We start from the raw sequence: 141,016 nt of genomic DNA, 5'->3' as shown, positions 1-141,016 counted from the left end.
ATAGTAAAAAGAATTTAGAATCCCATCAACGCCAGAAGTGACACTACTCCGTTGGGGCCCTTGAACAAGACCCTTAACCTGCAATTGTTTTGTCCTGGGTGTGACGTTAACCTGTATTCAGCCCTGCACTCAGGTCCTCCAACTTACAGGGAAAACTTGGGGGTAGGTAGCAGTATTAGCATTCCAGCCACCGTAAAAAACCTTGCACTGTTCCAGTGAGGTGTCACCCGCTGCACTTGGTTCTCAATGCAGGTGGGTCAGCATGTGGTGGGTGCGGCTACATGCTATCAGTACATACTCCCAACCAACCATCAGCAATTCATAACTGGATTGAACTATTCTGTGAAACAGTATTTTTAATTAAAAGTTGTCCTTGGCAACATTACAGACAAGTTCAGGAATAAACGTGTTACCAATAAACCTAAACTTAAAAAAATTCAAATTCCAGTCCATAATAAATATTACAGAATGTATTTGATTTTGCTGTAAGAATGCTGAACAAGCAGTTATAAGCAGGAGGAGGAGTATAGGAACCTCATCAAGGACTTTGTTAATTGGTGCAACTCAAACCACCTACACTTGAACACCAGCAAAACCAAGGAGCTGGTGCTGGATTTTAGGAGGCCTAGACCCCTCCTGGACCCCGTGATCATCAGAGGTGTCTTTGTGCAAAGGGTACAGACCTATAAATACCTGGGAGTGCAGCTAGATGATAAATTGGACTGGACTGCCAATACTGATTCTCTGTGCAAGAGAGGACAGAGCCGGCTATACTTCCTTAGAAGACTGGCGTCCTTCAACATCTGCAATAAGATGCTGCAGATGTTCTATCAGACAGTTATGGCGAGTGCCTTCTTCTACGCCGTGGTGTGCTGGGGAGGCAGCATTAAGAAGGAGGACATCTTGCGTCTGGACAAACTGGTGAGGAAAGCAGGCTATATTGTAAGCACGGAGCTGGACAGTTTGATATCTGTGGCAGAGCGACGGGCGCTCAAAAGGCTCCTATCAATTACGGAGAATCCAATGCATCCACTAAACAGTGTCATCTCCAGATAGAGCAGCTTCAGCGACAGACTGCTGTCACTGTCCTGCTCCACTGACAGACCAAGGAGATCGTTCCTCCCCCAAACTATGCGACTCTTCAATTCCACCCTTGGGGTAAACGTTAACATTATTCAAAGTTATTGTCTGTTATACCTGCATTTTTATTACTCTTTAATATTGTTTTTGTATCGGTATGCTGCTGCTGGAGTATGTGAATTTCCCCTTGGGATTAATAAAGTATCTATCTATTAAATGCTGCATCTATCCATTATCCAAGCAAACTTGATATACACAATATTGTCCACCAGGTGGCAGCAGCATTTAAACTATTTGTCAGAACTAGTCACTTAGAGATGTGACGTGGGCAAAACCATCCACATACCATTTAAGCATCTCTGCCCTATTGGTAATTCTAAACTGTGGGGGGTGATCAAGATTTAGTTTTAGCTTTTCGCGCAGCGTTTATTGTGGACTGTAAGGAATAAATAACCTAAATTCAATATTTCTTGCTTATAAATAAAATGGCACAGTCCTTTGGATATGACAAACTTAATAGCAGCAGTTTGTGGTCAGTGTGGATGGCTGTCAACTGCTGATGTCCCACTGACCAATGTATATTTTTCATAACATTTCTGGTGTAAACGTGGCTCATGCCATCAATTTATATTATTTTTGTGAACCCCAAAGTTGCAGGATATCATGGCCAGCATGTACACTGGTACTGTGAGTGCTGTGGAGTGGAGGCAGACCCTCTGCATTCTTCCCAGTTGATTCTGGGGTTCGTCAGGGTGTGTTCTTGCTCCTACTCTGTTCAGTGCTTGTATGGACTGGGTGTTGGCCAGGGTAATGGGGTCCAGTGGCTGTAGGGCATCTGTTGGTGAAAAAAGATTCACTGACCTTTACTTTTCTGATGATGCTGTGATCTTCACGGAGTCAATGGAGGCTCTGATTGGGGCTCTCAAGACTAAGCGAGGAGTCTGAATGTCTGGGCTTGTGAGTATCCTGATAAAAATCAAGATCCAGGCCTTTAATGACCTCTTAGGCACAGCCATCAGCAGTGTTTCTGTCTGTGGAGAGAGTGTCAACCTTGTCGAGAGGTTTACTTACCTCGGCAGCAACATTCATGTTTCTGGTGATTCTTCCTATGAAGTCAGTAGACAGACTGGGACAGCATGGGGGGGTCATGAGGTCGCTGGAAAGGGGTGTGTGGCGCTCCTGATATCTATGCAAAGGGACAAAGGCCCAAGTCTTTAGAGTCCTGGTGCTTCCTGTTTTGCTATATGGTTGCAAGACATGGATGCTATCCAGTGACCTGAGATGAAGACTGGACTCCTTTGGTTCTGTGTCTCTTTGGAGAATCCTTGGGTACCACTGGTTTGACTTTGTGTCAAATGAGCAGTTGCTTATGGAGTCCTGAAAGAGGCACATTACCTGCATTGTGAAGGAACGTCAGTTACGGCACTACAGCCATGCGGTGCGATTCCCAGAGGGTGATCCGGCTCGAAGAATCGTCATTGTTGAGGACCCGGGTGGCTGGACTACGCCAAGGGCACGCTCATGTAACACCTGGCTACAGCAGATAGATGGTAATTTCCGGAGGGTGGTTCTGGACTGTGTGTCTGCCTGGGGGGCTTCCAGCTGGGATCCTGAGCCCTTGTGTGAACCCTTTACAGGTGGTCTTCCAAATCTCAGCTCTAAGCATCCTTGCTTTATTATTTTCTTCAGGTAGGAACATAGGCACCATCTATTGGGATTCTGTACCATATGCTGCCCTAGAAATCATCCATTTTTCGTTGAATCGTGCATCACAACAATCACAGATGCAAGACAGGAACAACACCTGGCCAGAGCGCCAGTCCTCACAGGGTGAACAGACCAGCAGATACGTACTGGGGAAAATTTAGCAACGATATAATTCATCTAACCTGGCAGGCATTAATGGCTTTCCCTAAGGCAGCGAAAGTGCCAACGTACCTTTCCACTTACTGGGTCTACCGACAGGGGCGTTCTGAGGATTTGCGGATCTTGGGTCTTTTAGTCTTTTGATACATACTGGGGAGAAGGGGATCGAACAGTTTCCCACTGGAAATTTCGCGAAACTTATTTTAATATATTAAATCCGAACGCTTCTCCGTTAAGTTTCTATCTAAATTATCAAATCAAGGAGTAGGGGAGTTGGAGTTTCGAACGACTCTGCCGTGTATAATAAATAATTCGCGCAGCATAAATCAGGGGCAACATTTTATAAAATGGGCACGAAGAACTGGGGCTTGCCGCTATCGATCGAGAATACTTGGGATTGAAACATCAGGGGCTAAAGCCACTGGAGCTCACTCCTTCCGACAACCTTGTCTCCCGATAACAATGGGAACAAAGCACGCTTCAGTCCTAGATAGGTCAGTTATAATTCCGAGTTCTCACTTCACTGTAAGCCTTTGAAGGGCAACCCACGTCTAAAACGTGCAAACTTTACAGAGGGTGGCACCGTCTACAAAGCATACTGAATATTCAGTGGCTTGCATCCTTGCCTGGGTGTGCCGCTTTGTGTGGCTGTCTCCTCCCTGCGCATATTTCTTTTCTTTTTACTTTCTCGTGTAAGTATAGGGAAAGTATTGGAACTCTCCAAAAATTCCATTTCGAGATTTTGATGAATGTTGACGTTTTAGACCACCCTGAGTTCGAAAATACAATTTTTGGAATTATGTCTGTGTGTGCGTGTATGGAAACACGATAACTTGAGTACGCTTTCACTTAGGTTAAACCGATTTTGCATACGTATATATTAAGTACAAAACGTTGCTTTTTATCAACTTTTGGGCTATTTCTGTTAACCGGAAGTGGTACTTTACCTTTTATTCATGTAGCTGCAGAGTCTGATTTATTCAGCTTTCCTTTCATAAAAGTTGTTCAATATATTATTATGACACAGCAAGATGCAGAAGACAGGAAGATATGGAAAAAGATGGTCCGGTGTGACAACCCCTAACGGGAGCAGCCGAAAGAAGAAGTTCAAAATATTATTACTTTGATTTGATTTGGTGTTGATAGTTCTTTCATGTACATACTATAAAAAATATCATTGTCTTGTAGTTTACTCATCAACATTCCATCCCCATATCTGAGTATCTCAAATTGTAGAGGAGACCACTCCCGATTATTTAGGTGGGGTTTCCTACCACTATGTTTCCTACGATCTCATCAGGAAGTTGAAGCGCCGAAAAGTTGGGCGGCGCATGCTAGGTAGGGTTGGGTCGGACTGCGCATGTGCAACCTACTAGGCTACGCGCACGGTGCCCAGATGTAGAAGCTGAGGGGAGCTTCACGATAGTCGTGCACACTTTCTACTTTGTTTGGTATTTCTGGATATACAGGTGACCCTGCAGACGGCGGAACGAATTATCCGTGGCGTGGAGTGCAGGAGCCGCCGGGTAAGTAATTTAAAAAAAAGAAAGCAAAACAAAATCCAGAATGGGTGCGTGCAGAGGGGAGGAAAGAAAGTGGCGAGGCTAGACGATTAGGTTGAGCGGCCTCTGTTAGGAAAAGAGAGCCACATGGAGGTGTGCAGCTGTCACACAGGAGAGGGAGAGTTCACAAGCGAGACAAGTCAGAGAGGGGTTGTGCAGGAAGAAAAGCTCACCCTGACATAGAAGCCGGGAATGATGACAAGTACATGATGTGCACCCCTGAGACGCGGGGCCTCCCGTGAAACAAACACACGAGATATGAAGCAAGCTTACTAGAGTATCCTTCTGAGGCATATGAGATACAGGCGCCATAAAAGTAATAAAACACACAGCAAGTTGTGCAGCTGTGACCGAGGGGGCCACATCGACATTTTTTGTCAATAATCTGGTAAACTCAAACATGCCTTTAGTCCTAAAAACACGGTTGAATAAAGGGAGTAAGAAAACATTTGATAACTGGTGATAGGAATGTGTGCACCTCCTCTGGCAGTTACTGTATCAAAATGAAAAATATCAGGGGACTTAAGTGAGGGCCACACAAAGGACTTGGTGCTGGTGCTGATTGGTTGGAGAGATGATACGTTTCTGTTTTTTTTTTTTTTTAAATTAGACTTGTCGTGAGTTCATGCCCTGATTGATTCGAGATGGGTTAATATTTTACTGTGTGGGCAATGCTGTATTCAACAATGTCTCCTCTGTGCCTTCTGCATTTATATTTTTCTGCAGGAGGCTGACCCGATCATTGAGGTTGTTTAAAGAGATCTCCTGCAGCCACACCTGAGAGGAATAAACAAGCCCAGTGGCCGTATTCCTCAAGCATCTCAGAGTACGACAAACAGTCCTAACTGGGTAAAAAATCTCAGTGACACAAGTTTGGGTCTACGCTTAGGACTTGAAGTTAAAGCATTTTATCCATTTTCCTAATTTAAGAAACTACTTAAAATCACACCAGGATTTAGCAGGGCTCGTAAGTTGTCCTATCTCACTAGGAGCCCCCTCATGCACACACATCTTAGGAACGCTGGACAACAGTGAAGTTGTAAAAAGATATCGACTGGACAGAGATGGAATAATATTTGTGACAAATCCTGTACATCACGTCAGTGCTCCAGCTACGTGCTTTGTCATGTTATGTTTTTTTGTCCAGAGGGAAGAATGCAGTGTTGCAATAGTGATGATTTGAGTATGTCACAACATAACCTTTCTCGAATTTTGTATGAAACGTTCAATTCTCTTACAGCGTGTTGGGTGATCTGCAGATTCATACATTTCCCCACCAATGTACATGAGGTAATGTTAAAACGATGGTTTTCCTGCCATTGTTTGTGTGATTGATGGCACATACATAAAGATCATTGCCCAAAGTGTGGATGTGCACACCTGTGTATTGACATATAAGCAGTCATGGATGCAAAGTGTGCTGTACCAGGCAGCATGTCACCTGAAGACAGGCAGAGCCGGGTGGGTGATTGACAGAGAAGTGCCACAGCGGTACGCTGAGCTCTGCATTCCACTGCCCCCTGGAACATTTGTGTTGCACTTCACAAGCCTGGGCAGGTTCAGGAAGGCAGACGGATAAATAAATAGAGCCTCGCAGAAGACAGGTGGGCATGTGATTCTGGGAGACTGAAACGCGACTTATATCTGTGGCTGGTTTCAGTAACTGGTACTTTACAAGGCATTTCCCAAGGCTATAACAGCGCAAAAGGCGATTCTTTTGAAAGTACAGCTGTGGATCTTTCATTGCTGAATAAACATGACCGTTATCAGGCTTTACTCTTATTCTCTGCGCGCGCCTCTGTCTCTCCATCTCCATCTGTAACTGCTTGTTACAGTGTTGTTCTTGATGTTTTTACATGGCATCCTAAAAATAATTTCTGCTGCGTTCTGTTCTTGCAGCCAGGATTTTGGATTATTTGCAGAGTACAGCACATCAGCATGTAGTCTAAACACAGCCTGTCTGTTTTCATTCTTTATAGACACTTATTTTATTTTGTGTGTTTTTTCTTGATGTCTTTGTATTTTGAATGGAATTCTTTTGATTGGAAATATTTAGATTTAGAAAAAATAAAAAACCTTTCTCTAGTTAACTTTAATACCTGTGACTGTCTGTTTCAGATACGTGATACCAGCGTGAAAGACGTAATGAGCCAACCATGACAGCGCCAGACAGGAAGGAAGGTGCAAGCCTGAGCGCAGCTGACGAGGAGGCTATAGAGTTCATGGATTCCTTTCTGAAGGAGTTCCCCACCCCTCTGGGTCCTGATGACCCTCTTCCTGTGAAGCCTGTAAACAACACTGTGAGTCAGGAGGAGGTTCACGGTGAAAGTCTGGAGCTCGCTTTGCGGCTGCTGCAGGACAGGTATGGCAGGGATAAGTGTGGAGCTCCATCAAGTGATGTGTCATGGCGGAGGGGTGCAGCACTGCATCTCCTGCTTAAACTTGTGTGGGTTTTGCTGCTGTTGGGGTGGAGCCTCCTTTTTTCTGAAAGTGCTAGTGCCTTTTAGCTTGACTGTGTCCATAATTTTTTTTAGCTTCAATATTATTAATCTGAAATTAACCCATAGCTCTGATTGAGTCAAATTTAGTGTGTGTAATGTATTTTTTTTAACATGAGGTTGGGCTGAACAATTTGGAGAAGACATCTGATAGAAATATTTCTGGCAGATACTGCGATTGCGTTTTGATTTGCTGTTCAATTTTCACTGTGTAACAGATTTAAACATGAATTGAGTAGTACCATGTGAGATACCATCAAAATATGAATTGCTTTATATTCTAATGCAAGGGTGATGTATTTATTACATGTTTAATTGGCATGGAACACTCAAACACAGAACAATTACCACAAATGCTGTTACTTGTTGCTCAGGAGCAGCATCTAAATGCTACACAATCTGTAAACAATAGAATGCTATTAACTGGTACTCAGCATTTAGTTTAGAAATTGGCAAACCACAGAATAATTATTAAAAAAAAGTGATGACTAACTATAATAACAGAAATAGAATATAAATGTGTCACAAAATATCTAAATAGTGCACATTCAAATAAAACATTTATTTGCAGATAACCAGCATTTACCCTTTGAAATTGTTTCACAAAGGCTGCAACTATAGGCTATAGTGCCCCACAAATAAATCTTAAAATTACTCCAAACAACAGAAGCCTTACGTAATACATGCTTCCCTGACATCTCTGCTTCTCAACACTCGTTGTGGTCTTTACAGATTTTTTGTCAAGACTATTAGCATGCCAGCCTTTGCTGGTTTCAGACATGAACACTGACATGTGACTACATTGCCCCCTTAGAACTAAACAGTCTCCCTGACGGCAAACTTGTGGCTGGTATACACTGGAATTTGTGATCCAGCTTGCTCGGCATCAAAGTTAACATTGTGTGCTAGGGCTGTCAAATTAGCCAAAACATAAGGTATAAACATTCAAATTAAAAATGAGCAAATATTTGAATATATTTGAACTTGGCCAAATGATGCTGGGCCTTGCATGTACATTTGTGCTAGCTTTTTTAAACCTTACTATTTTGGTAATGGCCACCAGATCAAGAACAAACACCATTTTCAAATAAAAGAAATCCTATCAGTACTCTGGCAACTGTTATTTAAAAATACGAGCCATCAAAATCCCAAGCAGTTGCACCATCACTGCCATTTTAATTTGAGTCTTCCAGTTACAGTAGATGCTTATATTTAAACCACTTGGCCTGTTTGGCATGGAAGCACAGTCTTATCCCTCACCCAGTGGCTCAGCTCTTCCTACATATGTGTCCTGTACTTTATAAAAATTACTCCACCACAGCCCTGCTTCCCATTACTCATAGCTGTACATGTGACAGCAAGACAATACACCGGCTGGGCATTACAAATGGCACCCAAGTAACATTGTCATAAGTGCTTCATGCTTTGCTGTCTCACCAGCGAGTAAAAAATAAACTGCTCAAAAAAATTAAAGGAACACTTTGAAAACTCATCAGATCTCAATGTGGAAAAAATCCTGCTGGATATCTCTACTGATATGGACTGGGTTATGTGTTAGGAACGAAAGGATGCCACATTGTTTGATTGAAGTGAAAAATTATCAATTTGGAGAGGGCAGAATTAAAAGACCCCCTGAAAATCAAAGTGAAAAAATAATGCAGCAGGCTAGTCCATTTTACTGAAATTTCCTGATGGCAGTCAAGGTGCTGTTGTCTAGCCTGTAGAGGTCTGTGAATCTCTCCATGGATATGGCTCCCTAGACCATCACTGACCCACCACCAAACCGGTCATGCTGAACGATGTTACAGGCAGCATAACATTCTGCATGGCTTCTCCAGACCCTGTCACGTCTGTCACATGTGCTCAGGGTGAACCTGATCTCATCTGTGAAAAGCACAGGGTGCTAGTGGTGGACCTGCCAATTCTGGTATTCTATGGCAAATACCAATCAAGTTCCACAGTGCTACCTGCACAACTTCTGTAGGGTCCAGGTATCGCCTCAGGCTACCAGCAGTGATATTGACCGTAGCCAAATACAAAATGAGTGACAAAACAGATGAGGAAGGACAAATGTCAGTGGCCTCCCTCCACCTGTTAAACTATTCATTCAACCCTCTAGTGCACCAAAGCAGATGAAACTGATTAACAACCCCCTGTGCTACTTAACTGTCCAGATCAATAGCCCAGACGTTTCATTGACTTAATGCTATACTCGGATTAAAATGTGTTCCTTCGGACTAATCCAGTCTATAAGGCACCCTCCTCCAGCATGTTGGTGTTTCTGTTATGCCATCTTTGATTGATGCTCTATTTAATCTTTCTTAGAATTAGCATGTCATTGATGTTGTCGTGTGTTGAGCAAGGACTGTACAGTATATGCAAGAGGACTATGACCCACTGTGTACAGTCTTCCCTTCCAGCTTTGATCTAAATGTCCAAACAAGTTGCTTTAATGTATGCAGTGTCTCTGTTCAGGGTACAGATATCAGTGCCTGCCTTCCTCATCTCCAGAGTACAACCCTGATATTGGCTGGAAGCTTAAGCATCACTTGACTTTCCATAAAGTGTGGTTTTCCACTACTGTTAAAACAAAAAAAAAAGCCTGGTGACAGCTGGCCACTTCATTACACGATGTGAGGGTTAATTTGGCATGTGACAAAAATACCTGATGTGGAGTTAGCTGGCCAGTTAAACATTAACTCACTTGACTGAAGTACTGTTTGATACAGTCTCAAGGTGGCTATGTTGAATTTTACAAAACGTCTGCCAGGTTGGCATCAATCTGGTTCTAATGTTGCCTTAGTTTGGAGTACTTTAGACAGCAGTGGTCACTCCTTCAGGATGTAGTAATAGACGTGTGAGGACCCGACATCTCAGATTAGTGAGACTCTCTGCTGTTGTGTGGGCACCAGTATGTGCAGCATTTATGATAATATGAATACAGAATGTTACGGATAAAGTAAGTGGTGCATGGCATACTATTGTCTAGAGTTTTGGGATAGTCAATTAAAGAGTACCCAATGTACAAGATATTTTTTACTTAATTTATCATTTGCATTGGCTGATGCCATGTGTGAGCGCTCGTATGTTTGTGTTCTACTGTAATCAGTTTTTTCAGTCATTTGTTTTTTGCACAAATTTCATTCTTCATATCAGTTGCCTTATTTTCTACAACATATACTATAAACCAAAGTGATTCCAAGTTTTCAACTTAAACACAGACTGAGCTTTTCATATTGTGATTTCTTTGGATGAGTGGCATGATGGTGCAGTGGTAGTGCTGCTGTCTTGCAGCAAGGAGACCAGGGTTAGTGTGTTCTCCCCATGTCTGAATGGGTTTCCTCCCACAGTCGAAAAGACTTTTAGGCTAGGTGGACAAGCAGCGCTAAATTGGCCAAAGTGGGTATGTAGTGTATGAGTGTGTTCCCCTGTGATAGACTGGGGCCCCCGTCCAGGGGGTTGTTCCTGGCTGGGCTTGCTGGGATAGACTCCCGACCCACGCATCAGCAGGGAATTTCTGTGGCCACGCTAATGTTGTATGTTGAAGTCTCTCTTCTTACGCTATTAAAGAAAGAGATTTCAGGGTATTTCTGTATTAATATGTTGTTCTATCTCAGTGACTTTAGAAAGGGAAAGCAAAGGTGGTACAATCATTATTATAAAATACTAATTAAAAACATACCCTTTGTTATTATATTAATAAAATATATTCTAATTTATAACTGAGTCCCCCACCCTGCTTCTCATTTCTTCCTGTCTGATGGATAAATGTATTTCCTCCACTGGTGATTTGAAATTTATTAGTGTACTGTAGATTGGTGAATTCAGTTCAGTCTCTTCATGACAGTATCGAAAAGAATATGCAGCGTACTTCATCGTTATACTGGCTGCCCTCAGTTACAAAAGGGTTTGAGCCATGTGTGTCAGCACTGCTGCTGGTGCCTTCTCATATGCCATGGTGGTTCATATCACACTGATAACTGTCATGTTCTAGTAAGGCTGTTGGCCAATTGCATTTGTGGCAGGCAGCTCAATAAAATAAAGAAGTGAAATTCACACAAATTCAGTGCTTTCAGTGAAGACGAATATCATTTTCAATTAGCTTGACAGAAATAGGGCCTCAGCTCTTTACTGTGAAATATTTCTAGCAAACACTAAAAATGGATGATGATGGTCAAAATGAAAGTTGAAGGCATACATATTTCTTCTTACTTGTTGGTAAACATGCTGTGCCATTTAAATGAGATAATTTTCTGTTGCTTTTAACGTTTTGCAAGATTTTCCTCATTGGTGAAGAAAACTCAAGAATTATAGTACTGCAAACAGAAGTTGCTGAAAACAAAGAATGCTGTTTAATGATAATGTGAAACTATTGTGTTTGGCTTCTTTATAGTTTTGGTGGTTGGTTGTCATTTTGGAGTACTTAAAGTGCCATGTTTATTTTTTGTGAATTTGATAGAAAATATAACTAAAAGTAAATACAGGAAACACAATCCCATTAAACAGAGGCTCAGCGCTGTAGAAGTTTGCGGGTAATGGTGTCCGATTTCAAGATGAGCCTGAAACCAGCAAAGCCACATAAATTAGTGGAAAGGGAACTTGCCAACTACAGTAAAACCAAATAATCAATTTTAAATAGGTGTTGGTGGTAAGAGAGCTCACCTAAAATGTTGATAATGGAAGTATTTTAGCCATCACCTAAATAAAGTTGAATTTACTTTTGTTAAACTTGAATTATTTGTTTGTTTCAGCATTTATTATTTTATTATTAATTTACGTGGTTCTGATCCACTTGCTGATTTCATGGTTTGCCTTTTCAGAGTACGGATGATTTCCAACAGAACTTTGTAGTGTTTGAAAAATACTTTGGCATAGTATAATTCATTATTTATACAGTGACGCATTATTTATTTATACAGTGATACATTATTAAGGGATATCCATGTATTTATTTAAATGATGTAATTCTCAGCCATTTTGCAATTGAACAATACCACTCGTTCAACACTCATTAAATATGTTGGGATTTAGGTTCAGACATCAAAGGATTGTGAGTAAGTGATGCTACACCTTAAGATATGAGACAACATATTTGTATAACTTGTTGTGACTTTTTACATCTGCACTGTGCCAGTTAGCTGTCAGCAGCAGTGCCCGACTTGTTCTAAACTCTCGAAGTCCTGATGGGTGACTGCAGGAAATGCTCAGCATGTATCTGAATGAGGTAAATGCTCAGCTATTCATTATTTCCTCTCCCTAATTTGTTTCTAGTTATTTATATGTAAAAAATCAAAAATTGTATTAGCCTGTATTACTTAAGCTATACTGGAAAAATTACTTATTTATGCAGTGCAGTGGTTTTTGCGTGAAGCTTAACCTGACAGAAATAAAATTATATATATATTGTAGAACATGTAAAGTGTTACCAGAAATAACTGCAAAGTTATGTTAAAATAGATGTAATGGTTTTCGCTTAATACTGTAGCAGATGTATAGAAATTCAATTTTATATATACATTTTGAAAGTCTTCAACTGTATTTATTTGTAAATAAAAATAATATTAACATATCCAGATCAAATATTTGTTTTGGGTTTTGCCAAGTTTATGACTGCCTTGACATTTTCAGTGTTTTCACACACTGTGGCAAGCACCTTGCTTTTGATATGACTGCTGAACTGTCCATTTGGCAGAATTGAAAACAAATGCAAGTTTTGTTCTTTAATGAAATAAAACATTTCCTGTCGGATTGTGTAATGTCTTCAGTCTTTATTATTTTAATTTTGGATTGTCTTAATGTGGACTTTTTCCAAGCAAAAGGCCATGCTTGATTCAGAACAACAACTTGTTTTGTGATTCATATTGTCTGACCAAAGAAGAAACTGCTGCAATGCAGAGATTAATATCCGGCTCATGCCATTTCAGTTGCTAATTTCCACAGCAGTCATGTTTCTGAAGCCTCCTTTTTCCGTTTGTTACATAGTTTTCAAATGTAGGGTCTCCATTTTCTTGTTTTTCCAGTTATGCAGCAGGAAGGAAATGCCCTTTTACCTTTCCTGTCCATTGATTTAATTCACTTCCTACCCAAATACATAGTGTCTTGTTACTTTACGATTAAAAAAAATTAATATATGATAAAAGTTACATACGACAACATTTTCAAACTGGCTTAGTTTAGAATCCGTAGCAATGCAATCTATCCTAGTAGTGTTATGGACAGTGCAGTCCAGCACAGGCAGACTCATGCACACGTCAATGCTCACACAGGGTCAAATGGGATTTCCTGTGTTACCTAACACACATTTCTTAGAGAATGTCAGAGGAAAGCCATGTATATATTGGTATAATGTAAAAACTGAACATGGACAAATACTAACCAAGCATGAGATTCAAACCTTGAATGCTGGATATGGAGGCATGGTTACCCCTGTGCCACCTTGCATTATCATTTTTGTGGGGAAATAAAACCTTGCAGCACTACATACTTTAATCACAACTGACAGAAAGCAGCAAAACAAACCAGCTGATTTTAGTGTTCAGTTAACTGGTATTTGGTGGAAATGAAAAAAAAGTTTACAATGAAATAAATCAACCTTGAAGACTGTACTTCAAGGCTTAGATAGGATGTTGTGGAGTGAAGCATTTGTTATGGGCTCCAAATTATATTTTCTTAAGTGTAAATGACTTTTAAGGTGGCATTTTGGCTTGTGCTGGTGTGCCTATGAAAACCCCCTTCTGGTCTTTTGGTATCCCTTTGCAGGGCATACACACATTCTCATTCAAAGTTCTAAAATAGCTGAGTATTGATGATGACATCAGTACCAGGTTATTACTTTTTTTTTTACTTTTCTAGGGCCTTATTGACAACATCAAGCATATGCAATATAAAATTATAGAAAAATTGCTGTTCCATGCAACTTGCTTTGGAAGTCTTCTTACAGTGTTCAAACTGCACTGATAGCATCCTACCCTCTTAGCACTAAAATATTTTTTTACTCTTATCAGTGCTCATTTCCTCTAATTCAGAAACAATTGTTTTTTAAGACTACAAGTAAAATACCCTAAACAGCTTTGTCAATGAAAACCCACATACAAATCACCTTGTAACCTGTGCAGAGAGTACATTCAGAAATATGGCAAATGTACTGGATATGGTTATGGGGTGGATGAACTTCCTTACTAATTCCTTAAAACACCTACATTACCCACATTGCAATAATATTATATATGGAATTTGTTGCAGATCTGGATATATGTTTTTGGTTTGCAGCCTAGTGCTAGCCTGATGTAACTTGATTTGAAATTGGGAGTCCGATGGAGTGTGCTGCTTCTTTCAGATTCTGTGCTGTCTTGTTATTTTTTGTTGTTGCCTAAGATATATTGACAGACATTTGTAAAATATGTTCAGTTAGGAAAACCTAATGTCCTACTGTTAATCTCTTTATTGCTTATATGTTGCTGTCTTTTGTAGAAATTTTCCCCATCGCCTCTCTACTGCCCTGTGTCATGAAGCTGCAGCTGCTCTCCTGCAGTCAGATCTTAGAAGTTTTCAAAAGCAACAGGAATCTCAGGAAGAGGAGACCTGTAAGTATCCCATGATTTTCTTGTCCTTCTGTACTGTAATTGAGTGAAACGACCACTCAATCCTTAAAAATTCATGTTTGTTACAATTTCAAAATAACTATGAATAACACACATGCAAGGATTAAAAATTCAATTAACCCTCTTTTTTTAAGCCAAAATGCAGACTAATCAGTAAGTTGCTTGTTTTACTATAGGATGTTACTTATTAGAAAAGTTTGCCTTTAAATTTTATATGCTCATTTCAAGAACTGCTTAAACCAATTATAGAGTTATTGGGAAAAGAGATTTTATAGCCTCTTAACTACATCGGACACAAGGCAGGAACCAAATTTGGACTAAACCTCACTCCAGTGCAGTGTCATCCTCATTCATACTGGACCAGCTTAGAGTCACACTGAAGAAAAACCCATACCGACATATGCAGAAAATACAAACTTCAGACAGACAGTGACTGGGGCAGCATTTCAACTTCTGCCGTTGAATCCTTAACATGTCGGATTATTTACATAAAGGCAGAGTTGTTTAACCAGATACAGTTAAACTATGGATTGGTCACACTTTTTGTTAAAACACTGCATAAAATGCACACAACCACCACCTTTCCAGCATTGCATTTGAAACTACTTAAAAGCTCAGTATAATGAAAACATTTCCCTATTACTGCAGTAGGAGGTAGATGCCAAGTAAAGTGTCTTGATTTGGGATTGAATAGGCAACCTTGGGTTTACAGTTCCACATCACAAGATCTGATGCAGTTGACATTTAAAGTTATGACATAATAACCTGTATTTATTAGGTACTTAAGGTGAATTCCAAAAGTTCTGGAAATAAATTTCTATCTATTTATTTTTGCTTTGAGCTTTGAACGTTGAAAGCCTAACACAGCAGGTAGAGGGCTTAGTTGATACTTTCCATCTTGTGTGGAAACTGTAGGCTGTGCTTGTTTTACTCCCTTATTAGTATGTTTACTGGCATCAGGGGTGCTGACTGATTATTTTCTAACATGCACACAAAACAGCATTGTTTCAGCATTGTTAACTTGGATTTATCAAAGCTCTACTACTTATGGGAGACTAAGGAAACTATGTCAGCTTCCAGGACAGAATAAATAATGTTCAGCCACAAACAGTGCTTTTATAAAATGAAAAAGATAGTGGGATTATTACAAAACAATTCTTTCTGAGTCAAATTGCATACTGATGACTAACCATAATAAATAATTTTGATTTAGGTATTTGTTTTGGGGAAATCACTCAAACATTTATCCATGGAGGAGTGTCCCTCTGTTTCAGAACAAGTATGAGCATCTGGGTATTTTTGCAAATACAAGAAGTGTTTATCCATTTTTATGAAAATTGGACCATTGGTACTTGTATTTAAAAAACGTTTTTAATCTAGATAAAAAGGAAAAAAAGCTGAAGATGTCAGTGTTTAAGTGAAATGCCAAGCATACTTCACAATTGTTCTTAAGTAATCTTAAAGGGAAACTTTTCTTCTGTAGTAGTTTCTAGTTCATTACCATAATTGAGTTGTTTTTACTCCAGAAACACACTAAATTTTAGGAAGAAAATGAAAACATCAACTTTGTAGAGTATAAATTCATGCCTTCCTACGGAAAGTAAACTTATTTTAAAACCGCTTTGCTCTTATCAGAATAACATGTAGCAGAGACCCAAACACCAACTATTTAGGTAGTAGAGAATGAGTAAAAGAAGTATAGGGAATGTGGCAGACACCTGGAAGGACCGGGAGAGGGACAATACCTTCCTTGGGCCACGAGAGGGTAGCTGCCCTGGTCTGCATGGGGGTCATGGGATCGTAGCTTAGAAGCTCAACCCTGTTGGGGCCTTTGGCCACCGCCAGGGGGCACCCGGAGGATTATGGAGTCCTGGACTGCAGCATTTCTGTCATAACCAGAAGTGCTGCCAGAAGAGATTCCAGGCGCACCTGGAGTGCTTCCAGGTGCTCATGCGGCACTTCCCCCACACCAGGAAGTGCTATCAGAAGATCATCATGAAGCACCTGGAGCACATCCGGGGTATTATAAATGGGGCCGCCTCACTCCACTAGATGAGCCGGAGTTGGGAGGAAGTGGACGGAGCTTGTGTTTGGAGGAGTGAGAACACCAGAAAGAGAAGAAGACAGAGAAAGAAGGGACTGAGTTGGCTAACTGAACATTGTGTGGTGCTGTGTTTCGGACAGATGTTCTCTTTCCCACTTTACTGGGTGGGGGTGTGGAATTTCAGCTTCAACTTAATATAATGTAGGAATGACCAAGGTATTGCTGTTTTCATTTAAATCTGCATACGATTATTCTATAATAAACCCCATCTTCTCATGTCCCACTACCTTTTTTCCTCATCTCTGTATTCAATCTAATTTCTGCCTTTAATGTGGATATCTGAAAGCTTTCCAGTCTTACAGGCCATTCATCTCTTTCTTGGTTCTAAATTTTCCCTAGCCTGCCAAATTATTCTTGCTCCTTTCACTTTTGCAGGGTATTCCAGAAATTTCTTGTGAATTGCAGGGTTGAGACCATGTGTTGCAATATGTTGAATTAAAGTATCTCAAGAAGATTGACCCATCAGTTTCCAGATAAAAACCTAATGCAGTTCCTGAAAAACTGAGCTATGCTTATATGTGAATAAAGCTGCAAAATAGGTAAAGCTTAGGGAAATTGGACCAGGTTTAGCTATTATATACTGAATCAAAATCACTTCTAAGACATTACCAACTCAAGACAACATAATTTCAACCCACCATTAACCTGACACTGCTATTAACAAAAAACCTTCAGAACGCAATATTTTTTTGCGCGTGTCAGTACAGGTAGGTACACAAAAATATCGACTAATATTACAAACTGCTACTTTATTTGAATTTCACATGCTGTATAAGACTGTTAAATTTAAATGGCAATGTCTTTCTGTACCTTTCGCTGCTATTCGTTGTAAGAATCCACAATGACGGCTTCGTTGTTGTCCAGTTCACTATCGTCTTCCTCTTCTTCCAGGTTTGTCATGACGCTTTGAATTCTTGCCGCCGACAATTTCTCTCTTCCTTCAAAACACGGCTGATTTTCTTTGAGGCAATGAATTATTGAATCCTAACTGCCATCAGTATAATTGGCAATGCCACGATTTTTGAAAGATTCCCGAATCATTTCATTTGAGATTTCATCCCATGCAGACATGATCCATGTCACCATCAGACGTCGTGAAGGTGCGCACAAATTTCCGCCTTGTGTGAGTTCTTTGTCATTGTCACCTGCCATCCAATTTTCATAGAATGCTCTGATCTTGTCCCGGAAACATTTGTTCCATGAAACATCTGCTGGCTGCATATATTTTGTGCAGCCTCCTGGAACAACTGCTGTGTCCATGTTGTACTTTTTGAGCTCCCATTTAATGTTTGCACTGATATGGCAACGATAAGAGTCCCAAACCAGAAGTCTCTTGTGGAAGGAAAATTTCCCACAAACTTTTTGCAGCCATTGGATTGTGAGATCTTCGTTCATCCATCCATTTTGGGAACACGCTATGACGGCTCCTTGAAGTTGAACATCTTGCCGCAACCTAGTCACTTCTCGTATTCCGCGTCTAAATACGATGAACGGCTTCATCTTGGTTCCATCACCCTTGATCGCAAAAATTAACATAAAATGATCTTTCTCATGGCCAGTAGTTTTGATAGAGACTGTTTTTGTTCCTCTGGGATGAACAGTTGTCTCACCCGGCATGTCAAACCAAACTGATGTCTCATCCATTCCAATAATGTTGCATTCTCGGATACCTTTGGTCATCTGCAACTGAGAAATCCACATCACAAAAGAAACAATTTTGTCAATCAGTTTATATGGATCTTTTTGAGCCACAGTTGTTTTTCGTCTGAGAGATAACGAATTACGCTCATAAATTTTTGCAACCAGCCGGAACTCGCAATAAAAGTTTCCTTTCTCTTGAATTCTTCATCTTTCACGGTATTGAAAATCAGTTTCGCTCGTTCACGAATCATCTTTTTGGAAACACGGACGGATTTTCGCCGCTACTCGAGAATCCAGGACAGTGCATGGTCTTCAAGTTCTTCACTAACTTTTTTGGTTCCTCCTCCTTCTAACCGCTTTCTGCTTGCACCTTTGTTCCCTTTAGCAGACACAAGACTCTCATATTGTTTCTTCCACTCTCTGATTCTTTTTGGATCAACACCATAATGACGAGTGGCCGCTTCACCGGAAGTTTCTTTCGCATATTCCACCGCACGACTCTTAAAGGCAATGTCAAATGACCGTTTCGGTGGCATTTTGGAAGACAATGTACCATAGATCCACACGACTTTATAAGTGAAGAAACTGCTATGGTAAACTCTGCTGACTCACTACTGGCACCATTCTCACGCACTGCTTCTTCCAAAATGAGACAGGAATGTTGTACGGCTTCTCAAAATACCAAAGTGGAAGGGTGCTCCAGAGTGGTCTCATTGTTTCGCACTTCAGAAATATAACAAGGCCACCTAATATTGCTGGTGAAGAAATCACGTGAAAAGGATTAAAATGACAAGAAAATTCCATTTTAGCGGAGATGAAGACGGCAGGTTTTTCTTTGTTACTCCCCTCTCTGCCCAAAGGGTAGATTTTGTAATCCAGGGCCTCGCAGGTCCAAAATAAGTAAATGCGTCCTGGGTCCGACGATCTAGGCTAATCTCGTTGACAGCGAAGACTCTTCATAGCAAAACACATTTGTACCACTCTCTGTTTATCACTACCGTACGGTATTACCGTATAACGACTGTATTTTGGTCAACCCGGCACAAAAATGAAGCAGTTTTAGAAACCGGTATATCCGTATTTCTTATATATGCAACATGCTGACATGCACATGTATTACACATGTCTTTAAAGATACAGACGCTTACAATGTACGCTAGTAGACAAATATCAAAGACCCGGTTACTGTTAGAGACTGGCTACTATTTGGCCGCGTCCCCTCTGAAGCCCGACACTTATTAGAGACCGGCGACAATAAGAGACTCGGCATTTATTGGAGCTTATACGGTATTAGTGAAAGCAATTCCCAGGAATTTAAATGACTGAACCACAGACACAGTCTGGCCATTAAGATCTGGTGCATGTAAACAGTTACTAATGTGACAATTTTGATGACAAGTGTGGAAATCTGTCTGTTTTATCCTTCGAATTTCCTTATAGTAACTACAAAAAGGAAATAATTCAAAATTGCAGCCTTTTAAACATGAATGGAACATTGCTTGGCGTGATAGGTCCAAGTAAAAGTATTTCTTAGATGTGATTTGTGAGTGAGAACACACGCCTGCCAACAACTCGCTAAGAATTTTATGGTGAATAGTGGTGATATTTTGCCACTGAAAAGGTTCTGTGAGTTTCCTCCTAAAACCTACCAGCCCATACCCCCCACCAATTTCCTCAGATCTTTGTACTTTAAACATTTGGGTTACATTGTCATATTTCTACTCAACTATTAGGCAAATATGTAAAATAGCTATGGAAAGACCAAGCAATAAGAAAGAAATGGAACAAAAGACTTGCCACTAATAGAAAATAAAAAGCTCAGATTGCTGTTATGTATTCTAGAGTTCAGTACCTGAACTTGATTAATTTATATATCTTGTTTTCATTTTGACTACTGCATCACTACATAACATACCAGCAAATAGTGTTTAGAGAAGCAATATAGTCTGTGTGTGTGTTAAATGCTTACATGTGCAGTGAGAGGTTAGGTGCTGTGCAGCCTCGTCAGTAGTTCTGCCGGAGTGGTGTCAGTATTGCTAAGCACATTTTACTGTTTCAGGTGTACAGAGGACTGAAAATTTCATCTTTATGGCTCCTCTTTAATTACTCACTTAACGCCAGTTCTTTTCAACTCCTTTGAAATGGGTGGGATAACACACTATTTAGTCCATCCATCCTTCTGTTAACCTGTTTATTTATGGCGGGGTCATGGGGTAGTTGAGCCTATTCTAGCCATTCTTGGGTGCAAAGCAGAAACAACACCCACACAGGGTGCCAGTCACACTGTTTAGTTTTAATCCATATTTTACAGTTCATGTTTTGGCGAATGTACCTGCTATTTCTTTTAGCCTTATGTTGACTATGGTAGTATCGTTATAACTAAGAATGACAGACACCACATACTGCCAGGAGCAGGGCATCATTCATTTGTACCACTAGCCCAGAAATGTTTTTGAATGCCAAAATATAACCTGGTTTTACAGAGGTTTTTTCTTTGCAACAGGTTATATTTATTTTTAACACGTTTGGTGTTCTCTGCAAACATAATAAACATTTATATGTTTAACAGAAATCATTTAGGAGATTTTTTAGCCAAAAACATGACCACAGACTTGCTGTCTGTCAGACCAGATTAACAAGTGTTGGGGAGCAGTGCTCTTTTAATCCCCGTCTTTATGTGCTATATTGATGTGATAATAAATCAATGAGATTTTATAAAGAAAATGTGATGGGTGTTATGAAAGTAAAAATATAAGATCACATTTTTCTGTTGTGTCATTTGTCTTATTCAGAAAAAATGTTTTCATATAAACAGTGATGGCAAGACTGGGGCTCAGTTGCAGCATGCTGCTACCTCACATATCCAGCATTCTGGGTTTAAATCTCATAATCATTTACTGTCTACATGGCATTTGCACATTCTCCCCATGTTGTGTTGTGTTTACCTTTGCCAATGACACATACAGTAAGCACTGTATGATTAAGTATCTAAATTGTCTGTGTAAATCAGGTACTCAAGAAAAAGATATTTTATGTACAGTAGTAAGAAAGCAAAAAGAATACTTAAGCAGTGCTGCACAGCAGCCAGTTGTCATTAAAAAAGGCTGATCTTATACCCAGTTTACCCGTAACTGTTGTGTAAAATATCAAGCTTGGAAATGACCGGGTTATTCCGAATTTGAATAGGCAAATTCTTCCTATTTCGGGGGGTTATTAAAGGGTTTTTCATTATTTGAATTTTTAGTTTCCAGGTGTTGACACCATGATTTTTAATGGAATTGTAATGCTGGTGCTCCTACAGTAGTAAACATCTCGGCAAGTTCCTGCTAGCTCTTATTCTCAAGAAAAATGTCACCGTTATAAATCAGCTGTCAATAATGCGGTGTATTTTTTTATATATATATATATATATGATTTTATTGTAATCATTCCATTCAAATAGATCGATTTTTACAAAAAATAGGATAGAAAACAAATTAACTCCAACCCCTGAGAAAGAGAATGGCCAACGGAGTACAACTTAAAGCTTGTAAAAATACATAAATTGATGAGTTTAATAGATGGATAAAGATAAATGGAGAAGAAAAAGAAATGGGAAGAGAGTTACTTCCTCAAGTGCTTTAAGAGCTTATTCTAAAATATTATTGATTAGAGCCTGCCAGGTTTTGAAAAAGTTCTGCACAGATCCTCTGACTGAGAATTTGATTTTTTCCAATTTCAAATACTGTAGTATAAAACATCAGTTACCCACTGACTTAAAAGAGGAGAGTTAGGATTCTTCCAGTTTAGCAAAGTAAGTCTGCGTGCCAATAGTGCAGTGAAGGCAATCACAATTTGTTTTTCTTTGCCCACTTTAAGCCCATCTGGAAGGACACCAAACACAGCTGTTAGTGGATTAGGAGGGATTGTGACACCAAGGCTGTCTGATAGGCATTTAAAGATTTTGGTCCAAAATGATGTTAATTTGATGCAGGCCCAAAACATTTGGCCCAGTGAGGCTGGAACTTGATTGCAGCGTTGCAGGTTGGATCTTGCACTGGAAACATTTTGGACAGTTTTAAGCGAGACAGTTACGCTTGATATAGAACTTTGAGTTGAATAATTGTATGCTTTGCGCATACGGAGTGCGTGTGAATTCTCTACATTGCTACCTTCCACTCCTTTTCTGATATGTTGAGTGAGAGATCTTTTTCCCACTGTCCTCTTGGATCTTTGAAAGGGAGGGACTGTAAAATAATTTTATATATTGCAGAAATGCTGTCTGAGTCCTCGAAACTGAGCAATATTTTTTCCAGCATAGAGGAGGGTGCAAGATGAGGAAAATCGGGCAAGGTCTGTTTAACAAAGTTTCTAATTTGAAGATAGTGAAAGAAATGTGTTGCTGGAAAGTTAAATTTGGAATGTAATTGTTCATAGGATGCAAAGATGTTGTCTATATAAAGATCTCTAAGCAATTTAATCCCAAATGTTTTCCAGACTGCGGTGGGTTGGCACCCTGCCCAGGATTGGTTCCTGCCTTGTGCCCTGTGTTGGCTGGGATTGGCTCCGTCAGACCCCCGTGACCCTGTGTTCGGATTCAGCGGGTTGGAAACTGGATGGATGGATGTTTTCCAGATATTAAAAACTGCATATGTTTGCGAGGGTTGAAAAAGGTGGTTCTCATGCAGAGGTGCCACAGATAAAAGATTGTCCATCTTAAAGTGCTTTCTACATTGGTTCCTTATTCTGAATGAGTGAAGCACAATTGGATTGTTAATATATTGGCGATAACTTGCATTAATTGGGGCACAAAGCAGGGAATATAAAGAAGTACTGCAGGATTTTATTTCTATTGTGGACCAAGCCTGTGTATGTTCATCTATTTGTGTCCAGGTTTTTATAGCTTGTATCTTTGATGCCCAGTAGTAAAACTGAAAGGTAGGTAGAGCCGTGCCACCTTCTGCCTTCGGTCTTTGTAGGGTCGCTCTTTGGATATGTGGATGTTTTGAGTTCCAAATAAATGAGGTTATGGTTGAATCTAATTGCTTAAAAAATGATTTATTGATGTATATTGGAATATTTTGAAATAAAAATAAAATGCAGTGTATTTTGAAAAGAACTGTGATAATGCTGCCATCTGTTGTTTCAGATGGTCACTGCAGAAGATGAATGATCAATTCAGGAAATTTTTACTGCTAGGATAGGCAATTACTGTCTGCAGTTTTAAACTGAAGAAGTAATGTAGAAAGCGGATGGATGGTTGTAAATTGATTATGTATTCTATCTGCAAAGACAAGAAAAATCCTTCTAACCATCTAAACCTTACTGAAAGTAATCAACTGTCATTTGATTTCTAGTGCTGGACTCTGTACCTCTTCTGTGCTCCCTAATAAACACGCTGAGGGATGTTTGCTGTGTGTGGCAGAAGCATCCTCCATACTTTGAAACTGAAATTCGGGTCCTACAGACCTCAGTGCATGCAATCAAGAACACTCGCAGGAAAATGGAGGATAGGCATGTCATTGTGACAGAGTTCAACCAGTTATTTGGAATTCAGGTAAAATTCTTAATTGGGGAAAGTGCTTGGAAATTCGTTTAGATTAACCTTCACATTGATAATTGTGTTATTAAGACAGTAGCTTGGCTGCAGTCAGAAACTGATTTAAGATTTTTTTCAAGTTGGCTCCCAGTGTATCAGTCACCAGACAACATAACAGAAAATAAAATGAACAAGAAAGCCACAGTGTCTGTTTGCTGGAGAGACCCTTTTTATTTATTTTTTTTCCTCTAAAGTGACAGTTTTATTGTGATATTAGTCAAGTGCTATAGGCTTCTATGTATCGTGCTTAGTAAATAATCACACTTTCTCTCTGATTGTATGTATCAGATACCATTCACTTGCATTCATTAATTGTGATCCTACTGACCCTTTTCCCCCCAACTTCACCTTATGCATTCCATATGATTTGACTTTGTCCATCTGTCTGTTGTCCAGCATGGTCTATCAGCATCTGGTTTTCTTTTGTACCCCCTCAGGACCAGATTAATCGCAGTTACTTTGCTGTCTTTGATGGACATGGAGGAATTGATGCTGCAACATATGCTGCAACCCATATTCATGTGAAAGTTGCAGAGAGTGAGCTACTACAGAGTAAAGCTGGTGAGGCACTACAAATTGCTTTCAAGAAGACTGATGAAATGTTCCTATTAAAAGCAAAAAGACAGGTACACTTTTTTTTTTTTTTTTCTAAAGACACATTTTACTACTTTTTGGTAATTTTAAGGACACATATTGTTTCAACTTTTTGGATTTGCCATTCAATATTATAAAGGTTTAAGGGTTCAAAAATGGATTCTTCAAAAATTTTGCCCAAGAACTATAAATTGCTTTTTACACTTTGAGAGATGAAACATCTTTGTTGTTAATGTTCAGCCTTCAGTGTAGTTGCTCCTTGCAAACAGGACTTGAATGTGAGACATCATAACTTGAATAAGTCCATCTCTAACTAGACACTAGATTTCCTAAAAAGGCAGACGGCATATGGTAAAAATAGGTAACAAAAAGCTTGACTGAACTTTTGGTTTTAACTTATGTTTGTACTTTTAGGTTAAAAAAAAAAAAAAAAAAAACAATGACAGCAGAGTGTTTTGGCTAATCAGTAGAAACAAGGCAACTTTAAATTTGCAGACCTCACAAAGTAGTGTTACAAAAACACTCTGTCATAAATGTGGCCAAGGCAAAAAAGCATGCAATAGGCTTTAGGAGACGCAAAGAGTCGCACCCTGTTTAGAATTTTAAGAACAACCATGGAAGATATTGGCTGTTTTAGATTCCTTGGGATTAAGATATCTAGTTAACCTGATCTGGACTAATAATAACCTCAAGGTCGCACTGTAAAACATTAGAACAGTTTTGACTAGAACAGGCAATTTGCCTCATCTCTCCAAAATAATATCGGGTAAAACTGAAAAAGGTGAACTTCATTTTAAATATTTCCTTTGTGTATTCAAATTTCAACATTTTACTTCCCACCTGTTACACCTTGCATTTATGTACATTAAATTTCATCTGTCACTATTCAGTCCAAGCCTGTATGTTGTAAAGTTTGGCTTGTTCTACATGTTACATATTTATTTAGATTAGCAGTGTACAACTCCAATTCTGGAGGGCTGCAGGGTTTCATTCTAATCATTTTCTTAATTAGTGCAGTTTTTTTCTCCTAATTAACTTTTCCATTAATTTTAACTTGCTATTGAAGATTCAGACCCCTTAATTGTTGCTTTTTTCCTTAATTAGCAGCCATACAATGAGATACAAAATGAGCCAACACATGATCAGCTAAGCTATGTCATTAATGCAATATTAGAAAACAAAGAAAGGTGAGCGTCTCTGTAATTATAATCTGCTCAAGTTATTAGAACATTTTGATGATGCTCTTATAAAAGAAAATCATAAATTTTGGAAATGTCTTGTGTAACAGAACAAGAGCACCAACAAGCCATGGAATTAAATAACTGATTTAGTTAATAAAGAGAATCGACTTCCAATTAAGAAACTGGTTGTTGTGAAAATGGTTGGAGTTTAGGGGCCCAACTTAGCTGGCCATCTCATTTTTGTTTGGCTTCTATTAAGGAAAGAAGAAACAATTCAAAAGATTGAGTGTTAATAAAACAAGCCAATTAAAACGAAGAGAAAAGAAGTCAATTAACTGCAGATATCAGTCACTGGTTAAGAAAGTAAAGTGTCAGGAAGGAAAACCTGCATCCACTGTAGGCCCTCTAGGATCAAAGTCGGACATCCCTGATATAGATGATTATAGTAAATTAAAAAGAGCAGTGGCTCTAGCACTGATCCCTGTGGGTTCCCACTTTCAAAATCAATTATTCTAATAAGTTCACCGCACTGTACCTTTTTGCTTCATGTCTTTAAATCAATTTTGCATCAATCCCACTGCACTCTGAACACATATTCTTTTAATCTGATCTCAAGCTTCTTATGTTAGACCTTATCTAAAGCCTTCTGAAATACAACATAAATAATAGCAGATTCACCTTTACAATCATATGCTCATATGCAATCATGTGCTTTCTAGCATTTTAGCAAAACATTGTCTCCCCCCACCTAAACCTGTTCTTTTTGCTCATTAATAAACTTGTACTTCCCAAGTGATATTCATTCCTAACTGTAATAATTGCTTCTGTTATACTTATTGATCTATAATTTCCTGAATGGACACAATCACCTTTTTATATAGTGGAACAACATTATATATGTGCAGTTATTTTGAGAAGTATGTGACACTAGTATATTCAATTTTGAGGGTGTCTGGGGACATATAGGACAAGCAATAGAGCCTTGTGGATTTTGTATTGCTCCATGACAATGTGTTCTCTTGTATGGTAACATAGCCACACAAGACAGAAACTCAGTTCATAAGATTGTGACATATACATACAAAATCTAGGATCCGAGTTTACTGCAGAGATCTACAGAACTTTCTACTGTAATAAAATCTGTACCATATTATAGGATGCTAAATGTGCCACATCTATCTTTATATTTTTCTGCCCTCTGCTAGCTGGCACACTGTCTCACTGCTGGCTCCCTTTATGTTTACTCCTTTGTGATTGTTTCCATTGATATGCTTTCTTACCAAGACATTTGAATAAACATTTTGGTGTCCTAGTTATATATGCCAAATTAAACTTGAATTTCAGGAAATTAATTTTTGTTGCAGAGACTGCGCAGCGGAGCTACAGGTGTCGCAGCACTGATCTGTGATGACATGTTGCATGTTGCTTGGCTGGGAGACTCTCAGGTGGTTCTAGTGAGAAAGGGCCAGGTTGTTACACTAATGGACCCCCATAAACCTGAGCGAGAGGTACAGACTACTCTTAAAATGTTTAATCAATTGCAAATTCATTGTTTAGAGGGGTTACTCAAAACATTGAAAAAGATGCACTAATTGGCCTAGCTTATTGAGTGTTATACACAATTGTCTAATGTGATTAATAAGCATAATCATTAAGTCATTATTAAATATGGTAGGTTGAGGTGAAGAGTTGTGTTGACCTAGTCATCATAAAGAACTCTTATATTAAATACAGAACCACAAATTTAAATCTTGTTTTCCTAGAAAATACATCTTGGGAACTTATTTTGTGTTGTACCACATAACAGAAATGCAGATTATGGTTTATACGGTTTTGGTGGTTAGAGCTACTGCATCTCCCTTGATTCACTGTTTTGCTTTTTTATAGGATGAGAGAGAGAGGATTGAAGCTCTGGGTGGGTGTGTTGCATTTATGGGATGCTGGAGAGTGAATGGCACGATTGCAGTCTCCAGGGCTATTGGTAAGATGGTAACAGATGGGGATTTTATTATGCCAGGCAGGCAGATGCTCAAACCTGTGCCTGTTTAACTTACCCTATAACATGACACTTTTTTCAGTTTTGTTCTAGTTTATTTATGTAAGTGCAAGAGATTCAACAGTGTATGGCTTAGATGTACAAGGGGTACCTTAACTTAAAAATGTATCTGATTTGTGCTAGTGTTATTTATTTATTTTTATCCCCACTTCCTGGCCATTCCATTTAATTCAAAATGCCATAAACATTCTGTAAAGCCAAGTTAGGAAGGGTATCTGCATTTATGAGCATGTATTGTAGAACAACACTGCTGACTGGGCAGAATACCCTAGCTGAGAAATGGGGAATTCTAGCCAGTAGGAGTTTGATTCCCGGTCCCTTTTGCTTAATTGGTGGAAACGTGTGAGAACTTAAAAGAGAAGCATATGTCATCTTATTTCTATGAAATCCTAACTTGAATCAGTATAAAACATTATTATTGAACTTACTTGGATCAGCGTAAAGCATTATTACTGAACTAAGTATAGCACATTGAAATTTGAACACTTTATCTTATTTGACAAACAGATGTACATCTTTGAATTATCTCATTTTTCACAATCGATCTTTTTCAGGTGACATTGACCAGAAGCCATACATATCAGGGGATGCTGACAGAGCTTCCTTCCAACTCACTGGCACGGAGGACTACCTTCTTCTGGCCTGTGATGGCTTCTTTGACACCGTAAAACCATATGAGATTGTTTCAGTGGTTCTGGATTATCTTCGGGAGAATCATGGTGATGGAAGCAAAGTAGCAGAGAAACTTGTTACAGAAGCCAAAGTGAATGGTTCCAGTGATAACATCACTGTCCTGGTGGTTTTTCTCAAGGATCCTAAAGTAATATTGCAGCAGGCTGGGGAGCTTGAGGAATCAAGCTCTGCACCTTTCATTTTTTTCCGTGATGTTGCAGAGAACCAAAATAATACTTTGTCAGCCTGAAATGTACTGAACAATATTCCAGCAAATAAGATGGTGCAGCCTAAAATTGACTTGTGATTTCATTGAGTCACATGCAACCAAAACCAAAATGACATACTGGACTGAAGATCTTTCTGTCTTTATTCCCATTGGATGATGGTTACACTCATTGCTACCTTTAAATGTTCTTCTGTGGAATTCCATGTTTCAAAGTATTATGTTACTGTTGACCTCTGATGTTTGTGTTTTACTGTCAGTGGGATCAATCCCATTTGTCAATTTTAAAATTTGTTGTCTGTTACATAATGTAACTTTTAAGATGTTTTCCAAAAACAACCCATTAAGGGGATATGAGATGATAGCCTGTTTAAAATATCAACTGCCATATTGTTAAATACTGTAAAATATGCATTACCTTTGTACATGCCAGTATTCAAAACTGCACATAGCAACACTCCTGTCACTTTGGATCTTGGGGACTTCTAGAGGCTAAGTGGTGGTGAGGAAAACAAAAAATAAGTAACAGTATTATAGAATTTGCCAGTCAGAAGATCTCCTAAGGCAGTATTGACAGCCAAGTGCCTTTTGCACATTACATTGTCATTTTTCAACCATTGATCCTCCATCTGATAGGTTTATTACAGAGTTAATCCTATGGTTATCACAATTAAAAGAAATCTGTGCATAGGACTTATAGGTAGCAAGTGCAGACTAAGCTGCCGTTATTTATTTTATAACTTATTCTAGGATATCAATAGTACATGGATCTCTCTCTGTCTAGTCTCTTTTAAGAAGGATTAGCACCCTTTTCATTTACAAGTGTTAAACTTTACAATGGCTTGCCTTCCTTCTGACAGTAGTTGTCCTGTCTCATTGCAGATCTTGCCCTCCCTCATGATATCATTTATATTTCTAGGATTAAACCATCCACAGTATTTTAATAGGGAAAAAAGCAAGGGGTGGTGTCTGAGGTTCAAAGCACATGGCTTCTTACTGTCATTCATTAACTACTGCTGTGCTGCACTTTTCCACAGATAATTGCCAAGATTCATTGTAACTGTCGTCAGCCCAGAACACAGTTGTGCCTCTGAGTTCATGAAAGTTAATTTTCAAATATTCTGTCATTGAAACGGTTAAGGGTCTTTACAGTTTATCCTACACCAATATTTTTATAACTATTTAAAGTCAAATTAAAAATTCAAATATATTTTATTATACTGTAAAGAAATATACAACAGTGTTGCTTAGTCCTTCATTTGTCTGTCGTTAGTCTTCGTTTCAGACTATTCCATTTACCTACCTCTTTCTACTGAGTGCAAATAGCCTTATTGGACTCCGCTATTTTATCTTTCATATATTAGCTTTATTCCTTCTGAGTAAGATTACCTACCAGTATTTTCTTATGGTATTAAAAGGAAACTTACCATATTATGCTATGTAAAACATGACAAAAATAAACTATCTCACCCTTTGAGTGATAGTTAAGCATATTTAAAATTAATAGCAAATACTAACTCTGCTTTTGGTTGTTTAATAATGTTAATAGAAGGGTCATATAGCAGGACTGCAATAAGTTGTAAATGTTTGCAGCAGAAATAGACAATAATGGAGTTTTTCACTTTTAATTTTTCTAAGGAAAGTGAAATGCAAATGTTACTTAACAAAACCAGTATGAAGCTAACTGTTTAGCCACTAGTGAGTAACACTTAACAAAGAAGCCTCACTTCAGTGTCTCTTTAGTTGGAACAGACAGGTTGTCTGAAAAGATGTATAATACTGCTAATGCTTCTTACTTCACTTAGAGTTTATGGTAGACAAGTGAGGTTCCACTTCTGGGCCTTACTCATTAGGGAAGGATGTCACAGTGCTACACCCTAGTGATATCAAGTACTGACTATAGGACTGCAGTTCAGTTTTTCTGTGCTCTCCATTTAAAGTCTGATGCAAGAATTTCTTTGTATTTACATTCAATATGCAAACATGGATGTATCTAAAACCCTGTTCAGCAAAGGCAGCTAAATGCAGATGTATGAAAGGTAATTCAATGTAAACTTGATCTGGGCATTGATAAAAGATCATCTGTTATTTAACATTTGCAAAGCCTTTGTTTTATATGAAATATACAAATGTTAAACCTGATATTTTAGTTTCTCAATGATTACAGTTTAATTTTCAGAATATATTTATAAAATATCCTGTTCATTTTTCTATTTTACCAAGGTGGATATTTTAATTTTGTCTTAATTTTTTGTGTGTTTTTACAATATCAAGTGTGCACGTCATAGTATCTTAAGCCAGGTCATTAACAAGTGCCTTATTGTTGTGCAAAATAGTTTTAGGAGGAAAAGTGAGACTTTGCATCAAGATTTTTAGGAAATGTACAATTCTCTCTTGATTTATTTTGTTCAGGTCACCTTGTCTGAACAGTTTCAAGTATCAGCTGAGCTGGGAAAAAGTTCAGTATTCATATTAGAGCACTGGAATGCTACAGGGACTTACTGGCAATTTTTTTAAAATAACCTGTGGACATCATTTGTTTGTTTTGCAAAATTGTTGTGTATTTTCTGTAACAAGGATTATGCAAAATAAATTGTTAAAAATTACAAAATGGTTGCATTTTTAACCATACATTTAGAAAACTGGCTTTCTGTTTTTTTGTATTTCATTGAATATAGCTACTCCCTGGCAGTAATGAGAAGGTGGTCAACTTTTGCTTGCCGAAAGCCCACATTTTGTTTATTAAATAATGGAAAATTATAAGAGAGACCGATCTGGCTGTAAACGTTCCCCCTTTACATATTATTAGATACTATATCTCAAGTGAAAAATCTGAAAACCTTTCACCAATCTTTATATTACATTGGTTGCCTGCATCCTTTAGGAATGACTTTAAAATACTCCTGATTGTTCAGCATATAGTCCCTGAACAATTTAGCACCCTCTTATATTTTGGACTGTCTACCCCCCATATTCCTAATCATAATCTTAGTTCATCTAACACTGGCTTGCTTAAAATACTGCAAAAATGAAGCATAAGTAGTAAAGTCATTTTTTGTTTATATGCACACAAAAAAAATAAAGTAAAAACATAATACTTTACTGAAGATGCACCAGATTAATGTGGTGGAGGCTGGGAGTGTTTGTGGTGATTGGCTGTTATCATTAATGCATTTGTTTCATAGAGTAGTCATTAATAAGTTCTTCCTGTATATTTTCTTTTTTCAGATTTCAGTGCTCTGCACCACTGCCACTTAATCAAATTACGTTACAATGATGGAACAAATGAAGGAATCTACACAGCGGTATTTACATATTGCTTTAATTAATAAGTGTTATCTTTGTTGGAATGCATGGAAGGGCCTGCATGGTCTTTGGCTTTAGAATCCCTACAGGTTTATCTTCTGTCTTGAGTTTTATCTTTCCTTTCCTCCCTGGCTATCTGACCATAGTATTTAATTTTTGTTAAGCTGAACATTTACCATCTCCTTTTTACAGTTTTGAATAATCTTTTATACATAATTGCCCTTTTGTGAATGCTCTTGAGGCATCTATTATTGTAAAAGATTTCAAACTACTTTTGTGTGTGAAAATCTGCGATGTAAATTATATGCTTCCATAACATTCTGTAGTATTTTTTTAAGTAAAAATTCCTGATATTGGAAAAAATGTTTTTCTTAATTTAGAAGCTCCATTTTGGCAACTTGTTGATGCATAGATTAACAGTTTTGCCTCATGGTTCAGCTACCATGTCTGGTCTATGCGGTATGTTCTCCCTGTGTTTGAACAGAATTTCCCACAAACTGTGTGTACCTTTTAAGGAGCAAAACATAATTTTCCCTTTGTGACTGTGAATGAATGGGCCCTGAGAGTGACTGGCCGTCAATCCAGGATTTATTCTTGCCTCGCATCCAGTGCTGCAGGGATATGCTTGAGCTCACCCAAGAGCTCTAATCAGAATTGAAAATGTTACATCTGATTTAATGTATAACATTGAGGGATATACTAAGTGTATAACTAAAGTAATTATATTCATTAATTGTAGGATAGGAGGGCTGTGCATTTCTTAGCACTGCTGCCTCACATCTTACTGTACACTTGCCTGATATGAGTGTACGAGTTTTTTTATGTTGTAATAGACTAGCAATCCATCCAGTGTTCATTCCTGCCTTGGAACAAATCCTACCATCATATACCCCACGGAGGCCTTCAGTGTAAGTAATGGATTCTAAAGATGAATGAAAGAAGGGAATGCATGAAAGATAATTAATGTAAGTAATTACATATGCAATTTTATAAATGTATAAAATTGCTCAAGCAAAAATTATTCACACATTGGTTATTTTAAAAATGTAATTCACACATCCATCAAAGCATGGGTTAACTTTCTAGACTTTAGACGCGGCTGTGTACCCAACATTCTACAATATTTTTCTTCCAAAATGCTTTTACAATATCTTTTCTCAGAATTTATTTTAAATTTCATCACATCCTTAGCAGTTTACCAGTATAGGTATTTGAAAACCATATAGTACTTACCGTAAGTTAAAAAATAACAAGCCATTAACTCTAACCAATTAGTTGTAAACCATATGAATAGGAAGGTGCTATAGCCTGTCAATTACGAACTTCAATTCATTCTCCTGAATATTCAGTTAACACACTTTTTTCAATGAAAAATGAATATTTTGTGTCCTGAGATACTGAAGTTGCCATAGGAACTGTGGGTAATTTAATAGCACACTGGATTGGAGGCACATTATTCCCTCAAGATGTTCAGATTCCGTTTTATCTGTTAGGAATGTTGGTCTGTATATTCAAGAAAGTGTTGCAGCCTCTTGAGGCATTATTCGCGTAAAAAAAAAAAAAACAAAACACACTGATAAAATGAATACTGCTGGTCTGTAATGTCCCTGCTGTTGATAGTGTTGCATGTAAGACGCTTTGTCAGTCATTCAGTTGGAGAATGTTTTTATGCCAAATTACAATATGAAAGTTGTTTGTATATTTTATAAACACTTTAAATGAATTTGATTTTTTTCATTATAATAGAGGTCTATCAGGTGAAAGAACTTGAAGAGCCTGTGTTAAGAAAATCTGCTTAGCAAAGGCAACCAAGATTCATTCTCAAAAATAACATTAGACAGTGAAGTCTATGGAGAATATCAACCCATTCAACTGCAATACTGACAAAAGTCTGTAAGGGGCACCAAAACAAACACTTTCATAAATGGAACATTCTGAAACCCTTGTTGTCAAAAGACACTTGAAAACTTCGCTACTTCTGGATGTTTGCTTTTCAGTTTAGTCATTTATGTAGGTGTTTATTATTTTACTGTTACGATTTTTGTGTGTGTTTTGCTTTTTCAAACACATTACGTACTTTGTGGATAGAGTGATAGATATAAAATATTTTTGGGGCAGAGTTTGGAAATTATACTGTATAGACCTGAATTCAATATTCTGACAAGGTCGTGAGTTGGACCAGAAATCTGATCCTCCTTTATTGACAGTCTTTAGCCTGACTTTCGGTTATGTTTCACCATGTTTAAAAAGGCAATATCTTAAACAAAAATGTGTCAAAAGTAGAAAAATAAAGCTAAGTGTTTTAACTGGCTGAATTCTAAATCATTTATATATGTTGTCGAGAAGACAGAAATCGTCTGTAAAAAGTTGATGGCATTGATTGCTAAAACCACAATCTGATTACAAGCTGTCACTTAAGTGGGCATGTGACCACTGACATTTCCTTGGTGATAGTAACTGAAGACTTGGTTGCCTGGGTCAGTGAAGTGTTTGCTTGTATTTCCAGCTCATTTCCTGACCCATGATGTATACAGGGTCTCAACAGAGTCCTGTTGCAGTCCTACAATCTTCTCTGCAGTCTGAATAACCTGCTGCAGTTTATTTCAAGTGAGCTGATGCAGTGCCATACCAAACTGCTATGGAGAAAGCGAGGACACTTTCATAACCACGGCTCTATAAAACTGAACCAGCACTGACTGGGACAAGTTAAACTTTAAGTTGATGGTGAAAAAAAAACCATCCACTGCTGAGCTGTTTTGGTAAGAGCAGTTTTGCTTTCATCTGTTCAGACTGTGTGTGATAGTTGTGGCAAAAATGTAAAATGCTTCCATCTTGTTGACAAGTGAAATCATTTATTACTCGGTGGGGAGAGTCTCCTGCAATCCACAACTGTTACTATTTTCAAGGAATTTAAGTTAAGATCATTGACAATGCACTTCACTCGGATATAACACCTCATCCCTGTCTGTGGTCAGGCCAGTTAGGGTGCTATCATCAGCAAACTTCAGCATGTTAAGTGATAGGTCACTGGAGGCAGCGTCATTGGATCAAAGAGAGAAAAAATAGAGCAGACAGAACACAGCCCTGAGTGGACTCTGCTCAGAGTCAGGGGCCCTGACTGTCTGAGGGCTGTTCCTTAGAAAGTCAGAGATCTATGCAATATAGATGGCAATTTACAGTACAAGAAAATGTACAAAGCTCAGCACTAAACAAGTTTTTTAACATTCAGAAAGAGAGAAATGTTTTAATATGAAGGGGCCAGTGGATCCCATGTATGTGTTGAAAGTTTTCGAGCTGATATCTAAAGGTCCCCAGTGTGCTCTGTTAATTTGTGCTACTTGGTAACTTTTTCCATTCATCTAATTCTCATCTAAGTGGATTTTCCTTTAATGGCTAATGATTGACTTTACAGGACTAAACACCGGTCAGAATCCAAAAGCAGGCCTAATAAACCAGCAGTCTCTCAGCCCCATGAGGATTAATTTTTATTCCATTTCACTAGAAGCAAAAATTAACAGGAACTCTGTTTTACTTATGGTTTATGGCTGAATAAAGCTGACATTGTTTGATACTATTGGTTACAGCTTTTAATTCCATTTACAAATATGATCTCAGCCTTTTGAATTTTTAGATGACTCCATCTATTTTGTTCATGCCTTTCTTAGCAGGCATTGCAGCCTAGCGGACATGGACTTGAAATTACAAGGTTGCCATTCAGATCCTAGCTGACTTAAAGTATGTGACCCTGAGCAAGTCCTGTGACCTGCCTGCTGTCCAGCTGGAAAAAAATATCCTGGAAAACAGTTGGACTTTTAAAGTGCCTAGTGATGGTATTCACTATAGAAAGATTTAAAAATAAACATCCATCCATTATCCAACCCACTATATCCTAACTACAGGGTCATGGGGGTCTGCTGGAGCCAATCCCAGCCAACACAGGGTGCAAGGCAGGAAACAAACCCCGGGCAGGGCGTAAAAATAAACATTGTGAATTTTATTTTGGGCAGGACCATACATAGTCCTGCATTCTCATACATACACCCACTACATTCTCAGTTGGAATTGTTGCCATCGGGCCACAGGTTCAGGGAGCCAAGGATAAAAAGCTATCAATTCAAATACTGTACTCTATAACCAACAACAACATAGCATATTTTAAAATGTTCAAAGTTCCTTTACAAGATGAACTAAAATGCAACTTAATATAAAACAAAGACTAAGCAGTAATATTGTACAATAGGTAACAGAAAAAGGTAATGTCAGATGGCCAGCAGGACTGAAAAAAAACTGCAGTTAGGCTGGAAAAAAAAACAAAATCTGGAGGGGCAATAGATGGAAGAGGCACTTTATAGCAGCTAGTTGGGCAAATATACACAAATGGCGCTATATAATAGATAGAGGAGGCACTAACCAGTAGCTAGCAAGCCAGATATACAGTATACGAATTGCAGTGTATAATAATGTAGAGAAAAGCCAAGCAAAATGACACCTTTTATTGGCTAACTAGAAAGATTACAATATGCAAGCTTTCGAGGCAACTCAGGCCCCTTCTTCAGGCAAGATGTAATGCCTGAAGAAGGGGCCTGAGTTGCCTCGAAAGCTTGCATATTGTAATCTTTCTAGTTAGCCAATAAAAGGTGTCATTTTGCTTGGCTTTTCTCTACATTCATAATGGCTAACATGGTACAACACCCTAGTACTACAGTGTATAATAAGATAGATAAGGCGCTATAGAATAGATTGCTAGCCAGGCATAAACAAATTTCACTGTGTATGGTAAGGCACTTTACAATCGATAGAGCCAATAGGATGCAGATGACAAAGTATAATACAAAGGGGGGTCAAACTGTCAAGTGTTTAAAAGCTGAATGGACCCCCAGGCGCGTCCACTGACTGTAACATCGCGCTCGTTCGCAGTGTCTCTCTGAGGTGTCGCTCACTCTTGGGCTCGATAGGTGCGTTGGGTGTGCCGGCGCGCACTCCTCCTCGCTCTCGCCACCGCTCGCTCATGTGACCCTGTTTCGTTAATTCCTGCAGTACCGCTATCTCTCTCTCTCTCACACACACTCGCTCGCTCGCTCGCTGACTGCAGTGTGTTTTAAAGCCGTCCTTTCGCCGACTCCCGCACACTTGGCGCGCTCACTGCACTCTTTTTGAACTGTTCATTACACACACACGCGCACACACACACACACACACACAGGCGCACTTGCTGGTTTTTGCAGACACCGAGCGCCTGTGTGACTCACCCCTTCCTTGTCTCGCCAGTGTGTGTTCCCGTACTGCATTGTTCCTTTCCTTTGATTTTTTTTTTCTTATTTCGCTGAACATGGCGACCGCTGCGGTGTCGGCGGCGGCGGCTGTTGCTGCTACGGGCGGCGCCTCTCATCCCGCCTTTGGGTCCGAGACGGTACGCGGACAGATCTTTGACGTGGGACCCCGCTACGGCAACCTGTCGTACATAGGAGAAGGGGCATACGGCATGGTCTGGTGAGTGAGTTCTTTGTGCCTGTCGAAGGGGGGCGGTGGGGTGCAGTCGTCGGCGCGCGGACCTGTTGAACGCTCGAACTTGTTGACTGCAGCGGCTCGCTTCGCTCGACGGCGAGAGGGATGTGAGGAGGCCAGCGGGACGCTGGGTTCTGTTTGAATGGCTGTGTTTTACTGAAGCATGTTTCAGTTCAGAAATGACGACTTAAGTACAGCGCTGTGTCGGGTTAGGCTGATTTTTAGCGTTCATCAGTCAGTCCCGGCAGCAATGGACCCAACACTTGACGGGACGCCAGTCCACTCTGGTCCCTCACATAAACGGCGTGGATTTCGGGGTGAAAGACGAGGCACTCGAGCACGAAGAGAACGTTCAAAGCCAGCACAGTAAGCATCAGATTGGAGATGTGAGACCCACACTACACAGCTTGGCGTTTAGGTATTTAGATACACTGAATTGTGACAAGATTAACTATAAGTTTGTTATTACCTGTTACTTTTTTTAATGCAGATAAGACATGATCAACTCTATTCCTCATACACCTTGTTTATTGATCACCAGATCGTCCAGATACTCATTAAACCCTGATAACCTTTAAGAAGAATCTGGATGAGATTTTGGGACAGCTTAGCTACTTGCTCAAACGAGCTGGAATGACAGAATGGCCTTCTGTCGTTTGTCAGATTTCTTATGTGCTGTCACAGCTTAGGCTACCTCAACATCTTCTACAGAGCAGTGGAATTCATTCGCACTTGCCAAGAGAAGAATCTAGATGAGCATATTTTTAATTGCCTCCTTAATAATGCCTTCATCAGTCTGCAGAGTATATTACATAAATAGGTATAGTGAAATGAACAATGATCGGTGCAGGTGTCCTTTCCTCCTTCATCCCAAAGATGTGCAGGCTTGATTCATTCCTGACTGGTCAGATTGATGGACTGACATCCCATCCCGACCACACAGCAGAATTACCAGTGTTAAATGAACACTTCATGGGTGTATATTCATCAGTTCTTTTCATATAAATATATATAAAGGTTTTTTCAATGCAGTCAGTAAAGTAGTAGCAAACCTTCTGTACAATGCTGTGGCGGCAACAAGCTTCAGCTCCTCTTGACTGTGCACTTGAATGAGAAATCACAAAAACAGATGGATGATTGCTGTTGTTGCCTCCTTGGTAAGTTAGGTGTTGTGCTGCTGATATTCCAACCATACAGGCTCTTGTTTTCTTTCACATTATACTATTACTGTATATTAGAGCAGACCTGCGATGAACTGGCGGTGTGTCCGTGGTTGTTTCCTGCTTTGTTTTAATGCTGTAGGGATTGGCTCTTGTCACCCAAGACCCTCATTTTGAAAAAGCAAGTTTGTGAATATTATATTTTGGAGCACTTTTCATATTATGCATGTTAAGAAAGCACTATTTATTTAATACACAAACATTAAAAACAATGATACATTCAGTGTCACCTTCCAAAGCAGAGCAGGTTTTGGGCCACAGTCTATATAGGCAGCAGCGATGTGAAGTTGGAGCCCGTCTCCTGCTCCGGACACATGCCCATCATAAGCAGCTGTGCTACGTTTGTACACTAGTGCAATGAGGGGTCCATTTTGCTGCACCACCATGCTTCCCACAAGTGATTCTGTTACCAGTTTTCTGTTCAAGACATTTCATCACCTGGACCCACGGTTGATTTCTGGCTAGGGTACCATCAGTGTAGACTTTGCGTGGTATCCAAGTGCTGGCTTGGCCTTCTGTCCAGGGCTGATGCCAGCTCTGCAGGAATAAGTGGGTTCGTAAGACAGGTGGGTGTATATTTCACAGCATGATGATGCTGCAGTATTCCTGTCACATCTGAAAAGCAATGAATTTGTGGCTACAAATTGACCCAGAGAGAGTATAGGTGTAGTGGGACTGGCATGCTCCCTGTCCAGGGTTGGTTTCTGCCTTGCACTTGATGCTTCCAGGGTAGGTGTTAGCATCCCATGAATATGAAATGGAATATCTGGCTGGGTAGCGAGGGCTAATAATAAGATATGAAAAGGTGCAGAGAGATGAGAAGCATGCAGTGATGATATACAAAGGTTTACTGTGCATGTTGAGGTATTGATACAGATATGTAAAGTACTAAGCTTGTTCCTAAAAAGTGTAGGTGTATTTAATAACATGCACAGGTTGGAAAGACATCACAACAGTAGTTGAAAAGCAAAAATATTACAAAAAAAAAAACAAAGGTTCGGTATAAAAATGTCAGGTTCAAAAGCAGTAGAGAGCAAGAGGGTCTTCAGAACGCTTGCGCTGGAGGCCCCCCACAGCCAGTCACCATGGGTGTCGACCCGCTGCAGAGCCACTTCCCTGTCAGGTTTTGTAGTGCTTGAAAGGTCGGCTTTGGAGGACTGCAGATCTCTCATTGGCCCATACGTATTCTACAGGGCTTGACTTCGGAGCTTTGAAGGCGAGTAGCTGAGGCCCATGTGTGGCACTGAAATGGCTGTGGGTGTCAGGAATGTGAAGAGGGAAGCCCAGTTTAAGACTAGTTTGTATTTCGATTAAACATTTCAAAGAAAATTTCAGGCTTTTAGAAACTACACAGTATTTCGTTTGTAAAATAAAAGACAAGCGCTCATTAATGCCGCTTGGTGGAAAGTGAATCAGCTGAGTGCGCTTCCACAAGAGGCATTGATTGCTTCATTACTTAATCAATCAGTGTGCAGTTCAGATTGCAGGGGATTGATTGAATTCATTTGCCTGCCTCACCAGCTTTCTCGGGGATGTAATATAAATCGTCCAGTGGTGCAGTACCATTTATCCATGCATGAGAATCCTTCAGAGCGTTTTACATGTCGTCTCCTAGGGCCCAGCTAGCTAAATGGAGAACACTGATGGGTTCATTGGTTCTGAACACGCAATTACTTCAGCAACGCTTCCCATCTTTGTTGGTCTTGTGACTGTCTGCCCCATAGACTCTTTCAATTTTGAAATTCAAGTGCCGTCTGAAGACCTTCTTTGAGAGCAGACATTCACATTCTTAACCTTTAGTGATGGACGTTTTGGGTTTTGGTTTGACCACTCACCACTGCACAGTTTAAATCTAGTTACTTAAGCAGTGCTTTTTGTGTTAGGCCTCTTCAAAAGACCCTGAATGCAGTGACCAAGTCCATAAATGTTTGATTCCTTCAGGTCATAACATTTTAATTGTATGCTGCTCTTTTACTACAGCATGAAACCCAATTCAGGATAAGCCTGTTTCCTGTTTTAGCCCCTCTGCCTTCCCGATGCTTCCTGGTGTCACCCTTGGATCTTCTACAGTTTCATTGGTTCTGCCTCGGTGTGAAGAACTCTTTTTATGACTGGGAGTCCCATCAGGAAAGTCATACTGACTGTGATGTCACTGATTGGTTTAGCCAGAGACACCCTGCAGGTGCCACATCTCGAACTGAAATACTGATGCGTCTCTCTTTAGATTTCTGTGCTGCACAAATTCAATATATTTTTAGCCTTTTCAATTGTAAGCCATGAAAATGTTTGGTTTCTTTCTTCATCTTTTTTTTTTTTTTTTTTACTTCACTCTTTTGTTCTTTTAATATTCACATGGGTGACCGCAGTGGGTAGTAAATACCAGCTTCATAGGCTGGAATTCTGTGCTGTCTGTGTGGAGTTTACATGCTCTCCTCATACCTCCATGAGCTTTACTATTGCACGCCAGCTTTTCTCCCACTGTCACACAGACGTCCGTGTTAGGTGAACATGCAGCTCTTCAATGGCCACTGTGAGTGAGTCAGTCTATGGTTTCCTGCTTGTGCACAGTGCTGCCGAGACAGGCTCAGGTTCACAGTGAGGATTACATGTTAGGTGAATTTTTCCACACACTTTCAGCTCCTTATGTCTGATAAACCGTATTTGAAATGAACAAGTGAGCCTCTACTAGTGCTCTTACATGAAGGGAAAAATATCTGGAACCAGGCCATTGCTTTGCTTCATATTTTTGTTAGAGGGCTGGAAAAGCAACATAAGAGATTAGAGTGATGCTATGTAAGGTCTTTGTCCGTGTTACTAATATCTGTTACATTTTTACTTTTTCATTGTGGGATTTCTTGTCTACTCAGTGTACTGTAGGTTATTTCTCTCACAGATACTTGGGACCATGTAAACTAAACGGTCTTCATCTTGCTTAAAATATTTTCATTTTGGGCGAAAAGCTACCATTACTGGAGGAAATGGCATCTCATGTTTCAGCTCTGTCATCCCATATTCCTCTTCTTCCAGATGTTCCTTTACTCAGTAACATTATACTGTATACGTTAAACAACTTACTATAGTGTAAACACCTTCTGTAAACAGAAAATATTCCCAAAAATAAAAAAAAAAATCACAGGGTGGCAGACCTTTCCTTTAGCCAACAGAGATCACCATCTTTTAACTGCTTATTAAAATTACTTCTTATGTTCAGGAAGTGGACAGCAGAGCTCAGGGGACTTAATTCCACTCCTGGCCTACCTGCCTGGAGTTGGCACAGTCATTACCAACCACATCCCAATGACGTGATTGTTGGCTCTAATTTAGCCCTGTTTTGAGCTGGCATTCCACACAAGGTTTGTCCCTAGCTTGCACTCTGCCCACGCCAGTCATTTACCTGACCTGGGTTAAGAGGATTGATGTTCAATTTCAGGATTCTAAAACATCCTAAAATGTTAAAATTGTAACTTAGTCAAAGGTTCATTGAAGTATGCAATAATGAAGGTGTGATACATTGTAACATGAAAGAGTGACTTTACAATGACACTAACCGAATTTTGAGAAAGAAAAAAAAATCAGCATCCTCCCACTCTTTAATTTTTTGTTTTTTCTGCATGCACATAATAAGTACACCTCTTAGCCAGGCTAGCAGCATGTATTACATGTGAGCGCAGACCATACTGTATTTAGAGTTATGTTAAATTAGTCAAGACTCTGGTATGTCGTATTTACTGGCTAGCTGTGGGATATCTGCATTGGATATACTTGAAATGAGCACGTACAGCACCCAGCATGCATTTCTAGTTTTTGGCTGCCTTGTAGCTTTGATCATTTATTTTGGTTACTAGCACTGGATAGTTCTGTTTTGCTGCCACTTTATACTTCCTTTTTCTTTTTTCTTCCCTTTTCAATCTCTTCCCTCTGCTTACTACAAGGCCTAGAAAGAAGTGTGACTCCTTTTTTTTCCCTTGTAGTGCTTTTTTTAGTTTTATTCATGCTGTGTTCACTGGTGTTGCCTGAGCTTTATGTTAAAATACTGCTATACACTTTAGTTAGCACTCATTTGAGCAAGTGTCACATAGTTATCCATGAGAGAAGCAGTTTCATTAGAAATGTCTGGCTTTGAAGCATAGATTAACAGGGAACAGCGGCCATTTGAAATGGAAAGGATAATTTGATGGGATGAGAGGAATCTGCGGTGTTAAATATGGAATGTCACATACTGGGGCCACTCCTTCTTAACTTGAGCTGCCTGAGTTGGAGTGTCGCAAAAGAGAGCATGTAAACATAATTGGGTGCCATTATGAACAGTGCTGCATATCCGCTCTCTGATACACTAACAAGGACTTTTGGGCCAACACATTATTCAGCAGAAGTGTGTTAAGAAACACAATGGGGGCTCATTTATACCAACAGTAATATGCCTGTGTAATGTCTCACCGGAACTGTGACAGCCAAATTATATGTTCAAACCATAGCATGTGTGTGTGTGTGTGTGTGTGTTCATTTATTTAGTAAGCTAAATAAGCTAGTTAAAAATCTATCTATCTATCTATCTATCTATCTATCTATCTATCTATCTATCTATCTATCTATCTATCTATCTATCTATCTATCTATCTATCTATCTATCTATCTATCTATCTATCTATCTATCTATGCGCTTAACAACAAGTGGTGACAATATCAGATTCACAGAGCCCTTCCCGTTACAAGACACATTCAGCCAGTATTCTAAGTTGGACTGTCTCCGAGTAAACTGACAATTTTAATGAAGACATGCACTGTACAGCCATTTTCCAATGATGCATGAGCGAACAGACATACATAAAAACAGATGCCAAGTTAGTTTTATTTATGTAGATACAGTATATCTGTTTTTTTCTGGGCTTGCCCAGGTATTATTTTTAAAATTCTGCTTTAAGTTTAAAGTGAGGTAAGATTGTGTTTAGGCTAAATGCAGCTGGTGATCCCAATTTGTTAGGAGATTTGACTTGGCTGGGGTGTTATAACTATTGGTTATCAGAGTACAGCTTCAGATATGACAAATAATCCGAGCCTGACAGGTTGTGTGACACAGAGCAAATACATTTCAGACTCCAAGTTGCACTAAATAACCTGAATAGACATCATGGCCTCACCCCAGCCGGCTTTCCTCAACTGCAAAAAATAACGAGGAAATACTTAAAGGGATAGTCAACCCAAAAAATATTTTTGTTTATATGTTACTGACCCCATGTAGTTTGCACTGATAGCTGAGATCATTTTTTTTAAAACTCATGTTTTCATGAAGAATGAAAAGGAAAATGTTTATAATATAATAGATTTCAATGGTGACAAAGTGAAAAAAGTCCATGGGGAAAAGAGAAGAAACATTCTGCATTACTCCCCACCTAACCATCCTCTCTAACACTTGACAATAGTCGTTTACATTGTTTCAGCATTGGTCACCATTGGGTTCTATTATATCAAAAATTATTTGTCTTTACTGTACGTATATGAAAATATAAGTTTAATAATTTTTCTTGGCCTTCACTGCAAACTACATGAGTTAAGCCACATATAACAAATATCAATTTGCAGGTGGAGTATTCCTTTAATTAAGGAAAATGTTTGTGGTGCTGAATTGCCAACCATTACACCACCATCAAAACGGACAGCACTGTTTCTCTGTTGATAGATCACACAGTAGGATTTCTTGGCACTCACTGCAACCTCAGGCTTCTCTCACCACCCTTCCATGAGGAGACAGGGGTTCAAGGTCAACAAGTTTCAGTAATGGTGCAAAATATCAGTGGGCTAAATTCCAAATCTATGACTTGAAAAACAAACAAATTAAAAGTGTCCTTTATAGATTGTTTGTTTTTTTATTGATCTTGTTCTACTGTCTAAACATTTACAGGTAAAAGTCATCAGAAATATCATAAGCTCTGAAAGATTACTTTGTTTGTAACATGGACAGTGCTATTTTCATTCCTTTTGCAGGTTTCATGTTGTATGACCTTGCAATTCTAGTGAATCTCAGTAGGTGCTGCTGCCCTGTAAATACCTAAAGTACTGAATTAATGGCGACGCAGACCTGTTAATAACCAGCACACTGAGAGTGAAATGTGTCATGTGAACTTGACGTAAAGCAGAATGACCCAGCACACTCTTTAAACTGATCTCTCAGTGTAGCTTAAGGAGATTTTCTGCTAAGTAGTGTTTGCTTATTTTATTACGCAAATTAAGTATTTATATAATGGACAATGACACATGCTTACTGACCCTATCACTCACTTGTCTGCCAGTGCCTTGGGATTCTCAGTTGATTAAGCAGTTTAGAGTCCTCCGGACCCACAGCCTTTCCAGTCAACCACATGCTGGAGGCAGGAACACATACTTGGTGGAATGTTCCATCATTAGGGTGAAAATATATGTGTGAGTGTGTATAACCTTATTGATTAATGTAGTAAAGTTACAGACATGTTTTCTGAATTAACTAAAATTTATTTTAGATTTTTTTCCATATATCTTGGTCATACTACAATTTAAAAAAAAAAAAAATATGAATGTATTCTATTAGCAGATTTTGTGCTATGGCTAAAGTGTTCTGTAAAATAACATTGACCTGGGAGTTAGCTGAGTAAGGTGGCACGAGACAGGGTACAGTATCTACTGTGCTATCTGAGACACATTTAAATGCTACTACATAAGACTATGAGTTTCCATATAATAGGGGCATTTGATCCGGACTATGAATGGGTACACTAATCCTTTTCTGGTTTGGATCAAAGGCAACATTTGATTTGAATTTCTAGTATGTAATTATAGATTCTGGTGAATCTCCTAATTGTAGCCAAAACCACAGATGATGTTGGCTCAGAATTCCGTAAGTGCAGTTTTCAAAAGAAAAAATCAAATCTGAAACTGGCAAATAAAAGGAAAAGGTTAAAATTGGGGTTTGATTTGTCTTTAATTTGTTTGGTTATAAATTGATCTATTTGTATGGAACGATTACAATAAAAATTAATAAAAAAAAAAAAATTGGAAAAAGAACACAGGCGTCGGATGGAAGATGACTGGAAGAGTGTTAGGCTCAGCATCCCGGAGTGGTCTTTTCTCTGTTTTCTGCAGATGTGATTCAACCATTCAGGATGATGTGTTGATGCTTTCAGTAATTTACATCCTTATTTGTGATTTGGAGAAGTTCCACAGCAATCACTTGATAAAGATGTGTTTGCTGCCATTTGAAATACATGTTAATCTCTCTGACCTGTATGTTTACAGTTAAAGATCATTGTATGAATGACTAGTTGCTTTAACTTGTTTTCGATTATGAGTTTTCAGCATGTCTTTTAAGAAGTTCTGATTGTTTTAATGGCAAAGTTTTCTTTGGGTCCTGCCTGCAGATCACACTGTGGTGTTGGGAAAGCTGTCTAAGCTGCCACAAATAGTAACAAGATTTTGAAATGTTTTGCTTCCTTGAAAAAGCTTGATGATTTTTTTTTTTTTTTAAATACAGGCCTTGAGTTCAATAAAGTAATAACACAGGTTTTTAGCTTCTGTTTTTGGTATAGTTCTCACACAAGGAAATGAATAGAAAATGGTGTGCTTGACAGTGCCAGGCATGCTTTTTTCCTCAGAAGGGGTGTGCAAGGCATTCATTGTGTGCAATTCAGAATATTTTCACAGCAAATTAACCAGCTGTTGCAACAACATTTGATCCTTTGTGTTTCTTTTTGTCTAAAAGAAGAACTATTCAATTAAATATTTTGTATGGCTGTGGAAATGATTCAGTTATTCCTTGTCTATAAATACCTTCCTGTTTGTTAAGCAGTCTCTTTGTAGGAGCAGAACTTTAAATTCACATTAATGTATGTTGTTGGAGTATAGCTCATTGTTTGTCCCGGATTACACTTTGCCTTTCTGTGTATGTTTGGGCTTCTCTAATGAATATAAAAATGTATTTAGTGTACTGACTGTTTGGTCTGTTTTTTAAATTGTGTCCCTCTCTTTGATTGACCCTGAGATGGGTCACCCAGGGGTGAATGAGTTGAACACATTACTTCTGTTCATCTCAGTCTCTTGCCACACTTTTTGTTGCCAGGACACATTTACAGCTTGTTTAGGTCCTCCATTCATTTTAAAGACAGCATTCAGTCTTGAATGGCATCAGGTCTTTGCTTCTTTCATGAGCAATTAAGGGCATAACTTACAATGTGTTGTTTCTGTGTGCATTTAGGAGATCAGTGGTATCCTTTAATAGATGCAGAGCAACAAATATGCCCGAGTGAGGCTTGCCAGTGCATTAGCGCATTTGAATTTTGAGTTGCCAGGCTTATTCTTGGGGCAGGTCGAAGAGCCTCCTTCAGTCATCTCCAGCTTTTCTTGCTACTTTTCTTAACTACTGTTGAAAATGGAGTACTGGGCAAGCTTAAACCCTTTACATTTAGTTGAGTGACTTCTTCTTTATTGCATGTAGACATCTAAGGACCTCTTCTCCCATCATAGTTTTTTTTTTCTTTCTGCGCCTTGCATTATTTCATTTTTTAAATTCTTTAACTGTGTTAAATGATTAATGTTTTGTAGATGGACTAAGGTGGAGTGTTGGGACAAGGGCAACTTTGTATCAGTACAGTTAAAAAAAAAAAAAAAAAAAAATCACGGGTCATCTTTTGATGCAGTGGGCTAAAGTAGCAGTGTTTGAGTTCTGAAAGAAGATCCTGTAGGCTCATTTCCTTTGAGGCTTAGTGAAAGAAAAGAAAAGCAGTTACCCCGTCATCTGCAATGTATTAAAAATGTGTGTAGCTTGGTTGGTTGTTTTTATGTAAAATGGGGCTTTCTTGGTATTTAGATCAATTTCTGGCAGGTTCCTTTGACATCTGGCAGATGCAAAATTATATTAGGATCAACATATACTGGAGTGTGGTTTAAAGAGATGCCTGTAAAATGTTTTACAAAAAGTGTCACTCCTTCTTTATTGAAGAGTGTTTCATGCAGATGTTGATTGTAAAATAAACATATTTTTGAACAATGTTAAATTTGTAGGCTAACTGTATTTTAAATTTCTTTACACAAAGTATGGGAGACATTTTGTATAGAAGTCAAAATTTTGATTTCAAATTTCAAATAAAATTGCACCTTTTGAATATGCCTAAACATTACTGCTGAGTGTTGCCTGTTTGTGTGGTGTGCGTAACTCATCAATGGATCCAGCAGCTTGTCACTTTTCACTACAGTGCCAGAGCCAAGCTGATGTTAGTAAACAAAAGACTTTTCTTTGAACCAATTTTGCTTGAGTACTTTTTTTTTTCTTTTTAAATCTGAAGTTATTGAGAAATAAAAGATATACAAATTTTGCTAGATGCATTTTCCAACACTTCTAACCATTTTTGCTCATCTGTCATTTTGCCTTTTCTGCACAAAGAATCTTTGCACTCAAAGGCGCTGGAGCTCTTGTTTTTCTAAAAATAAAATAAAGGATAAAGGGTCCGAGATGGGAGAACCAGGCACATCTACTCAGTAATAGCCATTCAGGTTTTAGTCTGTGCTCCGAACTGATTTTTTTTATACTATACTGTATGTACTTCAGTCAGGCTAGCACTGATATTGGTTTTATACTTTTTAAATCTCGACCGCGGTTCTGCCAAATGAAAATACTGAAGTATGGAGAAAATGTTGAGACTCGCTGGGACACATCTTTGCATTTAAAAAGGTGATGAGATGCATTATCATATTATTACACTTATTTTCATTCAGGATCAAATGAGTTTGAGCGTTTTCCAGCTGTATTCTGGTTTACTGCCTTATACACAACTGTGCAGGAGTGCCAGTTTAATGTATATCACACTCAAGCATGTATCCTATCCACACTTTCTCAGATCTGGCCAATATGCAGTCATCAGATAAGAACATGTTTGAGACGTGGGAGAAAACCTTGGAATACCCAAAGTAATACTGAATGATACATGTGCACAACATGCAAACTCCTTATAGTACCGATGGGCCTCTGTTTCAACAGTCTTCTTAACTAACCAATGTTTTATTAACCTCCTATTATTTCCTTTAATTCTGTTGTAATTTATTAGTTAGCAGTCTCTTTTGGTTTCTTTTTACCTCCTGCCATTTGCTTTCTGCTTTAGTTCTTCCTTGGACATGTGCCAGGTGTCATTTTGTGTGTCCATCTTTTATTGTGAGCCCCAAGGCAGAGTTCATTGGGTTTGGATACTTGATGATAGAATTATATTGACAACATGACAACATTTTACCCGTCGTTCTGTCTGTTATTCTGTCACTTGCATTTTAGTGATCAATAAAGACTGGTCGTCAGTTGTCAAGATGGAGCCTCTCTGTGAATGTGAAGGAACTCCTAGGTGAAGTCTACTACTATGTTTTAGACTTTTCAGAATGATTGGCCAGGAATCTGCAAAATGTAGTTACGTTGCTTACAAAGGAAACATGCATATTGATTTTAAATATTTCATCATCACATACAGTACTGTGCAAAAGTTTTAGGCAGGTGTGAAAAAATGCTGTAAACAAAGAATGCTTTCAAAAATGGAAGTGTTAATCATTTATTTTCATCAATCAACAAAATTACTGTGAATGAACAAAAGAGAAATCTAAATCAAATCAATATTTGGTGTGACCACCCTTTGCCTTCAAAACAGCATCAGTTCTTCTAGGTACACTTGCACACAGTTTTTGAAGGAACTCAGCTGGCAGGTTGTTTCAAACATCTTGGAGAACTAACCACAGATCTTCTGTGGATGTAGGCTTCCTCACATCCTTCTGTCTCTTCATGTAATCCCAGACACACTCGATGATGTTGAGATCAGGGCTCTGTGGGGGCCATACCATCACTTCCAGGACTTCTTGTTCTTCTTTACACTGAAGATAGTTCTTAATGACTTTGGCTGTATGTTTGGGGTCATTGTCCTGCTGCAGAATAAATTTGGGGCCAATCATATGCCTCCCTGATGGTATTGCATGATGGATAAGTATCTGCCTGTATTTCTCAGCATTGAGAACACCATTAATTCTGACCAAATCTCCAACTCCATTTGCAGAAATGCAGCCCCAAACGTTCAAGGAACCTCCACCGTGCTTCACTGTTGCCTGCAGACACTCATTGTACCGTTCTCCAGCCCTTCGATGAACCAACTGCCTTCTGCTACAGCCAAATATTTCAAATTTTGACTCATCAGTCCAGAGCACCTGCTGCCATTTTTCTGCACCCCAGTTCCTATGTTTTCGTGTATACTTGAGTCGCTTGGCCTTGTTTCCATGTCGGAGGTATGGCTTTTTGGCTGCAACTCTTCCACGAAGACCACTTCTGGCCAGACTTTTCCGGACAGTAGATGGGTATACCTGGGTCCCACTGGTTTCTGCCAGTTCTGAGCTGATGGCACTGCTGGACATCTTCCGATTTCGAAGGGTAATAAGCTTGATGTGTCTTTCATCTGCTGCACTAAGTTTCCTTGGCCGACCACTGCGTCTACGATCCTCAACATTGCCCATTTCTTTTTGCTTCTTTAAAAGAGCTTGAACGGCACATCTTGAAACCCCAGTCTGCTTTGAAATCTTTGTCTGGGAGAGACCTTGCTGATGCAGTATGACTACCTTGTGTCTTGTTGCTGTGCTCAATCTTGCCATGACATGGAACTGTCTTCCACAACCTCACCTTGGTAGCAGAGTTTGGCAGTTCCTCACCCAGTTTTAAGCCTCCTACACAGCCGTTTCTGTTTCAGTTAATGACTGTGTTTCATCCTGTGTGTGACATTGATGATCATTAGCACCTGTTTGGTAGAATTGGTTGATCAGACACCTGACTAGAATCCTACAAAATCCCTGACTTTGTGCAAGTGGACCTATAAGAATTGATGCTGGTTTGAAGGCAAAAGGTAGTAACACCAAATATTGATTTGATTTAGATTTGTCTTTTGCTCGCTCACTTTGCATTTTGTAAATTGATAACAATAAACATTCATTATTTATATTTTTGAAAGCATTCTTTGTTTACAGCATTTTTTTCACACCTGCCTAACACTTTTGCACAGTACTATACATGTAAGAGTTCAGTTTGAATTGACCCACAATGAATTAATGGCATAGTTAATCGTCTGAATATAATGTCATATGTAAGGAGTGCATACTTGCCAACTACCATAGAACTGTTTTCCTGTAGAAAGGTAAACGCCATTGTCCACTCTTGTTTATTATTTATCTAATTAGGCACCACTTGCCTTTTGTAACCTTGTAAAACTTGCCACATTACTCGCCACTAGGCCTGTAGTCTCAGGCAGCTGTTACAAAATGATGACCAGGGATTTCCCACACCTATACTTCGAATCATTTATACATAAATTTTGTGGATAAAGATAACATTTGATATATTGGTTTACTACCTTGTGGACAGAAACAATGAATTTGCACTTAATCACGTTGGTAGCTTTTCAGAAAGTATATGCTTTCAGTAACTTGGGGCCATGAACATAAGCAGTGTGACAAAACAAGGCAGATCATTCAGAGAGCTTATGGCTACGTTGTCCCAGTATCGCATTTAGTTAACACAAATCGCTGGGCATTTTTTTGTTTTTGTTTTTTAAATTTCAGATTGCCTGAAAATAATTCCAGCCAAGAAGAAAATGCATTTTCTTAAAGATTTTTGCTCCTTTTGGCAGTTCTTTTTGCTGTTTTTCCCTGCAAAGCTAAAAGGAGGCTGATGACCATGGAGTTGATGTCATCAGGTAGCAGAGGAAGAAGAGAAACGACCAGTTTCTTGATCTATTTTCTAACAATTATATTACACACTGCTTCTTTTAGATTAGCACAAAAGTGACTTCATGTTGTAGGTTTCTTGGCTACAGCATGTTCAGTTGATATGTTCTAGAAACTAACCCTTTGTTGTACAGTATATGGGGTGTATATGGGATATGTGGCAGGGACTGATAAAATAATTTCTAATCCCCACAGTAGACCATATAATCAAAACAGGATTGACTGGCATTCTGCTCTCATCAAACATGGTATTGTTTTCATCGTGCTTTCTTGAAAAAAACATTTTCTGATTGCCATATCCACTCTTTTTCATAATCTGTGACTTTTTTTGTGCAGGATGTAGGATGTTGTGCAAGTATATTCAATCTTTTTTTTTTTTTTTAACCAGGCAACATTAATCAGAAAATTATGGTCTGTAGATTAGTTATGATTGGTGACTGGTTTACTGCACAGATGTTTTTAATTATCTTTCCATACAGTACATTTCGTTTAACCCTGCTTTTTCCATTACAGAGCATCAGCTGCTTTCTGGCATGTATGCTGTTAAATTAAAAAAAATAAATCTTCGTAATGTGAGGCAGATTACACAGTTCCTGGTACTGTTATTCTACAGAAGCCAGTATTTTTCATACTTTAAAGCCATATGCATGCCACTTGGATTAACAAACTGAGACAGACGGATCAGAAACTCAAATGCTGTTGCTTTACAGCAACCTGGCACCGTCCTCCCAACCCACACTACGTTCTTGGCCCATCGCCTCTTCGTTAGGCACGGATTTGGTGCAGATCAGCTGTCTGTGGGTGAACTACTACCTCTTGCATTACATTTAAACACATTGCAAGATAGGTGTTGAAGTAAAACAAGCTTGGAGTCCAACAATTTTCTTTTCTGTTTATTATATGCCTAATAAGTTGTAAAACACAATTTAAACATACTAAGAAAATGTACACTTTCATCTGAAGTAAAAATTTGAGCTTTATTTCTACCCATCTGTGGTTGATTATTTGTTTCTTGGGAATCAAAACACCAACAACATTAAAACAAGGCACATGTTTTAAGCTATTGTGCCACACAGTGCATTCTAAGTTAATTCATAATTATAAGTATGAGTAAGATGACTGTAGTGGACTGGGTGAGTGTCCTGGGTTGTTTCCTGCTGTGTGTTCAGTCCTGCTAGAATAGGCTCAGGATTAATATTGGAATCAGTAAGGTACAAACATGGATAGATGTTAACCAGCTTGCTGGGTATGTGGATAGCACTGGTGGAGATGCTGCCAATTGGAAAATAATGCAGTTTTCTCTTTTTGTTTTCACTACCTGTTATATGGCCCCTTTTTAGAATGTGATGTAAAGCTTTACCCAGCAGTACAGAATAATTTCATGCAATTTGAACAAAATGCTACTTTTTTATGATAAATGGGTTCAAAATGGCAGTAGTTTTGCATTTTAGGTCCTATTGTATTATACTAAGCCTGTGTACTTTGACTTGTCAGATTAATAATATACTTGTATTTAGATACCATTGATTTTGTACGCATTACTTTATTATTAGGAGAAAAAAAAGGGCTGTATGTCAATACACCCATTTCCTGAAATGTCTTAATTTTAGGTTTGTCAGGGCCAGAGCTTGTTGTGACAGCATCGGGAACAAGGCAGAGCCAACCCTAGACAACGTGCCAGTACATCGCCGGGCACACTTATTCACAAAAGGTTAATTTACAGTTACTAATCTGCTGCACTTTAATGTCATTGGAATGAGTGCAGTAGAAAAAATGTTTTTGCTTTCATACATTGATACACACCTTCCCAGTCTGGTTTGATACCTGCCACCAGACTTCATCTTGTTATGCATTTGCTGCTCCCTCACAGCATTTTTCTTCAGTAATAACACTGACCTATTCAAGATGGGTTCTGTCATCTGTAGCTTAGATCTTTCTTGAGTATTACTGGTTGACCTGTTTAGGCTGCAATAATCTTGTTGTGTAAATGTGTCATGAAAAGTAGCAGCCTCACCCCAGGTGATACCTGATACTACGATGAGTGGAGGAAACAGATTTTGAGTTTCAGAAAGCTAACCTGGTTAAATGGGAATAGAGCCATTACACTGGTGGTGGTGATGATGGTAATCAATGTATACAGTATTTGTACATGAATACAGTCTATTTAAGTTCAGGTTAAGAACCAAGGCTCAAATGGTTGCCAGTTCTTGGCCCAGTTTAATGCCAATAATTGCCAAACAGCATGTGTTTGGAGTACTAAAGAACACTGGAATTCCCAGAGGAAACTGACATAGTTTGGGAGAAATGCCCTATCTACTGTGCTGCCCCACTACACATATAGTTCATAATGTGTTAAACAGTCTATATGTAGTAAGAAGCCAGGAGGCCTTGACCTTTGTGTTAACTAAATTACTGAACCGTTTAGGGCTAAAATTATATGTCTCTACTTTGAGCTGATGTTATTTTCTGCTTCTTCTTTAGAACATTTTAAGCTGAATCTGTTCAAGGTTGATTTTCACTGCAAATAATGGAGAGCAATAGTGAGTCAAGAAGGGCAGCAATACAAAAGAAGCCAAAGCTGTGGCTGGCTAAAAATAGCCCAGCATTAAATTACATAAGTGGTCCTTAATCGGCATGTAGCACACTAGAAGGAGAACAAGAGGAGCACCAGGGTGGGCTTGTATTAAAAGGAATAATGTGATGCCCAGTGTGGTGAATGAAAGGTATAATATAGAGTGGCCTCAGAACAGATACTGGTGGAGAATGCCTCACTTTATACATTTTGTTCACACAATGTTTCTTGCATTATTTTTAATGTGGTAGAAATTATTTTTTCTTTTATTGATCTGCAATGCTATGGCATAGTGTAACCAGTTTTGTCTCTGTAGATGTCCCTGAAGAGCGGTATCAAATCTAGAAGTTATAGCTGACCCCCTATGTTGTCACATATGTTGCCCTTAGCTATGCGTTCATTGTCTGTTCTGCACCATCTGAGGCAGCTGGAACAGCAATGTATTCGGTTTTTATCATGTGTTACAACCATATGGTTTTTATGCTTTTACACTTACAATCTTGTACATGCTTGATAAAAACTGAGTACTTCAAAAAATAAAACATGCTGCACAACAAAAATCAGCATTTGTCATTAAGGAAATGGTCATTGGATGTTACCCATCTTGGGTGTATCATGAGTAAGGTGCACACCAATATATGGAAGGGGATGGTGATTAGCTCTTGGCCAGACTCCTAAGTCTTTGTCCAAAACATTCAGCCGTTTGCTAATGAACACATTGCGGTGTAAGTGCTGTGAAGAAGCAGGCACTTTTTACCCACATGTTAAAATTATTGATAAAGATTTACATCAAACTCAATGTTTATCATCTGTTTGCAATACACCATCGGTGTAATCAACAGTGAAGTTATTGTTCTTGTGTGTGATTTGGACAGTGGGATCTATCATCCTGTTTAAGAGAGCGATTTTATTCATGATATACCATTGCCTATTGGGGAACAGTTCTAACTATCAGTGTTATATAAGTATTTACATGGTAACAGGTGCCGTTTATGGTATATAGTTTTACTTATTTTTGACTATGCTACATGTTTGTCTTCAATATACCTCTTATATGTATTGGGATGCTAAGGTCAATTTTGCCTATTTTTTTTTTTTGTACTTTAAACATTTTAGAATGTTAAGCTAAACAGTCAATATAAGGAAAAAGTGTGCACATGTATTTTTCTCGTGTGTAATTTTGCATTCACTATATGTGCTCAAACGTTATAGAACAATATCACATTATGTGTTCCATCCAACTAGAAGTGTTTAGGTCTTCAACTGTTGAACTTTTTTAACTGTTCAACCTTATCATTCCTGGATAATCTCAGCTCAGGTTCATAGGGGTGGGAGTGTGTACTGGCAGCCTTGAGCACAAGTTATTTGCCAGCCTTGCATAAGGTGTGTACATGAAATTAAAAAAAGTACAAATCTAGTGTTCTATTTATCAACTATCTTTCCCTTTATTATCCATAGACCTAATCCAAAATGAAGATTAGATAAGTGTCCCTGAAACAAGGACAAGAAAATAAGAATGGGCACTGAGTGATTGCATGGAAACCAAGCATAGCAGAAGCAACAATCTGGAATATCTTGCAAAAGAAAGAAGTCCCTGCTGTACTTGGCAGTCAGCAAAGACCAGCTTGGCCAAGAAAAATAATTGCAGTAGGTGGCAAAAAAATGATCATAGATGTGAACAAAAACCTTAAAATGTGTTGATAACAATTTGGTGCTGAATGTGGATGAAAGATCCATGTTAATTAACGGTTAGAAAAAATATCCTGTGATTCTCTGTATTCCTCATTTTCTTTGAGGGATTTTTTTTTTTTTTTTACTTTTGCTCTCCTTAAGCAGTGAAGTTGATGCCAAAGTGGTGATACCTTAGAGGTGAATGCAGGCTGCCCAAGATGATGCCAAACGCTGCTCCCATAAGTTATCTAAGCTAATATAATATTACTTGAAGGACATGTCTGAACCCAAATTAAATCCATTAAATTGTTCTGTTTAAAAGGCACATAAAAGATCTGCGTTCTGTTAATGAAAGTGGAAATTATCTAATTAAAAACGGGCTGTTCTTGCAAGTGATATGTGTACTGTATAGTCAGGATAAAAGTAGTACTTGCGGTTTACTAATACAAATCAAACAATAAACAGATAAAAAGTACATACTACATGTGCCCAAGTATAAACATATTTTTTTTAAATATGTACAGTAAGGAAGTGGCAAATCCTGAGCCTCAGGATAAATATTAGAACCAAAATGACCTCACAGAGTGGACTATAACATATCAGGTCATTTTCAAATCCATTCCTGTAGTTTTTGCTTCCTCTGTTAAAGTTCTGAATTTTATTCATTGCTATGTCTGAAGTATCATGCTGTCCAGTTTAACACTGATCAGATATACAGTCCAAGCTGAGTATCCCTAATCTGAAACTGAAACTGTTGTCGTTCAGTTATAATGATAGTGTAGGAGTCGATGTAAGGTTGAAAGAATTGACAGCAGTGTTAGTGAAAATATAAATTGTTAAATATTCTTTCGAAGTAAATGATGTGTCACACTTCCTTTAAAGGGGATGAAAAAGACTACCATTTAGGGAGATGAAAAAGAAGAGCCACAGCAGAAGAAGATTTCAGTACTCAAAACACCCAAATCACCAAATGTGCCTGACAACACCAGTAAGAGCATGAGCAAGGCTGCACAGCATCCACCTTCTGACTGCATGTCTAAATGAATATCTAAAGGAAGTTAACATTGCTGTCTAATTGGAAATGCAGACATGCCATGCCAGAATATGTCTGCAGTGTTTTAACACGTAGTATACACATAGAACATAATGCATATCTAAACTCTGTGTGCTGCTGTTATGTCATATAGCAGTGGTTCTCAAATTGAGTACGCACTGTGTTTGCAGGTTTTTGTTCCAGCCAAATTCTGCATTTAATTGGGCTCCTAGCCTAATTAAGTGGTCTGTTATTTCATAATTTCTGTGTCTTGGGGTCAATGGAGAAAATACAAAACTAAGCTTGGTATTTTTTTTTATTAAATATACTAATCGGTGGGCGGCACAGTGGCGCAGTGGGTAGCGCTGCTGCCTCGCAGTTGGGAGATCTGGGGACCTGGGTCCTCCCTGTGTGGAGTTTGCATGTTCTCCCCGTGTCTGCGTGGGTTTCCTCCGGGCGCTCCGGTTTCCTCCCACAGTCCAAAGACATGCAGGTTAGGTCGATTGGCGATTCTAAATTGACCCTAGTGTGTGCTTGGTGTGTTTGTCTGTGTCCTGCGGGGGGTTGGCACCCTGCCCGGGATTGGTTCATGCCTTGTGCCCTGTGTTGGCTAGGATTGGCTCCAGCAGACCCCCGTGACCCTGTGTTCGGATTCAGCGGGTTGGAAAATGGATGGATGGATACTAATCGGTTATATGGGGATAAATGTAGGTTTTTTGTTTTTTTTTTATCATCCTGATTTTCATTCTGCATTTCCAGGTGTTCCGATTATTTTAATTCATTATTTACCATTGAGTACATTAGTGGGTCTGACACTGAAGTAGTTGCAGCCTTTTTTGCATTCAGTGCTGTTTGTCTGAGTGTCTACTTTGTTGTTAAATGTTAGTAGGATACAATGAAGGGAACAAACTAAACAGAAACAATGCAAAATAATAGGAAAACAACAAAAATAGGTAAGCCTTTAAAGCCCTAACAAACGTTTAAATATTTCTAAATGTCCTATAAATGTAAACCTAATACTGCTGTGCTGTTCTGAATACAGAATAAAAGAAGAGAAAAAAAGAAAATATCAGTTATTATCGCTGAATGTGAATATGGTTGGAATAAAAACCTTCTGCCACATGAGGTCCCCAATATTGAGTTTGCGTACCACTGTTATATAGTGATGCAAGAACCAAAATGATAGAAAGATATTGTAGCAGACAAACACTTCTCGAACATGTGGAGCCAAGTGGTCTATGCATGTGTCTGTCTCTTGTGTCGCCATGCTCAATCCTGAATGGATAACAGCTATTTTAGCTTTTAATCTTCTCACAGTATCAAGTGTTTTGCTCTGTTTCTTTTGCTCACTCCATGAAACCACTGTGGTTTAAAGTACATGCACTGAAGAAACTGAAGGCAGGCATTTTAGGAAAATGCAAATGTGCCAAAAATGCAGATATTCTAAGGTCCGAAATACTTCTGGTCCCAGGCATTTTGGATTAGGGATATTCAGCTTGTACTTGCATCTTATTAAGTTTAATGCCTTTCATTGTGTTAAAGAAAGATCTTAAAAAAGGATAATGAGTTGAACATCCTTGGGTAATGCAAATGTCATCCTCATCATCATCATCAATACTCTGCTTATACTGATAAGGCTTGCAATAGCTACACAATGAGTTGGTCTGACCAGGCCATGTAATTTTCAACATTTTCTTCCTCCCTGAGAAATTCCCAGATGCTTCCAGCCCCCATGAATGGAACAATCCCTCTTGCGATCCCTTGGAGTTCTTCCACGAAGGTTGATACGGTGACATTCTAACTACATGCAGAAACCACCTCAACTGGCTTCTCTTGATCTGGAGAAGCAGTGGCTCCACACTAAAGTCCTGCTGATCTCAGAGACTGGTCCCAGCAACCCTGTGCAGGAATCTAAATTAGGCAATTTGTACTCGCATCATAATAATTGTCAGTCACCATCCAGGACTCCTAACCATAGATTAGGATGAGGATGTAGACTAACTGGTAAATGAAATTTTTTGTCTGAGGAATTAACAGCTCACTATCACAGTCTGATACAGTGGCAGCAGTTTTTTTGACTGTTGTAACAGTTCATTGTTCTGTATCATGATTACCTCTTCTCTCACTCATGAATAAAATCCCAAGGCACTTAACTGCTTCACTTGTGGAAACTGCTTACCTGAAAAGAACAGTCAACACTTTTCCAGAGGAGGAATATACACCTCAGATTTGGAGGTGCTGGTTGTCATCCCAACTGTTTCACACTCTGCTATGAACAGTTTAAGTGCACATCAGAGATCACAGTGTAATGCTGAAAAGAAAATATCTGCAAACCGCTAAATCCTTAGATTCCCCAAACTGGATACTCGGGTTTACCTTGATATCCTTTGCATAATATGCACCAACAGAAGAGGAGATGCCACGAATCCTTGCTGGAGTCTAATGCCTGCATTGAATGGACTTGACTGAATGCAAATGCAGCTGTTACTCCACAAATGCAGAGACCGAGTAGCACACAGCAGTGGCCCTAAAAACCCATTCTCTTGAATTACCTCTCAGACACTATAAAGTGATGCAGTCATACAAAGCACGTACAGCCATGATTGGCAAAGTCCCATGACAAATATTTCTGCGAAGTTCCACGGCCAGGATGAAATCCTCATTCTTTCTTCTGGATCTGAAGTTCACCTATTGAACAGAGTCTCTGTTCTCCCAAAATAGCAAAGGAATGTTATCTTTGTATAACTGGAACACACCTTCTTGTTCCACTTCTTAAAAATGGAGCCACCACTCCAGTCTGCCAGTCCCGAGGTACTATCCTTACCTTACATGTATTGTTGAAGACGCATGTTACCCAAACCACTCCATAATATCTAATGCTTTCAGCATTTCTAGTTGGATCTCATCCACTCTTTCAGCCTTTCCACTAAAGAGCTTTTTAATTGCTACAACTACCTCACCCATATCACAAGTGTAAGCTGTGCAAATAAAACCACACTCAAGCAGAGCAGACATGATAAGGTGCTGTAGAAGGAAGCAAAACAGATCCAGATAGTTGAGGAAAGATGACTGGTTGCATCACAAACTGCAAGATGCTGATAAATGCTGTGACTTAAAAGTGGATTAGCTGGTTTAACAGTATGAGACCCATTTAAAGCATAAGGACATCCTGTATTTAGCATTCTTCAAAGTATGGATCAAGCCTGTATGGGACATTTTGAATTAGTTTTTAATTGCTTCAGTTTCTGGTGTGGTGCTAGGCTGTAAACTGAGATGGTATAAACAACATCTTTATCTCCTTTTTAGCACCACAAATCTTTGGTTGTTGCTTTTATGCTTGCTGCTTTTACAGTGATCCTCCCCCTCCATGCGTCTACCGTTGATTTGGCACACAGGGAAGGTCTTACATAATGTTCCTTTGTATTGCAACAGAATACAAGTCGGATTCTGCAGAAACAAAGCCATTCTTGTTGTAGCGGCTGCTACTTGTTTGGGATGATGTTCTGTTTCGACTCTTTTACTAAATTCATGTTTTATGGGTTTTGAGAAGTTTTTAGTCTCCATTGATTCAGTGGTTTCTTTTAAAATATCATTTGGTCATAGTATGTGGATAGTAATTTTGAATTATAGAGTATGTATTGTGTGTAAGGTGTGTATTTCAGTAGTTATCCATACTTGCAGTACAACAGTCCATTAATTTATATAGAATTTACATCTCTTGCATATAGGCCAGATATTATATCTTTTTTTTTTTTTTTTTATAAATATACAGTCAGGTCCCAAGATATTGGCACCATTCATGCCTTCAAAAACCCTTTGTGTTTTAAACCACTAAGACAGCTGAGAGGTACAGTATGGACAGGAGAGTGGCTAAGGCCTCAAATGATGAATGGCTTCAATTTTGAACACTCATATAATTAGTCATCTGGCAAGGGAGTAGCCTGCTGCACTTTAGGCAGCCAGTTGAGACAAAGGATGTTGAGTAAAGCCAGTGAATAAACCCCACCACATAAATGTATGGGGGTGTGGAAATGCCATAGACGCCAGCATTTAATGTCCTACCCTACCTTTTCTAGTTGGTTCATTAAGGTGCAGGTTTTCTAATATCTGAGGAATGTATCTTTAGTTTGCTGGGAATCTGGAAAATTAATATAGGCTGTTGTCAAATATGAAGCTTGATGGTGGTTGTTCACTTAAAGTGACAAGACTTTCTAGGAAAAGAAGAAAATGCCTTAGACAGATTGTAAGTGAAAAATGAGCAAGAGCAAATGGGTATCCTGCAGCACTAGAAGAATGAGGATTATGAAATACTGAGAACATCTACACTGATGAAAAGGCTGAATTGTAGAGGTGCTAATGAGGGTGCCACATAGGGGCGTCATGATTAATTGACTCTGCAATGTGTCCCCTGGCATAGGGGTGCTGGACCTTTATAAAGAACATACAAGAACTGAAATCTATGATACTTGTATAAGTGGAAATGCTGTGTAAGAGTAGTTTCTTTGTTGGAAATTTTGAATATTACAAGAGAAATAAAGCTAATTTGTTATGGCTTATTACTTAAGTTATTTCTAGTGACACTACAGAGGTTGGAGGTGGAAGTTGGTATAGTGAATTTTTCATAAAAATGTTGGCAAATTCCTCACTCCCTATTCTGCTAGTGGATCTACAGATACAAAATTTTATTACTCATGCTGAACATGGTACCTCAAAGACCTGGAAAACTGTACTCTGCTGTCTTTTTTTTTTTTTTTTTAAGTGTTTTATGCCTACATTTGATATTAATCTCTGCTCTTTAATGAGAGTGAAAAAACCACAAGTTTCTTTTAATGATACGCACACAAACATTGTGTTTTGTTCTTGGAAATTGCTGTGTGGGTGTATAACCCATAATTCTAGTCACATGCAGATGATTTTATTCTGTTTATTTATTTTTCTAATTTATTTAGCAGATACTTTTATCCAGGGTGACATGCACAACCAAGCAAGCTGTAATAAATATCATTTTATTGGCTGAACTACTGAAGCAGGTTCTTCTCAGATTTTTCCTTTTCCTTGCGTGCTTTGATTGGTGAAATGTTTGTGGAGACTGGTGGAACTGTTAGTCACTTGCACTTGCTTGCACTCATTGAATGTATTCTAAATCAGTCCGTACCATACTCATGTTTACTTTGACTGCAAGTGAGCTGATGAATCTCGATTTGGTGTCTTGACTTTATAATTATCATTCCAGGTCTACTGTACTGTCAAAAACAGTAGACTGCTTTAACTGTTTTTGATTGCCAATACTATTGTCTACCCTAGTTTGTCACCTGTATTTGAACTAATATGGATCACGTCCAGTAATTCGGCTTCCTATTGATAAGCATTTTGTTTTTTTTTTTTACTAAGAAGATTCTTTTGATTCACAAATATTTAATACTTCATACTTTTTTTGTGTGTTTGTGTATATCTATCTTAGATATATAACATATACTGTATGTATGTATACATATATAGTTATGTTGTATATGATGATAATTCTTATGACATTGTCCTCTATCATGACACAAAGAATAAAGAAGAAGATACGTAATTAATAAGAATAAGAAAATAAGAAAAAATATTATTTTTTTAAATACAGAACACTTCTTAGTTACAGTACACCCAAGGGCTTTACAAAGTAAATAACCAACCTGAAACAAGGAGGGTGGTAAAGTGTGCAGTGTTGTCATTAAATGCCTTAGAATTTTTTCTGTGAAAGATGCTGTTGTTTGTAGTTCCTTACTTCAGTTGTGTAGTCAGCCAAAGGTGAAATCTGAACCTGCCATGTCCTTGCAGGCTCAATACTTCTAGCTGATAAGTGCTGATAGGAAATGGAAAGTTCACATTCCCTTTCTTGAGTGGCCAATCCATTTCTTAAAGGATAAACAGAAAGAGAAAAGTAAACTTCTGTCAGTAAAATGAGGGCCTGTGGGATACTTTAGTGCAGAATATCATGATAAACCCAGAGTTTAAGAAAGAGGCCTCTACTGCATTTTAAACAAGACTGTTTCAAAACTGCTGGAGTGTATAAGAGCATTTTTCAGCTCTGTGTAATTTATCTACTGTACATCTTGATCTTCTGTTTCTTAACTAATACCCTTGCTCTGTTGGTATCAATTATAGTAAAGGCCAGAATGTCATCACAAGACCCAGCATAATTTAAACTAGCAGCCAGACTGTAGTGAGGGAATATGTGATGTCATGGCCTTCAAAGTCTCAGCATGGTAATCAATTTCCATGAATTCATTATAACCATTAACCTTATGACTTGATGTTTAAACTTTAAGTTCACTGCTGAATCAGTCACTTTAGGAATATATCTGAAATATGTGGAGTTTCAGATCTAAGCCTTTTGGGTTAAGAAATCAGTGTATTTGAACCTTACCTACAACACAAGTACTAGCAACCCACTGGTTCAAGCTTAGTTTAAGTGCTGTTGCTCAAGCTGCACCCCTACCTAGTGTTTTTGCAGATACTGTAACTCTTGCTTATCTGCAAAGTATTCAGCTGACATGGTCAAGTACCATCTGTAGCTGCTTGATTTATACATTTAATTTTGCAATTTAATTAGTCTGTTTGTAATTTGTTACTGTAATGACTGCACTGACTTTCTGGGCTACCCTCCTTTCCTGTAAACAGTGTCTTTTTATTGCTTAGCAAAACTCGTAGTGACAACCTTATATTGGACGCCTTTCAGTTCATTAAGTCAATATTTAAGTAAGCTCTGTTTACCCATCAAAATATTCCTTTAAGCTTAGGTTTCTAGCATGGCTTTCATTGTCTTCTACTCATGCTTTACTTATATTTATGCTTAATTTATGAATTCATCTCAACTTTTATTAAGAAGATACTACCAACAGATGTATCTATTTTTCCTTCTTTCTTAATATGGCCACGCTTTCTTCAGGTTTTGTGTGTGCTATACTTGCACACATCTTAATAGGGAATGAACAGAGAGGGAGGTTTTAGTGGCCAGTTTCAGTCAGTTTACTAATTTCAGGATATGCGCAAATGACAGCCATCATTTTGGTCACATTTAGGTTTTAGGTCTTTCAAATGCATTTTGGGAATGCTCAATTAACATATAAAGTAATGATATTGTGTCAGAGATCCTTTCTCTCCTTTTATGGCACTTTGTGGAAAGCCTGCCTTGTGTCATTTTTTAGCAGAACAATGATAGATTATACACAGCTACCATTTCTCAGCAGTGTTCATGTAATATTAGCACCCCTCCTGGTTGGGGGTATTCTGGACAGCCTTCTACACACTTTCTAGGCATCCACAGCCACCCTGAAAGAATAGTTGGTGAAGCTGACTTGTTTAGATGTGGTATGTGACTCCATTTTTGAACACAAGGTATTTTGCCCTATGCTAGGTAACACATAGATTCTACACCAATACAACACCCTCCCACTCTAAGTTCAGGAATAATTTCATACTTGCTGCATTTAGGTGCAAATACAGTATATATTTATTTGACAATTGTTTTCCACTGGATTTATGCAGTGCATTTTCCTCACATTCTAAAAACAGAGAAAATGAAATTGACTGAAATTGGCAAATTATTATCATATACTAGCCAACCCATGGCGTAGCATACGCCACATAATTATGTATTGATGGGTGAACACTTCCTGAAAGACACAGTTGTCCAAATGGGGTGGGTTTGAGGATACGACTGTGAGTGAATGAAAAGATGGAACTCTGGAGAGAGCAACATACAACTGTCCGTGACTGAAAACTGGGTTTGGCAGATACAGGCATATCGTTTTGAAAGTTTGTCCCTGTGCCTTATTAATTGTCATTGCAAAGGCCAATCTAACAGGAAATTGTCTGCGTGTAAACGTAAAAGGCAAATTTGAATCTGATGGGGTCGGGGAAATCCGGGGAATATGGACAGTTTGTGAGGTAGGAGCTGCGATTGTTTTTACACTCCAGTACATAGCGGTGAATGCTGGTAACAGTCCGTCTAGTGCCTTTACAGAGACTTCTTGCTGGCATGAGGTTTCTGAGAAGCATGACGACTGAACCAATTTTAAGTTTGACTTTATGCGGAGGTGTGCCAGTGGGGAGTAATGGCTGCCCTGCGGGTCATGGGAATAACGCCGCCGGATCACCAATCGGCATCGTTTATGGTCGGAACTACGACGGCATGTGATCTTCTTCGAACCTCCGACTTTCGTTCTTGATTAATGAAAACATTCTTGGCAAATGCTTTCGCTCTCGCGCGAATTGTTGGCTCTGTAGCGCGTGTGCCATGGTCGGCTGCTTAGTGAATTGTTGGTGGGCGGGGCTTAGTCTTGCGTGCGTCTTGCTTGCCATGGACTTAGTGAATTATATATATATAGATGGTGTCTGTCAATTAGCAGACATCCCAGACATGGATAGTTCTTTGTTTTTTCCCACTGCAGTGGGTGGTTAAGCTCAAAAATCACTTGAGACTAAATCAGCCTGTGCCAGCCTGTGCAGTGTTGAAATGTGTAGCTCAGGTAGTTGTGGGAGACTATAAAAGTTGCTTCAACATATTATATTGAGGTGCCTTCTTGCTTAATCCTTTTTCATGGATCAATTTTCTGTTTAGGAAGTTTCAACTGATTGATTTGCTGGTCAGTCTGCCTTAGTGCTTAGTGTTTTTCTGGGGAAGCCATTGGCCATTTATTCTTGATTCATTCTACTGTGCTGTTCCCTCTCTCTGGCTGCAGTTGTGCAAAAGATATATTAATCACTTATGATGACTGAATTTCTGGCTGTTTTCTGCTGTTATTGATTATCCAAATGTGCGTCCAGGTGAGGCTGGGGTGGTAATTGGAACCTTGGGTTTGATTGTGGTTCAGAAAGAATTAAATTCATGCCAGCATTATTCAGAGTGTTGAGTGCCAGAGTGTTGATGCTCTTCTACTGTTCAACAGGAAAGAGTAGAAATAAGCTGATTTCTCTGTGCGCATTCATGTTGGTTTTTTTTTTTTTTTTTAAATTAGAATCGACACCTACAGAGATGCAGCAATGCGGCGTGGGCGAATTCAATCACATTCTTTTTATTTTATGCCTTTCATACTGTCTTATTTAGCATAGACACTAGGTTGTATAGCTTGCGATTTGATTAAAGGGAAAAGAGGTTTTTTTTTTTTTTTTAACACAGTTTGGGGTGGTGCGGCATTTGCCTGAGTGCACAGCAGTGCATCTAATGAAAAATTAAACATAATCTGTACCATGAATGGAGCGCGTTTGAATGTTGACCAGAGAGAGACTGTCACTGTGACGGCAAGTTGTCAATCAATCAATAATACATTATGTACCTGAGGGGGGAGGGGTTGGGGTAAAATAACAGAATTGCCTAACAATATATTAATAAAAAGAGCAGAGCTACAATTCACCTTCAGAAGAGCTTTGGTCCTTTTTGGAAAGCTGTCATACAAGTCCTGAACTGTACATAGTTGGCCTTTGCACCATTCACCAAGAAGAAAAGCCTTTGGTTCTTTAAGGGGTGAAGGAGATGGACATCTGCTTTGCATTCTGCTCTACATAACCCCTGCACTAAGGTTCTTTGTTTAAATATGGTGATTGGAGAAACAGTGGAAGGTGTTGTGTTCATGAAAAATGTTTGGATGGTTGTATCAGGAAACACCATGCGGGAACAGTGATTGAAGCACAAGCACAACGTGACCTTCCCATTATACAACTATGAATCGCAGTCGTGAGACCGAATGCCTCCCACAAGATGGTTGTTGCCCTTGCTATTATGCACCCTTTGCCATGTTTCACAGGTGCCAACAGACATTATAGGCCAAAGATATCCTTTACCTTTCTACAAGTGTAAGCCCAGAAATAGATTACTTATTTTGTCCACTCCCTGTAGCATCTTGATTCCGTTGTATTATCCAAAAATAGTCCATGTCTGATTGGACTGAAATAAGGGTACTGCTACCTGCAATAATGGCTGAACCACAGTTGTCATGTATGTCTTACAGTGACCTCAACTACTAGAGTACGCCATGTGACACTTAATAGGTAACGGGATAGATGACTTTTCAACTACCAAATCCTTTGATCTATCAGTCACTCATTTCTACTTTAAGCCATGGTGGTAATGCAATGAGCTGAATTTTCCATAGATATATACACATAGATGCCTCATTGACCACCATTCCTATTAGTGTTGATATGTGTATGTGCCCACCATATTGTAGTGGTCCAGATCTGCTTTTAAATTCATTAGCATTTATGCAGGTATGTGGAGTTCTTAATGTTAAAATCAGTTGTAATCTTATTATTTCTCAATTGATTTAATAAAATTTGTCTTGTTATGATTGCTGGGCATGTTAGCATATATTAATTTTCCAAATTATGTGTTATATTTGTAAAACTTTTGTTAGTCATATCTGCAAAAAGCAGTGATGGCATAAGCATTTATAAATAATTAATAAATATCTAATGTTCAGTTTTCTCGAAAAAATGTACAGATAATAATGGGATAACTCTTGATCATACAGAACAGACAAATGTAATACACAGTACACTTAATAATAATAATACTAGCAGTAATGTGTGTGTATATCTATGGAATTTACACTAACAGTCTCCAAGTACTTCTGGGTGATTTCCAGACACCCCAGCTTAATCAAGGTATATCCTTAGTTGTATTCTGGTGGGCAATGCCTGCAACCATGGTACACTCACAGAGATACCTTTTTCTTGTCCTTGGAGATTTATGTTATTTTTCATTAGGAAATGTACATTTTGCTGTATAAATGGTTATAATAGCATTCAAGCTAAGAGTTCATCAATGGTAAGCAACACATATGGAGAAAATTTAATGCAACCCATTTTGTTTTATCTTAAAGGTGATTCTAAGTCAGTTTGAAATGTATGTTCTGTGTCTTAGCAAAGGTTTATAGCAAAGCAGACAGCCATGTTTTGGTCAGTTTAAGGACTGGAATCATTATTCAGTTCTTGGTCATGAGCAGCAGCAGGGGTAAGGCAGGAATCAACCATGGATGGGAACCAGTCCATCCCAGGAGAACTCTTGCGCACACCAGACTCCTTCATGTTGGGCCTTATTTCAATTGCTAATCCACCTAACCTGTGTATGTTTGGGAGGTAGAAGGAAAACTCACAGACATGGGGAGAACATGCACACTCAACACAGGAAGTGCTCAGACCACAATTCGAAGGTGGGGCTCTGGAGTTATGAGGCAGCAGCGCAAACTGCTCTGTCACCATGTTTTCCCTGGGTAACAGTAAACCTTATTGATGCAGAAATGCAAAAGATAATCAAACGGGAAATGTTTATGTGGTGTCTTTTAACAAAGATAAAATTTTGGTTGCTTTAGCTTTAGGCAGTTAGACTGATTTTTTGGGTAGATATGAAGAAAATTAAGTCATATGATAGTGGTATTTTTTAGTTTTTAATTCTTTTGCACAGGTTTCTATATTTATATATACATCATGGGTTACATTTTTACTCCCTATTATTTCAAATTTTCAATTGTAGCTTGATCATGTCTAATATTGACTAATTCTCACCAGGCTAGCAGAAGGAATTGTGACACGTATTATGCTATTTGTTTAAACTTACATGCAATGTAGTCTGCTGGAAAATATTTTTGTTGTAAGAATGTTATGTGAGCATATAATTTGATACTGCTATATTTGTAGCAATGTAAAAAGTTTAAATGGATTTAAAAAAAAAAAAGATTTTTACTCATGCATTATGCATTGAACATTTGTAGCTTAATTTTCAGTAATTGCATGTGTGTTTTTTATTGCTTGATCATTTCACGATTTGCTAGAATAGCAGTCATTTCCTTGTTAGCCAGAAGATTTTGCACATTCACCAGTTTCCACAGTGTGTCTTTCATAGGCATTTTTGTGGTAGTTTCATGTCCAGTTGAAGTTTTTTTTTTTTTTCCCTCTTATTCATAGTCAATGGTTGATGTGCATCTGAGAGTGATGTGTATTAATTCTTAACACTTCATAGTTAATTTAGGATTGATTTTTGTAAAACATCTGTAATTAAATTCCATCTCTAAAAGAACACAATTAAGGATTGTTTCACAACTACAAACTTGTCAGCATAGCATCTTCATTAACTACCTCATCCACCATATATTGCCAACACATGTCCCAGAGTGCCAAGGCATGTTTGTTAAGGCAGAGAAAAAGAATACATTTATTTTTGAATATTTCCCACTGAAGAATTTAAAATATATGATCAAGTAAAATGAAAACAGCAATATGGCAATCAATAAAAAACAAACTACTTTCCCTATATACTTTGTGCTTGTTGTTATTCTTTATTTAGCCAGCACCTTCAGACAAGGTAATTCATGAAACTAAAAAAAGAACTCAATCAGAACATTTCTGAAATAAATATGTTCAGATGTTACATGCTAACTGCATATTAATAATGAACACTGGGAGGAAATACAGAAAAGGAAAGCTGTTCTATAGAAAATATTTCTTTTTTAAACGATAAAAAAATAACATGAAAAAAATGCTGTTTTTATCGATATATGTTTCCCTCTCCATCTGCTTGTTGGTTTAAGGGTCACGGTCCTTTGTATGTATTCTTTCATTCATTTTCACTGTGCTTATTCTTATGAGGGTCAACAGGTCAAGATGGAAACGCTTGGGGTAATTTTTCCAGATGCTCCCAGGCCATTTGAGAGAGAGAATAGCGTAGCAGGGGAGGCATGTGTGTCTCTGTGATCCTCAGAGCCATATTGCCTGGAGATCTGGGCTTCTTATAGTGTTACACAGGGAAGACTGGACTGAGGGAAGAGTCAGACAAAGGACAATCCATAAATGACCCTCAGAAAAGTTCTGATTAAATCAAAGATAACCTCATCGGAAAGAAGAATGCTGGGACCAACTCCTGGAAATAGGCCTGAGAATAGTGTTTTTTGGTGAATGACAGGATCGCCTTGGTGGTTAGTCTTACTTATTAGATGAACTGTGAGGGCCAGGTGCAATAACAGTTGGGTGATGAGCAAGAATGGGACTTTAATTTGTAATCAGTAGGCTTCTAATATGAAAATAAACTCAGATATAATGACCAAACATCTTATTAAACATAGGCATATATTATATCATTTAGTTTTGCTAAATCAATTCTTCATAGTTCATAAGACTGCATACACCCTATCAAAGTTGTGTGTGAGTTTCTAGTTTTCTGATGCTTGTGCAGAATTGACCACAATGTGACCTTAGATGATTAAATACCAGTGTTTACATTTTTTTTGCCTTATCTGACGTTTTAGCTATCGTCACTGCTCAGATTTGGTGTCATTAGGCAGCCTAACATTCATAGTGTCATACCACGCTGTTTAAAAATTTCTGTATGTACAGTAATTTGAAACTGCTGCATTAAAAGTATACCGTTCATCACTAATCCATCCATCTAATTCAGCTGAGGATCAATGGGGGTGCAGCCTGTCCTGGCAGTATGAATTTCTAAGACAGGGAAAGAAAAAAGAAAATAGCAGCACCCTTTTGCCTTGTGTATGAGGTAAACAACTTTGAGTCTGTTAACCAGCTTGCTGTGAGACAACTACAGTGTTTATTTAAATTAACTGTACAAGTATGACTACCAGTATTTGCATAGTAGTGGTTTTAATTGCATCATGTTACGGATTCCAGGTCTAAAGTTTTTGACATCAGTATTGTGTGAATAAATGAAATGAATCAGTCAGACAAATGAAAACAATGAAGTTATAAAATAAGATATTTTTATCTCTGTATCAAAATTCATATTTGTATTACTGGCTCATCTACAGAATAATCCAAACCCTCCTCTCTGTTTAAAATTTAGATACTTCTTCTGCATCATAATGCAAACATATTGGTCTAACAATATACGGTATTAAAATCCAAAAAGTCATCAGGTCAGAGTCCACCTAGAATAAAATGATTGGAGCAAAATATGTAGCTGTGTTTACCCAAAATTACCAAAGTTCTGCAGCTTTAGTTTGCTTCGTGGGATTCTAGCAATAGCTTGACATGCTGAAATGATTCCACAGACACAATATCTTTGTTTTTAAAAGCTTTAGTAAAAATTCAAGGTAAAGCAGTTCACACAAAAACAGAAAAAATTGGTATTGCAAAGTAAAGTTATGGTTTTAAGAAAAGTTCTGTTTAAGGCTTATATATCTTGTATGTTTATTTGAGTTTTATAATACAGTTGAACCATTTCTTAAACGGTCAAAGAACTGTATGTCTATCACCACTTACAAACCACAAGTGGGTCTTTCAGTCCATGCTAGCAATGAGACTAATTCTAAAAAACCGACTTACTTAACTCACTGTATCACAGATATAGCTGAGAAGGTTCTATCTCATGTTAACTTACAATGGGTAAAATATTAGTTTAACTTTAAGCAGTAACTTTCTAATTTTTCCTCTTACAAAATATAATAAATAACATTGGGCAAAGTAGTTTAATGTACAGTTTTCAAGTGTCTCTTACGTTATGTTTTACTTAAACATATTTCAGTACACAGCTTTCTCACATAAGATATTCACAGATTATAGTTGGGTAAACTGATGGATAAGCCAGCAAATGTGATACAACATGCCTAAACAGGAGTTGTGTTATTTTAACACATTTAATATCTTGAAATAATGTAAAGTTATGCTTTCATTTTATGTGAGGTATTGGTATATTCTGGTATGTAGGGCTGTGTTTTTTTAGAAAATAGAGACCTTAGCTGGGGGTTTGAGGAAACTCTTTTCTTCAATGAAGGTAATCATAATATAATGGTGTTTATCAGACACCAACATTTTTGGCTTCCCTGTAAATACATTTGAAAGAAGTGTGTTTGAATGAGGAAATAAATTATATCCCTATGTTTTAGTGAGGATATAACAGATTGTTTCACTTTTGCCTCTTTGGAATACCTATAATGCACAGGTTCTTCCCTTAGAGCATACCCAAACATCTCGGCTCTAACTCTAACCTGTTATTTTGTCTGGCTTTGCTTGTTCGGTGCCATCAACACAATGTGGTAGGGTTTCAGAGTTTGTCAACTTTTACGTCCATGCGGAAATTGCAACACCCTACAAGGTAATTCCTTTCTTTTTTTAATTTATAAATTGCTTTTCTGAAGAAAATGAACCCTTCACGTATCTCTACATTAACTTGTGCTGACAAATTGTTGTTTCCTCTTTTGTGGCTTGTAGCCAATTGTTTGTCATCCTCTGCTTAGTTTTTTCTGGAGTCTGATCCTGTCTGGGCACTCTGGACTTTTGGTTTTTAATACACAATTTTGCATTTCATGATAAACGCAAATAAAAAGTAAATACTCAAGTTAATATCATGGAGACAAGCTTCTTCATGTCTATTCCTTACTGCCATTGAACTGGAAATAGACCTTTTTGATCCAAGCTATCCCTCCCACTATTGCTTAACCCAGTTACAGAGTACTATTGCTTTTACCATTAGCATTAGGAGCAAGGCAGGAACCAGCTCTGGACAATTAGATACATTACCTTATTTTATATTATTTAAAAAAATATGCTTTTTGCTTTCATCTTGTAACAGATTCACCGGTCAAGACTGTCATGTTGTTATTCCTTGTTGCTAGACAAAATCTTGAACAGAGCAGAGATAGCATGTCATAGATGTATTTTAAAATCTGCTTAACAAAAAGTCAAATGTCTGCCTGCTTGTCTGTCCAATTTGGGTTTTACTACAAAGTGCTCTGAATCTCATTGTACCAGAGATGTGGATAGTTCTTGGTGTCGATTTTCAAAAAATCTTCAGTTGGGAAACCCTTGCACCTCCATTGCTTTCCCAGTGGGTTTGTCCATATACCCCTGTATGTTGATTTCATTTAGGTAAAGGCTGTGTTAATTCCTGGATCAGTAGTCTACTAAAAATTTCTGTCACAACCACAAATTAATGCATCTATTGATCCATAGGAACATTATATATCTAATTACTTTTAAATGATTATTGCAGAGGATATGCTGTTCAGTGTCATGATGGAGATTCTGTCCCTTTAGAGCTTCCTCATTCAAGCCGACAGAGTGTTAACTCCAGTGGTGCTGCCTTGCCCTGACTATTTGACAGTTGGTTTAAACATCTGAGTAACATGCCTTCTTACACTAGCTATGCGATCAGAAAAATTGTTCTATTGGTGCAAGTCACATTTCATGGACAGGATTGCCCATGACAAAATACACCAAAGGAAGTAAAAATCACAATAAAATAATAAGTTATGGTAAATGTCATATGTTGATTTCACATGCTTAATCTTATTACATTCTTGTTGCACTGAATGTTAAGAAAGCAATTACCATATAACAGCAAAGATCCAAAGATCTTGACCATACATTGTTCTTCTCTCTCGTGTTAAATTAACCCTAGCCTGAATGAATCTATTAATTTTTTACATTTAAAATTTCTCATTTAAAGATTTACCAATGTTATTTCTTGTCCTAGAGTGTATATATAAACACAAGGAACTTCAGTCTCTGTATTACATCTTGCCTGAAGAAGGGGCCTGAGTTGCCTCGAAAGCTTGCATATTGTAATCTTTTTAGTTAGCCAATAAAAGGTGTCATTTTGCTTGGCTTTTCTCTACATTCATAATGGCTAACACGGTACAACACCCTAGTACTACACATATAACAGCAAAAGAGTGTTTCTGCCCACTTCCTGTAAAAAATAGTGTTTGAAGTGAAAATTGAGCTAATACATCTTAATCTGTGTGATATTTTTACGTGCAGTTTTGAAATAGCCATTTTTTACGTTTAATGGAAAGTTGAATTAAATGTTTTGTTGACTCTTGTAAATGTAAAGAATTACTCTCTTACATCTTGTTGCAAATTGACCTGATCACCAGCTTGGAAGCCACACAGCTGCCCACAGCTTCTAGTTTACCATTAAAGTTGCAACATTGCCTTACTCAGGTTCTTAACATTCCTCTTCATGACGTGTTACTATTCTGTGTTTAGTCTCAGTCAAGAAATAGAAGAGAGAGCTTACAGTATGAACTTATGGTCCACAAAAGGAAAATCAGCAGCTCCACAAACTTAAAGTTGCTTCACAAATGTATGCAACATGCTCTTCTACTTTCAGTACATGATGGTGGCCTCATTCTTTCTAGTGTGGTAGTAGATTGATTTAATTTAATGCATATATGAAGTTTCATCCATCCAGCCATCCATTTTCTGTATGTGCATCATGACCCAAAATTTTGTATAGTAGATTGTCTTGCTAGTTGCGCACACCTTTTTCTGCCTCATGCTGTGCCATTTAAGATTTTGTTTACAAGCTAAAATGTCTTTGTGAGGAAACCCACGCAGTCACAGGGCAAGTGTGCAAACTGTGCCTAGAAGGCACCCCAGCTGGGAGTTGTACCTACATGATCACACTGAGTGAGCTGTTCTTGTTTGGGAAATCCATTGTCTAATACCTTAAAATGTTCATGCAGACTTGTTAAAATATACAGGGTTGGGTCAGTTTAAATGAAACCTGGCCAAGTCCATAAATAAGTAGGTTTTCATGTCTGTTATACCTTACAACTGTGGTCAGAGAGCCAGTCCACCTCCTCCTCCTATTTGTTCATCATGTGTCGGTGAGCCTTTTGTTTCCCTTCATTCAACCTAGTGAACTGTCCAGAGGCATGTTTTGGCCACCAGCAAACATCTGGGGTTATTGGAAAAACAAATGAAGGCTTGCCTTAGCACCTATGCCTGTTTTTTTCTGCAATTTGCAGATGTGATAACAACCAGAATAGTGGACTGATAACTGTATTCATAGCCCATCTAACGAATTACCATCACTGACTCTGTCAGGTTTGAATTAAAGGAACATTTTGCAGTTATATGAAGGAACTTCTTCTGAGTCATATGGTTATGGAGATATCTGTTAACCCTTGTAATCGGTATATGTGAGTCTATACAAGAGTTGGAAATTGTTTTCCCTCAAATGTAAAGGTAGGAAGTCATCAACAAACTATTTGGTCAGTCACTAGAAGCACCGTGCTTGTCTTTGTGTTTGCATTCTGAAGTTCCTCCCACACAAGGCACTCCATCCATCCATCCATCCATCCATCCATCCATTGTCTCCCGCTTATCCGAGGTCGGGTCGCGGGGGCAGCAGCTTGAGCAGAGATGCCCAGACTTCCCTCTCCCCGGCCACTTCTTCTAGCTCTTCCGGGAGAATCCCAAGGCGTTCCCAGGCCAGTCGAGAGACATAGTCCCTCCAGCGTGTCCTGGGTCTTCCCCAGGGCCTCCTCCCGGTTGGACGTGCCCGGAACACCTCACCAGGGAGGCGTCCAGGAGGCATCCTGATCAGATGCCCGAGCCACCTCATCTGACTCCTCTCGATGCGGAGGAGCAGCGGCTCTACTCTGAGCCCCTCCCGGATGACTGAGCTTCTCACCCTATCTTTAAGGGAAAGCCCAGACACCCTGCGGAGGAAACTCATTTCAGCCGCTTGTATTCGCGATCTCGTTCTTTCGGTCACTACCCATAGCTCATGACCATAGGTGAGGGTAGGAACATAGATCGACTGGTAAATTGAGAGCTTCGCCTTGCGGCTCAGCTCCTTTTTCACCACGACAGACCGATGCAATGCCCGCATTACTGCGGATGCCGCACCGATCCGCCTGTCGATCTCACGCTCCATTCTTCCCTCACTCGTGAACAAGACCCCGAGATACTTGAACTCCTCCACTTGGGGCAGGATCTCGCTACCAACCCTGAGAGGGCACTCCACCCTTTTCCGGCTGAGGACCATGGTCTCGGATTTGGAGGTGCTGATTCTCATCCCAGCCGCTTCACACTCGGCTGCGAACCAATCCAGAGAGAGCTGAAGATCACGGCCTGATGAAGCAAACAGGACAACATCATCTGCAAAAAGCAGTGACCCAATCCTGAGCCCACCAAACTGGACCCCCTCAACACCCTGGCTGCGCCTAGAAATTCTGTCCATAAAAGTTATGAACAGAATCGGTGACATAGGGCAGCCCTGGCGGAGTCCAACTCTCACTGGAAACGGGTTTGACTTACTGCCGGCAATGCGGACCAAGCTCTGGCACCGATCATACAGGGACTGAACAGCCCTTATCAGGGGGGCCGGTACTCCATACTCTCGGAGTACCCCCCACAGGATTCCCCGAGGGACACGGTCGAATGCCTTTTCTAAGTCCACAAAACACATGTAGACTGGTTGGGCAAACTCCCATGCACCCTCCAGGACCCTGCTAAGGGTATAGAGCTGGTCCACTGTTCCGCGACCAGGACGAAAACCACACTGTTCCTCCTGAATCCGAGGCTCGACTATCCGACGGACCCTCCTCTCCAGGACCCCTGAATAGACTTTTCCAGGGAGGCTGAGGAGTGTGATCCCTCTGTAGTTGGAACACACCCTCCGATCCCCCTTCTTAAAGAGGGGGACCACCACCCCGGTCTGCCAATCCAGAGGCACTGTCCCTGATGTCCATGCGATGTTGCAGAGGCGTGTCAGCCAAGACAGTCCTACAACATCCAGAGCCTTGAGGAACTCCGGGCGTATCTCATCCACCCCCGGGGCCCTACCACCAAGGAGTTTTTTGACCACCTCGGTGACCTCAGTCCCAGAGATGGGGGAGCCCACCTCTGAGTCCCCAGGCTCTGCTTCCTCATTGGAAGGCATGTTAATGGGATTGAGGAGGTCTTCGAAGTATTCCCCCCACCGACCCACAACATCCCGAGTCGAGGTCAGCAGCGCACCATCCCCACCATATACAGTGTTGACACTGCACTGCTTCCCCTTCCTGAGACGCCGGATGGTGGACCAGAATCTCCTCGAAGCCGTCTGAAAGTCATTCTCCATGGCCTCCCCAAACTCCTCCCACGCCCGAGTTTTTGCCTCAGCAACCACCAAAGCCGCATTCCGCTTGGCCTGCCGGTACCTATCAGCTGTCTCCGGGGTCCCACAGGACAAAAGGGTCCTTTAGGACTCCTTCTTCAGCTTGACGGCATCCTTCACCGCCGGTGTCCACCAGCGGGTTCGGGGATTGCCGCCACGACAGGCACCGACCACCTTCCACGTCCCAAGAGCCACTATTTTTAAAATTCTGTGAAAGACGCACATCCAGTGTACTTTCCTGCAAGCCTTGTATTGTTTTTTTTTCAGGAGTGGTGCCTCTGAAGAGCATTTTAGATACCAGGGTTTCACAGTTACTTTGCTTACATGTTCTTCAATAACCTAATTATTCAGAAAAACCGGATTCCTAAAATACCATAAACCTTTATTCTGATTAGAGAAATAAGGTGGTTGGACTCTGAAAAACAGAGTTACATTTCTTTGTGAATAATCAGATTATATGGCCATGTAAACCTATAACTGGGTTTTTGTTAAAGATTTTGTAGTCTGCGCGTGTGTTTGTTTTGGAGATGCTTTGAGCAGCCACATGCAGAAGCGTCCACAAAATAAATTTCCAGGGGCAAATATTCAGGCATTAATCCTTCTCCTGTCTGAAATAATCTGCCTCAGTATTTCAGAAATCTCTAAATTTATGTTGGTGAGCTCAATGTACAATGCTAAGATCAGCAACACAATCTAAAGAGCAAAAGTGTAACACTTCAAAAGTAGCGGGAGTTTTGTAGTCTGATTACTTTTTAAAGTAACGAGTAACCTAATGCAATATATATTTTATTGAAGTGAAAATTCCTGCGTTAGTATTACTCCAGCAGCACTGGGTGTAAGGCGGGAAGCACACTTACTGGGTTGGTCCTTTCCTTGGCTCAATCGCACAGCCATGCACAAAAGAGTTTGCTGCATGCAATCTGGGAACAGAAACCTGTAAATAAAGCTTCAATTTGACTAAACGTATTTATAAAACACAAGAAAACTAACATAGGTGTCATGCTTATTTTCTGATTAATGGTGGCCAATGATGACATTTAACTCTATTTTGCGCAGTTTAATAATGTCTGGACATTTTTGTCAAAGTAGAACTCCAGAAAATTACTTGGGGATTTAAATGCAAATATTAAGAAACCAGGGATCTGCCTTGATCGGGTTATGCACCTCAGGCCGATAATGTGTTCAGAAGGAATCTTGTCATTATTTCAGCAAGTGGTGATTGGGTCCATAATTTATCTAAAGTACAGACATAATTATTGGTGGGTTCTAAAAAGACCAATTTCAGGATAGAAAGCAATGAGATATTAAGGTTTGGTTTAAACCAAGCAGAAGAAAGGTTCAGTCAGTACTGGTGAATCTGATTGGAAGAGCATCCAGATGCTGTAGTAATAAACCAATAATGTGGTTTCATGGAATGGGGCTCCTGCAAGCAGAAACTGTATGAAAACTATAGTAGGCAATGCTTTAGGGAAAAAATAAGAACCTTGTTATTTTTGTTTTAGTTTAATGGCTTAAGACTAAAAGTTGCACAGAGGCACCTGCCCACTTGATTAAATAAATCATTTTAAACCAATCAGTCCATCCATTGTCTCCCGCTTATCCGAGGTCGGGTCGCGGGGGCAGCAGCTTGAGCAGAGATGCCCAGACTTCCCTCTCCCCGGCCACTTCTTCTAGCTCTTCCGGGAGAATCCCAAGGCGTTCCCAGGCCAGTCGAGAGACATAGTCCCTCCAGCGTGTCCTGGGTCTTCCCCGGGGCCTCCTCCCGGTTAGACGTGCCCGGAACACCTCACCAGGGAGGCGTCCAGGAGGCATCCTGATCAGATGCCCGAGCCACCTCATCTGACTCCTCTCGATGCGGAGGAGCAGCGGCTCTACTCTGAGCCCCTCCCGGATGACTGAGCTTCTCACCCTATCTTTAAGGGAAAGCCCAGACACCCTGCGGAGGAAACTCATTTCAGCCACTTGTATTCGCGATCTCGTTCTTTCGGTCACTACCCATAGCTCATGACCATAGGTGAGGGTAGGAACATAGATCGACTGGTAAATTGAGAGCTTCGCCTTGCGGCTCGGCTCCTTTTTCACCACGACAGACCGATGCAGCGCCCACATTACTGCGGATGCCGCACCGATCCGCCTGTCGATCTCACGCTCCATTCTTCCCTCACTCGTGAACAAGACCCCAAGATACTTGAACTCCTCCACTTGGGGCAGGATCTCGCTACCAACCCAGAGAGGGCACTCCACCCTTTTCCGGCTGAGGACCATGGTCTCGGATTTGGAGGTGCTGATTCTCATCCCAGCCGCTTCACACTCGGCTGCGAACCGATCCAGAGAGAGCTGAAGATCACGGCCTGATGAAGCAAACAGGACAACATCATCTGCAAAAAGCAGTGACTCAATCCTGAGCCCACCAAACCGGACCCCCTCAACACCCTGGCTGCGCCTAGAAATTCTGTCCATAAAAGTTATGAACAGAATCGGTGACAAAGGGCAGCCCTGGCGGAGTCCAACTCTCACTGGAAACGGGTTCGACTTACTGCCGGCAATGCGGACCAAGCTCTGGCACCGATCATACAGGGACTGAACAGCCCTTATCAGGGGGGCCGGTACCCCATACTCTTGGAGTACCCCCCACAGGATTCCCCGAGGGACACGGTCGAATGCCTTTTCTAAGTCCACAAAACACATGTAGACTGGTTGGGCAAACTCCCATGCACCCTCCAGGACCCTGCTAAGGGTATAGAGCTGGTCCACTGTTCCGCGACCAGGACGAAAACCACACTGTTCCTCCTGGATCCGAGGCTCGACTATCTGACGGACCCTCCTCTCCAGGACACCTGAATAGACTTTTCCAGGGAGGCTGAGGAGTGTGATCCCTCTGTAGTTGGAACACACCCTCCAATCCCCCTTCTTAAAGAGGGGGACCACCACCCCGGTCTGCCAATCCAGAGGCACTGTCCCTGATGTCCATGCGATGTTGCAGAGGCGTGTCAGCCAAGACAGTCCTACAACATCCAGAGCCTTGAGGAACTCCGGGCGTATCTCACGGGCCCTGCCACCAAGGAGTTTTTTGACCACCTCGGTGACCTCAGTCCCAGAGATGGGGGAGCCCACCTCTGAGTCCCCAGGCTCTGCTTCCTCATTGGAAGGCATGTTAATGGGATTGAGGAGGTCTTCGAAGTACTCCCCCCACCGACCCACAACGTCCCGAGTCGAGGTCAGCAGCGCACCATCCCCACCATATACAGTGTTGACACTGCACTGCTTCCCCTTCCTGAGATACCGGATGGTGGACCAGAATCTCCTCGAAGCCGTCCGAAAGTCGTTCTCCATGGCCTCCCCAAACTCAATCAGTCTATTCTGTTTATTCAGTCAGTGCATTGAATCTGCTTTATTGTTCTGTAAGAAGCAGTTCTTCCTGCTTCGTGAGTAAATTCCCCATTTGTGTGTTGTAGTGTCTATCTGGTGGCAAGAAGAATGATGGATTAAAATCTAAAAGTCTGCTTCAGCATGTTAGGTCACTACTAAACCTCTAAATTCTTTTTGTGATTAACACCCAGTATGTTCCTCACAGGCACACTACACAAATTGTCTGTAATGTAAAGGACTTCAACTTCTTTAAAGACAGGTTTTAGTTGCCCATAATGGACCATTTGAAGTGGTTAACATCAGAACATAGTTGGTCAAAGTGGGCACTGGAGCAGACTTTTAAGAACAAAAGACAGGTAAAACAAACTTTCAGTTAATAGGAGCTTCCAAACATATTACTCAGGAGAAGAGAGCTTTCATTTGGGCCACTTGAATGTGTGAGAACTTGGTATTTTGTAGCTTTATTTACAGAGAATTTAATCTTTTTAGGATGGGTAGCAGAAGAGTCTGTGTTTTTGTGGTGCCATCTTTAAGATGTTGTCTTTGTTTTTTTTTTTTCTTCTAATCAGTCTCTAACCATGAATTTCAAAGGGATGACACTGGTCATTTGTATAATCTTTTTGGTAATAAATTGTGATTTTGAGACAATAAAGAGCGCTTTAATATACATTGAAAAACTGAAGTAATTATGCATTTATATAAATTTGTAGGTGCAGGAATAATGAAACAAGTAGAACCAGAAGGCAACTGCTTTCAAACTTCTTACCTTTTAAGCTAGAGCGAAGTGGTTTGGCTCAGGGGCATGGTGGGAGAGACAGAAGGAGATGTTGTCATGGAGATGGGACTGGATGTGTGGAGAGGATCCGCTGATTAAATGTCCTGCTGCATTCTGTGTATGCATTTATAATGCCCTTTGCTCTGCTTATAACTTGGTCATCTGCCTAACTGATAAAATTGTGGGTCCTATTGTGCACCAGTACCAAAGATAAACAAGGCTCACACCCATATCTAAAATTATTTGTTAACCATTAAGTAAGTATAGTATGGCACTATAAAGACCTGCATGTCTATCTTCCTGACCTGGTAGTGAAACCAAAGACTGAACTAGTTTAGGAAGACAAGAATTCTGGACTTCTGATGTTTCAATGTACTAAATGTACTATTTGTATTCTTTGAAAGTAAATTGTTCTTTCTGTTGTTCTTTTTATATTTATACTCCGTGTGTGCAACATACTGTATGTGTATATGTTTATGTAGATATTTATTGCCCGTATATGAATGTTTAAGCATTCTCATTTTCTTTTATTTGTTAGTCAAGCAAAGCCAGTGTTGAATGAATTGTTCTGGGTCATTATTAGCCATACAGCCCAATATGAGAATAAGCAGACATGAAAAATGAGCAAAAGGAAGACTTTTTGGTTTCACACATGGTGTTCATATTAAATGTTTGTCCCAAACCTTGAGGGTTGCAAGGGTATGCACACCACCATCAGATGAGCACAAAATCACTTGCAAACAATGTAATGTGAACTTTTTCTGTACTTCTGATTAATAAAAATTGTATAGTATGAACTTTTTTTTTAACTCTGATAACACACACACAATTATTAACACAATGAAAATAATTTTAGAGTAAAGGCAGTTACTCACCAAATTATTGAAGGGCAATTTGTTCTCTAAATAAAAATCTATTTTTATATTAAAATACATACGGAAGCGTATTAGGGCGACAGTGAAGAAAAAAAAACTAAATGTCGAGATTAAAGTCGACATGTTGACTTTATCCTCGACATTTCCACTTTATTCTCTCCATTTACATCGAGATTAAAGTCGACATTTCCACTTTATTCTCGTAGTTTATTTTGTCATTAAAGTAGAATGTCATAAATGAAACTTCATTTTAAAATAAATGTTTAATTTACTAGATTTTCTCAAACCCTGTCATAAGTTATGTAGCACATTAACTGCTTTGTATTAAGTGTTCCCCGACCCGTTATTAATCACTACGCGCTTCTTAAACTGACTTCCTCTTGCATTGAGGAGGCGCAGGCAGCGATTGCCGCACAGTATACATTCACTTCATAATATTCCTGCTCTCTGAACATTTAGAATGCTAACATAAATACTTGATATCATTTTCATGATGAAATGCATTAAAGTAGGTATTAAACATGCACTCTGGTGTACGTTCATTGTAAAGACGTTTATGGCAGGTGTGACGAGGCTCCAAAAAACTGGATGTATGAATGGGTATCGCACAGGTTTAACTGAAATATTGTGTAAATGTTGGGTTCGTGATCTGGTGGTCGAAGACACGAACACAGAATTCAATGGATGTTCTTCTGTGCGGACTTTCTTTACTGCATGTGTACTGTCTCTGTCTGACGTACCAACACCCCCGTTCCTATCCTTACTTTTTCATTCTCCACATAACCAATCACCACACGATAAACGTCTTTGTGAAATTAAAACTAGTTATAAACTCGGACCACGGAATGTTCAGAACTTTAAAAAATCTTCGTTATACATTTTTAAATATGCCATCCATTCAGGGTTACGCCCATCCCAGCAAGCATCGTGTGCAAGGCAGGAACAAATCCTGAACGGGACGCCAGCTGATTGCATGGTGAATACGACCACAGTCACACCCCAGGGTCAATATAGCATAACAAAACCCCACTGCCTACATGACTTTGAAAGGAAACTGAAGTACGCTGAGTAAACCTGGCAGGAAAACATACAAACTCAAGGCAGGGTACACCTGGAACCTCCTTGCTGCCAGGCAGCAGTGCAACCTCTACGTCACCGTGCCCCCACATGATTAGTACATGCTTTACTGCATTTCATCATGAAAATTATATCAAGTATTTATGTTAGCATTGTAAATGTTCAGGGAGCAGGGATATCATAAAATTAATGTATTCTGTGTGGTGATCGCTGCTTGTGCCTCCTCTTTGTGCAGAGGAAATCAGTTTAAAAAGCACGAAGTGATTAATATGGCTCGGGGAACGCTTAACACAAAGCATTTCATACGCTACATAATTTATGACGGGGTTTGGGAAGATCTACTGAATTAAATATTCATTTTAAGATGAAGTTTAGTGTACACTGTTCTACTTTAATGACAAACTACGAGAATAAAGTTAACATGTCGACTTTAATCTTGACATTTAGTTTTTCCGTAAATACATGATTGTGTGCATATGTAATTATATGCAATATATACTATAACAATATATAATTTATGCATTATTATATATAATAAAATGTGTGTATTTGATAGGTTAATGACTGACATGGCTATTTCACCAATACTAAACCATACATTAAGAGTAAATTTCCTGTGTTTTGGCCCAGTGTAAATTTAAGGAATTTCCTCTTGGATCCACTGTCCTTTTGTCAGTAATTAATTGTTCGTGTGGTGTTTGCACATTTTTAGTATGTGTTTTCATTTAGATACTAATGTGGAGGTGTGTAAGCGTGTGTGGGACCAGGGTTGAACTCGTTCTCTGTCCAGGGCTGATTCCTGCATTCCACCTAGTGCTTCTGGCTTAGGGTCTGGCCTCTGTGACACTTAAATGGGTTAAGTGTATTTAAGAATTGTATGTCATGTTGTTATGTTTTGCAGGTTTAAATAAGACGTGTATGCCACTGACAGGATAGACTCTGGTCTGTGGTTGATTAGAAAAAGTAGTGTGTTGTTTTTAAAATGCAGTTTGAGACCCAATTAATGTTTACAAAAGGTAAATATATGGAGATAGCATCTTTTTTTTTTACTTTATATGATAATTTTTATTATATTCCACACCTTTTTCCATTCCTTTCTTGATCTCAAGGAAATTTTATACAGCACACTGAAAAAGTGAGGAGATCAGTTAGATGTCTAAATAAACATGTGCACACATTGGAATAGCACTGGAGAATACTTTGGTGTTCCTTTTTATGTTTATCCTTCACTTGATTGGTATTGGTATTTGGGTATCAAAAAGTGTACAACATATCCTGATAATCTACAATAAGAGGAGGATAGTGTGATGGTGGAGTGGATAGCATTTCTGCCTCATGGCTGCAGTAGCCCAGGTTCAGCTCCTAGCCTGGGTTGAGTTTGCACTTTTACCCTCAGGTCTGCTAATGTTTTCTCCATATAGTATGGTTTCCCCCTACATTTCAATTGACATCTGTCCTTAATTGTCAACTTTGAATTGGTGCAGCCCTAATGAGCATGAGTGTGGTTTTGTAGATATACTGTATGTGCTCGGCAGTGGACTGGCATTCCGACAGGGTTTTTTTTGTACTTTGTATCCAAAGATATTAAGTTCCAACTCATTATGATTAACAGAGAAAATGGATATATGAATTACCAAGTGCACAGTCCTGAATGTAACCATAAAGAAACAAGCTCTCATAAATGCACAATCCTCAACTTTTTGTTTTTTTTCAGTAGTATATTGAGAGATTAATACTAATATTTCTCTATGCAGTGCTGTTCTGGCATCTTGAGCCCTATCGTTGCTAACAGTGTTGCTTCCTCCAGAAATGAAATTGCCAGGCCATGCTATACTGTTCAGTACCATTCAGTACTTTTCTGCCATCTTGAACTCTCTCTGTGCTCACAGAAATGTATTCTCCAGACTGTGCTTCCTTATAGAATTGTTTCTTGCAGTTAAATTCTCCAGGAAGTCAGATTTTGGCAGGCTATAGGCCTAAGCTTAATTTTTGCGTTCTCTCTCTCTTTTTCTTCAAATATTTATTTGGTGTTATTTGAAAGCATCTTGGCCTGTTACCAACACATTATGTTTGCTGCACCCCCGAATCTTGCACTGTATGTCCTCATGCTTCTGTTTATCTGATTATTACGCTGCAGGCAACCATGTGGGCAAGCCATGACTGCATGCAAAATGTGTTTCCTCCCAAGAAACGCAGCTGTCCTGAAACAAATGCTATTTTTTTCCCATTTGCCAGACACATGCAGTATGAAATGCCGTCAGAAGCACCACTGAGGTGTTTGGGTTTGCCACTGTAGGGATATGCGACCAGCCTTCCCTATTATAGCTATCCTTAGTCCTGGTGACCCTTGTCCTTTGTAAAGGGCTTTGACATGCTCTCTTCTTTCATTACTCTCTCTGTGGTGTAATAAGCTGCCACATGAGCTGGTCCATTTTAATGAGTAGATCGGCAGACATCATCCTTTCAGTTACAGTCTGTTTATTAGCTAGGGTAAATATTTTGAACATTAAGACAAGGTAGGGTATCCCTACAGGTTTCCTTTTGTTGTGCTCAGCAAAAACCTAGACCCCCCTCTACCTTGTTCAGGTAAACAGAGGAAATCTAAGTCTGTTGAGCCACCAATTCAATTATCAGTAAGTCAAACCATAAGAATGAGTGTGCACAGAGCACCCAGACATTATTTGGTGGATCTATAAGACTAAAGGTCAGCATACTGTGCCATGATCTACTTTGGTTTTTAATTAGAATTCTAGATACTTGGCAGAGTGTAACATTATTTGCACTTGGTAAGTATAAATGACTCTTACAGAACCAACCTTCTGAAAATAATTTAGAGATTTATGGCAGTACAACATACTCACTGTGTAGGTAACACGTAGAAGCAATTAAAAAGAAAAATTATATTTTAGATTGCAAAAGATATGAACAACAAAATATGAAAGGACGTAGCAGCAGTGGAAACTGAGCAGAGAAAAGCAAACAAGTGCATCTGGGACTAGTGACACGTTCGACTCTGACAAGTTCTCAGAATAAAACCACTTTAGTCTTGAACAGTAGAGGGAGTGCAGTCAATCAAAATGTATTTATAAAGTGGATCCAGGAGAATTTCTTTGATTAAATAATGAATCATGTACTCAGGAACACAAAGGGAAATTAAAAGGAAGTGCATTAATGACTGATACCAAGAAACACTTCATTAAACAAAGGATTGTGGGAATTTGGAGCAGACTACTGAGCCATGTAGTTAAAGTGGAAACCTTGACAACTTTAAAAAAAAAAGTTCTGAATGAGATATTTGAATAACTTAGATGTTAGCTAAACAAAGGAGTTTGATGGACTGAATAGTCTACTCTCGGTTGTCAAACCTATTATATTATTTTGTATCCTGAACTTGGATTTGTTTTTGGGTGTTAGGAACTTCCATTTTCTTATAGAGGCCAAGAGAAAATCTTTCCTATAATGGGAGTGGAAAGGGTAAGAAAGAGCAGAACCAGCACACCACATGCATACACAGATTATTTTATTGTTTTAGATAAAAATGTCATGTCCATGTTAAATAGTGGCTAAAACAAAATTGCATAAAAGAACATAGAGCCATCGGAAGAGCATGTACGCACTGACTCCGAATCAATCGGCATATTGAATTCTGTCAGATGGATGTAACCCTGATCATTCGCTAGAAAGCTGATAAGCTCATTGATGATGGTGAAAAAAACTGTCCCTGATTCCATTACCAGGGATCCTGATGCCTGAAGGTATCAATACGCATTGAGTATCTTATCTGATCTGTATAAATTCAGAGCATAATTAAGTAAATATAACCAACTGTAGTAGTAGATATCTTTATATGCACCAGGGGATCATAAGGATTTTTTAACAACTTTGTTCAGCTGTAAGTGTCTGGAAGCCAATTTCTATTAATTTAAACCTCATGCAACAATAATTCATAAAAACATGCTTATACTGTTCAAACACCTACAATTTTCAGCATCTCTTCTTTTTGTGATGTTCAATAATAAATCTCAAGTATAGTTATTTAAGGCATTGGGAGTTAGCTGATATACAGACTGCTTCATTTTGTTAGATCACTTAATGCAACATAGACCATTGTTTGAATCAGGGAAATGCATAAACTTGATATTACATTTCTTTGAAATATATATCTGATCAAATTTATATTTTATAAAGTTGACTGGATTTTTTTTTGTTTTGCATCTCTGTTTTCTTCTGTGTCAGCCATTACATATTCAATATCCTGAGCAACACTAGGTTTTGTGTGTATGTGTGTGTGTGAAGAATTTGACCAACAACCAATATAAAAAGGCCTGAAAATCAAGTTCAAAGTTTGTCATGTGCACAGTAAGGAAACATGTTTCCCTGTACAATGAAATTCTTTCTTTGCTGTCCACACCAAATAACAAAATCAACGTATAAAGATAAACATAAATAATAAGTAGAAGATAGATAATAAGTAACAGAGGCAGCATAAAGTATAAAAACAGAATAGAAGTATAAGAGTAGAGTTTTATTCTTGAAACTTGCAGAATATGTTTAGGAAATGACCAGATTCCAAAATACAGAAATCTCAAAGTACCAGTCACTATTTCTTACCTTATAGCGACCTCTGTAACGTCAGCCTTCTCTCTGTTAACAAAGACTCTTTATGCAACTCTCAGGCCAACATTCATTTAACATTTTGGCTTCTCCTCTGTGTAAACAGTCTTAGATTTATCCCTGAAGCTTGGTCATTGTTTATATTTACATCACTCTTAAAAATAGACTTTTTTCCCCTCTTGTAATTTAGATTTTATTATCTGACTGATATCATCACCCTACTCTGTGATCTGCTCTGTCAGTCAATTTTCACTTTAATAGGCTCTTCAGAGTTTGTTGTCATTTATCATATAAAGATCTATTGTTACCTGTACTTATATCTTATTGCTTTGAAGTGTTCCTGTAACATTGTGATGATGCTCTCTGTGAAGCCAATATCACAATTGTAAGTTATCATGCAGTTTAATACATTATATTTCCTTTCAAAGCATGTACTGTCTGGGATTGCTGTCTGCAGATATCATAGTACAATGCAGCTTGTAAACAGTATATTCCTTTTTATAATTTCTACTTTTAAAAAGTAAACCTTGTGCTAAATAACACAGCAAAAATAAGTGGTTTAGCCAGTTATGTTCTCTATGAAATAAGTATTAACTATTTTTGAGACATTGAACAAATTATAAGTGCCGAGCCTGAAATGTATATTTGCATGCAAACCAAATGTATTTATGTAACAAAATGCAATATATGTTGTATCTAAAAAATCGAGTGTGATTTGAGGGTGGGATTAGCAATACAGCTGAATCATTTGAAAAGGTCGCCATTTAAAGATCACTTAAGTTCACTTCCATCTGTCGATGTCAGTCTCATACCATGCATGCCATTTGGAAGACATCCCCCTGTGAAAGGCAGAGTAATAGAGTCCTAAGCGATGCCTGTTTTGTTACTGGTTTGGCAGATTCAGGCACTTCTGTTAAAGAGTGCAGCTCTCTTGTTTCCTATCAGAATGTGATTTTTGGAGAAGGGGTAGTATATCTGAAGGTACCATCAGTCACATTCAATATGGTTTGAATTGCTATGCATTCTGGTTATGTTTCAATGATGCACCGCTTACTTTTAGCCAAATTCAGTGTGTGGCAAATAGACAAGACCAAAGCAGATACCTTAAATCTGACCCGTTTTTGCCCTCTTTCACATTCTAAGAAATAACTACATTGTCCTTAAAATATTGTTGTGATTTGTTTTCTACAACTCATTCTTCCTCTCTCTGTTTTGTAACTGTTTGCAGCTCTGCCTATGACCGGGAAAACAAAGTCCGGGTTGCCATCAAGAAAATTAGTCCTTTTGAGCATCAGACCTACTGCCAGCGGACTTTGCGTGAAATTAAGATCCTGTTGCGCTTCAAGCATGAGAACATCATTGGGATAAATGATGTCATTCGTGCACCCACTCTCGACCAGATCAAGGATGTGTATCCTTTTGTGTGAACACATTTTCGGTGAGCTTTTTAAAGTCCCTAAAGTCCAAGCATCCAACTTGGTTATTCAGCCTAATGTGTATTGTAAATGTGTGCCTGGGCTAGAGTACCATGTCCTTAATCATAGGTGGATATAACTTTATTTGTCCCCAGGGGTAACTTTGGCTTTTTACAGAAGCTCTTTAAGTAAATAAGTACACACACACCAGAATGACTAAAAAGGAAGAAAATGTAAAAGAAAAAAGAAAGAGAGAAAACTTTTGAACTTATTTTACAGCCACGGTGAGGCATTATACAGGTATCTTCCTGCTGGTATGAAGGAGCCACAACTGCATTTCTTGACACACTTCTACTGAATAATTCATTAACAAAAAGTAGTGACACATTTCCCACCATGCAATCAATCCCCAAATCCCACCCCGCCCCACCTACACAATCACCTGTACTTGGATATATACAAAATAAAGTATGTGTATTTTTCTAAACATAGTCCTCCATCAAGGCAGTAAAGTGGAATAGTGAAATTGTAACTGTAGTTGTAATTGTAATTGCACTTCGTTGTTATCTATTTCCATGTGTGTTACGCTGCTTTTTATGACAGAAAATGTCATAGCTGTGTCCTTTACGTTCAACACTGGTATACAGTCCAACAAAGAAAAATGCCAGTAGTCCCTCCTAGTAAGATTTCTTCCAGCATTTTGATCATACAATTGATACAACTGTGGCACACTCATGTTTATTTTTCTGTAATCCGCATTCTTTTCCCAAAATTGTGACATGTTGCACTGGTTCCTCAGAATCTTTAAGGCTCCTTACATTTAAAGCCTTGTTAGGCATACTTCAGCAGTTTTTAGAAGTGGTTTTAACAAGCAGTACATGCAACAGAGCTTCGTTTTCATCCTGGACCAGAAACAGAAATGTACACTCACTTAGTCTATTTTAACTCACTCATGCCCAATTATTTTTTATCACAAATCACATATGACATTTTCAAGAAGATTTTACACTTTATATTCTGGTATTAATGCAGTAATTATTCTAGAATATGCCTAAAGAGCCATAAATGACAAGGTTAGGAAGAGTGACTAGTGTTTTGAAATAATCAGTGATCGGGCATAAAAAAAAAATCATAGCATTTTCTTGTCATCTGACGAGCATCATGGTAAGTGAAAATGTAAAAAACCATGCAGAACAGCCTGCACTGCCAATGCTACAGTCATTTCCTTAATGATGCCTCAACAGTTACATTGTACAGGACCTGATGGAGACAGATCTCTACAAGCTGTTAAAGGCACAGCACCTGAGCAATGACCATATCTGCTATTTCCTCTATCAAATCCTGCGAGGCTTAAAGTACATCCACTCTGCCAATGTACTACACCGGGATCTGAAACCCTCTAACTTGCTGATCAACACCACTTGTGATTTGAAGGTCAGTGTCAACTGATTTCTATGATGGAGTGTGGTATGACACGTTAGACTTTTCACTTTCACCTTTCTTTCATTTTATTTTCAGATTTGTGATTTTGGCCTTGCTCGGGTAGCTGACCCTGACCACGACCACACTGGCTTTCTAACAGAATATGTAGCCACACGCTGGTACAGGGCACCTGAGATCATGCTCAATTCCAAGGTGAGTCCATGTTTCTGACTACAGAGTTGTGCAGAAGAGATTCTGAATTTAAAGGTTTTTTTCTTAAGCCTTGCAAGATCAGTAAAAGAAGTTTGACTTGTACATTTGTTCAGAAAATTCAAACAAGTCACACAAAGTTATGTTTGTTTAATTAAAGGAGAAATTTCCCCCTTTTGTCATATGGAGCTTTGAAACATTTACCAGGACTTGTATGGCTATGTTTGATTTTTTTAAATATGGATGTGTTTTGCTAATTTTTGAAGTGGTTGTAAATGTCTTAAAATTCTCTGTGATTTACCATATACTTAACAGTACCTGAAATACTTGAGGGGGGAAAAAAATACACAGAAACCTTATCTTTGCCAGCGTATGTAAACCATGTTTCTTAGAGAAATCTTCTTTTATGCTGTCGGAAATTCAGAATCTTATACTATCAGATCAGAAATAAGAAAATGATAGTCATATTACGGCCTAACAGGTTAGTCACATCCAGATGATGTGACTCAATTGTTTAAACTATATGTATTTAAACTGTGTTTGTGTTTAAATTATTATATTGAAGATCATGTACAAAGGTGGTTTGCGTTTAATTGACATTGTTTCTAATTTGCTGTCATTGAACTAGGCAGTTCCTATAGGATTCTGCTGATATTTTCAAGGCTGTATAATACGGAGATAACCACAACCACACAAAACCAACAAAATATCAGCACAAACTTGTCTAAAACATCAGATGAAGAGACAGGTTTAAAAGAGTCATAACATATCATGGCACACTGGAGGATGCAGAGGAAATTTGACACATCCAGAACCAATGTAGGGATTATAATATCCCTCTAAAACTGATAACCCAATAAAAAAAAATTATCAGGAAGTCAACCAGCAAGCTGGTAGCCACTTTAAAAGGAATTGCAAGAATTTATGGCAGTAAGGTGCTACTCTTGGTATATTATAGCTATTTCATATGTTCTCCACAGTACTGAGTTATGGGCTAGAATCACAAGATAGAAACCATTTTTCACAGAACTCCCAAGCCTATTTAGATTATACAAAAAGAAACGGCAAGTTTCCTAAAAAATGTGGGAAAGTGTCTTATTGTCTAAAGAGACCATGATAGATCTTTTTGGTTTTGGATTCTGAAAGATATCTTTGGTGCAAAGCCAACACTGTTAATCACCTAAAGGACATGGGACCCAAAAATGATGGTGGCAATAATATGCTGCGTGGGGGTGCCCTTTTTCCATTGGGGCAGATCCTTTGGTCCTGGTAATTGGGTAAAGTGAATACCTCCAATTATTGAGCTATTCTGCTATAACCCCTGCTGTTGTACTCCCAAAAAAGTGAAGATAAAATGAAACTGTCTACCAATAGGTTCAAAAATCCAGCAAATATTAGTTTTTCGCAGATATCTTAAGTAGAGACAAACTTGTATAAGCCTCTAACAAATATGTCTTTTTTTATTAGAATTGTTTAGATATACTCTTTGTTACAACAAAACATTAACTGAATATATTGAAACATGTTGGCTGGTCTGATGGACAACTTAACAATGCTTACAAATGAGTCAATAGTTAAATGTCATATTTGAAAATGACGTAATTCAAGTGCTCAGGGTTGGTGGTGACACATTGTAGAATCATTAGGGTGTCTGAACGCGACTCTAATAAGTTTTAAATGTAAGGACACTGGGAACCCTGCAAATATTTTAACTTCAGCTATGAATAAAAAGGCAGTAAGTAAAAGAACAGAGGAAGGAATGCAGTGAAGGAAAAGTTGATTATAAGATGCAATAGTCAATGTATCTGAAAGACAAGTACAAACAATAACTTATTAACTATATAAATATAAGTAGAAAATCAAAACTACACAAGAAAAGAGGTGGAGCTTGAGACATAATTGAAGCATTTAGAACCTTGGAACCTTATGGACAGACAAACATACAGAGTAGTCACAAGCCTTTTGTGGCCCCAAATGTGATGTAAGGCACTTTTAGGAATAATCTTCACTTGGCTTATTTTTTCATTTTGGTAGTAGCATTTTTGGATAGACCTTAATGATGACCATTTGAGCTATTATTTAAATCTTGAGGGTTTCTGTATTTCACGGGTGAAGTAAGCAGCTAGAAACCAGATACAGGGGGAATCCCATTGTAACGAAATTCATGGGACCATAAAAATATAATGAAATTTTTGTTATAACAAATATGGGGAAAATATGTATACTATTGTGACTGGGGTTGCCAATGATTCATCATTCCTAAGAGCAGCAGTGCAAGGACAGCTCCTTAGCTGCTCTGCTGCGTCTGGTAAACAGTAATTGGTTGTCCTCTGCATGATCAGGCTTACCATGTAACATGCTTCTTGCACGATGTTTAGAGCATTCAACACTGGGTTTTGATCTGCTCTTCCTCACACGCTCCTGGTCTGCCACAGCCACCAGTGTTTTTCTGTTCTGATGGTGGGACCTAAAGCAGGGTTAGCAGCTCCTATTTCCCCCATGTTGCAGCTCCTGTCTCATGTACTTCCGTACCAAAGCATCAGCTCCTATTTTGAATGAAGTCTTGTGACTTTTCCTGCCTTCTCTATACAGTAATAAATTACCTGTATTTTCCTTGGAAACCTGAACTCCCCTTCCTGTCTCGTACAACTCTGAGACCCAAGCTTGACAATACCTGTATAAAAAACAGCTCTTCTTATCCTGCAAAAAATATTTTATTTGAAAATACATGTAACTTTTTTTTCAGTGTAAACTGATGCCGTTACTCACTTTTTTTGTTCATCATAAAGAAAACTTTGAGAAGCAGTATGAAACTCGAACAGTACAATATCTGCACACAACTCAGATATCCACGCGGACACTCGGTGGAGCACTAACTCAGAATTCGGCTATACCTGTATGATGTCACACCTATACACTCTTGCCGAGACTGCCTGAGACCGGACATTTTGCAACAGACTTTCTTTTGTTCTAACAAGAAAGTGATAGCCTATTGCAGGGTTCCCGAGACTCGTTGAAAGTATAGGTGTGGCATTAAGTATTTTTTTGCATTGCATTGTTATCTTTGATGGCCATTTTTGGTTCAAAAAATGTTTGTAATACTGAAATTTACATTTTGTTAAAACGAAATCCGTTAAACATGATGTTGTATGCACTTTTGTCCAGGCCAACATAAGGTATTCATTATTTTGAAAATTTGTTTCTGCGGTATTCGCTATAATGGGATTTGATCTGTGTAAGGCACTATTATTGTGTATATTTATTATTAATTTTTCATCTTGGGTTTAGATGTGAGGACATCTGCATCTTAGTATCTAATTATGGTGGGAAAGTAGTCTAGAGGTAATGTGCCAAAAAGATTGATAAAGCAGCCCTTATAAATAAATTTTTTTTTTCTGAAAAGCAAACCCAGGTTCTGTTGATATAAGTAAACTTTGAAAATATACCATTTTTTTCTTTTTTTACCATAAAAATGTACTCCGTAAAGTGAAAAAGATAATAAACTACAATCTAAGGTAATTCAGATATTTCATACGTACACTGGGGAGCATAAGTAACAAAAAATGTATGTGTACATTGTAGGAGTAAAAAAATAGTGTGAAAGCTATGGAAATGTCATTTAGGACATAAAATAAATAACTAGATGGGAGTAGCGATCTAAAATGCAAGAGAGTGTAGCTGAATTTTGAGGTGCAATTTAAACACAGAGCTTTAGAGAGCAGAAGAAATACAGGTAAATGAGAGGTACAAAAGTTGCTTTAAAGGGACTTTGGAGTGGTCAAAGGTCAGCATCAGAAGAGTTAGAGTCTCATTTGGTTGATAACTGGCACAAAATGATGACTGATAGTCAGAGGTATTGGAATTCACAGATGCATTAAACAAGTTCATAGGAATGCTTTGAAGGCATATATATATGGAACAAGAACATTAGAGGCGCTGAACCAAATTTAAAACCCTGACAACAGTATTTTGAGTGAGTTAATATTTTGTGGAGCAAGTCCATTAAAAAGAGAATAGCAGAATAGTGACTGAGAGTTGAGGAAGGTCTCATCTAAACGCGAGATGCAGTGTTGGAGTTTCTCAGTCTCCTGGAGATGATGTTCCACCTGAAATGTGAAATGTATTGTTCAAATTGATGACCATTATGATTTCAAGCTTGGTGACAGAGGGAAATTGGACATAACAGGGAAGAGTTACCCCTTTTGAGTTGAGGGACTTCAGTCTTACTGGTACTTGGCTGTGGAAATTTAGCATGAGGTTATCAAATAAGCTGGTTGGTTATCTCTTGCCCCATAAATAAAAAAGCCCACTAAAAAATTAATTACTGTATAGTTTCAGTAGGTAATGAGTCAATCCAAAAGATGTAGGGCAGACCAAGAATGAAACAATGCTGTATGTCTTGCTCACTTTGGTCTGCATGCATCATCTTAAGCAAATGTGTTGCCAGCCTTGCCCACAAAGCAATGAATGTTCAATTTACATCTAGAGAGTGGAGTGGATTAAAAATGCGCCTTCAGAGAGTATCTGAAACTCACTGTGTGATACTATTAAATGAGAAATGTGCCGAAGCTCAATTTTGCAAAATGCCATAGTTACTGTTCACTACACAATATAATATATAATGAATTAGTCACCCTATGTTTGAATAACAAAGGAGGACTGGAACAAAGGTACTTCTATAGCTTAAAAATGATCATACATGCCTAAATTATTGCATATAATGTAGTAACAAATATAACTAAAAAAATCACACTAGAGTATTTGTATTTGTATGACACTATGAAAGATGAGTGGATTCTGAATATTAATGGAAGGATTTCTTTTTTGGGTTACCTTCAACTTCAGTTTTAATTGTTTCACACTGATAAGATTTTTGCTCTGTATAACTTTTCAAGTATCAGTAGTTTTAATCTGTCTTTCTGTAAGTAGTCTTCATTACTGTACATAAGTCTGCTGCAGCCAACATGTCTTGTCCAATTAATTTATTGTAAGGGACAGTTAAACCGGAATACTAGCTTTTGGGTTAATTAGGATGAAATGATTTATTACCTGGATGTACTGTAGGAAAACTGTTTCAAGGCTCTGTTTAATGCAGATTAGGTACAACAATCTGTTCTTTTCTTGACAAGCATGGCTAAAGAAACTGGAGTAGTGCCCATACCTCTTTTTGCTGCCGTTCCCACTACCTCTTCTTTCCATTTTCTTTGCCTAAGCCCCAGCCATCTGTCACTTTTCTTTTTTCCTCAGTATCTGCCCACTCTTTGTATCTCTTAATCTAACTCCTCCTACATTTACTATCTTCTTTAATGTCTTTCCCCACTACCTCCCCACACTGTTGCCTACATCTAACCCTAACCATCTGTCTTATTTCTGTCTATCTTTTCATTTGTCTATGCTCTTTTTTCCTAATACTTGCTGACACTGCTTTTGCCTACCTCTTAAGTTGTCCTCATTTTTCTGTTGGTTTCCCATTCTCACTCAATTCCAGCTCTGTATGTTTCTAACTTAATTCCTCCTTAAGCCTTTACTTTATCAGTTTTCTGTCTCTCCATACTCTAGTTTTAACTACATTTTAATTTATCTGTTTTTATTTCCTGTATCTCATCTCGTCTGTCATGGTAACACTAGGATAGCTGAACAGAGAGGCTTGCAGTCCACGTGTTTTCTTTGAAAGCCTATACAATGAGCAGTCATCTGATTCAAAATCAATGTTTATTTGCAGGGCTACACCAAATCCATTGATATATGGTCAGTGGGTTGTGTTTTGGCTGAAATGTTATCAAACCGACCCATCTTTCCTGGAAAACACTACCTGGATCAGTTAAACCATATTCTTGGTAAGTGCCTCTTTAGTAAAAGTGTCTATAGGCCTAGCACTTCCTTCTGTTTCAGCTGAATGCATTACAATAAAGGATGATGAAATAATGATTAAGTATGAGGGTGTGAGCAGGGCTGATGCTGAGTTTATAATGTGTATATGCAATCTAAAATGTTTTGCAATAAAAACCTCTGTAATGCTATGCTTGGATATAATCCATCAATATTTGCTACTGATATGTACTATTTTCTTCTAATGAACCGTTTAGGCATCCTGGGGTCCCCTTCACAAGAAGATCTAAACTGCATCATCAATATTAAGGCCAGAAATTATCTGCTTTCCCTCCCAATGAAGAACAAGGTGCCTTGGAGCAGGCTTTTCCCAAATGCTGATCCTAAAGGTTAGGGTTTGAACTATAGTCCTTCAGATTGGTTTGTAAAGAGTGATTAAAACCTCACATAATCCTGTCCTGAATTGGTTTCATTTCTAAAATTTAAATGTCACTACACTCAGAAGAAATGTTAAAAGTCAGAAACATTGTACACCGTACATTCATTTTTCACTTGTCTAACACCATTAGCTGAAGAGGTCTCCCATGGTGAAATGAGGGTGAATGTCAAAACCCCTGGGAGTTTGGGATGTCCCCATGGTGAATGTCAGAAATGATACAAAAGGGGATAAATATCCCATCAATCGCTTGGGTGACCCACCATGACCCACTCACGCACTTAATGACGTCAATACACAACTCCGTGACTGACAAATGCAGCTCTCGGTTGTTTTTCAATGTTTTGATTTTTGCTCTTCTTCTTAACAAATGTGTTGAAATTTGTATGGTTTTCTCTTGCTTTATATACAACTAACAAGTTGTGCAAAACGTCACCATATAATACAATGCAATATACCATATTGAATACAACATTCACTGCTGAAATGCATGCCCATATACAGTAGGTGTTACCAGATGGAGCGTATGAAGTGATTGTTTGTCTTACATTTTTTATTTTCCCAAAAAAATTACAAAACGCATCATTCTCAGGACTTGGGCATCCAGAACTTATTTCAGCAGTGTTGGGCACAAGGCAGGAGCCAACACTGGATGGGGTGCTAACCCATCATAGGTACACACACCTGCACACAGATTCATTATTACAGGGGGGCAATGTTGAATCTTGAAACTAATCTAACAGATATATCTTTAAGACATGGTTAGAATACACAAGAACCCATGTAGACACAGGGAGAACATGCAAACTCCACCCAGACAAGAATCAGGCTTTGAATTCCAACTCTGTATAATGGATCTAGGAATTGGTAGAAGTAATCCCCATACCAAAAAGCCACCCTTAAAACTACGGTTTCAAGGTTTATATAAAGAGCCACTCACAAATTTAAAGTAACATTCAAAGAAGGAGTAATGACATCTGTTATTTTAATATTGAGTGGTGTTCTTCTGAGATTGTTGTGGCTGTGGCAATTGCAAACTGTGTCCTAGCTTAAAACTAAAGAGTATTGCATCTACGTAGTGCTCCACTATTGTCGCATTTGGTTAAAGGAATGAAAATTCTTAAACAGTGTCAAAAATTTTATGCATTTACAGTAGATACAATATGTTTTGATATTACTGTTCCTGCACCATGCAGAGGCTGAAGTTATTATTTAGAAAGAAAAATAATTATACATCCTTCAACAGTGGATGTTACACAATATGCAATATGCACTGGGAAAACTACCTATCATCATACTTGTAACACATGTAGCACTAGTAAAAACTATTTATGGTGGTCTGTGGTTTGATGCAGCAGTATCACCATCCAGAGGTATGGTCATGTTGTGCTTGGTGTGATTAGAATATTTCATTATGGCAACAACTTTATTTTATTTTATTTATACAGTAATTATCAGTATTCTAATTATTGCTGTTACATAAGAGAAATCCTGATTTCCTACACAGTTGTTCGGGTCATAAATGTAAAATTTTATGTTCAACAGTACAGTGAAAATAACTACACTTTCTAAAAGTTTTTATCTTTTTATTTCTTTTATTTGTTTTCAATCTCCAGCTTTGGATTTATTGGACAAAATGCTCACCTTTAATCCCCACAAGAGAATAGATGTAGAGGAGGCCTTGGCACATCCCTATCTTGAGCAATATTACGACCCATCAGATGAGGTACATAAGTGTGCATTAAAGTAAGATGCTGATGCTCTTGATCCAGTCTTGGTTCAACTTTATTATGGTGATCTGTAGTCATTAGCAAGTTATCAAGTAAACTGAAACTGGCAATTACTTACCAGAAGACATCTTCAGAGGTCCTGTTAGCTAAATGAATTGGCCCTATAATTAGTAGCAGGCAAGAACCAGTGCCAGCCATTGGATGTGAAATAGAGCAGGCTTTCCTTAAAAGCTGATGGAAGTTTCACAGTGTCCTTTTATGATGGTAAAGTAAACCCTGGACATTGGGTGTTGGCAAATGTTTATGATGTCCTTTTTAAGCTGTTTTTTAGGAAAAACATTACCTTTAAGACAGAATTGGCTAAATATGCATTTTGTTCTGCTTTTCCACCACAGCCTGTTGCTGAGGCTCCTTTCAAGTTTGACATGGAGCTGGATGACCTACCCAAGGACAAACTGAAGGAGCTTATTTTTGAAGTAACTGCACAGTTCCAGCCAGGCTTTCGATCCTAACTCTATAACAGGTATTGCATCTGTCTGTGTAAACAAGAGAGTGGTGTTTTAACTTAGGTAGCTCAGCTATTTTTCTGTGATTCATCTTAAGTTTGGGGGCAGGGATTGTCTGGCCCAGTACATCAAGAATTCTTTTTGTAATATGTTTTTCTTTCCACTTTTTCTCCTTTCTCTTTTTTGCTGTTCAGCCCATGTGGCACTGCAGGCCTCGACTCGCTCGGATGCTGTTAATCGTCACGCCAGCTTCTCCTCAGTGATGTACTTGTGGTTCGTCTTGGCTTGCCTTTCCCAAACTCCCTGGCAACACAGTCCACTGTTATGGAGAAGGGTTTTTCTCTCCCTTCCCCCACTGCCATTTCAGGTCATGCCTACACAGACTTGTTGCTGACGAACAAGTCCCATCTGCAACCATCATTGCATGACCAGAGTGATTATCTCTAACCAGTCCAAGATTTCACCTCAAGGCAGAATGCACAACCTCTAATTCACCCAGTTCTTATAAATCAGTGTAGAGAAGTTATGGGTAAGCAGCTTGGCTGAAATTCAGGCAGGGGAAGAATAATTGTGTTGGTAGGAATATGCAATTGGTTACTTCAGATGATAGCAAACTGGGAAACTGGCTTCCACAAGCCATCCTGTGTATCTCTGGCCTATTTTGTACTGTCTCCTATTATCCAGCCTCTAACTTTGGTGCAGTTGAAAAAAAAAATAAGAGTCAATATATGAAAAAGAACTTCATTATAATCAAAACACTGTAACTGGCGCTTTGTGTCTGTTTTCTATAACAGGATGGTGGGGGCAGCTGGTTTTTGCAACACACCAAGCAAGCTTTTACCAGTTGTTTTTTTTCTACCTAAAGAAGATCTGTTCCCCTGCTGTTTTTCTATAGGAGAATCAAACATTCCCACAGCGTGCCTCACTAGCTGCAGATCAGTGCCATTGCTGCAAATCTTTTCACATTTGCCTTTTAAAAACAAAAGCTGTGGCACATTAATGAATTCCTGAAAGTAGTCGGGGATAGCTGGAATTGGGGGCATGGTGGTCCCCTTTGCTGTCTGTTTTGTTCTGCCATTTGTTAGGGGAAAAATATCTCTTATGCTCTCTGGTCATTGCAAAGATGCATACAAATTGCATTGTTATTTGTGGAAGAGAGTTGATATCTAAAAGCCCTACTGAAACACTGCACTCACCTCTCTTGATATTAAGCATACCTGTTGATGTGCTTAAATATATATATATATATATGCAAATAATTCTAAATCATGACGTTTTGACACATACACACAGAGTAAAAAAAAAAGTATGAGGAAAATGTCAGCCAATCATGGATTCTCCTCGCTTTGCTATTCTAATACCTATATAATAAGAAAGCCTTATGCTTAATGTACCAGTCTTGTAATGTGACTCTTGCAGGCTTCAGCAAGAACCAAAACAAAAACAGTACTACATTAGTATTATTTATAAAACCCTAACACAAGAGAGGCAAGTGTTCGGTGGCCTTGCACAAATGCATCCTGACAAGTCTTGCACCTCGGCAGTCTTAATTTGTGAAGGCTCACTGAGCTTATCTCCCACATTGTAGTATTCTGCATTATACAACTATTTATTCTATTATTGTTTTCATCATCCTCTGCCCCCGCAGTTTAGCCAAGTTGAAAGAAAATGACCAAACTAGTAAAATCATTTAAAAAAAAAAAAAAAGACCCAATCAAACAGAAAACAAAAAAAAAACATTAGGAATCTGTGCTTTTGGCTTTCCCAAGTATTTGTGGATTCTGGTTGTACTATGTGGAGTTTGATTTGCTGTTCTTTAAAATCTTTCAAGTGCAGTGCCTCCTTCTGTTCTCCCTTTGTGGTGAATTTTCTTGCCTTGTAACTAAAGAACTGTGCCCTCGCATGACTGTTAACACAAAGACAAAAAATATATATTTATATATATATAAATATAATATGAAAAAAGCTTTCTATACAAAGATTGTACAAGTGCCACACTCTTACACAGCTAGCCACCCAGTTGTAGACACTTGACACTTTTTATTGATGCCGTGTCCAGTAGTGTGTTTTTTTTTCCTTTCTTTTTTCTTTGTTTTTTTTTTTTTAAGATTTCTATTTTTGTGATTTTCATTGCTCTTTCTAAAAATTTCTTGTTTAAAATTAAATTGTAAAGTACCTGTAATGGATTAAAAAAAGGTGTAAAATCACATTGAAATGACTCCCTGTGTTGAAATTGTCGTGTTGTAGATTTCTTTTTCTTCTTTATCTTTTTTTTTCATTTGCATAGGGTATTTCTGGATGGATCAGTATTGCCCAACACAGTGCCCTGCAAAACATATAAATGGAGTACATTTCATAAACAATTGTCTGGAAAAGACAGTTGCTGTATGCAACATAAGAAACACTTTGAACAAATCAAAGCAAATTGAGAACATGAAAGCCAGGCTTTGTCCCTGGAGTTTGCAGAATGAAAGTACTCTAGTTTATAATACAAATATCTCTATAATTATAATAAAAATCCTGTATCCTGGGTATATAAATGTTTGTGTGCATCTGGTGCTGCATAATATTTTCAGGATTGATGATTCTTTTAGTAGTTGCTTTTTCATCTTTCCACAGGTCTTGCTACTAGTTTTATTTCATGTTACACTGGGGGGAAAATTTAATGACATGTTTTGAAAGCATGTAAACAGATGCAGATTAATTCACAAATACAGTCAATGCAAGTAATGATCTTTTTAAATACTGTAATGTAATATCTGAATATAAAAGATTCCACAAAAGTATTAATGTAATGGTATTATTGGTCATTTTTTCATTTGTGAAGATTCAGTAGGCATAAGTGTCCAGCGTGCAGTTGGGGGTGGCACATTCCCAGCTGTGTCCTCCTTTTCATTAAGCCATGTTTTAGAATAGAGGATATTTAAACAGTTACTTTTTTAATGCATTGTAAAAATATTAAGGTCCTCTTTTTTTTTTTACTGTACAAGTAGTAGCACTAGATATATAAGTAGTATTTTTTTTTTATTTTATTTATTAATTTTATTGTAATCATTCCATACAAATAGATCAATTTATAACAGACAAAAAAAATTGAAGACAAATCAAACCCCACCCCTGAGAAGGAGAGCTTAGCCAAAGGAGAATTGCTTAGGGCTTTTTAATAAGGCAACAATAAACAAAAGAAAGGAAGATATATATATAGGTAAATAAAAAATGGAGAAGGAAAATAAATGCGGTAATAGTTATTTCTCTTATTCTAAAATAATATTGATTAGATCCTGCCAGGTTTTGAAAAAATTCTGTACAGATCCTCTAACTGAGAATTTGATTTTTTCCAATTTCAAATATTATAAAACATCGGTTTCCCAGTGACTTATCAGAGGAGAGTTAGGATTCTTCCAATTTAACAGAACAAGTCTTTGTGCCAAAAGTGTAGTGAATGCAATCACCGTGTGCTTGTCCGTCTCCACTTCAAGCCCGTCTGGAAGAACACCGAACACAGCTGTTAATGGGTTAGGAGGGATTGTGATACCAAGGCTGTCTGAAAGGCACTTAAAAATTTTGGTCCAAAATGATGTTAGTTTGGTGCAGGCCCAAAACATGTGACCCCGCAGATAAAAGACTTTCCATCCCAAAACGCTTTCCAAGTTGGTTTCACACTCTGAGTGAGTAAAGCACAATTGGGTTATTGGTATATTTGCGATAACTTGCATCCATTGGAGCGCAGAGCAGGGAGTACAAGGAAGTACTACAGGATTTTACTTCTATTGCGAGCCAAGCCTGTGTATGTTCACCTCCCTGTGTCCAGGTTTTTATGGCTTGTATGTCTGCTGCCCAGTAATAAAACTGAAAATTAGGTAAAGCCATGCCACCCTCTGCCTGAGGTCCCTGCAGGGCCGCTCCTCGGATACGCGGGTGTCCCGAGCTCCATATGATAATATGAATTATCATATTTTATCCTCCTTCAGCACATTCTATGGAGGATAATGCGTTGTTAATATAAAGTCCTTTTCTGAATTTCCTGCATCATGAAAATATTTGTTCAATAATGATATGCTATATATAAACTCATGACAGAGCAAGTTTTTTTGTAGCGTAAAAATGTTAATGAATCGTACTTTAACTTCCAAGGTTCTTTTTATATTGGTAGACAAGTTAATACTAGAAATGCTTAAATTATTAGTTATCATTTACATGTACACCCTGCAGTATTTACCTGTTAAACACTCACTCATCACTCATGTCTCAAACACAACAGTGACCAACGGCATGTCACTGTCCCTTCTGGGTTATACAGATCAGACATAAAGCAACTTAAGAATACCTGTGCAGAAGCCAAAAGGCTTGTTGCTTCTACTGGGCTCTTTCCCTGAAAGGGCAACACTTCAGAATACTTTAGCAAAGGATAACGGCTGCTTTATGAGCTGCACTCTTGCTAGGACTTACCAGATAAAGTACCTTTGAAACAGCTGCATGAATCAAACAGAGCAATATGGCCAAGACTAGCGACCTCAGTTTCAGAACTTTAGCAGGGGCCATAAGCTGACAACCTCATTCATAATCGAGAAAAGGTGGCACAATTTTAACAGAATAACTATGGCTTGCACCTGAACAAACTTACAAAGGACATACTCCACCAAGGCCATATTGCTACCTTTCAAAGAGCTAAACAAATGACAAATGATTCGAACAAGCACACAGGGCAGATGGTATCAGTAAACAAGGCATGATTTTTTTTTATTTAATCTTTACTTGTGTTTATTTGCAGAGAAACCAGGCATTAAATACTAGCAGTCAAAAGTAGTATAACCAGGTGGGAGATGTTTGTAATTTAAAGAATTCATTTTTTTTAATCCAACTAAGGCATTCTTTAAATGTATTCACCACCATGACACTGTCCTCTTCTTCGCTGGGGTGCCACTGTTAGGTGGCACTGCACTTTCGTAGCATGATAGATCGGTGTGACTTCAGAACTGTCTACACTCTCTCTGTCATGTTAACGCTACACTGTCATACCTCCATTATTCAGTCACGTCTGCCTCTCTCAAATGCCACTGTGTCTGCATTTTTCAATTGCTGTAGAGCATTTGATCATCTCTCAATAGCTGTATTTTCTTTTATACAGTGGCTTGATGGCTATTTTAGTTAAGTTATATATATATATATATATATATATATATATATATATATATATATATATATATATATATATATATATACAGTGCATCCAGAAAGTATTCACAGCGCATCACTTTTTCCACCTTTTGTTATGTTACAGCCTTATTCCAAAATGGATTAAATTCATTTTTTTCCTCAGAATTCTGCACACAACACCCCATAATGACAACGTGAAAATAGTTTACTTGAGGTTTTTGCAAATTTATTAAAAATAAAAAACTGAGAAATCACATGTACGTAAGTATTCACAGCCTTTGCCATGAAGCTCGAAATTGAGCTCAGGTGCATCCTGTTTCCCCTGATCATCCTTGAGATGTTTCTGCAGCTTAATTGGAGTCCACCTGTGGTAAATTCAGTTGACTGGACATGATTTGGAAAGGCACACACCTGTCTATATAAGGTCCCACAATTGACAGTTCATGTCAGAGCACAAACCAAGCATGAAGTCAAAGGAAAGTTAGAGTCCTGTGTTTTTGTTCAGTTTTGGTCTCCATATTTCAAAAAAGACATAGCAGCATTAGAAAATGAAGAGTGACTAGGCTGATTAGGTGCGTCTACAAGGTATGAGCTAGGAGGAGAGTTTGAAGGAACTGAAACTTTTCAAATTAAGCAAGAGATGATTAAGAGGTGACGTAACTGAAGTTCTTAAAATTCTGGAAAGAATTAGTATAGTGGATCCCAGTTATTACTTTAAGTTCTTCAACAAGAACATGGGGGGGGACACAGATGGAACATATTAGGATAAATTTCACTTTAATATTACAAAGTTTTTCTTTACACAGAGAATCATAGACACATGGAATAAATTGCCTAGTAGTGTGGTAGATGATCTTAGTTCAGGGGCCCTCAAAACTTGCCTTGGTGTTATTTTAGAAAAATTGGGCAAGTAAAATTGGTGAGCTTTGTTGGGCTGAATGGCCTGTTCTCCTCAGAATTCTTCTAATGTTCTAGAATGCTGACATTGAAGGTGGCAATCAGGGCTCAAAATGTAAATAAACAAGGAATAAACCTAAATTATCAGAATTCAACCAGCATGATATTCTAAGTAGGACACAAAAATAACGCTACAGGCCTGTAGAATCTGACATGCTTTTCTTAGCTTAGTGTCTTCAACTTTAATTCATAATGAAGGTTATTTTGCACCTATCTATATTAGATATTCGAGTCGGCATGATGGAGCAATGGCTAGAAGCAACACTTTAAAAATACATTAATATACTGTACTTGGTACATTTTATGTTATTCACAATAAGACTTGAGGCTTTAATCTGAGTGATGAAATCATAAAGAGGTTTTGACGGTTTTTCTTTTGTAAATTGCTTTATTTCATCAAGTAACTGTGTAAACAGAGCTCTCTCCACCACAGCAGGACCTACCAGAATAATTGAAACGGCAACCTGTCTTGTTACTAAGGTTACCAAACACATTTCACAAATGCTTCAGAGTAACACTGGAGGTCTTTAGAAGTGTGTGGTGGGGGAGCTACAAAGTGCCTTCGTAGCTATCAAAATGTATTACAGGAATCAGTCTGCACTTTGTAGTAGGTTATGTGTCGTCATTAAATTGTGTTATGTGTGTACATTTTAAATTGCAGTCAGTATTTATTTTTATGGAATTAACACTAAGAGTAATTGCTTTATGATGTAAATGTGATTGGTGAGTGACCACAGACATTGTCTTTATAGTAAAAAGTAGTATGTGTAATAACTTGTATCTGTGTTGTGCTCCAATTATCCTAAGTTAATTTTATCTCTCATTGTTGCAAAAAATTTTTCTTCATTAGCATCTACAAGACCCATCTACAAGTCAGAGCAAACCATCAAATGAGGCTTGAATTAATATTAATGCTGGATAACTGAAGAAGGGTGGAGAAGTCAGGATGTTCAGCTCCATCTTGTCTACTAGTAAATATTTTCATTTAGATATTGATTATTGTATAATATCATTTGACAATTTATCCTAACTTCTTGAAACTGCATTGCAGTTCCCTGTTTTGCTGAAAATTCCTATTGCCTATTGATTTTAATTTATTCTGTAACAAGTACACATACCTATATAGAGTAAGGCCCATCACCAAGAAATAGTTGCAGTCAGACTATCTCTTCTCTGTCACTTACATTAATTAAACTGGGAAGCAACTAAAAATAATTTAACAGAAAGTACCTAAAAATTGACTAATACATAGCCATCCACTGCACTGAAGAAACACATAAAGGTGTTGTGGAATGGAAAACATTTTCTTGATCCAATGCTATAGCATAACATTCTCAAACCCACTTAATCCAAGTTAATGTCATGGCAGCATTGGTGCAAGGTAGGCATTACATTGTAGCAATTACTCTTAAATAAAATTACAACAAGGTAAGATGGCACTTGTGTTCACAGGTAGGTAGAGGTCCAGGTTACACTGTGAATTGTGTGACTAGGATTGTGTAGTAATTATTTGGGAAGAGAAGTGGGGAGCAGCATTAGATAGTGTAGTGTGTGCAAGTGGACTGGAGACAAAGGATGGAACACGTGCTAGCAGACTATTAACTTGAAGAAGGAGCCACATAAATGAAACATCAACTACTTAACTGCAGCTGTCTACAAGAGAAGAGCAAAACTGTCATGGCCTGACCTAGCAGGCTTCGTTGCTAGGCAATGGCTAGTTGTCATGTGGCGTACAGTAATGATTAGCAGGAGATGATTGCTTACTCTTTTGAGTTCTAAATTTTCATCTCAAACATTAAGTACTGAAAATTAGTCCCTACTTTAGTCTATAACCAATGATTCCTCATGTAATAATTTTAAATATTTCAACTTTGTGTGTTAGTATATTCACTTTAGTCTGGGGAAATATGATTCAGGAGGTGATTTTTGCACCAAGATCATGAATTGATGTGCGGATGATTCCTGTAGGAAGAGCAGAGTATATTAGAATGCTGAGGTGAAACATATCTGGAAAAGTGTAAAGCAGATTGGAATGTCACTATCTGCACACCATTGACCATCTTTAACTTAGTAATGAATTCAGGAGAAGAGAATTTACTGCTATTATAGATTAAGATATGAGAAATTATATGCACTGTTTATGTTTTTAGTGTGGAGCAAATTGTGTAACGTAAATGCATTTTTTATTACTATTTATTGTAAACAGAGGTAGCAGGGTGGTGCAGAGGTTTGAACTTCTGTTACACTGCCCTGGTGCCCTATGTTTGAATCATGGCCCAGAAACTGTGACTGTGGAGTTTACTTGTTCTCCCTTGTTTCCTATTTTTCTACCTTACCCTGCTACATATCCCATAGATCAGGGATTCTCAAGTTCAGTCCTAGAGTCCCTTGTGGCTGCAAATTTTTGCCACAATCCTTTTCACCATTAATTGGATTCCTACCTGAATTAAGCAATATGTTCTTACACATTTTGTTTTATTTTTTTCTCATTATCTCAGAAATTACAAACTTCTTTTGCCAAATGTTTACTAAATTGTGCAAGGATTTACGGTGACACGCAAAAGTTTGGGTACCCTTGCATAAAATGTCTGTTGCTGTGAATAGTTAAGTGAGTAGAAGATTAACTGATCACCAAAAGGCATAAAGTTAAAGATGACACGTTTCATTTCACCAATTTAAACAAGATTGGTGTATTGTTTTTGTTTTGTACAATTGTACAGTGAAAAAATGAAAGGAGCATCATGCACATGTTTGGGCAGCCCAACATATCTGTGGTCTCAGATAAGTTTTACCAAGGTCTCAGGCCTTAATTAGCTCATTAGGGTGATGGCTTGTTCACAGTCATCATTAGGAAACCCCAGGTGATGCAAATTGCAAAGCTGTATAAATTCTCTGATTCCTCAACCTAGGACTCCTTGTCCAACAATCAGCAGCCACGGGCTCCTCTAATCAGCTGCTTAGTACAGTAAAAATAAAATAATTTATACTCACAAAGCAATAGAAGGCTACAAGAAGATAGCAAACAGCTATTATGAAATGGCAGTAACACGAACGGTGGAGGTGAAGTTGAGGTCTGGAAGATCAAGAAAAGTTTCTGAAAGAACTGCTTGTTGGATTACTAGAAGGTTAAATAAAAACCACCGTTTGACTGGATCAGGAAGATTTAGCAGATTCTGCTGTGGACCGACAAAGTCAATATAGGACTTTTTGGTCACAATGTGTAAAGGTATGTTTGGAGAAAAAACGGTCCCAAATGTAAGGAAAAGGACACCTCTCCAACTATTAAGCATGGGGGTGGATCGAATATATTTGGGATGTATTGTAGCCAGTGGCACAGTGAACATGTCATTGGTAAACGGAACAATGTAATTCAATAAATACCAGCAACGTCTGGAGGCTAACATCACACCATCTGTAAAAAAAAGATGGGAAAAAAAAGAAAATGTGTCCTAGAACAAGATAATGATCCAAAACAAACCATAAAATCTACAATGGAGTACTTCAAAAGGTGCAAGCTGACGGTTTTGCCATGGACCTTAACAGTCCCCCAACCTAAACATCATTGAAAATCTCCTGAAAAATCTCAAAAGAACAGTGCATGTAAGATGGTCCAAGAATCCTGCAGAATTAGAAGCCTTTTACAAAGATGAATCAAGTAAGAACTGAAAAGACTTTTAGCTGGCTACAAAAAGCGTTTATAAGCTGCGATACTTGCCAAAAGGGGTGTTACTAAGTACTGACCATGTTGGGTGTCCAAACTTTTGCGTCAGGCCTTTTTAATTTTTTGTACCTGTGAATGATGGAAATAAAAATGTAATCTTGCTTAAAATATTAAATGTGTCATCTTTAACTTTATGCTTTTTGGTGATCAGTTGAACTTCTGCTCACTTATATATTCACAGTTTTTGCATGCCACTGTATGTGTATTAGATGGGTCCTTAGTTTTTAATATTGTTAACTGTTGTGATGTTCTGGTTTTTTAAGCCATAATTCATTAATACTCACACAAGTGGATAACTCTAAAACAACTTTAGTTTAGCATTCACTGTTGTCTGTGCTGCCTACCATTAATTTTCACTATTCAGACAACAGCTCCACAGAAAAAAGGAACTGAAAAGAAAATGACCAAATAGTTTTGATCATTTAAAGATTTGCAAAAATACAAATACTTTTTAATTTATTATAAATGTAAATCTCATAGTACTGTGCTTTTCTAATTGCAAATTAAGACAATTAAAATAGGCAGATACTTAGACAATGAGATCAGTTAGACATAAAAATGGCTTATTCATTATGAGACTGGTTAGAAAAAAAATTTGTTGCCAAAGGGCACCACCCCATTGTAATTTGGGTTAAGCGATGACTATAAAGTGATCCTTTAATTTTGTGGGGGGGAGCTCACAAAAGCATGGCTTCACTTTTCATAGGTGCTTCCTGCCTTTCTCCAAGTACCACTAGGATAGGGTCCAGCATACTGGAATACGTAGGTTCAGCAAATTCACACAATTACTAGGTCAGCAGGGTAACCCTTTAATGGCAAAGGTATTATGGGACTGTAAAACCTAAGGCTGCCAAGCCAGCATTCACTTACGTTATGACATTGGGAGTGGGCTATATATGGCATATTGGTGCAGTAGTGACCTCTATTACCAGATAATCTGTGAAATTAAGATGCTGTGTCTGTTCCCACCCTGGAACCAGAGAAATGGCCCCCCTTGAGTCTAAATGAGTAAGAAAGGTACCTGGCAACTACACTAGAAAAACTCGGCACAGCACCTTTCTTCCAAAATGAATAGTTATATCCCAGGCCTGTGTGTCTTTCCATGATGCATGTTATTTTAGCTACAGATCACCTGTCATTTTCACTTTGAGGAGTACAGAGCTGTATGTAAGAATACTAGAGAATTTAAAAAGCTGCCCATTCCAATGTCCATAAACTGAGAAGAGGGTTGTGGGTCACTGGCAATGAGGCATGACCAAACAAACACAATGACCAGGTCAACTTTTTAAATACACTTACCTATTTTGTGTCCACGCTGGCATACTTTGATTGCCCCATGTGTGGTGCTATAACTGGTTGTGTTTAAAAGATTTTTAGTTCCATTCTGCCCCAGAATGTGGCAGATCAATTCTATGTTAGCTAAAAATTACCTACTTACACAAACATTTGTAAAACATGAACAGATGAAAATTGTAAATAATAAAACACAATTTCTGAGAGACCTTTGTATCCTGCTGAAATATACAGTTAAACTAAACTTTCAATTCCAAGCCCATTTGCTAGTTGTGGTGATCAAATGCCCCTCCTGTTTTTTTTAAAAAAAAAAGAAAAAGGAAACTGAAAGCTGCCAGTTTGACTTAATGGAGAACAATGAAGCTGTACCTCACTTAGGAAATGCTTGCAGTTATTTGAAAGCATTTTTAGCATAATAACAGGTTTCTATAAAAGGGAGGACTAATGCCGGAAGACGTGCCAACCGGGCCCATGCTGAGCTGACATTTAGGCCTGTCTCTTGTGGGGAGTGCAAGTGACACTTTATGGAGCTTCAACAATGCCTGCAAGCATTGCCTTTAAAAACTCAAATCCTATGGGAAATAAAAAATACCAACAACAATAAGTGAGCATTTGTATTAAAAAGGTCAGCATGTGATGCGTAAAAATCCACCACAGATAGACACATGCACACAGGGATATCATGTGCATATTGTTGCGTTTTCTATTAATGTGAGGAGAGGGGTTCTGCTTTATTAGCCGCTCATCATGAGAGGCTTCTGGCTTAGACTATAAAGGGTGCAGTGGCCACTGGTGCCCAAAGGATCCTCCGAGTATTGTAGTTGCTTATTTGTCCAGTTATGAAAAGTCCTGCTGCAACTAATTTTATATGTAGAAAAACACTGCCAACCAGGCTAATATAATAATAATAATATGTAGAAAGCAAGCAAGCCTAACTTGAAGGTATTGATAAAGTCCAAGTCTGGCAAGAAGCTGCTTCAGCCAGACTCTTGTTCTTTTGTCCTTTGAACTTCAGCACTTGTGTATCCATCCTTCACACCTCACGACTCTTTGCTAAAGGCCACAGTTGGCATGGCAACCCTGCAGTTCCACTCGTTGAGCTTTTCACAAGAATGAATGGGAAGGAAAATTGGAAGTTAAACCAATTTGTTTTGTGAAAATGGCAGTGAAGAACCAGTTGCCGTGGCAGTGTTACCCTTAACAGCAGGGATGCCATCAATGTGTTCAACAGCTCAGTGGATTACCAGTGGGAGATGCTGGACCACAGTCCTTACAGAATGGACAACAATTAGAAGAAATTGGCTCTGAAAATGGCCAGAGCAGGAAAGTGCATTCTAGCAGCTCCACAACATGCATATGGAGCCAGCATTCTGGTGAGAGTTTGTACTATCAGAGTTTACCTGGGAATGAGATTATCAGACTCTGGGGTCTGGTCAAGTGTAGACTGTCTTGCCTGGATTGTGTTTCTTGCTCCCTCTTGTGGCCAGAAAAAATGTGCCAAGGTAATGATACCAACTACAGTAATTCCAAATGCAAAACAACTTACCCCAGCTATTCTTTTTTGTTATTGCAATTATTTATTATCCATCCATCCATTATGCAACCTGCTATATCCTAACTACAGGGTCACAGGAGTCTGCTGGAGTCAATCCCAGCCAACACAGGGAGCAAGGCAGGAAACAAACCCCGGGCAGGACGCCAGCCCACCGCAGGGCGTGCACACACACACACCAAGCACACACTAGGGACAATTTAGAATCGCCAATGTACCTAACCTGCATGTCTTTGGACACAGACACGGGGAGAACATGCAAACTCAACGCAGGAAGGACCCGGGAAGCGATCCCAGGTCTCCTAACTGCGAGGCAGCAGTGCTACCACTGCGCCACCGTGCCGCCCATTATTTATTTTGCATACATAATATTATAAAAGCATACATTATAAAAATCTCAAATATTTCAAAGAAATTGGGGCCATTTCAAATATTACAATTAAAAAGGATGCTCTTTTGAGACTGTAATAATGCTGCCTGTCAGTTCTGTCCTTCAGTTACAGTAGGTCCACCCCACATTTCATTCATTATTGTAGATTTTTGTGTAATACCAATCACTTTCTAGTATCTCAACATGTCTGTCGCTTTCCTTGCATTTGTCTTATATTTCATTAATCTGTTTTGTGTTCTTCTTTGCTGTGTAAAGTACATTATGATGATGCTTGCTGTGAAATGTGTGATATTAAAGTAGTTATTTCAGATAAGGAAAGTAGAAGTTTCAAGGTAAGGAAGACAGAAGTTTTGAGGTAAGACAGTTCTACCAGAGATTGCAGATGTTTAGCATATTGATTGGCAGGCGCAAGTAAAAATTTCACTGTACTCCGTACACAGGACAGTACTAATCACATTAAACTACTAAATAAAGAATGAGTAAACACAGAGTCTGTCAGACTTAGTCTTGAAAAACTGTTTGAAGGTTTTTCTCCCTTAATTGTTTCCCTTTAAAGCTGACTAAAACATAAGGCAGAAAATAAACTATCAATGAACTATATTTTATAAGCAAAAACTGTCCACTATGAACAGGACGCTCTGCAGTAGAATGCCATTTTACATGTTAAATAAATTAGAGGAATGTATACACATTATTAAAAATCGACAGGATATTAATCTCATTAACCAACAAATGATTTTTAATTTATATAGACCCTTTCTATTTTGAGCACCATTCCAAGACCCTGCATATGGGTGTCTGCTGACTAGCACTGCCACTGTAGCTCATCAAGAATGCCTTTCTAACATGTTTGGTAGTTATACAAACAAATAAGTGACATGGATGGTGCTCAAATCACTGGTGGTTGATTTAGCTAGGAGGTTATCTTAATATGTTGCTACACAAGATGCAAGTATGGCAGTGACTGTGGGGTGATGCTGATGAATATTGTTGCAGGAATGTCATGGCTAGAACAATAGACACAATGATGCCTATGATCAGCATGTTTTTATAGTATATAGTACTAGGGTGTTGTACCGTGTTAGCCATTATGAATGTGGTGAGAAGTCAAGCAAAATGACACCATTTATTGGCTAACTAGAAAGATAACAATATGCAAGCTTTCGAGGCAACTCAGGCCCCTTCTTCAGGCAAGATGTAATCAAGCTTGCATATTGTTATCTTTTTAGTTAGCCAATAAAAGGTGTCATTTTGCTTGACTTCTCACTATTTTTATATTATAAAAAGAGATGTGGTACCTGTCTTGGTTTGTTGGGTAATGCCTCAGATAATGGGCTAATGACTAAATGTTAATGATGACATCTGTCACAGACTGTTCTAAAGGACCCCTGGTTTACAGTTAGCCATTCTCAGTTATAAATTCTACTCCTTTGAAGCTAATGACGAGCAAATTAGCAAATGATGATAGTGAAAACATTGATGTAATACAGAAAAAATTTCTGAATTTGATATCAATGATTAGTGCTGCTACCTCGTAGATCCAGTCTGCTGATATCAAATCCCAAGTGTGCATACCAATAGAGTTTGCTCATTCTTCTTCTGTCTGTGTGGAGTTTTTATCCCGTGTTCTCAAAGCACACAAGTTAGATTAAGCGGTGATTCTAAAGGTGTCCAGTAAGTTTGGTTGTGCATGTGAATGGGTTCTGCCATGGACTAGCAGATACACCACTGTTGGTTTCTGCCTTGTAATCAGTTATACTATAACTATAGTTTCCAGTTCTTACTCAAAATTCAAATAAATAGGTTTAATAATGTAATTATCATGTTATATCACCCAAACAAGGTGTGGTGTGAGTGTAGTTGTTTTCACATTTGATAGCTTGTTGCCTGTTCTTCCTTTTAAGGATAGTTTGATAAATGACAATAAAAAGAAGAAATCCTGTCACATATTTTTAGGACTATTCATGGCAGGCCTCTCTGAATCCATCTTACATTAAGACAGTGCTGATGTCAGCCAGCATCTCAGGAAAACCTATGGGACCACTCCTTTCCTTGTCACTTGCGATGGACATTCCAGGTTGCCAACAACAGTCATTCCATACCCTTGCCAGTGAAGCACTTACTTAGTGTTAGGTTTGATGTGCCTTTGGTGCATCATTCTATAACTCTGTCTTAATGTACAGACACTTGTATTTATAGACATGGTTGACAAATCATATTTTGTCATTGGTTCTGGAATCATTTCTTACACACTTGTTACCTATTTTGTATGTTGATCTTCATGTCAACTGGATGGGTGTTTATGGAAGCAACTATTTTGTGTGTGTGTATGCACACATAAATGAGAAATAATGTGAAGATTATATCCACAAATTCTTAAGTCGTACAGAGAAATAGATTAATAAACACAAAACAGCCTGTCTGCAAAAAGACTGAATGCCAGGTCACAGTCAGACTAGTCAGAGAGGCCACAATCTTGACAAAGCTTGTGAGGCCCTCTGTTTTATGAAGGTAACAAACCTTGTTTGGTTGGACCCAAGTAGGTGAGTATAAAGCACTTTGAACAGTGCTACAAGTGCCCACACATCTGCAGAGAGTTCTAAAAGCAAAACAGAACATTTTGGAATTCATCACTATACTGTGAGAAAAATATCCTGCAAATGGAAACAAGAGACCATGGGTACTTCAGTTAGATATTGACTTTCTTCAGATTCACTTCACAGAGAAACAAGAAAACTTGCACAGGGTGTCCAAAAGAAGTGCAGGAGTACAACTCTGGTTCTTCAGACCTTGCTGCAGCCGAGATCCCAGATTGTAACTGAAGAATGTGATGCAAGTTGAGCAGTAATTGGCAGTAATGGAGGGGTAACTGGAAAAATACAAAGTTTTCTAAAAAAAAAAAAAAAAAAAGATTGGATTATCTTGTGGATTTTCTTGTAAAATATATATTTTGATTATATATCAAAGAAAAATTAAACATAAAGGACTGATACACTTAAGTAGGCAAAAACAAGCATGTAGAACCTACAACTGATTACCAGTAATGGAACCTATAAGGTACACAAGTTGTAGATTTATAAGTACGTTACTGTCACATCCACGGAACACAGTGAAATTCTTGAGTGTGCTAAAAAACATGCAACATGTTAACATTCTCAGGTGCCAAGATCAGTGCGTATTACTACTTTACCTGGACATATACAGCATGTTTTGCTTACATCAGAGTTAGAGGTATAGTTACAAATATACTTGGAGTGTTTTGTCTGAATTGATGCACTCTGCTTTCTAATCTATTCATCTTTTTGTTTTATTTCAATAGCACATTTTCATACATGAGAATGACTCGGAGTGGCTTATTATAATTATAGCTAAACATAGTTACAAAAGAAAGTAAAAACTAAAGAATCATTATGTCCAGCTTAATTCGGGCCAGGTGGTGGAATGTTGGAGAAAATAAACCTGTGAGGTTCCAAGGCCAGAAGACCCTTAGCCATTCTACAGTCCATCAATGCATCGCCATTAACAGGATCATCTTGTGTTGCTCTCTTCATCTTCCCAGCATCTCTGGTGGCTGCAGCATATTTAGGGCAGGGGTACTGCCGCATAACACCACAGAGTACTGGGGGGAAAAAAAGAAAAGACACGAAAGTAGCGCTTAGTGACCAGCCTGTAAAACAGCAAATTGAAAACCTTTTCGTGAAGAGAACTAATTTCCTTCTCCCCTCAGTAAGAAGGAAACCTAATGGTACTAGTAATTACTCAAGCAATTAATAAAAGCCAGATTAAATAGGTGGGGTTTCAGTAGTTTTTTGAAGTGTTCAGCTCTACCAGCCTGGTGCATCTCTAATAGTATTCCAGATTTTTACTGCATAGAAACAGAAGGCCGCCTCACCAGTTCTTTTATGCTTAACTCTCAGAATTCTGAGGAAGCTAATGATAGAGGATCTAAGATTACAAATGGGAATGTCGGGAACAAACACTCCAAAATATAAGAAGGTGCTAGATTGTTCAGAGCATTATATACAATTAAAAGTATTTTCCTAAAGGACCCAAACAGGCGTCATTATATCTAACACTTGACAATTGTTAAGATGTCTAACAATTTACAGTGCAAGCCAATGAAGTGTGGTTTTAAACTGACAAACTAAGAAGTGTTATGTTATAATTAATGTTAAAATTCCTGTGTTCAAAATTATGTAAAAAAACAGACATAAATAAACATTATTACAATCCATCCATTTTCTAAAATCACCTAATCCAGCCAGATAGTACTTGATAGTTCATTAGGACATAATACAAGACACACTTAACTGACTACAGGCTTGCATTGTACAACTCTATGAATGTTATAATACATATTACTAAAATGTAAAAATATATTTATAATAACACATACTAAACATACTAAAACAGTATAGTACATAATAATATTTAGTAATACATATTAGAACTAATGGAAACCAGCCATTCAATCGAACACAGTTCTCCAATACTATTCATCCATTTTCTCCAAAATAACATAATGTTGAGTTTTAAAAGTCCTGAAGTCCTATCACACTACTTATTCCTTGTGTCAAAGGTTCTCTGTTTAAAGAAAAACTTTGTGATGTTTCTGAGAAATATGCAGTTAACAAGTCTTCATTTGTGTCCCCGTGTTCTTGTTGAAGAACTCATTTTAAAGTAAAAGCTTGAATCTACTGTACTAATTTCTATCATAATTTTAAAAACTTCAGTCATGTTACCTTTTGGTGTTTATTTTCTTAAATGTATGGGTGCAAGCTGTTTTGAGGAGTACAATTACCTTTTATGTGATGGCCAAGGTTAGGGTGCAGTTTTATTGTTGAAGGTATGGGCCAGATTATGTTCTTGAAAATGGCACCCTGCATGACTCTGTTTTACCTCTTGTTTTGATTTTATTATGCTGATCACACTTATTTCCCTGGAATGATCCATGCTATAAAACAACAATCATGCATAAACTCTTAATATGAGGTAGAAACCTGCACTAGAAACTGAGTCAGGAACATGTAAGGCTTTGCCCAGCTAGCAAGTGGTAACAAGGGTGCAAGAGGAGCACAATCATGGCGCAAGGCAGGGGAAGGTACTGGGATAGATCCCTAACAGTGGGAGAGAAAAAAGTGCACGGGCAGCAAAAGTGATGCAGAAGAAAGGTAGGATGACTTATGTGAAAACAGGATGAGGCAGTTTAACAGGGGTCAGGGTATCTAATCCCTCTATCACAACATATGATGTCATCTCTTAAGAGTGAGGTTAGAAAGCACTGGCCAGAAAAACACTACACTTTCATCCAATTTCTAGGCTCCAGCATGTGGTTGTATTTACATTGTTCTGGTTTTAATTTGTTTAATGGTTCCCATTATGTTTGACAGATTAATTTAACAATTGTATGTAAATACACATTAAGTACCCTTTCTTTAGATGCTCACTCTAAAATTGGAACAAAGTCTTTCAATTTCTCCCACTTCAAAGGCACTGCAGCCTGTACAATGGGTGTGCCTTGACAGTGGAATGAATGATCATTATATGTCCTCAGCATTGCTTCCAAATGATCATAAATCTTTCTAAAGACAACCTAAAGTACATCCATCCATTTTCTAAAGACACTTAATCTAATTTTAGTGTCACATGAGCCTGAACTTATCCCAGCAGCATCAGCACCAGGTACCTGCCCATCATAGGGCATACCTAAGTACACTGTTGACAATGAAGCTCATAAGCACATACTCGAGAAGAGGGTATAAAACCCATGCAGACATGGGGTCAAATGAGAAAAATCCTCACAAGGAAACACTTAATCTAATTGAGGATCACAGGGACTCGGTGTAGGTTCTTCTAATTGAATTAGTAAGCAACTCCCTCAGTGACCATTAGGAGGCAGTGAAACATTACAAATTGTGAGAAGCAACCTTATCTCCTTTATTGATGGTTCAGAAATGTCAGCAAGAACAAATCATTCCATTTACAGGGATTTTTTTAGGCTTCTGTCTAAAGAGATCTAAAATCTTTAGTCCTTTCCTACTTCTGCTACTTCAGAAATGTGATATTCAGATTTTTTGTATGTTATCAATAGATAAATCATAATTTTATACACTGCTTTTCATATATGGTGCTATCAGTACTTAACAAGTTAAATAAAAGAATAATTCAAACTCACCACAGAAACAATGGGCAGGATTGGCAAATGTCCAGTCACCATTAAAAAAAAAAAAAAACTAAGAGGTAAAAGTGGAAAAGCTACAACTGACACTTTAAACTGGATAGGTACAGTAGGGTACCCTATAAAAGCATTACATTTTGGGAGACTTTTGTTAAAACAGTAAAGGTGAGTTCTGAAAAGGTAGTTATTATAGCGCACTTACGGTTTAACCAGGCTGATGCTAGCAAGACTGCTGGGCATTTGTGGAGATGACATGTTATTAGCCTACACATTTGTTCACTAGTACTCTTTTAAGGTTTGCAGTTTACAGTGTACATTGATCTGTTTTCTGTTCTATCATGGTCTAATTTATAACCATGCTGTCCAGAGGTAAGAAGAATGGTCTTATCATTAACTGCTGAGCATACTCTTTGGCACTCACACACTAATACTAGGCCAGTTTACTGCAGTCAGTCTGCCTGACACTCACATTTTTGGAATGGGTAGGGGATCAACGCAACCAACAAAATACCCACACAGAACCTAGGAGAACATGTAAACTCCAGAGAGACAGGGACTGGCCCTGGATTCAAACCTGTATGGTGGAGTTTTGATGCATTAGCACTAACCTCTGCCCCACTGTACCTCTTTATTTTAAAGCATGGATTACTTGTCTTTTAAATGTGGACATTGGATACTGAATTAGGGAGAGTTACTAACTCTACAGTTATCTCCTGAATGACTTTTTGTGTATCACACATTTCTGATGTTAATAAAAAATCCTCCAGTTGTGCCTACATGTCATTGATAGATAAGTCATCAAAAAATTACCCAAATACAGGGGTAGCATGGTCCAGTGGTTAAGGTGGCCGATAAACCGTAAGGGTGCCACTTTAGTTCACTACCCAGAAACACGTAACCTACTAGTTCCCCAAATAATGAATAAATACAATATGTAAATAAATGTACTATAACCCTTTATTTAAAAGGCACCTTGGAATGGTATACTTTGGTGAAAAGTGCTCTGTAAAATAAATGTTAGTGATTCAGTGTATTCAAATTAATCCAGTGACAGAATGCCACAAGGTAGCTTTAACTTCATAACACAGGCTGTAAGATCCTTCTTCTTACCTATGTTGCCTCAGGAGCCATGTCTCAGCCTACACCTATGGATTGGCCCCAGAGACTCGTGATCAAGTGTCACTGGCCTTTTCCTTCTCTCTGGTTTAGCATCCATTCATGTCTGTTAGTCACACCAGTTGCTCAATGTGCTGTATTGACTGACTGAAGTGAATCTTCCTTGTTCTTCTTATAAAATAAACCAATAAAACAAGTGATGTGTCTATAAATCCCCAAAACAAATGTACAAATATAATAAACATCCATAAATATCAAAAAATGCCCTATTATGTGTCCATAAATGTGCCCTGAGTCAATATCCAGTAATACAGGAATGTAAAAAGAAGTTTCCTTTAGTTCCCAGAAAAGTGACCAAGAACTCCTACTGGTCAAAAAAGACCCAAGATCCCTGAAGTAATTATCCAAGAACGTCCAAACAAATATCAGTAAATGCCCATCATCCAAATCGTAAATACATTTTTGAATTCTTTAAATCCAACTGGACGCTGTTTAGGCAGGATTAACTAATGTCCAATTAAGTACCTAGGAACTTCTTTACTAAAAGTCCAAAGTCTCAGACAGTCAAATCAAGTCAAGTTGAGGAGCATGCACTGGTACAGTTTGTTGCCGCACCCACTACACAACAAAACAACTCAGGATCCCGGTTGGCATCCCCCTAGGCAGACACCCAGTCCAGTCCCACCCTCCGGAAATGACCCTCTATCTGCCACAGCCAGGTGTTACGTGGGCGACCCCTTGGTCTGGTCCAGCCACTCGGGTCCCCAACAATGAGGATCTTACGTGCTGGATCACAGTCGGGGAAACTTGTGCCGTAACTGATGCTCCCTCACAATGCAGGTAATGTTCCTCATTCGGGACTCCATGAGCAACCGCTCATTCGACACAAAGTCAAAGCAATGGTACCCAAGGATTTTCCGGAGAGACACCGTACTGAAGGAGTCCAGTCTTCATCTCAGGTCACTGGATAGTGTCCATATCTCACAACCATGTAGCAAGACAGGAAGCACCAGGACTCTAAAGACTTGGACCTTCGTCCTTTTGCATAGATATCGGGAGCGCCACACACCCCTTTCCAGCGACATCATGACCCCCATGCTCTCCTAATCCATCTACTGACTTCATAGGAAGAGTCACTGCCAAGGTAAGTAAACCTCTCAACAAGGTCAACACTCTCTCCGCAAACAGACACACTGCTGATGGCTGTGCCCAAGAGGTCATTAAAGGCCTGGATCTTGGTTTTAATCAGGACACTCGCAAGCCCAGACACTCAGACTCCTCACTCAGTCTCTCGAGTGCCCCGATCACAGCCTCCATTAACTCCGCGAAGATCACAGCATCATCAGCAAAGTCAAGATCCGTGAATCTTTCTTCACCAACAGATGCCCCACAGCCGCTGGACCCCATGACCTTGCCCAACACCCAGTCCATACAAGCATTGAACAGAGTAGGAGCAAGACAGGCACACCAGAAACACTCAGGCACACTTAATGCCTATATTTGGTCAAATAGGTACTCAACAATCACAATATAAGTGACATAAAATATCAAACCCTGTGAACATAAATAACTAAAGCAAGCGTGCATGAATTCCCAAGAGTTCCTGTGTAATTATTTGAGATCATCTAGTGTCCATAAATTCTCAAGAATACATATGTAAACATTCAGAATTATCCTAGAATGCCCAAAAAAATGTTCTTGGGTACCTAAGCTTGCCCACATAAGTACCAAGCTATTGTTCAAAATTATCCAAGTAAGCACCCATAAAATACCACCTAATTGCCCAAAATTGTCTAAGTCGGTATGCCCAAGTGCCTAAATAAATATCCAGGAATACCAACAGAAATTTCTCAGTCTCTAGGATCCATAAATAACTTGACAAAGGAAGAGAATGCCAGCAGGGCTGGTCCAGGAAGTGCCACAAAATGGTCACAATGAGCACGTGCTTTCCTTCATACAAAACAGAAAGCCAGCTGATTTGATTGGATGTGTAAACTTCAGCAGAATGTACACAGTTCAGCGTAGCAAAATGATCTCTGGACTAATACATTTTTTATAATGAAGGACAACAGTAAGCCCCTAATATTCTGGGAAAAGGCAAATATTTATAGTACTGCACCGCACTTGAACCGCTATTGTTTGGCCGCACATCTGCAGGCGTGAGCAGCTGACAAAGAGAGAGTGAGCATAAGCAAGCGAGAATGTTGCAGGTGGGAGTCTTTATTTTTAGACAGAAAGTATTTTTAACTATATGCCACCTCACCATCCAGCCTGCATAGCCTGTAGCCCCCACTTGACTGAGAACTATAATCATCTTTAGTGGATTTAGAAAGTAAACTGCCATAAAAGGCTGTCACTTAACTGAAAGACTGATCAAATAATGCGGTCCAGTGCTCCGTATACACAATACCGTATCTAGACCAAAAAAAGCAAGACCTACTTATATCCATTGTTAATATACTTTGGCAGCCTTTTAAACCAGTGTGGTGGGGTCTTGCCATTCTCACGCTGGAAAAGGAGTTCAGTGTGACAAGAGCCTGAGCAAAGAGAAGCACCAAAAAAGGCCTCAGTGCACAGACGTTAACTCGCTTAAGCCTGTGGTTGAATTCCTTGCCTACCAAGCATAGCAGCTGTCTGCTGTGTGCTTTCAAAGGCAAGTTCTTTACGTTTACTTCCCTTTAACAGGGGCATCAGCACCTAGGTGTTCCACAAAGAAGCATAGATCTAAAGAAACAGTGGCAGTCACCTCTGTGTTCTGTGGTGGAAATGCCAGCATACACAAAGACTTACATTTAGACAAGTCTGGTGAGTGATTACTGAGCTTCAGGGTCCACTGTAGGACATCTGATGATCCAGATGGACAGTAGCACAGGAGAAAAATAACCAAGAGACGAGCTGACATTGCATTTTGGAAAAACTGAGGAAATTCATTTTTTGTATTTAATGACTTCACTGTGTCACCTGTGTCTTTTAATGCTGTTTCTACTTTTTTACATGGCTTTCCTTCCAACTGAATGCATACAATGTTAAATGGAAGTAAAATCAACTGCTCGATTTTTTTGTGTTATGTTTTTAATATACCTTAACAGTAAATTACAAATTTAGGCATTTTAATAAATGTAAAACTATTAATACAATATACAGTATAACAGAGCCTATTTCAGTTGCACTGCCTACAAGACATCAAAGACCCTTGGATAGGCTAAATCATGCACACACTAACTCACAGAGGGTTATTTGGGATGTGAGAGGAAAGCCCACACAGACATGGGGAAAAGGGGCAGACTCCACACAGACAACAGCCAGGCGTGGGATTCAAATCAGGATGCTGGGTCCAAGAAATAGCAGTACAGCACACAGATCCTATAGTTTACAGCTATGTCAAACAACATCAGTTATTAAAGCAAAGATAATAACTACTGAAATAAATTTAAACAGCCAATAACAGACTTCAAAAATGTATTTATTCTTAATATATAAATAATAAGTTATAGATTAAAAGTGTAAATGATTAATTTTAAAAAAGAGCATAAGACCCTCCTACAACCATCATTAATTGGGCTGACAACTTCACCAACAACTGTGCACCTATGAAACTCACTCATTTATTGAAACAATTGATGACTATGTCATGTAGGAATTGGCAGTATAAACACACTAAGGTCAGCATGATCTGGACCAGTTCTCCTATCCCAGTTTAGCGTCTAGCCCAGAACACATTACACTCAAAACGGAGGCTAAAGGATGTAATAGCAAAGGATATGAATTAGATTGGGTGTAATAAGAGACCGCTGGTGAGGGAAAAGCTAGAGATAAAGGTGAAAAATCCTAAACTGTTCATCTTTGGAATATGGGAGCAAAATGTAATGCAAAAATATCAGGAACAAAACTCATACAGACATTGAGAGAACATGCAAACTCCACAGGTCTTTGCTGGAAATACTGGAGCTGTGAGGCATCATGTCACCCTCTTTTTATTAAATCCTGCATTTTACAATCCCAGAATAATTGATGCTAGATTAAATCACTTTAACATTTCACACCATAACTACAAACTTTATAAAGCAGAAGATGGTGTTCATTGGCCACAGATTACTTTAGAGGCTAAGGCTATGGTTACTGCCTCCTCTGCTGGCGTTACTGCTGGGGTGGGCTCGGGCCCTTGGGATCCTAAGCTGGGTTAAGATGATATACAGAGGCATAGATATTATATTTTTTGCATGTGCCTGTGATTAGCAAAGGAGCAAAATGAAGTGTTTTCTAAATTAGCTTTATACTTCTTGATATATACCACAACATATCAAAGAGCTTTACAACAGAAACAAAGGAACAAGTGAACGGCAATAATCCAGTCGAGATTCAACAGAGGTGTAACAGACTATTTCGGCAGAATTGTAGAACCTAACTGCTAGAAAGCATCACGTCAGCTGGTGCCACAAGACTAAGTGAGCAAACAGCAAAAGTTGAAGTGCCAGTCAAATAGACAAGGCAGCAGCAGATAAGATGGGACTTGCCCAGTTGAGCAGAAAAGACTGTAAGGATGATGACAGAGCTGCTGCCCAGTCAAGCAAGGTGTGCTGGTTATTTATTTGTTGTGGTTGCTGTGTGAAAGAAACAAAATCAAAGACAGGGAGAATTGAGCAAGGCACAATTCAAGAACTATCAGTTAGAGTCAGTTAGCAACAACTAAAGAAAAAAAATGAAGCCCCCAAAAAGCTGCTAGGACAGTTCACTGAACTACACTGCCGCTGTTCAGAGACACCTCGTACTTGAGAAGGTAGACAGATGCCTCACAAAGTGAAATTAAATGTCCCCACAAAACAAAAAACTAAACTAGCCTGCAGCTTTCCACAAGGGCCCAGAGGTACAGGAGGGAGATGTTGGTTCCCTGTGTTCACTAGCACTCGAAGTGAGAAAACAAAAGCAAAAGCACCAGCAAGCACACTGCACCTGCAGCTTGGTTTCTAAAAGACATAAGACATCACACAAGTAACATACACAGCAATGAAGCTGGCAGTGTCATAATGCACACTCATGACAAGAAAATTTCAGTTGTTGCCATCAAATTGCACATTTAGATTTCCGAGGGTAAACAGCAACATATTTAAGAACTCTTTTATTCCTAGAGCTATATGTATTTTGAATTCTGTTACTTTTAGGGATGCTGCTAAATGCTGTTGACATAAATTATTCTTCATTGTACTGAGTGTGTGGATATACAATGACACTGGTTGTCAGTTGTTGCGTCTGTTTATTTTTCAGGATCAGTGTAAAAATGCATTATGTTTTTGAACTTTCCTGCTGCAAACAAATTTCCCTCTGGGATAATAAAGGGAATGGCAAAACATTGAAGGGTGGCACAATGGTTAGAGCTTCCACCTCACACATCCAGCACCTTGCATTTGAATCCTGCATCCAGTTGCTATCTGTGTAGTCTGTACTCTCTGCCCATGTCTGTGTGGGTTCTTCTCCAGGTATTCCAGTAGAAATGTTTCTGAGGTTTACTGGTGATTCTAAATTGGCCCTGTGTGGGTGTGTTCCACTTACAGCTGGTTATGTCCTTGCACATGATGGTGCTGGGAGGGTTCTGGCCCTTGGGATCCTGACCTGGATTAAGCAGCTTCATAAAGGATGAATGTTGTGTACAGTGAGTGCTCCAATGTGAACAATGATTAAAACCAACACAGATTGTAGCCCATGTACCTCAGCTAAGAGACCTTATTCTTCATCTGGAAATATGTGCTTAGCCCTTAAAAAAAAAAATCTGCTTCACTTTGCTGTAAATTTTAAAGTGTGTATGGAGGAGAGTTAAAAGAAGTAGTTGCCTAGCCTCTGGCAGCAATACAGCTAAATAAAACCAGCCATCCATCAATGGAGGCCTATGGAGTCCATAAAAAGTACTCCTGTCCAAATGATTTTTAATGGCATAAAGCAGCCCTTTCACAAAACAATGTGTGTATGGTTTTAAAAGTGTCCTAACTAATGAAAGACATAGATAAGGAAAATACGTCTGTAAAGGAACACAGAGCACCTCTACAGACCTGGATCACAGCAACCATGAAAGCTACTTAAGAGGCTAAACGCAGAATGGTAGATGAGCTGTGTTTCAATACATCAGGAATTGTTTCATTAGTTAGCTTCATTTCAGGGCTGCAGTATCGTTCTGGTGAGTTGTTACAATATGTTATTGTACATTCACATATACCCTCCATTAATTTTCTAAAGGGATCCATTCGTTGGTTTCACATCTGTTTTAGACCTGTAAAGAACCAGAATGTATCCCGGTAATATAGGACAGATGGCAGAAAACAAAAACGGACAAAGCAGCGGTCAGGTACTTAGTAACTTCACGCAGGCACCCACTCTCATTCACTCTGGACTGTTTTCAAGTAGTTTGGGAGGTAATCCGCAGCAAGCAGATTAAAACCCACACTGACAAAGTCAATGTGTATACTCCTGACAGACACGGAATGGACCAGCATGTGAAAAACTGTGTACTGTACTTAGAGTTAACTTGATTTCACATTATATTAAGTAAATATTATAACTGAAAGGATTTTACTAATGGAAATCATCAAACAAAGTAAAGCTTCAGAATGGAAATGAACCAAAGGCTGTCTGTTCTGCTGTCGCTGTGGTATACAGTGGAATTGATAAATGCTGCTTTGGGTGTCCTACTCATCATCCTATTTTAGTTGCTCAAACACAATTGATACACACTGTTTAAGACTGACTGGGGTTGTGGATAACTAAATTACTGAAGACAGTACATCAAGATAAAGAATGTACACAGACATCAGTGGCATTCCAACCAAGAAAAGGGAAGTCTTCTTTAATTTGTGCCATCAACATACACTGAAGGTGCAAAGATGGACGAGTGAGACAGGAACATAATGTTTGGTTGTCATAAAGCGATTAGACCATTATCAAACCAATTTAAACCATTTTAGGCTTATGATGGCCGGAACCTTTTGTGGCAACACCAAGCACAAGGCAGGAACAAATAATACCCATCACAGGGCACACTGATGAACACATCCTCACTTATTCACTAATTCATGATTCCTTAATGCAGGCTTTGTATAAAATTATTATTTGTGTCATTACTGGCTGTTGTGGTTGTTGCAGTTATTTTGTGCTCTGTGGCAGTATTTCCCAGAACTGGATCAGGTTCATACATAGAACTAATGATACCTGCTGGACACAAAATCTATATTTGGCTGTTAAGCATTTATTGAAAATGTTCTGGAGTAGAGAACCAAGAGTAGATATAAATAGGTGAGACAGGGTTCAGGTGGAGTGCGACAGCTTGAAATATTGCATGGCAAATATAGATGTATGCTTTCTCTGTCACTGTAACTGTGAAGTGTGCTGTGTCAGCTATAGGAAAAAAGCTATAACCACAATTAACTTGCACCCTTTAGAAAACAATAGCCATTTATAGTGCTGGGTAGGATTTAAATGCATACAGACGACTTCAGAGCAGGAAACTGACAACATAGTCAGGAAAAGGAGAGGTTCAAACACAAAGCTAGGCAGGTACTCAGAGCAAAGGGCTAAACACAACTGGATCAAGGAAGAACTAGAAATCAGAAAATCAGAAATCAGCAAGTCTAAGTGAAACCAATAGACTAAGCACTTCTTTAAAGAGGAAACAATCAAAAAAAGAACTTCATGTAAATGGTGACTGCTAAGGAACAGTATGCAACAATCTGCAAAGCCTGGTACAAGAGACGAAAACAGTGGAGGACTAGTAAAATGTGAGCAGAAGAGTGTACAGTGCCAGGAGCACAAAAATTAAGTTTGACAACAAATCACTTCCTCCATTTTTTGGGGTCTACTTTATCCATCAGTTTTCCACAGAGTCAACTACAACGAAGGTGACCCTGCACCACTCACTAGCTCCCTAAAGAATGTGCACCACCTATGCTTACTCCTACCTTCAGATTTGTTATATCCCAATATTTAAAATGTAGGATGAAAGCCAGGAGGTATGTTTTCATACAAAGGGTACAAAGAACCTGAAGCAAACTGCAGAGTCATGTTGTAAAAGTAAAGATTCAGGCGTCGGCTTAAGCAGCGATAACTTGGCTATCCCAAAAAAGGAGTTGGCCTCAGTGATTTCTTTTCATTTGTAAACACTTCATTTGTTTTCTTATGAATAGTTTCAATTAGCAGAACAAAGTAAAAAAAAAAAATAATAAGGCCTGGCTATCTATCTACATGAAGTAAAATGAGCCCTGTGAGAGATGTCCGATAATGTAGCAGTCAAGTAATCTGATACCCTGAGAAGACTTTTGTTTGGGCGGCTCACAGCAGTGGAGACCGAATCATCTCCACAGAAGGAAGCATAAAGAAGTCCTGTGACACGGAGGGAAAAAAATGATTCACCTTCCACAAAGGCAGAGGTGGCAACTGTACACATTGAACTCTGAGAGTGAAGAGCAAATGTGAGGCAGTTTGTCTCCCTACATGTGTACAGTATATACTGTAAGTCTGTGTATGACTTACTGCTATGTCACAATTGTTTAAGGTGATGCATGGTGGATGACTTCAGGTAGACTGCTGGAAAAAAATCTGCATGGGGGCAGTATGGGTAAAAGAAACTTAACATCATAGAAATAAGAGGGATGCTAGGGTGTTATAAGTAGCAATAATACAAAAAGGGGACATAAAATTGGGCACTAAGTAGAATAATATAGTAAAATAATATATTGTATTGTCTGTATTGTGGCTCCTGTCAAATCAATCCACTGTTCCAAACTAATACACATAAAAAATCTTTTTTTTTTAGGTGCTAACCACAGTCCTCAGCTCTTTTCATTCAGTTTGGACACAATCTTTTACAGAAAAGAATCTATTTCACATTATTTTCTCCTTCTCCAAGGTTAACCGTGATAGGGATCCTCTGAGACATTAAGAGACGTAACAACACCCAAACAGGGCTCAGCGTGATCTTCTGCTTCTTCTTTCTATCTGTGGTGTGAGTTAAACTGGGGATGCTTTTATATTGGAGACCTGATAAGAAGTAGCAGTTCACACTGCTGAAGTGACCATCTTGGACGAGGCAACTTCCTGGGCATGAACTTCCTAGGATGCTTCCCCTGTACAAAGAGAAGAGCTTACTCTGAGGCATTTGGAGTTTCTCACCTTTTCCCCTGGGGGTTTTCCCCATGCTTCCTGCAATAGCACCCTAAGGAAGTTGTTTGAACTCTCACTAAATTTATTTGCTGCACTCCTAATTTCTCTACATAATCTTCATAAATATTAATATCCTTGCATCACCAAGAAATGGAAAATCAGGCAGGCCCAAAGGCAGGAATGGTAAAAGGACCAGGAAATGAACCAACAGAATCTTCAGTAAAACAAAGTAACCAAACTTAAAATATTTACCAAAAATCAAAGTCAAAATAACAGACATCAAGTCCTAACTACCCAAAATGATTTGATTCATTGGCTAACACACTGTAATTTTTCTCACATATCGAAATATCTGGAAGCCAGGTATAGCATGTCAGCATCTTAAATAAGGATTGGTAGATGACGTCATGCATCAATGTGTCGTGATGCTCACCCTGTTGTCCACTCCACGCTGCATTAATTGTCATAATTAGGATAGAGTTAAGGAAGGAAACTCCATAGGATAAAGGTGAATTAATATGAAAACAAAAAAACAGAGGTAAACACTTAAAACTTGGCAAAAGTACAAATATTTCTAAGGTTCTTACTGACAGAAGTCTCACACTGCTTCTCTTTATAAAGTGCAAAATAAGAGAAGAAAAAAAAAAGCCTAGCTAATTAAACAATTAGATTAATTGAAAGAATAATGATTTGCTGATAGTGGACCTGATTGGAAACTTGTACCCACAAGGATCCCCTAGGACTGGGAATGAGAACCACTCGTCTATGCATTCAGGGATTGACAAATAAATCCTACTGTTTGTCCAGTAATACCATCTGACCACAAACTGAACTAAGCTGGTTGGGGAATGTTATGTTATTAAGCAAGAATGTCATTATATGTTATGGGATATAAAGAATGCAAAAACTATCACAGCATAACAATTTCAAATCATGTACTGAAGGAGTCTGAATTTGTTTTGGGGTTCTCAAAGTTTTATTATTTCTAGCCACCTTACCTGTTGAAGAAAGGTAATAGAATACATTTTTAAATATTTGATAGCTCTTTCCCTATGTGTACCTTACCTTTCCTATGTGTCCTTTCGTGTCTGAACCTCTCTTGCTTGGTGGTCCCTCTATCAAGGTCATTCCTGTAAAGCCTGCTTCTCTGACACGGCCATTTCTGTCCATCTCCAGTCTGCTTTTACATTTCCTGTCTTTGAAGGTGACTCTTAGCATGCCTCCTACACCTTTCCTCCTCCTCCTGTGTCTCCCACTCACACTTCCTCTTTTTATTGTATCAATAAACACAAAAAGCCATAGTGACCAGTCAGATTGCTCAGAGGAACTGGAAACACACAAAGACCATAGCATTTTCTTATATAGCAAATTCTGTCTGTACATGTATGTTAATAACTTTCTGATTGAAATTTTACTTTAGGCATGCTTTCTCTAAATAATTTGCATTGTAACACGCCAAGGCATCATCTTTAGTTCATGAAGAAGTTGGGGTCCAAATGCATTATTTACCTTATTCTCTTAGAAAAGTGCCATGTGTTTAGCCAGGACTCGTGCTGATCTGTGTTTGGAAGCATAACAAGTGATTATATCTGAGAAGCGTAAGTAGTCATACAATTACAAGAAAGTCCTGGTTAGTGAGTCAAATAAATTCAAATGCTAAAACTCCAGACACTTTTTACCTTATTTGTAAACCGCTCAGACCAGATGCATTCAACAAACTGTTTTTTATAACACTTATTCCTATTAGAAGCACATATTTAAGACACCCAAACTTAACATTGATTAAACTCTATTTAAATAAAACATGGCAAAGTCTCAAATCCAAACTTCTCTGTTCTACTTCTTTGCCAGGGAAGTGCTCACTTCCTCTGATATTGCTGATACTATACAAAAAGTCAGATGTGTGAAGAGGAGAGAGGAAACAGTGCAAGGAGAGGGACATGACGAGGAGAAAGAGAGAAAATGGGTCTCAAAGCTGGTGATCTTGCAGGTCGATGTTGTCCACAATACCCAACAACCATTTCCTTATTTTAGAGCCGTGTGTGGCATTACCTTACAGATCCGTTAATTTTCCTTTGAGTCACACCGTCCAAACAGCCTTGCTACATGACGTCATGCCGGGGACTGCGGTGGCGCGCCTGTTGTTTACCTTTACCACGTGCCCAGTGAAAAGCGCGCCTCCCGCACGCCAGTCCCGCGAATGCAAGTGTTTGCTCTTTCTAAGGAAAGCGCGCGCCGAACGCTGAAACTTCTTTTGCCTGTAGAAACTAGGGTGCACGCTATTGGCTAAGATTTGACAGCTGTGAAAACGAAGACGCCAATAGGTTGTTTTCTTCTGGATTAATTTAATATTGATTGGTCAGTAGGCGGAGAATGGGCGGGTCGCCACGCGCTGTTACAGTTCGAATCCATATGAAACAAAACAAAAGACTTCGACCGCCGTGGAGGTTGGATGTCTGTCGGTGTGTTACCAGGAGGAAGCTAAACATTGTAAGGCTCGGAGGTCATTGACTTAGTAAAAAATTGTTTCCCATACTGAGAAAGAAGGGTGAAATATTGAGCATAAAACTTAGATTATTGACCTTGGCTGGAGTGAACTCCAGATGTTAGACACGATGAATTCAAATCAAAAACTGTAGGGGGGTCTTTCATCGGGGTGTGTCAGCAACTCTGACTGCAAAGTGGAACCTTGGAATTGGAGATTCATTCTTTATAAAGGGACGTGACTGGAGCGTAAGTAAACATTGGAACGATTTATGGAAATAGCTTACGTGTCGTTTTTTTTAATTATTATATCTAACGTCATCATGCAGACGAGCACACCCGGGTTCACTTTTTCAAACCCATAGAACCTTGATAGTGACCAGTTCGACTACAGCTTTACGACTGAAAGACACTCGTGAAAAGGAGGTCACCAGTGTTCGAATCGAACTGTGACCTGCCACTTCTATCAAATATCAAGGTTTTTTTCCAAGACTGAGGCTGGGAAGCAGTGTTTTCACATTTGAGCAGACCCGCGCGCTCGTCTCTTTTATTTAAGGCGTTAGCTAGGCCCGGGCTATCTTACTTTGTGAGGAGTGGACTAGTGAAAATCATCCAGACATCGCAATGTAGCGGATATTGGAATGTATCTATGGTTTCCGACGCTGTTAAAAAAAGTTACACTGTTAGCCTGCCATTACCAAATCTGCCCTTGTCCATTAGACAAGTCAAGCATCCTCGCTAGCACTGATGGCTAAATAACGCACATTAGATCTGTCAGCGCTTTCCAGATTTAGTGTTGGGCAGGACTGTCTTTCTAGGTCATACATTTGGGCTGCAATGCAGGCAGGTCTGTTGACTAGGGAGTTGGTCATTAAGCCGTAAGGCTGCACATTCAGAACAAAAAAAAGAAAAACAAGCTTGACACATTTACACATACACACTTCAGCATTCTTGGATTTTTGCTGTTTAAGTGTGTGTCTGGTAGAGGGTAAACCGTGTTGTAAGACAATTTTTGATGTTTGTGATGTTAAAAAAAATTGGTAAGGTAAAGTTTTTGGTATGTATGCATATGTTTCTATTTTTTGAAGTAAAAGGTGGTAAACATAATGGCAGAGGGAAGTAAGTAATATAACAGGAAGGTAATATTTTTCTGTGGCATCATTCCTCAGTATATTTAAAGAATTATGAGTAGTGCCAAAAAACGACCTTTACAGTATATCTACTTTCTGATTCTGATACTTCTTTTTCTAACGAATACAGTATGTCATGGTTACAAGCATTTCTTTACATATTTTGCTTACAATTGGAGCTCGTACCGATTAAATGACTTGCTCAGGGTTACTCTGAGCCAGGGGTGACATTAACTATAAAAAATATTAAGTCAATTAAGAAAATCTCACAGTCAAGCTTTGTATAAAGCCTTTCATAAAAATGCACTATCTGGAGGCCCCAAAACAAGGTACAAAATGTTTCTTTGCATTAATATTAATTATTCTTTTGATTTTTGTAGTGCCTTTCATAATGTCCACTGTCACAAAGATTCATAAAGTATAAGCATGGAAAATGTAGCATTATATATAGTACTTTTCATAGTGACTGTTATCACAAAAATCTGCTAAAACTATCAAAGTGCTTGAAAGATGCAAGAATAATACCAGCTAAGTCATTATTTTACACTGCATATTTCCTAGTATGCATTAACAATAAAGTAGTGCATCTCTTAAAATACATTTTTCATTTCATTATTATTTGTCAGTCAGTCATCATCCAACCTGCTATATCCTAACACAGAGTAATAATTACTGGTAACAGGATGTAGTAAACCTTGGTGTAAGTACTGCCATTGAGTATGTTTTAGTAGTTCGGGTTGTTATGGGTAGTAACCAGGGTTTCTGACCTCCATCAGCATTGTACCAGTAGTTATGAACAAACCATCATTTAAACATTATCATAGTGAAGTCCACTGGTTTAAGTAGTTTGGCAGTTTATGGCTATTTACATCTGTTAGTGAGCAATATTTACAGCTCTTAATGTGCTAATAACATATAAGGCTAAGCATGAGCCCATCACAAAATCACAGTGATGTCACAGCCCTGCAATCCAAAGCCTGATAAGCTACTTGAGAAGAGGGAATCTTCTTTTACAGTGATTGGATGATGGCGTGTTTACAGTGCTCTGCATTAAGGTTGTTCACTTTGAGGACCTGAGGCAGATTTCCACACGCTATCTATCTGCATGACCAACTTTTTAGAGAAGAGTTGTCATTAAGTGTGCAGAGACACTGGCAGATGTGCCTAAATCATTTCATACTTTTCTAAACATTTTGACATTAACTGGGGACATTTCATACTTTCCCTTCAGAACAGACACATTTCTGCACATATTTTTGCAAGAGAACTCTAAGAACTCTGTTTCGGATTTTGCAGCATTGGAACAGTGTAGTGGTCTGTGCTCCTATTTATAGTACAAACATTTCACAGTTGTGGTTAAAAAAAACTTCAGTTAACTGCAATTAACAGAAGACACATGCCATTTTGGATGAGTTATTTAAAACAAATACCATGTGGTATCTGATGATGGGATTGCAGTGCTTTCTGGACTGCTGAACTGTGCCTTTCAAGTAATCGTGGAGAGTTTTCCCTCAGCCCTAACTTCTTGTGTACTTTATTTGTCCTTGAGATGGGTTAGCCATGGGGGTTCTCCCAATGTTTTTCACTTTACACCCATGGGGATCTCCTGCTAAATCTACTGTTTGTTTTAAAATGTGTGAACATGGCATAAACAACTTTATTTTACTTAACTGTTGGTCTTTATACAAGATAGTTTTGTTTGTGTAGAGTTTCTTGATAAATTACACATTCTGTGTCCTTTCTTATTTTGAGTGACAATCTGCATAAATTGCCTTCATTAGTTAAAATTCTGAGACTGTAACTTGTTTGAGCATAAAAACACAATTAAAAATTGATAGTAGAAAAAAATGTCTCCAAAGTTCCATTTTCTTTAACACACCATATATTGAGGTCCACTTAACTTGATCAGTTACGCTATAAATTTGGTAAATGTGCCTTCAGCTGCATGGGGAAAGGGGAAAAAGTAGTACAGAGAGTTACAATTTGATTTAAAATGTTTTATACATGAAAACACATTGCAGGACTGATTTGAACACTTAGTTGTATCTCCACATCCAGTTGATGCAGAAATCACAGAATAAAGTAAAAAATGAATGTGTCAATAATAATAGTTGACCCACCATGACCTGACAGTGTATCTCATTCTCAATATTTCTTTAATCTCTTGAGCATGTGTTTAATTAAATGAATTTCCATCCTGATGTATAGTATTGGGCATAAAGCTATCAAAATATCATTTTATTCTACATTTTTCTTCTTGCAAATAAAAATACAGTGGCAAGAAAATGTATGTGAACCCTTTGGAATAACCTGGTTGTCTTGTTAACTGGTCGTAAAAATGTGATCTGATCTTCATCTATGTCACCAGTATGAAGAAATACGATGTAATTAAGCTAATAATACATAAACAATTATAATATTTCATGTCTTTATTGAAAACACCCATCAAACATTCACAATTTGCTGTGGAAAAAGTAAGTGAACCCTTGGATTTAATAACTGGCTGAACCTTTCATTGGTTGTAGTACCCTCAAAGAAGTGCTTCTGGTAGTTGTAGATTAGACCTACACAATGTGCGGAAGGAATTTTGAACCGTTCTTCCTTACAGAACTGTTTCAGCTAAGCCATATTCTTAGGATGTCTGGCATGGATGGCTCTCAAGGTCATTTTGCAGCATCTCCATTGGTTTTATGGTCTAAGTGGGCTCTGAAAAGGCCACTCCAAGAGGCTTTTTTTTTTTTTAACCCATTATGTTTTAGACTTACTTTGATATTTAGGGTTATTTTGTTGCTGCATCTTCTACCCTTTACGGAGCTTCATCTGGTTGACAGCCATCATAATATTATTCTGTAGCATACCTTGACAAACTTCACATCTTATTTGCCCCTTAATGAGGCTGTCCAAGCCCCAAGGCAACAAAGCAGCCCCCAAATCATGATCCTTCTTTCACCATATTTCATCATAGGGAAGGTGTTTTCATATGGGTATGCTGTGCCCTTTTTATGCCATATGTACTGCTTCATACTCTTCCTAGTCAATTGGACTTTAATTTCATCAGTCCACAAAACATTTTCCCAATAGTAGTGTGGAGTGTCAAGGTGCTGTTTTTTCAAACTTCAGACATGGTGTAATGTTTTTTTTAGAGAGCAGTGGCATGTTCAACATTTGCGTATGATAGACTCATGAACAGAGATGTTGGACTGCTCCAGTGATTCCTTCAAGCCTTTATTAGCTTTTACCATATTGAGAATTGTGCATTGTGCCTTTCAAGTCCTCTTGGCTAGGCACTCACTTTTAGGGATAGCAGTTGCTGCACTAAATCATTTCCATTCATATGCAATTTGTGTAACTGTGGACTGATGAATATCTAAACTCTTTCAGATAACTTTGTGATCCTTTCCAGCTTTATGAAAATCCACAATTCTTCTGTGATCTTTTTTTTTAACAAGGTATGCCTCACATCAGCAGATGCTTCTTGTAAACAGCAAAAGTCAAAATGTTTAAACCTTCTTTTATTGGTCAAAGTAGCTCTAAGCCACACCTCCAATCTCATTTCATTAATTGGGCTCCAGGTTTGCTGACTTCTGACTCCAATTAGCATTTGTATAAGTCATTACTCTAATAGTTTATACTGTAAATGTTTGAATAGTGTATTCAATATACAACAATAATTAATAATTTATATGTCCTTAGTTAAACCAAACTGTTGGTTCACTATTGTAACTTGAATGAAGATCAGACTTTATGTTATGATAAATTTATACATAAATACCGTATGGTTATTTACTTTTTCTTTCCACTGTAAGCAGAATAATAAATGGGAAAATGTAAGATAAATTGTTTTCTGTCTAGTTCATTAGCCAGATTTCACTTCCAGTATACATTAAAATCAAAAATCAGTGTCCAATTGTACAATTCTATTTGTCAACCTGTGATTAGAGCTGGAATTCTAAATCTGTATAGCATTCAAATACTATTATTGTAAGTGAGGGAATGTTTGGTGATTTGAAACAGAGTGAAGTGTGCATTGCCAACCAGGGACCTGAGAACATTGTGATCCAAGATTTTACATGGAGCTAGTACCACGTCTTCCTTCTGACTCCTTTTCTCTATAAGTTTGTGCATAAACTTTGCACTGCAGAGAAGGGTGCTGTTTTACACTATTGACAGTAAAATAGACCTTGGTGAGTTATATGAGACTTGCTGAGCCACCCATCTAAGTTGGGTTGAAATATAAGTAATCAATGTAGACCTCAGCGTTAACTTTTTGCAGTGCACTATGCAATGCATATGTCTCTGTAATATGGCGTTTGGCATGAGATTTATAGTGAAATGTTAATGTCTGTGAGGCACCATCTGCTGGAATGACAAATGCAGTGCATTTTATTATAACCTACTTGCACCAGTGTTAAAATGGCTATATGCTATATGTGAGGTTGTAATATAAAATATTGCAATCATTTTTAAATTGTACATGTTTTAATGTAATTTAATACCATATTACTGAAAAGTATGACACAGTCTAGGATTATCTGAAAATAAACCTGAACCACTTCTCCAGTGCTCATGCATCACCAGTCACACTTTCATCCACTACAGGATTTGCATGTGGATCACATTTCAATTCAGCTGTTGAATGTTCTTTGCAGACAAAGTCATTGCAAGAAGAATATCTCATCGTTGTCATACATAAATAAGTAGCCACGCGGTGTACAAAATGAACCATATAGAACCTGCGACTGTGCATCATCTCATAAAACTGGCTGGGGGCACACTGGAGGTAAACCATTGAGACCCTGTACTTTTAGTGAATCTAGTGGAGGATAGATGGCGAAAGCTGCTGACAGGTTCAAGTAAAAGGACGTTGGACAACAATAATTGAACAGCGCAAGTAGTTAAGGGTTAAAAATGTTTAAGCTGTGCAATCTTTTGGAATGACACAGACACTTATCCTTTTATTAAGTTGGATGCTAGCGTGAGAGCATAACACTTTTGTCTGCTGAGGTAAAGTGAAAGACAAAGTGATTGGTGGTCTCAGTAAAAAGCTGCTGTCTTAAGAACACGAATACTGAATTCTTATATGAAACCATACTATACTGAAAATAATTTCAAACTGCCATTTTACCTATCTCACTTTACCACAAGCTTGTCTCAGGGTGCATCTTCCTCTCCACCCTTCTCATGTATATGATGCTCATTGTAAATACGTCAAGTGTGTAGAGGTTTATATGGCAGCATCTATCTGCAGTGACACTATGGGAAAATAAAACATCTCAAGGTCTAAAAAATATTGTTTTGATTTAGCTGGCCATGTGCCCTTGGAATTTAATGTTTCACTTAATTTCTTTCCTAGAACAAATGCCTTGACAGAGTTAATTTATAAAATAATAGTGAAAGAAAAATTATAAATAGCGGATTGGTGATGGTGACATACAGTAAGAAAGTTTTAAAAATGGCTTGTAGTTATGTTGGTACAACATTCTAATAGTCTGTGCCATGTGTAGAAAAAGCAAATAATATCCATCCATCCATCCATTTACCAACCCGCTGAATCCGAACACAGGGTCACGGGGGTCTGCTGGAGCCAATCCCAGCCAACACAGGGCACAAGGCAGGGAACCAATCCCGGGCAGGGTGCCAACCCACCGCAGGACACACACAAACACACCCACACACCAAGCACACACTAGGGCCAATTTAGAATCACCAATCCACCTAACCTGCATGTCTTTGGACTGTGGGAGGAAACCAGAGCGCCCGGAGGAAACCCACGCAGACACGGGGAGAGCATGCAAACTCCACGCAGGGTGGACCCGGGAAGCGAACCCGGGTCTCCTAACTGCGAGGCAGCAGCGCTACCACTGCGCCACCGTGCCGCCTAGCAAATAATATGCCAGTGCTATATTGTAAATACTGATTAATATAAATCAAGGGATATTACACTTGGCTGCATAATACACTAGTGAGGCTGCTTCTGGAGTTCTGTGAATGGCAGTGGGCACCACACAACCCAAAGATGAAATGTCTCTAGTAATTGTGCACATAGAGCAGCTAAGTACATCCCAGGGCTCAAAAGCATCTTCTACTCTAAGCCTCTTTCGTTGTGAGCAGAGGTGGCGGCATGCGTGGGGACTACCTAATCCAGGTCTTCAGAATTGTAACATACATCAATAAAATCGATCCAGCAGCATTTGTTTTTTAAACTTAGAATTGCATGCTCCCAAGACAATGGCAGAAAATAAGAGGAAGTGCATGTAAAATGGAAACCAAGAGCCACTTCTTCACAGTATGGATTGTGGGAATCTGTGACAAATGAACAAGTCCCGTAGTAGAAGCAGAAGCCTTCCCAGGTTAAAGAATTTGGATGAGATATTCACTCACCACATGAGTTCAATAGACTAAAGGGTGTCCTCTTCTTAGGCAAACATCATCTGTTCTTTAGATGAAAGAAAAAAGCAATAGAATGACTCTGTAATGAAAAAATTGTGATTTCACTGTGAAATTAATTTGAAAGATGCAGTAAAAATGAGGCTAGATTTAAAAGATAAGCGATAATGCATTACAAGCTTCAGTGAGTATTAAACTAGAAAGTAAATGCATGGGGAGTTTCAAATGAAGACTTAAAAATAAAGAACTTCACATTTCAGTAGACTGACGTGATGATATTTCCTTTAAAAAGTGGTCACGTATCGGTAGAGTGCCATGTGACCAACACTACTTTTAATGGTCTGTCCACAGTGTCAAGTGGAGGTGTGAATGGAGAAGCCAATACTGTGGTTATTTTTCTCAGTAGCTGTCTGCTGAACAGCTGCTATATCACATGAGAGCATGCAGAACAGAGGACACAAGATCTGTTAACACTTAAGTACTAGAGGGAGGTTTAAGAATCCCAAAAATAAAATTCGGAGCCATCCAAATGTTATACTGTAAATTAATAATAGGGTGGCAGGGCTTCAGAACCAAACTGGTGCCAAGAATCCTTGCTATAATTACTTTGTGAGGGTAGTTGAAGGCAAACCTACAAATTGTATCTGTTTCTGGAGAAGTTAGTTCAGATAAGTCAGTCTTGCTTTATATAGCACCATTATCAGCAAACACGGTCACAAGGAAACTCTACAAGGCAAAGGAGATTAGAACAGACCATCAAACTGAAACTCTTTAAGTAGAAAAAAATGATTACCCTGGCACAGGTTAAAATAATGCAGCATTGACTGATACCTGGAGGAACACAGAAAAATGCTGCAATAAGAATAGGGAGTGACAACTTTAAAAGGAGAAAAATGCTTTTTATATGTATTTAAATAAATCAGAAATTGAGGTTTTATGGTGACCTAGATTTCATCACTGCCTCAGAACATTAAAATATCAGACGTCTTGTGATCACTGTGATTTAAGCATTAGCCTTTGTAAGTATGCGTGTAAAAAAGATTCTGACTTTCTTTACATTTGCACTTATTTGCTTAAAGGATGCTGTTATCCAAAGCGACTTCTAAAAGAGATTTCTTGATGCATGTAATCCAGTAGTTAGTTTTATTAGGTGCAAAGTGGGATAGTAAAGTTGACATATACAGTAGCTACCTTACTGTACATTTTTGCCATGGCATTTCTGAAAATGTATATTTTTGCATTTGTAATTCTTGTTGGAAAGCCTGAGACTGGGAAATGTGGTAAGAATAATGTAAAATTCTTATTAACTCAATTAATTGTATTGTCCTACAAGGAAATATGGTTTGTCAGTAAGTTTTACTAAGAAACTACAATGAAACTAATGTTTTTAACAAATTACAAGGAACACAGCAGTCCAACACAAACTTGATACAAATAAATATAATATAGCAGTGAACATTTACAGTGAAACATTAGATCAAACATATCACAATTAAAAATTAAACCAACATTTGCACCTAACTGGTGAATGATGCAAATACTGATTTAAGCCTCGGGATGTTTATTAACTTCTTCAGAATTTTTTTTAATCCTTGGAACCTCAAACCTGTGATCTTACGGCAACAACTGAAACTGAAAAGTATAGATGGTGAGTCCTGCCTGAGAGAATACACTCTGCTTATTAACAGGTCTGGGAAATTGGACTGTTGAGATCTTGCTGTTTTTTTGGCTCCATTTTACAATTACTGTTCTATTCTAAAAATGATGGCTTTAACGCTTTATTTAAATAAATAGTGTCTGGTGCCTCCTGATTTCCCCAGTACAAGAAACTCACTTTAGTGTCTTAATTGTTCAAATTGTCCATTTTTTTAGGATTCTCCGCTATTTGTGCCCCTCTACAATTGAAAAACTTTCATTTTAGGTCATTTTGGAACCATATTTTTATAAAGATGATAAAGAGTTAACTAGTAGGTGTCTTCGGCAAAAACAATCAGAAGGATGTGAAGTTGTACATGCCCCAGGGCTTCACACGAGGGGTCAAAGCTGCCTTTTCACAGAACTTCAAAAAAATGGAGATCAGTAAAATGGGCATGTGGCGTGTTGTTTAATACCGTTTTGAGATTGCTGATCACAAATATTTTTTTTATAGTTGATTCTGTAGCAGTTGTCCTAGCCCTCCAAAAGCCACTCTCAGAAGGTTAAAAATGGAAATTTCAATCATAAGCATGTTGGATGTCGTTTTAGACTAATTGAAAAACAGTGATTACAAATTTTTGATTCTTTACTAAGGATCTAGCTCTTTCTGTACCTTAATCAGAGGAAGAAAAATGACAAATTTGTATTACAATTGAGATACTTAGACTTTAAACATTTCAATTAATGCACACATTTTTAATATATCATATATCTGAAGCAACTGTTCTTGTTTATTTTGTACTTCTACGTCATGAGGTAAATCACATTTCTTATGAAAAGCCCAAATTTGGGCAGCTTAGGCTATTTCAGACTTTTTTGTTGTTGGAAGAGAGTGTTTCCTGTAGATAACTGGCCAAGGGGGCTGGTTTTTGATCAGATCAGCACCAGTGTAAGGAGTGGTTTGGGGGAGTTTGGCTTATCTAGCCTTTGTGCTAAACAGAAGCACACA

General features: G+C 38.5%; 3 protein-coding genes across 3 annotated transcripts in view; all 3 read left to right on the top strand.

Moving 5' to 3' along the window:
• Positions 1-4,269: 4,269 nt before the first annotated feature.
• On the top strand, positions 4,270-31,270 carry ppm1f (protein phosphatase, Mg2+/Mn2+ dependent, 1F). The gene is made up of 8 exons (XM_028824002.2): positions 4,270-4,472; positions 6,627-6,870; positions 14,477-14,589; positions 23,689-23,888; positions 24,368-24,556; positions 27,070-27,213; positions 27,593-27,686; positions 28,316-31,270. Exons 2-8 carry the CDS (start codon positions 6,665-6,667, stop codon positions 28,681-28,683), a joined length of 1,314 nt encoding a protein of 437 aa, XP_028679835.1. The 5' UTR covers positions 4,270-4,472; positions 6,627-6,664; the 3' UTR covers positions 28,684-31,270.
• Positions 31,271-37,011: 5,741 nt separating this feature from the next.
• On the top strand, positions 37,012-99,200 carry mapk1 (mitogen-activated protein kinase 1). The gene is made up of 9 exons (XM_028824158.2): positions 37,012-37,455; positions 88,546-88,728; positions 89,977-90,166; positions 90,251-90,367; positions 96,087-96,201; positions 96,451-96,582; positions 98,246-98,355; positions 98,755-98,882; positions 99,060-99,200. The coding sequence occupies exons 1-8, from the start codon at positions 37,295-37,297 to the stop codon at positions 98,869-98,871; spliced, it is 1,125 nt and encodes a 374-aa protein (XP_028679991.1). The 5' UTR covers positions 37,012-37,294; the 3' UTR covers positions 98,872-98,882; positions 99,060-99,200.
• A 31,597-nt stretch (positions 99,201-130,797) lies between these two features.
• The window catches only part of ypel1 (yippee-like 1), a 1,016,165-nt gene continuing 1,005,946 nt past the window's right edge, over positions 130,798-141,016 (top strand). Inside the window, exon 1 of the mRNA XM_028824377.2 lies at positions 130,798-131,104. The gene's annotated coding sequence lies outside the window, so the exon portion shown is untranslated. The remainder of the gene's footprint in view (positions 131,105-141,016) is intronic.

Source organism: Erpetoichthys calabaricus, chromosome 18 (assembly GCF_900747795.2).
Source record: "Erpetoichthys calabaricus chromosome 18, fErpCal1.3, whole genome shotgun sequence".
NCBI lineage: Eukaryota > Metazoa > Chordata > Cladistia > Polypteriformes > Polypteridae > Erpetoichthys > Erpetoichthys calabaricus.
Note: the sequence above shows the minus strand (reverse complement) of the source record. Positions and strands in the feature narration are given on the sequence as shown.

Bases quoted from the DNA above. Each gene is read 5' to 3' on its own strand.
- ppm1f (XM_028824002.2), top strand. From the start codon at position 6,665: ATGACAGCGCCAGACAGGAAGGAAGGTGCAAGCCTGAGCGCAGCTGAC. The intron at 24,557-27,069 runs GTACACTTTTTT...TTTTTGTTGCAG, and splicing joins TATTAAAAGCAAAAAGACAG to AGACTGCGCAGCGGAGCTAC. The intron at 27,687-28,315 runs GTAAGATGGTAA...GATCTTTTTCAG, and splicing joins TGCAGTCTCCAGGGCTATTG to GTGACATTGACCAGAAGCCA.
- mapk1 (XM_028824158.2), top strand. From the start codon at position 37,295: ATGGCGACCGCTGCGGTGTCGGCGGCGGCGGCTGTTGCTGCTACGGGC. The intron at 90,167-90,250 runs GTCAGTGTCAAC...TTTTATTTTCAG, and splicing joins ACACCACTTGTGATTTGAAG to ATTTGTGATTTTGGCCTTGC. The intron at 98,356-98,754 runs GTACATAAGTGT...TTTCCACCACAG, and splicing joins ATTACGACCCATCAGATGAG to CCTGTTGCTGAGGCTCCTTT.